General features: G+C 37.0%; 1 protein-coding gene and 1 pseudogene across 1 annotated transcript; one reads left to right on the top strand and one right to left on the bottom strand.

Moving 5' to 3' along the window:
* The first annotated feature begins 742 nt into the window (after positions 1–742).
* On the top strand, positions 743–4,068 carry LOC115511230 (annotated as a pseudogene).
* Positions 4,069–19,213: 15,145 nt separating this feature from the next.
* Positions 19,214–85,467, bottom strand: FOXN2 (forkhead box N2). The gene is given in 11 exon segments (XM_030310563.1): positions 19,214–23,227; positions 23,230–23,328; positions 23,331–23,393; positions 23,396–23,528; positions 23,530–23,693; positions 26,451–26,519; positions 34,508–34,572; positions 37,000–37,047; positions 37,049–37,116; positions 48,464–49,020; positions 85,324–85,467. Coding segments are annotated over 10 exon segments (1,428 nt in total). The 5' UTR covers positions 49,007–49,020; positions 85,324–85,467; the 3' UTR covers positions 19,214–23,051.
* Between the last annotated feature and the right edge of the window lie 36,429 nt (positions 85,468–121,896).

The raw sequence follows: 121,896 nt of genomic DNA, 5'->3' as shown, positions 1-121,896 counted from the left end.
TTAAAAAAAAAAAAAAAAAACAAAAAGAATGAAATCTTGCCATTTGCAACTACGTGGATGGAACTAGAGGGTATTAGGCTAAGTGAAATTAGTCGGAGAAAGACAAATATCATATGACTTCACTCGTGAGGAATTTAAGATACAAAACAGATGAACACAAGGGAAGGGAAGCAAAAATAATATAAAAACAGGGAGGGGGACAAAGCATAAAAGACTTTTTAATATAGAGAACAAACAAAGGGTTGCTGGAGGTGTTGTTGGGGGGGGATGGGCTAAATGGGTAAGGGGAATTAAGGAATCTACTCCTGAAATCATTGTTGCACCATATGCCAACTAACTTGGATGTAAATTAAACAATAAATAAATTAAAAATAAATAAATAAATAAAAATAAAAATATGTCAATAGTAGGCCAATAGATATTATCTCATATTGTCTTAAACAGGTGGATAAAATATTAACTTTTAATCAAAATATAAATAATGTGCAAAAAAATACAGAGAAAACTCTTAAAATTTAGTAAGAATGCAAACAACCTATTAAAAAAATGGGCCAAAGACCTTAACAGCCACCTCCTCCAAGAAGATTGCAAATAAGTATATGAAAAGAGGCTCAACATCATGTGACATCAGGAAATGCAAATTAAAACAGTGAGATACTGGCAGCCCTGAGCTGATTCCAGTGTGGCACTAGGGTGCTGCCCTCCGTGCCCAGTGGAGGTGGTTGTGGTGGTGGCCATGGCCATGTGGTGGCTGCTGGCTTGTGCCCGGGCGCCATTCATGTGAGCACCACTGTCAGATTCTTGAGCAGCTCCGCCTGCCTGTGCTGGCCTAAAGACCCTGCTCCTGGTGCCAACTTTTAAGGATGTTTCCATTCCTGAAAAGCTCATGCTTAGATTTGTTGAAAGGGCACCCCTGTGCCAAAAATGAGAAGAGAACCCAAATACTCGAGTGACATATGGGGACCTTCTATTGAAGCTACTGAATTCACAGAAGGTATTTTTGCAATCTTGGCACTGGGTGGTGGTTACCTCCACTGGGGGCATTTTGAAATGATGCACCTGACAATCAACCACTCTCTGGACCCCAAGAACACAGTTTGCCTTATAGAGAGTACCAGCCCCTTTCAAGCCCACCCACCACAAGGGTATGGGACAACGCATGGGGGGATCACTGCATGACTCTGTGAAGGCTGGCCGTCTCACAGTAGAAATGGGTGGGTGTTGTGGATTCAAAGAGGTACAAGCTTTCCTCAACCAGGTTGGCCACAAGCTGCCCTTCCCAGCACAGGCCATGAGCCATGAGACTCTAGAGAGGATCCAAAAAGATCAAGAGGAACCAGAACAGAACAACTAAAATCCCGGGACCTTTGAGCACATAGCCACTGCCAGCATGCAGGGGAGACAGAAAGGCCTGAGCCCAGATGACTTGATCCAGAAGAGGCAGTACTGGGGCAAGGCTTATAGGCCTGAATGTGTAGGAAGAATGGGAGAAATAAATGTAAAAAGGCTACTGAGAGAGAAAGAAACTACCTTTTTTCCCCTTCAGTCTACCCTTAAAGTTTTTGGGTAGTTCTGAAATCTAACCGAGGAGCAGCATATGAGTAAATGATTTCTGAAAAATTGTACAGTATCTTGATTTTTTAAAGTACATTATATTTACATTAAAGTTTGAGTATTACCTGTAAAATAAAACAAAACAAAACCAAAAACAATGAGATACCACTACCCCCCTATTAGAATGACCAAATCTGGAACACTGACAACAGCAAATGCTGGTGAGGATGTGGAACAACAGAAACTCTCATACATTGCTGGTGGGAATACAAAATGGGACAGCAACTTCAGAAGACAGGGGGTTTCTTACCAAACTAAACATACTTGCCCCATATGATCTTACACTTGAGCTCCTTGGTATTTACCCACAGAAGATAGAAACTTATATCCACACAAAAAACCTGCATATGAATGTTAATAGTAGCTTTACTTATGATTGCCAAAACTTGGAAGCAACCAAGATGTCCTTCAGCAGGTGAATGGGTGAGTAAACAATGGAATATTATTCAGCACCAAAAAGAATGATCTGTCAACCCTTGAAAAGACATGGAAGAAGCTTAAATGTGTATTAGCAGGGAAAGGAGCACAGAAAAAGCTACATACTGTATGATTCCAACAACAGTACATTCTGGAAAAGGCAAAACTATGGACACAGTAAAAAGATCAAAGGTTTCCAGGGATTAGGTGGGAGAGAGGGATTAATAAGCAGGGCACAGAGGATTTGGGGAGGCAGTGAAGATACTCTGCATGATACTATAATGATGGCAACATGTCGTCATGAACTTATCCAAACCTATAGAAGGTAACCAAGAGGGAGCCCTAATGTAAACTATGGACTTTGGGTGTTTTTGACGTATTAATGTAGGTCAACAGTTGTCACAAATGTCTGCTGCTGGGGGTTTGGTGATAATGGGGGAGGCTGTGCATGTGTGGGGGCGGAGAGCATATGGGAAATCTCTGGCACTTCCTCTCAATTCTGCTGTGAACCTAAAACTGCTCTAACAAAATACTCTTCCAGAAAAAATGTTTATGTACACACACATATTTTCTATTTTCTACTTGAGTCAGTTTCAGTAATTTTTGTCTTTCTAGGGAAGTTTCCATGTCATCTAAGTTACCTAATTTATTGGCATACATTGTTCAAATATTTCCTTATAATTCTTTTAATTGCTGTGAGGTTGGTAGCGATGTTCCTATTTCATTCCTGATTTCAGTCATTTCTGTCTTCTCTCTTTTTTTTCTTGGTCAAGGTAAAAGTTTGTCTATTTTCTTGATGTTTTCATAGAAACAATTTTTCACTTTGTTACATTTTTCTATTGGTTTTCTATATTATTTTCACTCTTATCTTTATTATTCATTCTCCCACTTCCTTTGGGTTTAGTTCACTTTTCCTTTTCTAGTTTCTTAAGGTGGAAGTTAAGTAATTGATTTGATCTTTCTTCTTTCCTAATATAGGCATTTAGCTAGTCCTACCCTGCTCACCTTGGCAGTCCTACCCTGCTGTGATATTTTGACTGTCCAGGCTCCCCTTGGGATTGGTTTAAACACTGGGTGCGGTTTGACACCACACAAATTAGACAATTGGTCAGTTACTTTCCATATAATATCCAAGGGTGAAAAGTTTCATTTAGACATTTTCAGAAGTAATCTCAACATTACACAGCTATACAAAGGATATCACATTCAGACTCATTGGTACACTAATTTACAATAGTTAAATGCAAACAATGGGGCCTATGCAGCAGAAAACAGGCCACTATGTCACAGTGTGATAGTGCCATGTCAGGGTGTTAAGGGAGCACACAAGAGGGACACCTAGTAGAGTTCTGGGGTCAGAGAGGAAATGACATCTATTAAGATCTGAATGTTGCTTACAAGTCAGCTCCTGGAAGAGGCCACGGGTATGCAGAATCCTCCCACATACCACAAGAAGTGTCACCCAGAGACAGAGCTCAGTTCAGCAACTAGACTTATCTAGGAAATACAGATGCTATTTGAGAAGCTCACACAATTGAACACATTTAAGACCCTGACCTTACAGTACTGCTACCCTTACCTCATAATCTCTGGAACTCCTGCCTACAGGTTCATCTGCACTATGTACTCTGGAGCCACCATCCAAGGCCAAGACAAGGTGAGCAGGAGCCCTGGGTCTGACTGATTCAATGTGAAGTAGGCCTGGAAGGTTTCTTTTCTTTAATTCTGTACTCCATGTTTCCTTGTGACCTAGTTCTTGTCTGATAAATGCTGTATCGTACAGCTCTTCAGCCCCAGCTCTGCAATAATCCCTTGTACAATCCAGTTCCTGATTCATGCTAGCAGGTTCTTCCAGATGTTTTTAGCACTCAGATCTTGGCTAATTGCTTGCCTATTGATCGTCTAACAACCACTGATCCTGATTCTGCTACGGCAGACTGTCAGTCCTTATCTGGACCTGCACCTTTTTGTGGAGATGAGCACAGGAAGAGCCATGGCCTTCAACAAAAGATAGTCCTTAGAGGACAGTTTGGATGATTCCTGTATCTTGTTAATCCTATCTGTAAGTCAACTGATTACTAATTTCATTTGGGTGAATTGACAGACACATTGCTACATGTCTGTCCATGTCTCAACTAACTATCCCTGCATGTCTGTCTAGATTCTCAGTCTTCACCTTCCCCATTCTGACCCACCCTCCCAACCCTCTACCCTGGTTCTGACAGGTCCTGAATCATCTAACAGGAGCCAGTTTTACCACAGGATCCCAAGAGCCCGCTTGGGATTCTCTCTCCCTCTCTCTCTCTCTCTCTCTACCACTCCTCCACTTGCACACTCTCTCTCCCTTTCTCAAAATAAAATAAATAAATATTTAAAAAATGAAAGAAAGAGAGGCACCTGGATAGCTCAGTAGGGTAAGTGTCCATCTTTGGCTCAGGTCATGATCTCACAGTGCATACGTTCGAGCTCCACATCAGACTCTGTGCTGACAGCTCAGAGCCTGAAGCCTGCTTCGGATTCTGTGTCCCTCTCTCTCTGCCCTCCCCTGCCCACGCTCTGTCTCTCTCTCTGAAAAACAAATCAATGTTAAAAATTTTTTTTAAAAAAAGAAAGAAAGAAAGAAAGAAAGAAACCAGTGTTTCTGAAGTTTCCATTTGTGTACATCTGGATGCAAAGGAAAGTGAAAGTACTCATGTCCCAGGAGAATTTGGGGGACATAGTGTGAAGTAGTCCCCATACAATAATGATCTTTGAGTTTCTTATTTTATTTCGAAAATGGAGACAGATCTTATATTCTGCTAAATTGACATTTATTTTAAATGCAAAAAGTTTTGAATTACTTGGGCAGAGGCAGAAAACAATTCTTTTGCCTTCATATTATTTTGTTGTTCTTTCTACCTTCTTTATTTCAACATTTCGTGTTTATTAATAAAAACATTTAATTTTATGAATTTCCTGTGAATACATCTTTTACTGTGTATTTTCATGTATTAATGTCTAAATTATAATATCAGTTTTGATTTCCTCTTTCATTTAAATTTGAGGGGCGCCTGGGTGGCGCAGTCGGTTAAGCGGCCGACTTCAGCCAGGTCATGATCTCGCGGTCCGTGAGTTCGAGCCCCGCGTCAGGCTCTGGGCGGATGGCTCGGAGCCTGGAGCCTGTTTCCGATTCTGTGTCTCCCTCTCTCTCTGCCCCTCCCCCGTTCATGCTCTGTCTCTCTCTGTCCCAAAAATAAATAAAAACGTTGAAAAAAAAATTAAAAAAAAAAAAATTTGCATGAATATTTTGGGGCACCTGGGTGGCTCAGTCGACTGAGCGTCCGACTTTGACTCAGGTCATGATCTCGCAGTCCATGAGTTCAAGCCCAGTGTTGGGCTCTGTGCTGACAGCTCCAAGCCTGGAGCCTGCTTCAGATTTTGTGTCTCCCTCGCTCTCAGCCCCTCCCCCACTCTCACTCTGTCTCTTTCTCTCTCTTTTTGTCTCAAAAATAAACATTAAAAAAATTTAATTTGTATGAATATTTGTAAGTAATTTAATTTGATGGGAGGAAAGTTTTTTCTTCTTAATTTCTTGTTTATTTCACTGTGGTCAGAAACTGACAGTGTAATTTTTACCTTTCAAATCTCTACTTGACAAGAATAGAGGTTTTTGTTGCATACAAAGTCCTACGTATATCTATTAATTCAAGCTTTCTAACTATATGTAATCCAAACTTCATCTCATTTTGTTCTTTGTATTGTATAAATACAGAAGAATATTAAAATGTCCATTATAAGTGCAGTTTGTCAAATTCTTTATGTATTTCTAACAATTTTTGCTTTATATATTTTGTCCACAAATATTTATAACCTATTATAACATCTTGGTGGACTATACATTTGTAAAAATAAAATATCCCTCTTTATCCTACCTTTTTGCCTCAAATTCTGTCTTCTCTGATACTGATCTTATCACCTTACTTTTTTGTTTTTGTTTTTTTGTTTTTTTGTTTTTTGTTTGTTTGTTTGTTTGATATGTTTGCCCAGCTCTTTATTTTTAGTGTTTTTATTTTTATTTAAGGATGTCTTGTTAGGGTGTCTGGCTGGCTCAGTCCGTAGAGCATATGATTCTCAATTTTAGGGCCATGAGTTCAAGCCCCACATTAGGCATGAAACCTACTTAATAAATAAATAAATAAATAAATAAATAAATAAATAAATAACGGATGTCTTGTTAACAACCTATGTAAAAAAAAAAACTATCAATGTAATTTTGCTCTTTTCAAAAAATCATTTGAAAGTCTTCAATAAGGAATTGAATATGTTCACAGTTACTGTGGTCATTGTTTATACTACATTATAGGGATCTCCCTGCACACAGGGGTCTTCTAACTGAAGAGATGAATAAATAATGCAGATGATTTTAGCTCATAGAATGTTCACCTTCAGAATTTATCTAATCCAATGTGCTCTAGGACAGGTGAGGAAACACAGCCGGGCAAGTTACACTGTTTAGTAACAAAGATCAGATCAGTAGCTAAATTTGAACACAAGACTGTAATATCTAATATAATTCATGGGGGGGGGTGGTTATTAGAATCAGATGAACTCAGCTGCAGTCAGCAGTGACTTTTCTCCTTTGGACAATCCATAGCATTGTTTAGAGCTTTCCTATATTTAATATCTTTGCCCGTCTAAAACATGTAATGTTAAAAAAAAAAACATGTAATATTTTCCAAAGAGTGGTACAACTATCACTGAAGTCTTGATATAATTTAGGTGGCACACAGATAAATATTTTTTCTATTTAAATAGTTACATATTTATTTTAATGTAAATTAGGAAAAATACATATCTAATATACCCTTTAATCTCATGGATATATTAGAATAATACTAAGATTAAAAAGTGGAGTCAGGCACTGGGCTGGCTCAGTTGGAAGAGTATGCAGATCCAGACCTCGGGGCATGAGTTCAAGCCCCACATTGGGTGTAGAGATTACTAAAAAATATAAATAAATGAACTTAAAAAAAAAAACCCTGAGGACAATTTGAAGAAAAATGTCAAAGAAATCGTAGTACAGGTGACACCCAGATATGAAAAATATGAATGACTAATGTTCAGGAAATAATGATTTTAGGATAAGAAAAGTTTTGATAGTCAGATAACAGTGGGTTCATATCCTGGATCTGCCTCTTGTGAAGATTAAACAAGATAAGATTTATAAGACACTTGGCTTAGTAAATCTTTGGCTGTGTTATTTCTCTAATTTATCATGTTTTAGGCCTGTCTCCTTAATTAGATTGTAAAAGCCTTCAGTGACAAAAAACAAACAAACAAACAAACAAACAAACCCAAACACTTGGCAAAGTGAAAAAGCTGATACTAGATAAAGCATATAGTAAGGTCAGTGAAAATGATATTTTTTCTCTACATATTATAATCTAAATTAGTCTCCAGTGAACCATATGAGACTCTTAAATATACAGAACAACTGAGGGTTGACAGAGGGGAGGTGGGTGGGGGGATGAGCTAAATGGATGATGGGCATTAAGGAGGGCACTTGTTAGGATGAGCACTGGGTGTTATATGCAAGTGATGAATAACTAAATTCTACTCCTGAAATCATTACTATTAGTAATATATGTTAATTCGTCTTCACATGACCTAATTATAGAGAAACCTGGCTATGCTTTTAGCTAGATATGTTAATTGATTAGTTATTGGATATCAATTTCCTCAACTGCAAATACGTGTTGTACTAGATAATGTGTAAGGTGTCTGACACCTTAATTTTAACATATATAACTCTCCTGTTGGATTTCCCCCAAGTGAATATCATTAATAATTAATCAATTAAACATTCATTCATTCATGCAAAGGTATATGTGCATTTACTATGTGCCAGACCCTGTTAGAGAAACATGGTACCTGCTGTCCTCTAGAAGCTCGCTTAAAAAGTGTCTGCTGTACCTTTTGTTCCTGTGACTTCCCCATTCCATAATGGGACGCCTGTGTATCCCAGTCCCTTCACCCATCTGGGCCATGTCCCCACCACCTCCCCTCTGGCACAGGAATAAAAGGCACAGCATAGGGATATAGTGAATGGTATCATAATAGCCTTGTATGGTGACAGATGGTAGCTACACTTGTGGTGAGTATAGCATAGTGTATAGAATTGTTGAATTACTATGTTGTATACCTGAAACAGATGTAACATTGTGTGTCAACTATACGAAAAAAAAAAAAACCCTCAAAAAAAACACAACTATACTCAAAAACAAAACACAAAAGGTGCAATAATAAACTATAGCCAAAAACCAACCAAACAAACAAACCAAACACTTTCTAATTGATTTATTATCTGGCTAAAAGAAAAAGAAAAAAAAAAAGGATCTCTCTTCTCGAGGAAATCATTATACTACATAACTGTTGGGGTACAGAAAATATATGAAACTATTAGATCTTTCAAATCAATACAAAATTATCTTTATGATAAAAATTAAAATTTTTCTCAAACAAACCAAAACAATCATCTGAGGGAGATGATAATGGAAATCCAGTTTGGAAACAATACCACCAGGCTACACGTGGTCTGTCCAGCCCTGTGCTAAATTGTCTAACAGGGGTCAAGTGAAAGAGGGACAATCCTACAGAACTTTCTGACTGGTTGGAACAATACTATGGTACTTGTAGGCAACCCTCAAGAGCTCATACCAGCAACTTGGTGCAATTTGGCAAAAAGCAACCCATCTAGGACAGACAAATTACAACACGGTGCCCCAATCAAGGCAACAAATCTGGAAAAAAAAAAAAAAAAAAACACCTTTCTGGATCCGGCCTGAAGAAGAGTGCATCTTGGCGAATGGAGCACAGGCTGATTTGAGCTCCACTCCGCGCTCCCCCTGTCCCTCTCACCCCAACCTCCCCCGTAGTATGACTGTGCAGGGCACAGACTACACATGTGTGACAGCCCAGCTTATGGGGAGCAATCCAATAACAGGTCTAAACACACTGAGGAGACCATCATGTGGCTTCAACTGTAACCATTGTGAAAAAGATTAAAAATTTCTAAGTTTAGCAGTCTTTCAAACTGAATAATGTCCATAGTCTAAACAGGAAGTGTCCCTGCATTGCCTCTAGAAACACAGCTTTAGAAAAAAAAAAAGCTGTATTATTCATATTAGGCCTTTTGTCCAGAGATTACTGCCACATCAGCAACAAAAAGCCCTGACAGCGTGAGGGTTAAATGTTTTAAAATTCTCTTCCACTGAAGACTGGATCTTGTTGCCTAGTGACTGCTGCGTTGCTCGCTGCTGTCACTCACCTTGTCTCCAGAGAGTTATCCCCCACTCTCATAAGGAAGGTTATGATTGGACAAAGGTGACATCATAACACATAGAGGAACGGCATCTCTTTGTCAAGACAGCACCAATAAGATGACTCAAGAGTTGGTAGCAAAGTGTTGTGGTTCCTTTGTTTTGTTTCTTTAATACAGAGCTAACGCATTTGATGAAACATCATCTTCATTCTTCATTTCTTGCAGAGCCAATTTTGCAAGGGTTAGTAGGGGATTTTTGCCCATAAAAATATTCCTTGATAATATGAATTAACTGCAAGTCCATTTAATCAACGCCAGCCCAGCCAAAGCCTTTTCCCTCCTAGCACTTGGTCAGCACTTGAGAAGCTGAATGGATTACAGGCAGAAAATGACTATCCTGCAGCTCATTCTCACACCATTGGGTGCAGAGTGGAATTTCACACAAGGCAGATTCTTGGTGTTTATCTGAGAAGTACCTAAAGGGGTTCCAAAGCACCAGTTTCCAGGAAGGTCCTATAATAAGACTTTGGGACACATACATAAGGTGTCAAAAGAGTTAAAAAAGATTGATTGAAGTTGAAAGTATATCTACTTCTAAAATCAAGCAGTTGGAGAAATCTCACACTTTGTACGTAACGCACGAACATGAGTTCTTTGATTACTTTTCAAATTCACATCACACGTTTGCCGTGTTGAAAATCAAGCCTGATAGTCTTTATTTTTCACACTGACTTGAGCTACTTGTGTACACTCTTGACTATTTCAGCCACGGAAGACATTAGCTATGTGATTGAAGTGTCAGTTGCAGATTCATTATGCCAGGCTGCTATATTAAATCATCTGTTAAATGCGTTCTTTTCTTGGTAAATATTCAGTATACAGCATAGTCACAGCTGGTATAATTGGATAGTTGCTTTCAGTTAATGCTCTATTTTGAAAGCTACAACTCTTATAAAGCTTATAGTGGAGTTGTAACAAAGGCAATCCCCATTGGGAAACAGGAGAGAGCAAATTCCTTCCTGCAATTCTACTGGAAAGCAATTAGAGAGAGAGAGTACTCATAAATTATATATGGCCCTGCTTTTTACCTCCACTGACAAAGAACCTGTAGTATGTCAGCTGAAATGTGTAAGTACACACTGCTTCTTCTAAGAGCTGGCTGTATTTATTTGCATATTGTAATTTCTCATTTGAATAATCAATATTGTTCTTAAAGTGAACTAAAGTGACCATACATTTCCTGGGGAAAATTCATCTCAAAGAAGGGAAAGATAGTGTTTACACAGAATTAAGTTACAAGGAAACACTTATTCTCATAATAATCATCAAACGCATTCAGGAAATACCAATTTCATAAATAATTTCCTTTACGAACTGCGATTGGTGTGCAAGTGAAAGCAGACAGTGGGTGTGAGTTCCTTTAAATGAAATCTTGATACACGGGAGGGGAAGGTTCTGTTGCTGACGTGGTTCTTGTTCATTTGACAAGAAAATACCAAACATGTGGGTTCTTAAAGGCTTTGCTTGCTAGCAGTAAATTATGGTGAGGTACAATTGATAGTACTATAATCTGATCAAGATTCAGTTTTATATTTTCTTTTACTCTATCTATTAAGAGATTTAATGCTATAAACAAGATCTTAAGGGAATGCTCCAATTACTTAATGAAACCTGTTAGCGGTTAATTATAAAATTATTCTTGTCTATTCCCTTCATGCCCTAAAAAACTTGGATGACTTGGGTCCAATTACATGTAAAAGTAATAAATATGTATTTTAATAGACTTTTCAATAATGCAGGCTGACCTTTACACTTAAGAAGAAAAGGTAAGATTTTTACCCTATGAAACAAGTTGTACCAGTTTAGAGAAACAACCCCTCCTTTCCTAACTTCCTGGATTATTACATTTCTTGGGTTTGGAGGATTTGGAATTGGCCACAGTGTGCAGGATGTAGTATTTTGTGAGAAGGTATTTGATTATGAACGCGTATTTAGGATTTGCATGAACAATCCCCAAGTGTCAAGGTGGAATGGTGATCGTTTGAAAATGTACATTTGATTCCATTACCCCCCAGTCTTACTCAGTTCTTACCATGGCACTCACAGAGCCTGCCTGACATGGGCCCTGGCATCTTGACACTTCTCAGATTATCTCCTCCAGCCCTCCCTTTGCACACGATGTTACAGGCATAGTAGTGATTCCTCTTGCTGAGGCTGTAAAAACATCGCAGGGTTACAGCGTCTACCTTCTCTGCAGCCTTCCCTGTTCCCTGCCTGGAAGGCCCTTCCTCTGGGTATTTGTAGGTCTCACTCCTGCAGTCAGTCTAATCCCTGCTCAAGGCCACCTGGATGAATGTTCCTCCCCTCCTTCCACCCTTTCTAAAGTAGTGACTGTCACCCCTCTCCTTTCCCTTCCTCACTTTAGTTTTCTTCATAGCACTTACACTTCTGAAATTTAATTTCAAATTTTATTTTGTTAGCCTTCTCCCACGAGAATGTAAGGTCCTCAAGGGCAGAGATTTTGTCTGTTTCGTCCACTGCCAAACCACCAGGGCCTAGCCCAGTGATGGGCCTTTCACAGGTGCTCAGTGAAGATTTGTGGAATAAATGAATAAAAGGTTAAACTTTCTTCTTGTGCCTGCATATTCCTGTAACCTAAAGGTACTAGAGCCTGGGAATGCAGGCACACATTTAGGACTCAGACTTGTTTTTGACCATTTACTAGCTCATGTAAATGCAGGCAATCTAAGCTCATCTAGTGTGGATTTCTTCATCTATAAATGTAACATTTACCTCATTAACCTCAAAGAGTTGATGTGAAGATTAAGTAAGATAACAACATCTAAATGCTTGGCTTAGTGCTCACCATGCTGTCAGGTAGAAAATCATCAATAAGTAGTAGGTCGAATATTCCAGATGAGACCCATCACAGATTACTAAATCAGCATCAGGTTGTTCGTCATGTAATTTTTAAAGAAGCCATTGAACTTCTAGTAACTGGTCCCTCACACCACCCAACCCTCCCCAGAAACTGTTTTAATATTTCTTTCTCCCCCATCCATCTCAGAGTCTACGTGGGAGCCATCTGTCTGACTTCAAGGTTTTTCATTCAACTCTCACAAGCTGTTGAATGTATTTCAACTTCTCATCTGTTGCTTACTAACACATTTTTATTATCTCCCTCTTTCTGCAGTTCAAACATGACAAATTATTTTTGTTATGAAAAAAAGAAATTAGAATACCAAGGAGCTTTTCTCTCCTCTGTATTTGTATGGTTCTTAGCCCTCACCCACCTCCACACACACACACACACACACACACACACACACCTCCCACACCTGGGCAGTCAACTGATCTGCCTTCTGTTCCTATAGATTTGGTCGGTATGTCTTTTCCAAAATTTCATATAAGTGGAATCACATGGTGTGTATTCTTTAAAGACTGGTTTCATTTCAGGGCTCCTGGGTGGCTCAGTCAGCTAAGCGTCCGACTTCTGCTCAGGTCATGATCTTGTGGTTTGTGAGTTTGAACGCCCCATCGGGCTCTGTGCTGGCAGCTCAGAGCCTGGAGCCTGCTTTCAGATTCTGTGTCTCCCTCTCTCTCTGCCCCTCCCATACTCTCTCCTGTTCTCTCCCTCAAAAATAAATAAACATTAAAAACATTTTTTTAGAGACTGGTTTCTTATACGTTGTTACTAGTATCAGCAGTATGTTTCATTTTATTTCCTGAGTAGTGCTCAATTCTATGAATTTACCGCAATGCATTTATTCACCTGTTGATAGGCATTTAAATTGTTTCAATTTTGGAGCCATCTTGAATATTGCTGCTATGAACATTCGGAAACAAATCTTTCATTTCTCCTGGTAAATACCTAAGAGGGAAATTGCTGGGTGTTATGGGCTGATCTGTAAACCCCCTCTCCCAAATTTGTATCTTGAAGGCATAAGCCCCACTATCTCAGAATGTGACTGTATTTGGAGATAGGAGCTTTTAAGAGGAAATTAAGTTAAATGAGGCCATTTGGAGTGGGTCCTAATCCAATGTGACCTGTGTCCTTGTTAGAAGCACAAACTTGGACAAAAAAGAGGCACAAAGAGATGTCAGGGATGCACATACACAAAGGAAGGCCACGTGAGGGCACAGCAAGACAGCCTTCTGCAAGCCAAAGAGAGAAGTCTCAGGAGAAACCGAAACCTGCCAACACCTTGATCTTGAGCTTCTAGCCTCCAGAACTGTGAGAAAAGTCACTATGTGTAGCCTCCACTTAGGACAAGGAAAGTCAAGCTCCCCCTCCTTTAGGGTGGAGTATCTGAACAATTTATTTGCAATTCTTCTGTATGGGACATGGTCTCTTCTCCCTCATTTATTTATTTATTCAATCATTAGGTATAGCAATGTGTACTCGTGGCGATTTATTTTATACTTTGGGTTGTAAGCCAATACTATTTTATTTTGTTGCTTACATTGTTCCAGCTTTGGCCACCAGGAGTTCTGGCAGTTGGCAGTTTTCTTGTTTTGTTTTTTGTTTTGCTTTGTTTTTAATTAATAGACTTTACTTTTTAGAGCAGTTTTAGGTTAGAGAGAAGTTAAGCAGAAAGTATAGAGAGTCCTGATACACTTGCTTTCAGCCCTATTTTCCCCTACACCAAGTTTCTTCTATTACGGACATCTTACATTAGGGTGGTACATTTATTACGACAGCCGACATTAATATGTCATTATTAACTAAAATCCATAATTCACATTAAGGGGTCACTCTTTACCTTGTACATTCTGTGGATTTTGGTACATGTGTAATGACATGCATCCACCATTACAGTAACATACAGAGTAGTTTCACTGCCCTAAAAATCCTCTGTGCTCCACCTATTCGTCTCTGCCTCCCTCTGAAACCCTGGCAACCACTGGTCTTATCACTGTCTCCATAATTTTACTTTTTCCAGGAATCACAGTATGTTGCTTTTTCAGATTGGCTTCTTTTTACTTAGCAATATGCATTTATCTTCTTCCATGTCTGTGTGTGGCTTGATAGCTCATTTCTTCTTCTTTTTTGTTTCCAGTTGTAATAAGTATGTTCGCGTTGCTGTGCAACCAATCTCTAGAACTCTTTCATCTCGCAAAACTCAAACTCTATGTTCGTTAAACAACAACTCCCCATTTCCCTCTTCCTACAGCCCCTGGCAACCACCTTTTCACTTTCTATCATTAGATGACTGCAGGTAACTCACTGGAGTGGAATCATATAGTATGTGTTTTCTTATGACTTATTTCACTTAGCATAATATCCTCAAGGTTCGTCTGTGTATTAACATGTGTCAAAACTTCCTTTTTAAGACTGAATAGTATGTCATTGTATGTGTAATGCCACATTTTATTTAGCCATTCATCTGTCAGTGGACACCTGAGTTTTCCCTTTTTTCTATTGTGAATAATGCTGTGATGAAGAACATGGATGTACAAATATTTGAGACCTTGCTTTTAATTCTTTCAAGTATATGCCTGGAAAACAATTGCTGGATCATATGGTAATTATATTTTAATTTCTTTAGGAACTTCCGTATACTTTCCATAGCAGCTGCACCATTTTATTTCTACCAACAGTGTACAAGGGGTCCAATTTTTCCATGGCCTTGTCAACACTTGTTACTTTTTTCTTTTAATTTTTAAGTTTTAATTTTAGAGACAGAATGTGAGGAGAGGGGAAGGGAGAGGGAAAGGGAGAAGGAGAGGAAGAAGGAGGGGGAGAGGAGGAGAGGAGAGGGAAGGGAGAGATTGACAGAGAGAGAATCCTAAGCAGGCCCCACACTCAGCACAGAGCCAGATGCAGGGCTCAACCCCATGACTGTGAGATAATAACCTGAGCCAAATCAAGAGTCAGCCGCTCAACCGACTGAACCTCCCAGGTGCCCATTTTTTTAAAATAGTAACCATCCTAATGATGTGAGGTGGTATCTCATTGTGGTTTTGATTGAATTTACCTAATAATTACTGATGTTTAGCACCTTTTCATGTGCTTGTTGTCCATTTTATATCTTCTTTGGAGAATGTTAATAGCTCATTTCTTTTATGGCTGAATAATATTCCATTGTATGGATATTACTATTGTTTATATAGATATATGGAGATATACTACAGTTTATCCATTCACATATTGAAGGAATTCTAGGTTGCTTCTAACTTTTGATAATTATGATAAGTTTTGCATAAGAATTGCACACAGGTTTTTTGTGTGGACGTGTTTTCAGCTCATTTGGGTAAATACCAAGGAGCATGCTTGCTGGCTCATACATAAGAATATGTTTAGTTTGTAAGAAACCACCAACCTTTCTTCCATAGTGTCACTACTTTGCATTCCCAGCAGCAATGAGTGAGACTTGCTCCACATTCTTGCCAGCATTTGGTGGTGCCAGTGTTTTGGATTTTAGCCATCTTCATAGGTGTGCAGTGGTATCTTAATGTCCTAATTTCCGTTTCCCTAATGACATGATGTTGAGAGTCTTTGCATATGCTTATATGCCATCTGTTTATCTTCTTTGATAAAGTGTCTGGATATTTTGCTCATTTTTAAATTGGTTTTTTCTATTACTGATTTTTAAGAGTTTTTTTTTTTTGTATGTATTTTTGACACCAGTTCTTTATATGTTTTGCAAATATTTTCTCCCAGGCTGTGACTTGTCTTTCCATTCTCCTAACAGTAACCTTCACAGAGCATAAATTTTTAATTTCAGCCAAGTCCGACTTACCAGTTCTTCTCTTTCACAGGTTGTGCTTTTGGAATTGCATCTTGTTGTAAGGCTTTAATTACTAATAGTATTAATTCAATTACAAATAGGCACAAAGTTATTCAGATTTCTTCTTCTTGATTTAAGTTTTTAAATTTCATCTCAATTGGCGAATTTACTGGCATAAAGTTCTTAGATGTTCTTTTGTTTTTGTTTTGTTATTATCTATAGGATCTGTCCTTATGTCTCATTTCATTTCTGATTTTGCTGATTTGGGTCCTCCTTTTTTCCCATTAGTTAATCTGGCTAGAGATGTATCACTCTTACTGGTCTTGTCAAAAAATGTTTCATGTATTTTGTCCAGTTTTCTAGTTGCTTACAGAAGAGCTTCAGTCTGCACCTGTATCTCAATTATGGCTTCAAGTCAAAGTATCAGGGTAATTTCTTAAAGGGTCTACACCCTTAATGACTTCCCGTAGGTCTTTTTTTTTTTTTTTTAATGTTTACTTATTTTTGAGAAAAAGAGAATGAGAGACAGAGAGAGAAAGAGAGTGCGCGCGCATGAGTGGGGCAGGGGTGGAGAGAGGGGCAGAGGATCCAGAGGGCTCTGCGCTGACAGCAGTGAGCTGGATGCTGGACTCAAACTCACGAACCCCCTGAGTTAATGACCTGAGCTGACTGAGCCACCCGGGCACCCCTTCCCTACAATTGTTAAAAGCCCAAATCCTTGACATACATGGCTTTGCAAGACCTGGCACCAACTGTTTTGCTTTGTAGCCACACAAGCCTTTTAGTTCACCCAAAATTTCATGTTTTCTATCACTGGGATTTGTGACTGCTGTTGCCCTTGCCGAGAACAATATGCTATGCTTTCAGTCCCAATACCTGTTTCTTTCAGATCTCAGCTTAAATCACGTTCTTCAGAGTAGCCTCCCCTAAAACACCAAATTAAATATTATGTTTTCATAGCCCCCTAGCCTTTCTTTCATGGCAATTATCTCAATTCACAATTGCATTCACATTTTTGAGAGGGATTATCTATTTTTCTTAGTGCGTATTGTATATCCAACACTTAAAGCTCAGTGCTCAGGATTAATGCACTGATAAATCTAAGTGGAGTTTTTTTTTTTTTTTTTTCAGTTCCTGATATACAAGATTATCATATACATTTAGCTAAACTGCAGAGCAGAGTACTTTATGCTGACTGCAGTCTCTACTTAAGAATTCTCAACCATTAGGCAACAATTTTGCTTTGGGTTCTAACATCTTCCTTAAGTTAATATTCTCTACAATATCTCCTTTCTGTCCAATTCCTAGTTTCCATTTTTTAAAAATTTCTCCACTAGATTGATTTATAAGTATTTACTTGAGCCTAAATCTCAAGGTTGTGGAATATCTATAATGGAAGTAAATCCACTTACACAAACATTTGTGTAAGAACTTTGTTAAGAAGGGATTGTTGTTTATCCATTACATTATGAAGTAAATAAGCCTTCATAACTTGCCTGCAGTTCACTTAAAAACACCTCTACTTTTCCAAGAATATTTGTAAACAAACTTTTGGAATACAAACTATTCTTAAACACAAGTGTTACATTCTCTGTGCAGCACATGGCTATTTTAATTTTCAGGTGACAGCTTCTAAACAGTCGTCTATTTAAAATTTCATGAAGCAGGTACACCTGGGTAGCTCAGTTGGTTAAGCGCCCAACTTTTGATTTTGGCTCAGATCATGATCAATTTGTGAAATCAAGCCTCATGCTGGGCTCTAAGAGGCTGACAGGGAGGAGCCTGCTTGGGATTCGCTCTATCTCTCTCTGTCCTTCCCCCACTCACCTGTGCATACACGTGCACTCTTTCTCAAAAATATACTTTTAAAAAATTCATGAATAACGCTATTACTAAGATTAATAATTATTTTCATTCTTAAAGATTTTCAACAGTTTCACATCTAAGTTTTTGCACAATTTTGCAACCTCTATTTCCAATTAAAAAATTAGTATGTCCCGAAGTTCTTGAGGAAAAGACTAAATGTGTTTAACCCATATTTTAGGAAGTTATTTTTCTAAAATGGTGTGTAAATATTTCTTCCCCCTTCAGAACTACTATGAGCTCAAAGATTAATGCAACAGTGAAAATAAAGGTCTTAGGGAACAAATACTTGGCTCCCAAATGGCTATGCTTTGTAAGTGATTTTGCGTATCAGAGATGCTTTGAAAGGAGAGGGGCTTAGAGATCGTGGTAGTTTAAAATCAATATGGCTGTCTCAACTCATTTTAAATAAAAAACTCTACATAGATAATACCATTTAAATTACTAGCACAGAACTTCAAAGGGAAGCAGGGGTTAGGGGGATTAAAATTAAGATGTTGGTTGTAGATTGCTTCATTTTATAATGGATGCCCAATTTTTAAACACATGACCTTACTGGGTATTGTTGAAGTAACACTACTGTATTATATATTTTTTAATGTTTTATTTAGTTTTGAGAGAGAGAGAGTGGGGAAGTGGCTGAGAGAGGGAGACAGAGCAGACAGCAGAGAGCCTGATGCAGGGCTTGACCTCACGAACTGTGAGATCGTGATCTGAGCCGAAGTTGGATGCTTAACTGAATGAGCCACCCAGGCACTCCATAACACTACTGGATTTAGAAATAATCTTAATAATTTCGCATTCTACTCAATTTTTCCTGTTTTTCAAACTATCTCATACATATGCATATGTACAGGAAAAGAAGTTCAATTTCAGGAAGTGAATAATTTAAGTTTATTTAGTTTTGAGAGAGTATGTGTATGTGCCAGAGTGGGGGAGGGGTAGAGAGAGAATCCAAAGCAGGGTCTGAGCTAAGGGCTCTATCTCACAAACCTTGAGATCACGATCTGAGCTGAAATCAAGTGTCAGGTGCTTAACCTAAACCAACTGAGCCACCAGGCACCCCAGGGAGGGAATAATTTAATTAACACTATTTTAGCTTTCAAAATGCTTAAGATGGCCTGTAAACACTAGGAAAAAAAAAGACTTAAAAATTCTGAATTTGAAATTTTATTTTTCATTTGTATGACCTTCAACTTTATAACACCAAAATGGAAAGGGTGTGTATGCAGAAGTATGACCACTTACAACTACACTACCCACCCCTAAAAAACAGAGAAAGCAAAAATGTTATAAACAAGGTTTATTCTGCAATACTTTATCATAATGAATTGCATCTCTTTGGTAAAAATAAACTTTATAAACATTTTAATAATCAGAGATTAGATACAAAAACTAAACATCTGTTAAGTTGCTTTTAATATGAGCAAAGACTGGCAACTGAGAAGTGGTTCATTTGTGACTGGTCATCTACTGGCAGTTATAACTCAAACTCAGGCAATTTTTATGCTACATTAGAAAGAGGATAAGGAAATCAGTTCAATAACTCAAATTTCTTGAATGAGAAAGCATTCTTATACTTTCATTGAAAAATAAATAAAGTTACACTGAATTGGCAATTACATTTTTATACACTATAGGATGGCAACATAATACTTTAAAATTAAGCACTTAGTTTAATAAGAATGTACAACAATTTTAAAACAAATTTGATAATGGCACTGGCAGTTAAATGCAAAAAAAAAATGTGCTTTAAGAAAAAGATGGCATGTAGAACATTAAAATACTCTAAATTTGTCTTTCAATAAATATTTTGAGTACACCATTACATAGTGAAGTAAACTTTGTTTTAAATCAAAGCTTACACATTTTGAACTAACAACAACAACAAAATAAACTATAAAGTATATGTAAACCAGAAAGCCTCAAAGTTTCTGAATTAAATGCTATAGTCTTCACAAAAGGTTTGTTAACTTACTGTAGTATTTAAGACAAAAGTCTTTACAGCTTTGTGAAGTATTCACATCTGTTGCTTAAATTGCTGGGAAAGGCCTCTGATCTACCAAGACACACACATTCCCTCCTTACACTTCTCTAGCTTTGAATTCGTCCTAACATATATTTAACTGACCGCCTCCTATGAACCCTTTACATAATGCCTCAGAAAGTAGCAGAAGAAAATTTATATTCTAAACCTTATTATATACAAGGGGATCTAAGTTAAGAGAAGTCATGCTGGCTATAGGGAGGAAAGGAAAGGCTCAAAGGTGGAACAAGGAGATGATCCACCAATAATTCTTTCCATGAATACAAGTAATGTTTTCTTTCTCTGAATCTGAAAGGTAATAATAAATATTAATGAATTTAATAATATATTGCACAAATAAATTTCAAAATCTATATTCAAGAAACACTGATTCTATTTGGGATGTGAAGGACGAGATTAATTGTGCTGAGTCAAAACTTTTACTAGAAATCTATTATAAATGGGAATTGGTTGTAACAATTATATCAATATAAGGCAAATTATGTTAGCTTAATTCACAGTCTTAAGGATGCTGGAATATATATAACCTCTCTGAAATTGCCAGATTTTGCTATTACAGTAAAATTTCTTATGAATATATTAGAAATATAATTTCTAGTACATAGGACTGGAAATTACTTTCTTTAATTGGGTGGTGATTAGCCATGTTTTTATCTCAACACATCTGAGGAATGGATATAATACCTATGAAAGTAATAATGGGAGAACCATAATAAACAGGTACTTTCTCTTTAAATAACTGTCTTGGTAAATCAGCAAATGGAGTGATGCAATGAATTCTGTTTAAGAATTAAATGTAAATATTGTGTGACTTCTTCCTATTCACTTGTAGTACAAAGTGTTTATTGTCCTTGCTAGTGAAGTTAAATTTAACTTTTAAATTTGCAGGAAGAGCACATGGAAGAGGGAGAGAAAATCAAGTTTTTAAAGTATTACTGTTATTTATATTAAACCAAAATAATTCTGAAGATCCCTCTTAAAGTAGGGACAACTCAACTCTCCCCCTCCTTAGATCATTTTCCTCTGCTTCGAAGAGTAATTACAAATGGACAGGAACCAGAGAGATTATCTGTGGTACAGAATTTCAGTAGGACACAATAAACTGGAACCAGATCACTGAAACACTGTTACTAAGGTCTATGCAGAACAGTTTCAAGATATTGTTAGAATGATATTGATAATCTGTGTACTATTTATACTGTGTAAAGCATTTTTTGTGTGTTATATTCATTGTCTACAGTAAAAGGTGGTAACTTGAATTAGCCATTTTCTGTAGGTGTGACATATATGAAGAACAAAAACTGCAAATATCTCATCCTGCATACTTGAGGACTATTTTTGTTATCAACAAATTTAAAAATTACTATATTTCAACAGCACCAATTCTATTAATGTGGCTATCCAGGTTCAATTACAATTAACATGGAAACAGGACAGATAATAGTAATGTTGTTATCCCTGGCTTAAAGTTTTGCCAACTGAAAAAGATGTTTTCATTAGGCTTCTCATTTGACAGTTTTGCCCAAATAAAACTTACAAGTCAAAATAAAATATTTGTCTCTTAAAACACACACACACACACACCACACACACACACACACACACACAAAATCCAAGAAAATGCTTTAGTCATAGAAATAGCTGAAAGTAACCATCCCAAATCATGAGCCTATGCATGTACGTATGTATATGTGTGTGTGTGTGTGTGTGTGTGTGTACGTACATGTATATGAAATTATCAGAAAGTGAAAACAAGGTCATTGTTATAAAACAGAATGTATGTATCATGAGATAAATTGAACTTTTGGAAAGTTGCTTCCACCACTGTAAAAAAATATATATAATAAAGTTTAGTTTTATTAGTATCTTGTGTTCTTCTAAATAATATATAAACTATAAAAATGATATGAAAAAAATGTCTTGTAGAAGCAGATTTGATCAAATACTTAAAATGCCTTAGTCAATGCACATTTGGAACAGCAATATAAAATCTTTTAGCATGGAATAAATGGCACATAATATGTATTATACGGTCTCCCCCAAAAGATGTACTGTATAAGATTAATTTTGTATAAATTTTAAAACCCCTGAATGTACACTGTCTCTACAGTTTTGTTAAATCCTTTCAATTCAATTACGAATACATACAATTTAATTCATACAAACCCTGGAGAGAAGTTTTTTCCTAAAGGATCTACTACCTTTATTTATGACGACATATGTAGTAACTATTCAAATGTTTTTATTAGATTTACACTCCATTCCTACTACAAATTCTGAGAATGCACTCCACTTAACAAGCAAATAAAAGCTACTCTTATTGCAAAAAGTGTGTCAAAATGAGTGTTAACTCCATAACACACTTTATGGCTATATCCTCTGATTGGATTGTTTCTACTCAACAAATATAGCTAGTGGCTAAAATTCAAACAATGGTTACAAAGCACTTTGGGAACAAACAAAAGGCCCCAATAAATGTTATGCAATATTTGAGAAGTAAAAAAAATAAATCAAAGATAACACTGTAATAGGAATTGGAGTGTTCTTAGATGAAATTATGCACAAACCTGCCTTTTCTAAATCTCAGAACTCTTTGCTGTACTTTCTGCCTATGTAAACAAAAGGAACTTTCTAGACATCTAGGACCTTTTCCAATTTATACTCAACTTTGTCCATGCTTCAACAAAAAGTAATTAAAACCAACATTAAGACATAAAAAAAACAAAAAATCCAAATCTCATTCTACTGGACTGCATGTGTCCAGAGAGAAGTACATGAGAAAGACACCAGCAAAAATTTTAGCTGGATCAGCAACTACAGTTAATTACAGATGGGAAAAGAAATGAAAAAAAGTCACAGAGTTGCCAATTCTTCCACTTTAACATATTAACAAAATACAAGATTTTTCCTTCAAGTTTTTAAGACAGAGGTTGTGGATTTTCTTATACAAAATTTCCAAATCTTGGAGACATTATCACAAAAATTATGCTTTTAGGATCTTGCATCGTATCTATGATTGGGCATGTTCCTAACAGCAATTATTTAATAGAAATTAAAACAAACATTTTGAAATAAACAATTAGCACCCCTCCCAGCCCTGAAACAAAAGAAGTCCATTATGGCTTTGATATCCCTTATAAAGAATTAAGTAGATGAGTATTGCCACACTTGAAAATAATTTCACACTAATAAGTATTTCTATTTTCCTCCGCTGCTTTTGATTTTGTGTCTTTGCAGTACTTATTAGGGAACCAGACAGGTACGAATTCCAGCAAGGTGGAGCAGAGATCCAGCTGCCTCTTTGAGCTCCTCATCAATTTCTTGACATAACTGTTTACGCATCTTTTTGCCTGGCTGCCTTTATCAGAGGTATCAGCACAAGCCTGTGACGCATAGCCACTGTCTCCAAGAGGATCATCTCATAATCAACATCGTGGTCTTCTTCACTGTGAAATCCTTCACTGCCATCACTTCCCACATGGTTACTCTTTGGGATAAATTCATATGACTCATCCACAGAGGACAGAGAAGACACGCTAGACATGGATGCACAGCGGCTGTGCTGCCATGCTACTTGCACTGTAATTGTGGTCTTCTTTTGGATCAATGCTTGTGGCTAAAGAATGACTCTCTTGCAGTCGCATAGTACTGGGATGACTGATGCATTGCTGTAACTCCTCTTTTTTTGCATTGCTGTTTCTAAGAGGAAGAGGCTTCTCACCTGTTGTAAAGAAAACATCTATTGATATAGGTCAAATGCATTTGAGTTGCAACAACAGGCCATTTAAACTACTGTATCATTCCTGAATAGTAAGTGCTTTTAAGTTAGTAATGTTTTATAGGTTTTTGTTTGCTTGTTTCTTTTTTTATGCAGACCATATCATCCTGTAGGTATTAAGTTGAACATTTATTTTATACAATTTTTTAATATTTATTTTTAAGAGATACAGCGAGAGCAAGAGCATGAGCGGGGTGGGGAGTGCACACACACAGACACAGAGAGAGAGAGAGAGAGAGAGAGAGAGAGAGAGATGCAGATTCAGAAGCAGGCTCCAGGCTCTGAGCTGTCAGCACAGAGCCCAATGCAGGGCTCGAACTCATGAACTGGGAGATCATGACCTGAGACGAAGTCAGATGTTTAACTGACTGAGCCACCCAGGTGCCCCTAATTTGAAACATTTTAAAATCACTTAATGAAATGTCTTGACCTTTCCATCAAAAACATAATTATTTTGAGCTGCTTGTACAGAATGCCTCAATAAGAATGTATCACACTGTTTAGCTAACCATTTCCTTATTGATATTTAGGTTTTCCCAATTTTTCACCACTATGAAGAACTGCAATGAAAATCCTTCTGATGCTTTTTCTTACACGTATGCAATATTTTTCTAGGATACTAAGAAACAGAACTGTTAAGTAAGAGAATACACACATTTCAAGTTATTATTAGTATTTTTTTAATTGAAGTATTATAGTTGACACACAATATTAGTTTTAGGAGTACAACATAGTGATTTGACAATTCTATACATTCCGTAATGCTCACTGTAAGTGTAGTCACCTATAGAAAGTTAATACATTATGACTATATTCTCTATGCTGTACTTTTCACCCCCCTCTTATTTATAACTGGAAATTTGAAACTTCTTAACTCCCTCAATTAATTTCATCCATCCCCCCACCCTCCTTCTCTCTGGCAACCACCAGTTTGTTCTCTGTATTTATAAGTGTGTTTGTTTTTTGTTTGTTCATTTGTTGTTTTTTAGATTCCACATATAAGTGAAATCATATGGAATCTTTCTGTCTGGCTTATTTCACTTAACATAAAGCCCTCTAGGTTCCTTTAGGTTGTCAAGAATGGCAAGATTTCATTCTTTTTTACAGGTGGATAACATTTCATTGTATATATCTATCACATCTTTATCCATTCTTATATCGATGGACACAAGTTGCTTCCTTATTTTGGCTATGAAAATAATGCTACAATAAACACAGGGATGCATGTATCTTTTAGAATTAGCATTTTTGTTTTCTTTGGGTAAATACCCAGAAGTGGAATTACTGGATAGTATGGTTTTAGTTTTTTGGCTTTTTTTAGTGTTTATTTATTTATTTTGAGAGACCAAGAGAGACCAGGGAAGGGACAGAGAGAGAGAATCCAAGGCAGGCTCTACACAGTCAGCACAGAGTCCGACGCAGGGCTCAATCTCAGGAACTGCATGATCATGACCTTAGCTGAAATCAAGAGTGGAACGCTCAGCCAACTGGGCCACCTAAGCACCCCTATTTTTAGGTCTTTGAGGAACCTCCATACCGTTTTCCATAGTGGCTGTACCAATTTGCATTCTCACCAACAGTAGGTTCCCTTTTCTCTACATTCTCATCAATACTTGTTAGTTTTATCTTTTTGGTACTAGACATTCTGGTATGAGATCTCACTGTGGTTTTGATTGGCATTTGTGATTGGTATTTTCAAACTGTCCTCTAAAATGGTTTTACGAATTTACATCCTACAGTGTGTGACAATATTCAGTTCCTACAATTAACACCTGATATTATCATGGACAAGAAAGTAGTATACCAATATTGTTGCATTTTGCATTTCCCTGACTTTTAGACAAGTTGCTTATCTTTTCAAATGTGTATGTCCACTTTATTTCCTTCTTTGAGACTTACCTAATTCATATTATTTTCTTGGCTTTTCTGTTGGGCTTTTTACTTCTTACTTGTAGAATCCTTTTATATACATATACTCAATATTAACCCTTTGTTATATCATAGTAAAAAAAAATGTCCTCTCAGTGTTTTGCTTGGGTGACTTTCTTACAGCTATCCTTTTGTTGTCAGAACTTCAATTTTTTTTTTAATTTTTTTTTTAACATTTATTCATTTTTGAAAGACAGAGAGAGACAGAGCGCAAACAGGGGAGGGCTAGAAAGGGAGTCACAGAATGCAAAGCAGGCTCCAGGCTCCGAGCTGTCAGCACAGAGCCTGACGCGGGGATCGAACTCATGGACCGCGAGATCATGACCTGAGCCAAAGTTGGCTGCTTAACCGACTGAGCCACCCAGGAGCCCCATTCAAAATTTGACATTTAGTTAAATTTACTCACATTTTCTTTTATGGATTTTGCACTTGTATCTCAAGGGTTTTCTTATTTCTAGGTTATAAACATACCTTCCTATTTTCTTATCTATGGCTTTCATTTTTACTTTTAAATCCTCAAGTTTAATTTTTATACATGCTGTTAATTTCTTCATTTCTTGGTCCATGTAAAAAAGATCTATCACAATATTAAACTCAATCTCATAATTTGCTCACATAAATTAATTAAAATATGAATAGACAGAAAGTAATCAGATGAAAACTATTTAGTGGAAAACAATTTTGCCCTATACATTTAAATACTTTGCATTCTAAATACATTTGAAAAAGCACTCACAAAATGTATTTTAAGAAGAAAAACAGGATTGCTACATTCTAAAATTCCTTGTTCTATAGAAGTATTTAAAAGCATCATTGCAGTGGCAGCATCAATATCAGATTCTGAAAAAGGAAACCAGTAACAATATTAATGTTCTTTATAAAAGAGAAGCTATTTTAAGTATTTGCAAAGGTAACCAAATTCAGATGTGGTGCATATTCTTTTGCTTAATACACACACACATACACTACACATTAAACAAAATGAGACACATTATTCTGCAATTTGTTTTTGTTCACTTAAAATTACGAACAGTTTTATGAACAGTATTGAATGAAGGAAAACTGCAAGGTACTAGAGATCATAAAATTCTTTATGATTTTAATAACTTTTTCTTTCCTCTAGCTTACTTTACTATAAGACAGTAATAACTCATAACACACAAAATACGTGTTCATCGACTGTTTATGTTATCAGTAAGGCTTCCAGTCAACAGTAGACTATAGTAGTTACATTTTAGGCAATCAAGTTATACATGGAATTTTCAACTGATAGAGGAAGGAGGCAGGGGTCAGCACCCCTAATCTACACATTTTCAAAGGCCAACTGTAATTAACTAAAAATGTACACAAAGACATTACTTTTTAGCATTTAAAAAATATCCTTACCTGTGCATATGTGCAGTTATGAAGTAATGCGTTAATTGCATGCTAGTTACAGGAGTTAAAAGTATATGTACTTGGTCAGTCTAGATCCTGTGAATCTACAAATGCTAAATGAATAATTATTGCTGGCACAAAAGTATTAAGTAATGTTTTTAATCATTATATATGAGCCTACAAGTACTATAGATTTGTATAATACATATGAGGGCAAAAATAATTATAGATATTCCATAAGAAAAATAGGCTTTAAAAGGTTGAGAAAATCAGCAGATCTACTCCAGATAAAGTCATTATGCTCTCATATCTACTTTTCTATTGAAAGTTCCTCTCCATCTTGGTGATCTATTATTCTGAATAACTATAATTAAATAAAAGTGAAATGATACAATCTAAACGTGAAGAAAAAGTTAGAAAATATTTAGAAATTTTAAATTATAAAGGATGTTTAAAATAAGATTTGGATTTGAAACTTCCCATTTCTACCTCAAAGTCGGAAAACTGTTAACCCAAAGTTTTCCATTTTATTTGTAATATCTAATTATAGAGTTATTCTAGATAATAAGGTCATAAAGGTATTGACTTGTCTTCTCCCCAACCTGACTATAAACTTAGTGAAGGCAGAAAAGGTTATTGTTATGGACTTTACCAAACAGACTTAGGTAAATCAGAAGATGGTTGTTACAAGGGAACACACAATACTGTAGTTCTTTCCCCTTGAATAAACTGTGACTTTGTGAAACACAAGTCTCTATATGAACGCCTCCCCAGTTAGACTGCCAGCTTAAGGTAGGAACCCATCTTACCCTTTATGTTCCACAATGCCTGTAACAATAGTAGGTCCTTGATAAATGTGTAAATAATAAAGTATAAGACCTCTTTATCCTCCTTTCTTTAGATTAAGCTACTACTACCACCAAATTACTAACTAACGTTATCAATGGGCTTAGCATGCTCTAGGCATTAGTAACTCATCTAATTCTCACAACTTTATAATGTGGGCACTATTAGTATATTTCCATCTTAAAAATGAAAAAAAAAAAAAAGAAAAAGACACAGAGGGGTTCTAGGAATGATAGAGATGGGACTTGAACCTCAATAGTCTATTTCTAGAATCCAGGCCTTCAATCTGTACTCTATCATTAATCCTTAATACTTACTAAGTATCCATGACTAGAGTAGGATCTGGCAGAAATTTACAGAAGATACTGGAAATTCTCTATTCTGTTACTCACTCAATAAGTTGAGTGCCCTGTATGAGCCAGGACCTCATTCAGGTGTGGGAACACAGCAAAAAAACAAAACAGGAAAATCCCTAACCTCTCAGAGCACAAAGGAATAATTAAAACACAGTATGTCACAAGGTGATAAACACTAGGGAGAAAATTAAGAGGAAAGGAGATAGAGAGTGTGAGAAAGGTAGTTGCAATTTTTAAAACAGAGGTTAGAGAAGGTCTCAACAAGAGGCAACAGTTGAGCAAAGATCTCTGGGAGGATGAGAAAAAGAAAGCCATTTAGATATCTGAGGGAAAAGTATTTCAGACAGAAAAACACTAAGTAAAAAAAATTTTAATCAGTAATTCCCTATCATAGCCAAAAGGATAGCAAAACGAAGCTCTCTCAATTCTCGTCTTTTAAAATGAGACCTGACTACAATTTGATAGAGCTCAGTATTCTAACATGTCCCTGAAGAAAAAAAAGTGCAGACTCTAGCCCATATTGTATCTCTGTGTGAACTGGAAAAAAGCAACTCTGCCTCCAGGTGAATGCTTCCCTGTATGAAGGCACACAGCTTGAAGACTGGAGTGTGGGTTGAATTTCAGACCCCACTTACTGTCTCAGCCAGATGTCCTTGGGCAGGGCACATCTTAAATGGCACTATGCAAAAGCCCTACAGAGAGATTCCTGCTACATGAAATAATTTTTTCTTTTAATAAAAAAAAGGTCTATCTCATTTCTAATTTTATTTAAAAAGAGGCGGGGAAGGGGGAGGTGGTGGTGAGGGAGAATCTAGCACTGAAATACATTATGATGAGGAAACAATTTAGGACATTTATTAATCTTATAAATGAAGTACCTGTAAAATCTTATCAAAACAAATTAGTGTATCTCTAGCTTAACCTCCCATAGTAAACTTCCATTAGAATTCAAAGGAGTCATATTTCTGAAATATAATACCTAAAATAAAGAAAATTGATGAGGCTTATCCTGACAACATAAGAAAATTGCTATGAACACCCACATTTCTTTTCTCAGTTTCCAAATATTTAAAAATGATAACAAAACTAGGTATTATTTCTGTACAGTAGGACAGGAAATGTGTTCCCTTAAATACATTTATTTCTTGTATAAATTACAGCCAAATTAATTTGAACTCTCCCACATGAAATTAACTTTATGAAACCAAAACTTCTTTGCAAAAGGATTTTATCTGTATCTGGTTTGGTTTAGAACATTTGTAAGTGTGCTTACCATAATGCCTTGCCAATAATTCTGGAAAAAAAAGTCTAACTGCAAGAGAAATGACCCAAAACACTCAGTAAACAAGAATACCTGATTATCAATGATTTGTCCAAGGTACATTCTTGGAACAAAAACAACAAAAACACTTTACAAATTTTACAAAAACTTACAATTTTAATTTGGAGTACCCAATCTGTTTTGCTATTAACATTAAACTGAAGACTTTACTTATTGTCACAATTAAAACACTTCACAATGTTACTTTTTCACTGACAATACTTCACACCATTTAAAAGGTAGCTGTGTTTTTAAAAAACATTCTATTAGCTAGGTTATCTAACATGTCCAGTTCATAAAGAATAAAAATCTGGTGCTCCTATAAGGTCTTTTGTTTATATTTTCTGGCACTATTTAGATTAAACAAATAATTAACTTCTATTTGAAAGTCATTTGTCATTAGTCATGAGAGCTATCAAACAGTGATTAAAAAAAAAAAAAAAAAACTTAGTTCAAAGTCTTATTATTTCTTTTTTCCTTCATAGTTCTGACTGGAGTTCAAAACCTGCTACTGATTTAACAACTGGTTCAAATAAATTTCCATCATAAGTGTTAATTTGTATGTCCTGGCTTATATTTCATTAGGTTTGATGCTGGGAAATTATGAATGATCATTCAGAAAAAATTAAAAGACACTAGGTTCAGCTATGTGAAAGTGAGGGTTTTTGAGAGAGAGGGAGAGAGAGAATCCCAAGCAGACTCCATACCGCGAGTGCAGAGCCCAACGTGGCGCTCAAACTCATGAACCAGGAGATCATGACCTGAGCTGAAACAAGAGTCGGACGCTTAACCGACCTGAGCAACCCAACATGCCCCGAAGTGAGGTTTATAACATATTTCTGTTTCTAACAGACTAACACATTTCTGTTATCTGATTCTCAATTCATTTGCTTAAGGAATGCTATGAGAACAAAACAGGCAGAATTTAAATATTTACAAGCTCAGTAATAACTATAAGGACTTATTGCCTCTATCAAAACTAATATACACATTTAAGAGCATCCAGAGAAGTTGTCTCTTGTGATTCTTTAATAGAAGAGAGCAATTTTGATAAATTGCTGATACTTTAAGCTGCTTGGGCCCACTGGTTTACTTTCATTTCTATTAAGATACAAATTATGTGAATTTGCGACCTTAAATTTGCCCTTAGATTTGCACTTAGCCCGTAATATCATCATTAACTGCCTAAAGTTTGTATTTTCTTGTAGTATACTAGTGCTTAAGTAGAAATACTAAAACTTACTAACTAGAATGTGAGTTCCATTTTTGTCGTCTTTGTTCACTAATGTCTCCTTGGTACCTAGTACATAAGTGTGCTCAATATTTAAGTGGATGAATTTATTCCAAACCCACACCAAACCAAAATACTGAGAAAACAGGTTTTGAGATCTCAGTATGAGATTCTTATGTCTCCTGCCGCGTTATACAATCCTGTAAACATAATATTGGCACATAAATTAGTCATTGAAGGTGAGCAAGAGATACTTTAAACAAACTGCTGCACCTACTCTGGATGACAGTGACTGTTTCTCAAATTCCTATGCCTAAATAAGTTTTCTGTTGCTCTTACATATTTTAAGGTTAGCTATATATAATTATTAGTACAGTTGATTCTATGAAGTGATAGATGAATATAATATTGGATTCTAATACTGGAACTCAATGACACCAAAGTGATCTTTACAAAACACAATACTGACAATGTTGCCTCATTCTTTAAGCCCTTCAGCAGCAACTCAGGCACCTCATACATGGTAGGAGTGCAGGTTCTGAAATCAGAGTTTCTGAGTTCTTTGTATGCCATTTACTAGTCGTGTGGCCTTGAGAAAGTTACTTACTCTCTTCAAACTTCAATCTCTGTATTTGTAAAAGGAAAGTAACAAACCTCAAAGAGTTGGAAGGATTAAATGAGATGACACATTCAAAGCATCATAGTAAGAAACTCAGTGCTAACTAGAGTTATAATTATAGGAAGGAGTTCCAACTCCTTACTCTAAGTAAGTTCTCCTTGATTTGGCTAATGCTTGCTTAAACTTCTTCATTTGCCTTGCCCATGCTAAGTGATCACATCTACAGCTACTGGACCAAGGCTATCCAATCCTCTTTTATACTCCTAGGCTTCAGCCAAATCATCAGCCTGTGGTTTCCCAGCAGATACCCTCCAACAAGGTCATAGTATTCCCCCAACTTTTCAGGTCTGGCTCAAGCACCAACACTTTGTTTTCTAAGAGGCCTTTCCTAACCTACCTCTAAGCTTAATTTGCCACTCACTCCCTTTTTGTCCCAGTGTACTCTGCATAATTCTTATCAACCTTCTTCAATTAAACTGTCTGGTTTTTCAGAGCAGGGCATGGGTCTCTTTCAACTCTGCATATCTCAAAGCACCCATACATTGCTTGGCACATGTGGGAATTCCACAATTACTTATAGAATAAACAGTTGAATGTTTAGTCCCTTTACCACTGTGTTTTTTCAAACTTTTCCCTAAAAATGATATCAAGATAGAAAAAAAATGCAAATTTCCTCACAGTCTATCAAACTACCCTAAAGCAACCTGATTTATATATGAATTTTCTCACGTTTTTGTTTGGTCTTATGTTTTCCTCTTAAAATCATACGAACTGTACCTTCTATTCCAGGACAGACCTGCATTTGTTTCAACCTAGAACACCAAGCACCCTTACCACCAAGTCTATTATTACCAGGCCTAAGACTCACCAGTATAGAAATGGAGGAAGTAAGCTGTTAGCAGCACTGAAGAGATGATGAACCATATGTATAAGTCGTTAGATGAAGGAGAAGTGCCTATGCTCCAGTTATGAAAAACTGGCCTAAAACTAGCAAGAGAAAATTGTGGAAGTGTCTGCTCCCCAAAGGAAGAAGCAGAGTTAGGATGGGATGGCATAAGAAGCAAGAAGAGATGTCTAAATAAACCCAGAATTCACAAAGAAAATGTTCTCAAAATTTGCATATGAACTGAGCTTGAAGGACTAAAGGTCAGAACTTATTGAGATAATAAAAAGATGCAGTTTTAGCAATGCCTACATGTAAAGAGGAAAGCACATTTGTCCATGCAGGGAATGAGAAAACAGATACTTGCCTTATGTTAAGTCAGAACATTATCTGAAGCAAACATGTAACTTCCTTGCAGAGTTCTCTTGAGCCTTTTTCATACTCTTTCCCTTCCTTATTTTTACAGACCATCTTCACACTGCTTCCTAGGCTTGGTTTAGTGTAGTTCCAAAGAGCCAAAATGTGTCTGATACACAGAAGGGCTTTTGGTCTGAGGATTTCTGTTTTTGAATGTCATAGAAATGTCTCTAGGCCCCAAAGCAACAATGTTAGAAAACCTTATGTTAATACATCACTAATTTATAATATTAACTATGAGTAGAGGAAAAAACTACTACCTCAGAATTTTGATATACTTCTAAAAAGTCATCTACAAAATTCTGAAAGTTAACTTGTTACCTTCTTAAAGTTCTTTCCATTTAACCTATAAATGAAAAATTTTGAACTATATTCTAATCCAGGGGTTGGCAAACTTTTTCTGTTAAGGGTAATCAAATAAATAATTTAGGTTTTGCCAGCAAAGAGGAAAAACCAAAGGATACAATACAGAGATCTCTTGTGGCAACTATTTAACTCTGCTCGTGACAAATTTTCATATGCCTTGAAATATTATTTTTATTATTTTTCAATTATTTACAATATAAACTCAGAGGTTATACCTAAATAGGTGGGTGGGCCAGATAGGGCGCAAAGGCCAAGGGCCCAAAGGCCAAAGGCCACCTCTTTTGAAGTCTAAGGACAGACCTGAAAATACTGATAGTATGACTAAGAAACATTTTCCTTTTTTTTTTTTTTAATGCTTATTTTTTGAGAGAGAGAGAGAGAGAGAGAGAGAAAGGGAGGAGGGGAGAGGCAGAGAGAGAGGGAGACACAGGATCTGAAACAGGCTCTAGGCTCTGAGCTGTCAGCACAGAGCCCAACAGGGGATTCAAACCCACGGACCTTGAGATCATGACCTGATCCAAAGTCAGACACTTGATTGATGGAGGACACTCAGGCACCCGGCAAAGGAGGAGCGGAGGAATGCAGGACGAAGGAAGGAAGGAAGGAAGGAAGGAAGAAAGAAGAAAGAAAGAAAGAAAGAGGAGTATCCTTCCTTCATCCTCCTCCCTCTTCTTCCTTCCCTTCTTCCTCCTCCTTCTTTTCTTTCTTTCTTTCTTTCTTTCTTTCTTCTTTCTTTCTTTCTTTCTTTTTCTTCCTTCCTTTCTTTAATATGAAATTTATTGGCATATTGGTTTCCATACAACATCCAGTGCTTATCCTATCTTCCTATTTTCAAGAAAAAATATACATAAAAGGAAATGAAAAAAAGAGATATACAACAGTATACACAGTATGAGCCTAGCATTTGGAGAAAAAGTATGTGTGTATGTGTGTGCATGCATACATACATATCTACTCATACATAAGGGCAAACAAAGAACCAAAGTAATTAAAACAAAATGTTGACTATAGAATAAAGAGTAAGTTTTAGTTTCTTTTTTTTTTTTTTTTTTTTTTTTTTTTAATTTTTTTTCAACGTTTTTTATTTATTTTTGGGACAGAGAGAGACAGAGCATGAACGGGGGAGGGGCAGAGAGAGAGGGAGACACAGAATCGGAAACAGGCTCCAGGCTCCGAGCCATCAGCCCAGAGCCCGACGCGGGGCTCGAACCCACAGACCGCGAGATCGTGACCTGGCTGAAGTCGGACGCTTAACCGACTGCGCCACCCAGGCGCCCCTAGTTTCTTTTTATAAGTGTTTTTATTTTCCAAATCTTCTACAACAAGCATATAATATACTTTTATGGTTAGAAAAAAAAATCCTTATTTTTGACCTGAGTTTTTCGGATTTAAAATAATGTTCTTTCACATACCTTTGAGGGTTCGCACCTGGTTCTGCTTGAGTACAGAGCTTAAGAAGTGAGGTGATAAAGAGCCACTGAAAAATAGAGATAAGACAAATATGCTTATAAAAATCTTTATTTCACTTTTTATAGAACTTCGTCACAAATACAACTAATTTATACAATAAAAAACACAAACTATTTTTACCTTGTTTTCTTTGCTAATACTATTCAGTTTAGGAAGAATCTGCCAAAGCAGAAAGAGCATTAGATCCAAGATTAAATCACAACTATTTGGATGTTCTTAGGCAAAATAATTAATTTCTTAGTTTCTTCATCTGTAAAATAGGAATAATTAAACCTCCCACACAGGGTTGCTGTGATGATTAAATAATAATAATGCATTTAAAATGCCTGTAACAATAGATAATACATAATAGTTACTATTTGGTTTTGTATTGGATGCTTAAGTTTGATGATATTAATATAGGTGTTACCACAGAAATGAAAGCATTTATCAAACAAATGTGTAAATAGAACTGTATGGTTCCTGATTTTATTAATAAATATCAATATCAAACTAATCTTGCTATATTCATAAAAACACCAGCACTTTGGGCTTTTTTAATTCCAAAAATTAAAGCATTTTGGGGACACACTATCCCTGTTCTTTGGAATTTGTGATAGCATAAAAAAATCTGTTTTGCTGGGGTGCCTGGGTGGCTCACTTGGTTAAGTGTCCAACTCCTGATTTTGGCTCAGGTCAAGATCTCACTGTTATGAGTTTGAGCCCTACATTAGACTCTGTATGTAGCCTGCTTCTCTCTCTCCTCTTCTCTCTCCCTCCCTCCCTCTCTCAAAAAATTATCTGTTTTGCTAAGTAAATTATAAGTCTTTTCTACTCACAGTTTCACATACACTTTATTTCATTGTCTTCCTCAACTCACCAATTATGACATGAAAGGGCTACACAAAGGCGTATCAGATGGAACCATCATTTTGCCAACAATGAAAAAGAAAATGTTTCTAAAAATATTAAGATAATGTTTTAAAGTAAAAAATTAGAATCTTTATGGTGTCATTTATGTATTGTTTTTAAACCACAAATCATTTTTATTTAACATCTAAACATATGATAAAGCTAAAAAGTACAAACATGAAAATGCAACATATCAAAGGCACAGTAAAGTGCATATTTGATGGTAGAGTGTCAATTCTCTCATTTAATCTTTAATTAAAAAAAAAAGCAGAGCTAAATAACACACACAAATGACCAAAAGCAGAACTTACCATTAGTTTCCAAATTAATTTTTTTAACTAGTATACCTCATAAGCACCAACATTAACTAATAAAGATACTAAGTCCCAAATAAGCACCAACATTAACTAATAAAGAAGATACCAAGTTCCAAACAAGGCTATAAACTCTGATGACTTCTTTTCTAGGTTTCATTTCATACAAACTACTCAATAATTCTTGTGACAATAATCCTTCTAATCTACTAGTATAGTAAATAAACTTAAAATCTCAGTGAGTATATAAATATATTACTGATTGCAACTTTAGCCTTACTAATTTTTTACTGTATTTTGGGTACAAGGTCTCTAAGTTAATTAATAATAGTTCAGGAAATTAAACATTGCATTAAATACTGATTAATTGTAGCTTTCTCCCTCCTTTTGTGTATGTTTGAAATTTTCCATTTAGTCTTTTATTTAAAAAGCCTCTAAAATTTTCCAAAAAAGAACACACTTAACCATTGTTAGGCTACCCCTCAAAAGTAACTCAACGAAGTCTGGCATTTTTCAATTCAAATGAATGTAATAATAGAATTAAAAAAAACAGATTCTTAGGAAAAGAGAACAAAAACAGATTTGAGGTACCATTTTCAGCTTGACTTAAATGGGAAAGCATAAGATCAATAGGAGTCACTGAGTTTGAAAACAAACCCAAGGAATAACATTACAATTATATTCACCAGCAAAAACGAAATGAATAAAAAAACTCAAAGCCATTATTCGGCTTGTCAGACATTTTAAATTTGAGACTCTAAACATAATTTTCAAAATAGTAAATGTGGTGTGAAAGAAAACCAAACTTAAAATAGAAAAAGAAATATAAATATACATATAAAACTGTTACAGTGACAAACCATTAATCAGCTTACTTTAGGAAGTTTATAGATACTTTTAATTTGTCTGGTCTTTAGTATGCATTTGTATTGCAGACAATTAAAATAATTTAAACCTTTTGTACCTAGAATCATATTATAACTTTCTTTACATACCCAGCAGGGTGGTATTTTCCAGAATTTCTGTTCTTACCTATCAAATATCCTATTTCCTAATAACAAAAAAGTTAGACATAAGTGAAAATGCCTTAGGCTAATGTCTTACCCCATATATTGGTCTCCATACAATAAAAAAACCACACAGAAAACCTTACAACTTGTTAAGTTTTTGTATCTCACACAATGAAATCTTATAAATCACCACTGACACTTTTATGGAAGATCCTGTACCTTTGTGGAGATGCAGGAGGGGTGTAGAATGTAATGCTGAGGAAAAAGGTTGCTCTTCAGTGCTTGCATAAGGTTGGGTTTATATCTGGATCAACCACACCATAAGGAACCTTTCCCCTTAACCTAAAATAAATACACAAGAATATTTACCTGGAATCTTTAAGAGCTACACAATCAGTGCCTGGATGTTTTTACTAAATGTGTGGGGGCAAAAAACCCTACAGTACCTTTTGAGTAGAATGTAAAGGTTGAAATAAGATTGCTATAAATGCATTGTGTGATTAAAAGCCCTAGAGGCAGATCTCCAGCTCTGCCATTTACCTGCTACGTGACCTTAGGAAAGTTAACCAACTCCTATCTCTCCAAGACACCTCCATTCCTTCATTTGGAAGGTAGGGATGATAACACAACCTACTTTATAGGACTGTTATAGATTAAATTATGCATAAGGGGCAGTACACAGTGCCTGGCACAGAGAGCCACAGGACACGCCAATCACTTCATTGTCTGTGAGAATGGTACAACCCCAAGAAGTACAGTGAAGAGCATGAAGGACTATACAATGTGGTCCTCCACATGCTAAGTTGTAACAAATGGAAGCCATTATAGGAAAAACAGAAAGAAAAGGAAAAATTAAGCTTTCTATGCAGCATCATTTCCCCAAAAGTAATAAGCAGTATATCAAATGATACATCAAAAATAATTCTCATTTTTAATGGTATTAACAGTAATATTTAAGTTAGCATTTAAAGTAAAATTTAAGGGTGCCTGGGTGGCTCAGTCGGTTAAGCATCTGACTTCAGCTCAGGTCATGAGCTCATGAGTTTGAGTTTGAGCCCCATGTCAGGCTCTGTGCTGGCAGCTCAGAGCCTGGAGCCTGGATTCTGTGTCTCCCTCCCTCTCTCTGCCCCTCCCTTGCTCGCACTCTGTCTTTTTCTCTTTCTCAAAAATAAACATAAAAAAATAAAGTAAAATTTAAATTTAAAATGCAAATGATTTAATGAAAAGCACAGTAGAAGCCTCAGGGTGGCAAATCAACAACTGAGTATGGAAAAGACTCCTATAAAAGATAATGAAGAGGAAGGAAGCATTATTAGCCCTTAGAGGATTTAAGTTACAACATTTGAGGGACTTTTAGATAATATGGCAATGAACATATGAACCCAGATGCCACTGAAATAATCAACAGAATCTAAAAATTATGTAATTTGTATGATTACTAGAAACTGAAGAAACCATAAACAAAAGTGCCTGCTAAATTTCAAATGGGAGCTGCCTGAAGGAAGGGCTTGAGTGATCAACAGTTGGCCCCATGTGAAGGACCAGCTTAGAGGAAGGTAGGTGGACCTGATACCTGAAAAACCTCACTAATATTATCTAACATACAGAGAAAAGGCTAGGCTATGGGATAATTCCTTCAAATAGGTTTGAAAAATACTACACATTTTATTTCTCTCCTTCTTAGAAGGTCACACTACATATGACCTTCATATAACCTTAGCAGGTTAAGGGATCTAAATTTCTGTCATTAAGCCAGTTTTATATGGTTTCCTAAAATTATCCAACACAGAACTTCCTTCTCTCAGGTAATATTTGAGGAAGCTTGTGTTCTGTGGAACACCTATGAGAAAAATTGATGTAATTAGTGAATTTTTATAGACTACACTTTCAAAATATTAATGGAAAAAAACTATATAAACATTGATTAGGCCATTAAGAATAATAAATTTCCTTTTAAAGATCACAATTTTAGGAGCACCTGGGTGGCTAAGTGAGTTAAGTGTCTGATTCTTGATTTGGGCTCAGGTTATGATCTCATGTTTTGTGAGATGGAGCCCTGCATTGGGCTCTGTGCTGGTGGCATGGAGCCTGCTTGGGATTCTTTCTCCCTCTCTCTGTCCCTCCCCTGCCCATGTGCACTCTTTGTCTCAAAATAAATTGAAATATCTGAAACCAGCTTTTATCATATCTGGGGGGGGGTATTATTATAATGTTATAATATAAATAATGAAAATAAAATTGATAAATTGATAACTAAAAATTAGGAAAATAAGGGAACTGACAAATCAACAGAGTATTCTAAAAAACCATCAAAATATTATACATCCTAGTTGAGGTAGTCAAAGGAAATAAATGAAGGACTTTAGGAGCTGTGAGATCACCTGCTAACTCTTCCTTCAGGATAAATCTTTACTACTTCCTTTTTTTTTTTTTAATTTTTTCTTTTCTTTTTTTTTTTTTTGAGAGAGAGAGAGAGAGAGAGAGAGACAAAGCACAAGCGGAAGAGGGGCAGGAAGAGAGGGAGACACAATAAGAAGCAGGCTCTGTGCTATCAGCAGAGAGCCCGACACAGGGCTCAAACCCACAAACTGTTGAGATCATGACCTGAGCCAAAGTTGGACACCCAACCAACTGAGCCATCGGCGCCCCTATCCTTTCCTATTTCCTTAGCTGAACATCCCTAACTGCACATCCTGAACAGTAGCTAGATGATAAATATATCCATACACATGTCCCGCATCCACACATAGCCTTTACACAAAACTCCACAGCCATGCAAGAAGAAGATCCAAATTCAATCTCATCCCACTTCCCCAGAGCTAAACACTACTTGTACAGTGGTTAAGAGTGTAAGCCTTGGAACCATTTTGCCTCCTTTGGAATCCTGGTTTTGTCACTTAAGAGCTGTGTAATCTTCAGAAAAATGTCTATGTTCAAAATATAACTATATAAAACATAGTACCTATTTCAAGAATTACTGTATTGTAAGAGTTAATTCACATAAAGTGCTTACAACACTGTCAGACAATAAGTACTCATTAAACATTGGCTACTGCTAGTGATATATGTTCATTTTCTTTGTAGTGTTTTAAATTTTTTTTTTAATGTTTATTATTTTTGAGAGAGAGACAGAGCGTGAGTAGGGGAGGGGCAGAGAGAGAGCACAGAATCCAAAGCAGACTCCAGGCTCTGAGCTGTCAGCACAGAGCGCAGCGCAGGGCTTGAACTCACGGACTGCGAGATCATGACCAGAGTGGTGGCTGGATGCTTAACCAACAGAGCCCAGACACCACTCTCTTTGTAGTTTTAAAAACTGTTCCTGTTTCCTCTAGTCTAATAGCATGCAAGTTTGTTTTTCTGTTTCTATTCTACTAGATATTGGCATTAAATTTTAACAAATATTTTTGAAGATTTTTTCTCTACAAGTGTTGAAAATCAACCATAAGGTATATAATCTTCTCTTCTCCCACCATGTGACGTTCAAAACTTCCTTAGAACTCATAAGATTAGTGAGTTTCAAACTGTTAATTTTTTTTTCATTATACCTTTCTATTTCAAAAGCCCTTTGTTAAAATTTGAATTACACTTCATAATTAAATTAACAATTACTTGGACAACAATAAAATTTATGCGTGTTCTAGCCCCCGTCTCCTTTTTGTTTATACAAATCCTATATGATAGAAGCTGTTATGATTGCTGAAGATTTTACATGATGAATTCCAGAGTGTTTCCATGTCCCAAATTCTTTGTCAAGATAATATTCTATTACTGAGGCTCTTTTATCTTCTGAACATCATGTCATAATTATTAGAGTAGAATGGCATAATATAAGAACACTGTTCCACGGGTATAAATAGTAAGGTCTTAATCATTGCTTATTGATTGGCAATGTGATATTGGACAAAACATTTAATCTCTAAGAGTCAGTCGTCTTACTCATATTTTATTCATAAAATAAAAAACCAGGCCACTTTACTGAGTTGTGAGGAGATTCGAATAAGGTAATTTATATGTGACACAGAGCTGGAAAATAAGTGAATACTTATTTCTAGGGGTTATTCTGAAATTGGCATAAAGTAAGAGTTTATATGGTTTAGTAAAGTATATTCCTCTAAGAGGGAGTTAAAAAAATCAACAATAAGAACAAAAATCAATTAGTTCTGAGTAAGACAGTAAAGGTAGTAAAGAACAAGGAATAAACTAAATTTAGAAGGGAAAATAGCTCTTGTCTTAGAAAAACTATGAGTGTTAGGCAGTTTTTAACATCCTAGCAACCCAGATGTATAGGAAAAGAAAAACCATGGGTGTCATACCATACTGTAATACAGAAAGAAACATACCATACTATTAGATGAAACTTTTCCTGGTCGTCAGCAGCAAAATACCACATGGACTATATATTAAGTATTTGAAATCTTGATTTGTTTTTCAAAGGAAGTCAAATTTTATATATGTATTTTTGGATTAAGTGACGAAATTTCTTAAATTAAATATATTTTCAGTCACTTGGCCCAAATTATAAATATGTTTCAATGATAGGGAAATAAAACTTTAAAACATTAGCACCCACAACATCCTTTGCCCCAACCCACTTCAGTTTCATATAGAAAAGATATGTCTGGATTATTTTTCATATATTGACTAAGACAATTATGTTAAGAATGTTAGTCATGTTCTATCTTGGTATTCCTGAGATTACACTCTTAGAAACTGTTTTGTTCAATAATCTACTTTTCAAATTCAATCGTGAGAATTACAAATTGTTTTGAACATAGCAGAATTGCTATTTCCTTGAAATAGTAAATTGGAAGAACTGGTACTGAAAACCTGCAGTTCAGGGCAGTTAAGTATCTTGAGTAAGGTCTCCAAATAACAGTCTGGTTTATGTTACCATGGCAGCATTTCCTTTCACTGGGTCTGTTCACAAACTATCAGTAACAAGAGATAAAACTATGTATTTGCTAACATTATGTTTTAAGATCTTCAGGAAAGAAAAATTTATTTTAAACTCTTACTTAAAAACCTTGCCCTTTTATTACTGTGCTTAGAAGACAGAACACAAATAATAAAGAGTTTCAGATGTTAAGTATTATTTTAAACTAAATTTGCCTATAACAAAATAAATCTTCTGTGCAATGGAAACAGGAAATGTGCATTCTCTCATTTACTATTTTGCATTGTGGAACTCTAAGGCGTCTGGACTTACTTGTTAAAGAACCACTGAAGGTGCTGAATACATAAGGAAAATACTAAGAAATGAACTTCAAAAAGATCTAAATGTTAGTTGTAATGAAGAGTTTGGGAGAAAAGGCAATGTTCACTATTTCTGAAATGTTTTTATGTACTTGCCCTGTGCATTTTAATAGACTCCCCTCAACTACCTTTTCTGTGGTAAAAAAAAAAAAAAAAAAAGAATTAAAAGAATTAACTAATTAAAAAGGGCATTCATAACTCTTGTTTATAGCTTCTAGTATGAACTTTTATAGTGGTTGGCATGACTTCTTTCCTGGAATTCAGCTATTGAAGGGAGTCATCACTATGCAAATCTACAGACTAAAATTGTACTAAACCAGGCAAAATTTCTAACTTCATGTTTCCCAGCTAAAATTCCAGTTACAGTATTTTAGTTTGGCTTTATAAAAATTTAGGAAAGTAGATATAAGACCTAGATATTTAATATTTAAAACATGAAACCTAAACCCAAGCAAAAAAAAAATGTATCACGTTTAACTTTTATAAATACTGAGGCAGATAAATACCAAGCCAAGATTTTTAGACCTCTCTATTGAGAGCAGTAACTATGGTATGGATGACAGTGAAGGAAAGCTAATCAGCAGCTATCCAGCTGGTTGAGTATCATTTCCACTTTGTAGTTTGACCCAGACCTTGCCATCTTGCCTTTTTTCTGAGATTATCATCTATAGATAAGAGATATTCATCAGAAAAGTGCTGTCAAGGTCGCCAAATTCAATTCCAACATTTACTGGAAGTAAGTATAATTTACTTGCCTCTGCATATTACAAGAGAAACAGTCATTTTGAAACACTAATTCAAGAAGTATTTCATACATTAAAAAAAAAAAAATCCACAAGCATTCCCAATCCTACTTGAATGTATCACACTTTCTGTCCAAATTTCAGACATTTAAGCAGGCTACTGATTTTTGAGAAGACCATCACCTGCCTTTCTCTCCTCTCACCCTGACCTCAGTTGTGACAGCTTGCTAATTTTTGTCCCAATATATTACAATTTCTCTATTTATCCTCATATTCTTTATTATCATAAGATGATTTATTTCTCTTTGTCACACTCTCCTTGTACTCTGTAATACTCTTCCTTCTTTCTTTCTCTGAGAACTCAAAAATGTTCAGGTTAATTATGTAAATAACACACACATTTACAAATTATGGTCAAGAACAAGTCCCTTTTGATCACTACCACAAATCAAACCACACTGGACATATTTTGCAACTTTTATTACAAACAATACCATAGTGAATATCATATACATCTCCTTGCATGCAAGTATGAATGTTACTCTAGGGAAGAAATCAGAATCTAATCCACTACATCAAATATATGCACATTTCTAATTTTAATAATTGTAGTCAACTTGCCCACAAAAATGGCCATACTCATTTATACTCATCAGTAGTGTGAAAATATTATTGTTTCCCCTATCCTTATCTAATTTGATATTACCAAACGTTTAAAATTTTTGCATTCTAATGGGTAAATTACTTTTGGGGTTATTTTAGTTTGTATGTCCCTGACAACTTGTGAGGATGAATATCTTTGCCTGCTTATTGACCATTTATATTTCCTCCTCTGTTAATTGCCTGTTCATATTCTTGTCCATTTTTCTATTAGTTTCTTTTTCTTATTGAATTAGATGAGTTCGTTACACACAGTGGTGTGCTGCTCACTGTAAACATCTCCCATCAACATCACATTTAATGACATAATACTGGTAGCTTGAAACTGGCCATGATGGAAATATTTATACCATGAAAATTTAGAGAACCTACATCCCCACCTACTCAATCCTTCAACATTTACCAGCACGCCAATTTTGAATCCTAATCTGTTGGCTGCTACTTGTCTCAATCACATCTTAGCAATCATTTTCAAGTTTTTGCAACATTTGATATTGTTGCTCATTCACACTTAAACTTACCCTCTTTAGATTCCATTACAACACACTTTTCCTAGATTTTTCTACTGAAAATCATTGCTGCTGATGACTTCAAAATTTAAAGCTTCAATCCCACATTACCACTATTCCTGTACCATACTTCTAAGTACCTAGTAGACATTTCCCCTCTTATGTCCCACCATAAGTGTAAACACAATAGTCTAAAACTAGTAAATAATTAAGTGATACAATTCAAAATAAAATCTAACAATGCACGTTGGAACGAACATATCCAACATTTCTAAAACTTTTAGTCATCTGAAAGGAAAGTTTGACTGAGAACTGGAGGAATTTGCCTCCAAGATGGCTCACTCACATGGCTGTTGGCAAGAGGCTGCTTAAATGTTCTTATGATATGGCAGCTGGGTTCCCCCACAGCTTGTTATCTAAGAGCGCAAGATGGAAGCCATAGTGGCATTTATGACCTAGCCTCAAAAGGCATGCTCCAGCATTTCCACAATATCCTCTTAGTTACACAACTCAGCCCTATTCATTATTGGCAGGAACTCTACCAGGGCATGAATACTGGAAGGTAGGGCTCATTTGGGGTTCTCTATGACAGAGATTGATCCTTTGAAATTACTGAAGCTTTTTCAATGGCCTAACACATAGTTGGTCTTCATAAATATTCCATATGTAGATGTGTTAGATAGCAACATGTTACAAAAGATAACTAATACAACCTCCTTTAAGTTAGCTGTAAGATGATGATGTGTCCTGATGTCTTGCTACTCACGGACTAATGGCACCAGGATCAACGGGGAACTAAGGGTACAAGACAAGTGAAAGAACTGAACTCTAAAGTATGACAAAGTCCTATGAGGAGAGATTGAACATATGCAATGTTTTATCTTTGGGAGAGCACAAATAAAGTGGTGGTCATAAAATAAGGTTAAAAAATAAAACTACTCAAATTTTAACAAATTCTTTTTTTTAAAAAAATTTTATTTTGAGAAAGAGAGAAAGAGACAGTGTGAGAGAGCAGGGGAGGGGGGAAGAGAGAGAGAGAGACAGACAGACAGACAGACAGATACCCAAGCAGGTTCTGTATGTACAGCATGGAGCCTGATGCAGGGCTTGATCTAATGAACTGTGATATCATGACCCGAGATGGATGCTTAATCAACTGAGCCATTCAGGCACCCCGATTTTAACAAATTCTTTTTGAGAAGAGTTGGACGCTTAACCAACTGAGCCATTCAGGCACCCTGATTTTAACAAATTCTTAAAAGCCAAGAATGAGCTAGCAAGATAACTGAGCATCCTGGGATATCTACTCGCCAGAATTTTTCTATGAGTCTCCATCCAGTGCTCCAGAGGAAGACTGGAGGCAGTGAGAAAAACCCTTGGAGATGATGATGGGATGTGCAGAACATACTAAGGTTTAAGCCTGGAGCAAGAATATCAGGCAAAGCTCATCCATGTTCCACGCCCTAAATGAGCACAAGATGAGATGAGGTGTCACTGTGGGACAGGCACAAAAACTGGACAAAACTCCACTATGAAGCCACAGCTGCCTGCCACTAAGAGAGAGGCAAAACACCCTTTTCATCCCAGTCCCAGACAAAGGATGACTGCTGCTGGGAGAGAAATACAAAACTCAGCTATCTTCACACTTTACTGACACTAGGCAATGGCCATGTGTCATTAGGTAATGGGCAGGAAATCTGCTCATGCCCAGATGATACAAAGCAGAGATATACTTCCACTGAGAAAGGAAATGGTCACTCACTTATACCCAGGACCGTCCACTGATAGTAGGCAGAGTTTATTTACCATGATAGGAATGAGCAGGAAATTGGCCTGAGCTCTGAACAGTGCTATCCAATAGGACTTTCTACAGTGACAGAAATATCATATATCTGTACTGTCCAATATGCCAACCACTAGCCACATGTAGATAACTGGCTACTGATAAGTGCGGCCCTAGACTCTTCTCTGAGTAGATGGGAGAGACTGTCTGCTCCCAGGGGAGGCAAGCAAGGTTCTACTTTTGAGACAGGCATAAGAGCCTGCTTAATACTAAAACTAGAACAGAAGAATCAAGAAACTCATGTTCCCACCCCAAGAGCCTCATACCAAGTAACAAGCAATTGTTATGGGAGGGAAAAGAGCACAGACAGAAATAACTAACTCTCCTCCTGCCCCCAAACGTATCACAAGCTGAAAGATGAAGGTAGAGCAAAAATGCTAAGGAACATCATCTAACACTCCAGGACTTTCACTAAGCACAAAGTATTAGCAGTCCATTTCTACATGAATTTGAAGCCTGTGGTATTCTGAAGGTAATTACGACAACCACAAAACCCAAACCCAGCCCAATTATTTACAAAGATTGACCAACACCTGTTTCACACTAACAGACAAAAGTAGAGGCATGTCTATTTCTGAATAGAAATATTATTTGCCTCAGTCTCTACCATTCTTTTATAAATAATGTTTGACATTTAATCCAAAATTAGGAAACACACACAGAAACAGGAGATAAAACACTCAACAAAACCAAACACAGAGATGGATGAGATAATGAAATTATCAGACAGACACCATATCTATAATTAATATGTTTATGGATCTAGTGGGAAATTTTAGCAGAAAGATGGGAGACTAATTTTATTGTTATTTTTAAAATGCTTATTTATTTTTCAGATAGCACAAGCAGCATAGGGGCAGAGACAGAGAGAGAGAGAGAGAGAGAGAGAGAGAGAGAATCCCAAGCAGGCTCCATAGTATCAGTGCACAGTCCAACACAGAGTTCGAACTCATAAACTTTGAGATCACGACCTGAGCTAAAATCAAGTTGGCTGCTTAACTGACTGAGCCACTGAGTCTCCAAGATGGAGACTACTTTTAAAAAGGCAAATAGAAGGGGGCACCTGGGTGGCTCAGTCAGTTGGGCATCGGACTTTGGTTCAGGTCATGATCTCACAGTTCATGAGTTCAAGCCCCGCATTGGGCTCTGTGCCAACTGCTCAGAGCCTGGAGACTGCTTCGGATTCTGCGTCTCCCTTCCTCTCCACCCCTCCCCCACTCATGCTGTCTCTTCCTCTCTCTGAAAAAAAAAAAATTAAAAAAATTAAAAATAAAAAAATAATAAGGCAAATAGAAATGCTAGAAATGAAAAATATGCACAAGTCCTTTATCAGGCTTATCGACAGAATGAACACAACAGAGGGAAGACAGAATCTACAGAAAGATAAAAATTATCCAAACTGAAACAAAGAGAGAAAAGAGTAGGAACTGGGGCAAAGTAACCAAGAGGTAAGAAAGAGCAAATGGTCTAATATATTTTTACTTGGAAGCCCAGAAGTGGGAAGTGAGCCACAAGAAATATTTAGATATAATGAACAAAACTTTCATAAATTTAATAAATGACAGATCTGATAATGACAATATCCAATAACAAATCACAGATCCAAGAACCTTTGAAAAACCAAAGGCAGGATACAAAAAAAAACAAACAAAACAAAAACCACACCTAGGTGCATCATAGTCAAACAGTGATATAAAGAAAAAAGTCCTTGTGGGAGGGGAGATGGACTAAATGGGTAAGGGGTATTAAGGAATTTACTACTGAAATCATTGTTGCACCATGTGCTAACTAACTTGGATGTAAATTATAAAAAAAAAAAAAGAAAAGAACTATTACAAAGGAACAAAGAATGGCAGCAGACTTCCCATCAGAAACTATATAAGCCAGAAGATAGGAGAGTAACATCTTTAGAGTACTTAAAGAAAACAAAAAACAAACACACCTGTTAACCTAGAATACCCATCTTCCACAAAAAGATTTTTATAAATTCAATGCTATAAGAAATGTTAAATAAACTTCTCCAGGAAAAAAGAACTAATCCAGATAAGCATCAGGATTGGTCAACTTCTCTGTGAAAGGCCAGATATTAAGTGGTATAATGGTAATATGATTTGAAGGTCGACTGTGATAAATTAAAGACACATACTGATAAGTGTGTAACAACCACCCCTAAAAAAAGATAGCTGATAAGCCAATAGTAGAGATAAAACTGAATCATAAAAAAAATACTCAATCCTTAAAAAAAACAGGAAAAATGGGGGGAAAGAACAGAGCAAATAGAAAACAAACAGCATGATCATAGATTTAAATCCAACCATATCAACTACATTAATGTAAATAGTCTACATTCCAATTATAAGGCAGAGACTGCCGTATTGAATAAATTAAGAGTAATATACTGATACAGTTGACAGGAACAGTATAGAAACTAAGAATAGAAAATTAGAATATTAGAAAACTGATTTATGTACCTATAGTAGACTGAAATTCTGTTAGATTTATATAAATATTTAAGAAATTTAAAAACATCTCAAATGAAAGCAAATGAATATAATTAAGCTCAAACTTAAGTAATCATGAGTTGACTATTTTTTGCCTTCCTTTAATTTCCCCATATTTTAAGGTCTCTATGTTAATTTTCCCCCACCTGCCCAAATATAGCAATGTTCATAAACACTGACCTTGCCATGGCTTCTTTCCACTTTCTGAAAACATTTATTCAGGGACAGATTATGTCGAACAGAATTCTTCCAGCCTGTTGGTGCAGTGGCAAAATATGGGAAGCGGTCCAAAATCCAGCTATAAATTTCTTTGACAGGCAAACATTTATTTGGAGAGTGTTCAATAGCCATGTAAATGAGAAGACTAAAGGAATATGGGGGCTTTGAAGTTGCTGATTTTTTTTCTGGGTTCGGATAGCAAGATGGTCCTAAGGATGGCACATCATCTCCCTCTATGTCATACAATGGACTAACAATTGGAAGACCCTCACTTCCGAAGCTGAAGTTTGTTAGAAGATTAGTACTTTCATGAAGCCAGTTCAAGTTTGTGAGTTCATCATCTGCTGACTCACTGTCCACTAGAGTGGCCTTAGGCCTGGCAGCATCAACAGCTTCAGGCAAGCTTCCCATTTTGTAAATCTGGCTTAATCCTGCAACCTTTTCAGCTCCTGGAGTTTCAGCTCTCTTTTCTGGAGTCATTCCAATTACTGGACCCATTTACTCTTACAGTTCTGCAATAAAGGAAACAATTGTCAATCAATATAATACTTAAGATTTTAAGCTCATGGAAAAAGAAAATACATATTTAAATATCACCAAAATCAGAAATTTTTCAATCAATTATACCACATAATATTTAAGCACAATATTTGTGTAACAAAGACATTAAGGTTACAATACAAGGAACAGAGCTTATTTCATGGTATTAGAAATGACTGTAAATAAAATATAGTATTAAAACACCATATGTATGAGTGACATTAAGAAAATTAAATAATTGTGAATACTTACTAAAGTGCCTAGCCCACAGTTATAGCCTAATGGTAATGCTTATTATTAAAAATGAGCAGACTTTCTTTGAATTGTAAGACTTTATAATCTATGCATTTTAAGGATCTATGACCTATTGTAATAGTCATACATATGGCTCGATACAGAAAATAACCAAATTTAAAACATTGCTTAAATAATAATTCCAAATAAACCCTTTCCTCAAATATGAAATAATTATAAAGAGATAAACAGTTTCTAATATTTTTATAGTATATCATACTAAAAAGATAACATTTCTTATTCACTAAATTCATTATCACCAAAATTAAATTTACTATAAATTTATTATTTCTTCTGTACATTCTAACATTTTTAATTGAATTCTGTATCATCTCATCAAGTACTGACACCGAAAGGCTGACATTCTTGAAGTAAAATTTGAATTGTAACTATTTTCAAGGAGAAGAAAGAAAGATATTTCTAAACTACCCTTTTTTATTTCTATTTTCTCAAATGTCTTTTGTTTTGCTTTTGGAACATACTTCAATACAAAAAACTTATGATGGGAGAATAACTGACCAAAGAGAAAAGTAATAGACCTAAGGTGCTATTTAATTCATTTTCAATGGTTCATAAAAGTACCCTACTTACGAATTCAGTGAAAAACCTTCCATGTCTTCCTATTCTATCTACTTATGCTTATATAACTGAAATAAGAGAAGTATCTCCAGAGTTTTACTTTACTTAGAACAAAGCTGGCAGGTTACGCTAAGAATTATGAAAAAGATTTTATATGTATAACACTCCTATCTGGATTCTGGTAGCTACTAATAGATGTAGTCTCAAAGCACTTAATTATCAACAGCATCAGCTAATATTTTGGGGGCCAGATGTTGTGCTAAACACCACAAACTATATCTCAATTAACCATCAATTAAACTCTCTATATAAAGTAGGCACAATTATTAACCCAATTTTATAAATGAGGAAAATGACTCAGAGGTTAAGCATCCTGTTTTAGCTTACCTGATCAGTAAATGGAAACAACAGAATTTAAACCCAGAAAGACTGAGTTCTGAACCAAAATTAACTACTACATTATCCTGGTATCAATGCATACACATCACCTGTGAATACCAATGACTCAATCCTATCCATCTTAAATCTCATTATTGTTCTCTCCATATCAAGTTCCTATCTTTCTTACTTACACCTGTATCTATAACTTGACATATTAAGACACTTTAAAACAAAAAGATCAAACTGTAACAAATATGGTTTCTATTTCAATCAATTATGCAAACCACACATTCATAAACATACACACATCTGTGCATACATGCACACACTATATTTCAGATGACATTCTGTCCAATGTAGCTGACCAAATTATTCACTTTACCACCTAAGTCTCTCTACCCATAGAGAATTCCAAAAATGTGAATAAGAATTCAATGGCTGAAGAATGTCTTGCTTCCTTAAACAAACAAAAAAACTCTCAGCGCTCAACGTTCAAAGAAAAGAATGACTAATTTCCAATGTTCTAACTTTTACCTCTCACCTATATCTCCATTTATTTTCATTTACATATAGAAATCAGAGAGTAGCACATACCAGTAGCTAACATTTACTGAGATTTTACTATACTACAGATACTATGCTATGGACTTTATAATCTCTACTTACTCTGCATGGCTATTCAGTTCTGTGTATGGCCCTTTCAGCCATGAATTCTGTAATATGTAATTTTTTTACTTTTGTATTCCTAATGAATCTTAACAAAATGTTCAGCATGAATAGGCATTCAAATTATAATTATTTCAAACTGAAATGAACATATAGTCAACATATATGTTTATTCTGTATTTGCCTTTAAGAATTATTTTATTTTAGGAAAAACAAATATTGTTAAAATGTTAATACTACCCAAAGCAATCTACTTATTCAATGCAATACATATCAAAATAACACCAGCATTCTTCACAGAATGAACAAACAATCCTAAAATTTGTATGGAACCAGAAAAGACCCTGAATAGCCAAAGCAATCTTGAAAAAGAAAACCAAACCAGGAGGCATCACAATCCCGGACTTCAAGCTGTATTACAAAGCTGTAATCATCCAGACAGTATGGTACTGACACAAAAACAGATATTCAGATCAACAGAACAGAATAGAGAACCCAGAAATGGACCCACAAACGTATGGCCAACTAATCTTTGACAAAGCACGAAAGAACATCCAATGGAATAAAGACAGTCTCTTCGGCAAGTGGTGCTGGGAAAACCGGACAGCAACATGCAGAAAAATGAACCTGGACCACTCTCTTACACCATACACAAAAATAAACTCAAAATGGATGAAAGACCTAAACATAAGACAGGAAGCCATCAAAATCCTCGAGGAGAAAGCAGGAAAAAACCTCTTTGACCTCAACCACAGCAACTTCTTACTCAACATGTCTCCAGAGGCAAGGGAAACAAAAGCAAAAATTAACTATTGGGACCTCATCAAAATAAAAAACTTCTGCACAGCGAAGGAAACAATCAGAAAAACTAAAAGGCAATCGACAGAATGGGAGAAGATATTTGCAAATGACATATCAGATATAGGGTTAATATCCAAAATCTATAAAGAACTTATCAAACTCAACACCCAAAAAGCAAATAATCCAGTGAAGAAATGGGCAAAAGACATGAATAGACACTTCTCCAAAGAAGACATCCAGATGGCCAACCGACACATGAAAATATGCCCAACATCACTCACCATCAGGGAAATACAAATCAAAACCACAATGAGCTACCACCTCACACCTGTCAGAATGGCTAACATTAACAACTCAGGCAACAACAGATGTTGGCGAGGATGCGGAGAAAGAGGACCCCTTTTGCACTGCTGGTGGGAATGCAAACTGGTGCAGCCACTCTGGAAAACAGTATGGAGGTTCCTCAAAAAATTAAAAATAGAACTACCCTATGACTCAGCAATTGCACTACTGGGTATTTATCCAAGGGATACAGGTATGCTGTTTCGAAGGGACACATGCACCCCAGTGTTTATAGAAGCACTATCGACAATAGCCAAAGTATGGAAAGAGCCCAAATGTCCATCAATAGATGCATGGGTAAAGAAGATGTGGCATATATATATACAATGGAGTATTACTCGGCAATCAAAAAGAATGAAATCTTACCATTTGCAACTACATGGATGGAACTAGAGGGTACTATGCTAAGTGAAATTAGTCAGAGAAAGACAAATATCATATGACTTCACTCATATGAGGACTTTAAGAGACAAAACAGATGAACAAAAGGGAAGGGAAGCAAAAATAACATAAAAATAGGGAGGGGGACAAAATATAAGAGACTCTTAAATATGGAGAACAAACAAAGGGTTACTGGAGGGGTTGTGGGAGAGGGGATGGGCTAAATGGGTAAGGGGCATTAAGGAATCTACTCCTGAGATCATTGTTGCACTATATGATAATTAACTGAATGTAAATTTTAAAAATAAATTAAATTTAAAAAAAAGTTATTTATTTTACAGGTGCCTGGGTGGCTCAGTTGGTTAAGCAAAAGATTTCAGCTCAGGTTATGATCTCACAGTTCGTGGGTTCTAGCCCCACATCAGGCTCTGTGCTCACAGCTCGGAGACTGGAGCCTGCTTCAGATTCTGTGTCTCCCTCTCTCTCTGTCCCTCCCCCGCTCACACTCTGTCTCTCAAAAATAAATGAATGTTAAAAAATTTTAAGAATTATTTTATTTTAGAAGAAATCCTTAATGCTAGAAAACATCGTAACTAGTAACAATCATAAAACTGAAATTCACTGTTACTATTAAGGAAAACATCGTAACTAGTAACAATCATAAAACTGAAATTCACTGTTACTATTAAGGAAATGGGAGTGAGGTAAGCCATTTGCCTAAGGTTCTAAAACTAGTAAACAGTAAAGCCAAAATCATAAACTGGGCTAAGTTCAATATTCAAGTTTTTTGTCTAGTAGAGTACACTCAATCTCTTAAGGAACTTACATTTTTAGCAGTACTACTTAAAACAAATACTGTTGACAGAATAAGATATATATTCCCCTCTGAAACTAATTCAAATGTTTGCAAATATATGTTATTCCTCTGAATTACAAGTTTAGAATAAAGTCTCATTACTTTAAGATGTAAAGCAATATTATGACAGCATATATGCCAAAGATTACACAAACTGTACAGCCAAGCAAAGTTAAAAAATCAAGTACTGACTGAAAGGTTGACATTCTCTTCATAACGTTTCAACGGTGACTGTATTTTCAAGGAGGGAAAAAGAGCTGTTTCTGAACTATCCTTTTAGAATACTTCAGGACATCATCCATTTAGAATACTAAGTCCTGGGGCGCCTGGGTGGCTCAGTCGGTTAAGCATCTGACTTCGGCTCAGGTCATGATCTTGAAAGTTCATGAGTTTGAGCCCCGCATCGGGCTCTGTGCTGACAGCTCGGAGCCTGGAGCCTGCTTCAGATTCTGTGTCTCCCTCTCTCGGCCCCTTCCCCGCTCATACTCTGTCTCTCTCTGTCTCTCAAAAATGAATAAAATCGTTAAAAAAAAATAAAAAAAAACAAAGAATACTAAGTCCACCACAAAAACAGACAAAGGATCTTTTCCCACAAGTCAAATAAAGATATAACTATATAGCAAACATATTAGAAAATACCAAACTTTGCCAATAAAGAAACACAAAGCAATTGATAACACATATGGTATGATAACGTATTTAGCACAATGGTTGGTATACAGTAAGCACAAATATTAGACATAAAAATATCAACTTTTGCCCAAATTGGCAATGGTTTAAAAAAATATTTAATACATGATTTTGGGCAAGGACCTAGTGCATTTTAGAATGCTAAATGGTAGTGTGTACCAAGAATCATTTAAAATGTCATACTCTTTGACCCAATAATTCATAGATTAATGAAACAGAATTGAGAACCCAGCAATAAACCCACAAGTATATGGTCAATTAATCTAAGATAAAGGAGACAAGAACAACGAGGAAAAGACAGCCTCTTCGACAAATGGTGCTGGGAAAACTGGACAGCTACAAGCAAAAGAATGAAACTGGACCACTTTCTTAAAGCATTCACAAAAATAAACTCAAAATGGATTAAAAACGTCAATGTTAAGACCTGAAACCAGAAAACTAAAAGAAAAAGTCAGCAATCTCTTGGACAGCAACTACAGCAATATTTTTCTAGATCTGTCTCCTCAGGCAAGGGAAACAGAAGCAAAAATAAACAACTGGTACTGTACCAACCTAAAAAGCTTTTGCACACAAAGGAAACCATAAACAAGATGAAAAGGCAATCCACTGAAAGGAAGAAAATATTTGCAAATGATATATACATTAAGGGGTTAAATATCCAAAATCTATAAAGAACTCTTACAACTCAACACCAAAAAACCCCTAAATAATCCAATTAAAAATGGGCAGATGACCTGAACATTTTTCCAAAGACATACAGATGGACAACAGACACATGAAAAAATGCCCAACATCACTAACCACAAGGAAAATGCAAATCAGAACCAGAATGAGAGGGGCACCTGGTGGCTCAGTCAGTTAAGCATCAGACTTCAGCTCAGGTCATGATCTCACAGTTTGTGAGTTCAAGCCCCACATCAGGCTCTCTGCTGTCAGGGCAGAGCCTGCTTTGGGTCCTCTGTCTCCCTCTCTGTCTGCCCCTCCCCGGCTCTCTCAGAAATAAATAAACATTAAAAAAAGAGAGAGAGAGAAAGAGAGAGAGAGAGAGAGAGAGAGAACCAGAATGAGGTATCACCTTATACCACCCAGAATGGCTAGTATCAGAAAGATAAGAAATAACAAGTATTGGTGAGGACACGGAGAAAAGGGAATAGGGAACTCTCATGAACTACTGATGAAATATAAATCAGTACAGCCACAGTGGAAAATAGTACGGAGATTTCTCAAAAAATTAAAAATAGAAGTATCATACAATGGATAAATAAATAAATAAATAAATAAATAAATAAATAAGATATGGTATATATATGCAATATTGCTCAGCCATAAAAAGGAATGAAATCTTGCCATTCGTGACAACATGAATGGACCTAGAGGATATTACGCTAAGTGAAACAAGCCAGACAGAGAAAGACAAATACCATATGATTTTACTTACATGTGGAATCTAAAAAACAAAACAAACAACATCAATAAAGAGAGAAGCAGACTCACAAATATGAAGAATTGGTAGTATTAAAGGGAAGAGTATGGGAGGGATGGGTAAAATGTGTAAAAGGGATGAAGAAATACAAACTTCCAATTGTAAATAAATAAGTCACAGAGATGAAAAGTACAGCACAGGGAATATAGTCAATAATATTGAAATCTACTTATTGTGATGAGCATTTTATAATGTATCACTTGAATCACTGTGTTGTATACCTGAAACTAGCTTAATATTATATGTCAACTATACTTCAATGAAAAAGTCATACTTTGACCCAATAATTCCACTTATGAGTCATTTCAGTGAAATAATCCCACATAGGAAAAAAAGATTCTCTCCCTCTCCTCCTCCTCTTACACACACACACACACACACACACACACACACACACACACGTATACACGTTCACTGAAGAACTATTAAAGACAATAGAAAAGTATAAACAACTTACACATTTTATTATAAAGAAATAGCTACACTGAAATACATCTACTCAATCTAATATTTCGTCATTAAAAACGATTTTCTTGAAGGCTATGAAGGTAAACAAAAAACTATTTAAAACATGAAAAAGTAAAAATACATAAAAAGCTAACAGTGTTTGTAGTAGTAACTCGGTAATTGTTTGCTTTTTTCCAGTTTTTTTTAATGTGTTTATTACTTTATATTAAAAATTAAAATACACTCAAAGGGGAAAAGGTGTGCTAGAGTATTTTTAGTTATAGTATTTCTACTTCACAAGAATCAAATCACAAAAAGGTCCGGACATATCAAAGGCTTCAAGTCAAAAACAGAAGTTACCTCTTAAATTCAGTACAGCCTATTCTATTGCCAAGCTTTTCTGTAAAACAAATTAGCTCACTGGTAAATAGGGGAAAGATTTTAGTACAATGTGAAATCACACTGGTTTATAAGTGATCTTTTATAGCCTATGATTTTTGCAGTACTGAGAAATAACAGCTGAACCCAAAATAGGCTAACATAGTAGAACGCTTGCAAACTGCTGAGAATGCAGTATTGTACACAATTCTCATTCAACCCATGTTTTTCCTCCCAGCACAGTTTGGCCACATGCATTTTCTTGGAAGTGTTAACGACCTCCTCTCTCCAAATTTTTATGCATTTTACCCTGGCCTCCATAACCCTGTAGCTTCCACCCTTCCCTTGCATGCCTTTCCATCAGGCTATTTTCATCTTTTTTTTTTTTTTTTTAATCCTATTTTGTAGTGTTTATTTGTAAGTAAGTTTAATATATCTTTAAAAATATCTAACATACTTATTAAGATTTATTTTGTTAGTGTTCTGATTATAAAACTTCACACTTTTAGGTGAATTGGCACAATATTTAGTGTTTTCACAAATTCATAGTATATAATATTACAACAGAAAGACCTATGTATTTCACACCCAAAATTTTTTTTAAAGCTTTTAGTTTTGTTTGGGATAATTCTAGTTTTATGAGAAAGTGCCTTCCTTAAAATGAACTGAAACCATTCAGTAACAGGTCATTAATACGAGCATGGCAGTTTGCTTTTTAAAGCAGAACAAGTAAAGAAATACAAGGAAATCTGGGCTAGTGATGTAACGTTTCCTTTTATTAATAAAAATAATACCTCAACAAACCACACATAACTGTTACACATACATGTCACTCAAAAAAGCATTTAGGGGGGCGTCTTGGGTGGCTCAGTCGGTTAAGTGTCTGACTTCAGCTCAGGTCATGATCCCATGGATCATGGGTTTGAGCCCCACATCAGGCTCTGTGCTGACAGCTCAGAGCCTGCAGCCTGCTTCAGATTTTCTGTCTCCCTCTCTCTCTGCCCCTCCCCTGCTTGTGCGCTCTCTCTCTCTTCTCTCTCTCTCAAAAATAAATAAACATTAAAAAAGCAATTTAGGGCCAGAGACCAAGATGTGGGTTTTTGAAAAATGTACTCTACTTTTCTCAGGTACGGTAACTAGCATAACCCAAGTAATAAATACATCCACTAACAAAACCAATTCCTAAAAGACACTGCTACAACAAAAGTAGGTAAATGTACAAGACAATTTTGCAAATTACACATTTGTATTAAGACTCCAAATCTTCTACGTTTCAGGAAAAAATTGCGTATCTTTAGCAAAGAATTTAAAAGTGGAGTTCAAACAAGCCCATTACAATCAACTCTGCAACCTCTGCCTAAAGGTTCACTGTATAAGGCCCATGGCAGGATCTCAAGAAGAGGGCTCAGGATTAAAAGGTATATTTTTCACATTGTACAGTTCATTCTTTCTCAAAGATAACTAATAGATATCTGTATGTTTCCATGTTATGTTCAATATTACAGTGATATTCTACTCTGGAACAAGAAAAATAAAACTCCATATTGGAATTCTTGGATCATTTCCCAAAAGGTTAGAGGAGAGCACTTTTTTTAGGTCAGTATTAACAATGGTCTGAGAGAAAAGGCTTGACAGAGCCTAGAGAAGCGAAATCAAGGTACAGAATTTGAGTATTACCCTGGTATTAGGGGTGCTATACTGATAGCTCTTTTGCCCAAAATAACTAAGAAACATCCTAAATACAAAATGTTAGTTATTATCATACAGCTTTTTGACATTTGTCATGTTTTTAATGACTGTATCACAGACTAGGCAAACAAAAACATTTTTTTTTTCATAGTTTTACCATGTTAGGATCCCTAAATATTATTTAGCCCTCTATTGTTCTTAAACATCATGTAAAACTTAATTGTACTGAAACTTGTTCTCCCCCCCCACCACCAAATTCATTAAGCTTATAGCAGCAGTAATTCATTTTTACAGATGACTGGTATTCTACTTTTATGACTATACCAAATTATTATCCTCTTGAGGACAATTATTTATGTTTGGGCTATTACAAGTAGCATTGCTATGGATATCCTTGTTCACATCTCCTGGAATACAACTGCCAAGAACTTTTCTGGGGTACACAACTAAAAGCGAATATATTGAGTAGAATTGTTGGGTTACAGAATATTCTTCTCTTCAACTTTCACTGGTCACGACAAATTGCTACCAGCAAGATAGGTGTACTCTGCTCCATACACCCATTAAAAATTTTTTTGCCACCTGATGACTATGAAATTTCATCTCCTTGTGTTTAATTGCATTCCCAGATTAATAATGGAAGCTGAGTATCAGGTATTCCTCACTTTTCAAAATTCTATTTCACCACTTTGATTCTACAAAAGACCTACATTAGTACCGGTCAAAGAGGACTTCGCTTTTAGGAAAAGGCAAAAAGTGAAAACAGCATTCAGTGTTTGTTTTGAAGTGTGCATTAGAGAGATGGCCCACACCTCCAGCATGGAGAGTGTTACTGGCAAGCTGCTTACCTAGGGAAGGAACTATACTTAGCACCTCAGCATCAAGCTGCCATAGCTTTGAAATGTACCTGTGGGCTTCTGTGCTTTCTCTGGATTTATTTTGTGCATCCTTGGCAATATGTGTCCTAAGGCATCAAAAAGCCTACGAGAGGTTATTTTTGGGGTTTAGGAATGTTCAAAATTTTTCCATATAAATTAATGGTAATTGCTTCTTCACTTTACACCATTTGGCTTCCTTTCTTATAACTGTTGTACTTGGTAGCAAGAGAAAACCTGTATGTAAGAAACTTCTAATTGTCTAACTCATTTATACTGTTTGTGCACTAATCCTTATGTGTGATGCAAATATCTTCCTTAGTAGATGGTTTGTCTTTTAGTCTATTTATTAGTTGTCTATAAACGAAAAAGTTCTTACTTTAATATGGTAGAATTATTAACCCTTTCCTTTATGGTTACAGTTCTCATTTAAGAACTCCTTCCTACCTTAATTCATGTAAGTTTTATCCATATTGTCTTCTAAAAGTTTTATAGTTTTGCCTTTCACATTTAAGTCGTCAATTCACCCAAAATGTATCTCTGTATTTTTATTCAACTTTTACATATGATACACAATTGTTCCAAGTATAATTTATTAAAAAAATTTTATCCTTCCTGTTGGGGGAAACATCTGCATTGGCATCCCTGAAACATTTTTACTGGATATGTGGAGAATGAAAGGTCTTAAGTGGGTCCATTCTCAGGGTTTGTGTTTGCTACAAGCACACTGAGGATGACCTAACATCTCCCAAAGAGCAGTTCAAATTCTACTAACAGTTCTTCTTTCATTCATGAGTATTTAGAAGATTGTTTCTTAATTGCCATATGATTTTTTCTCTTACTGATTTCTAACTTAAATGGACTTTAGGATACTAATCCTTTGAAATTTGTTGAAACTCGTTTGGCCCAGTATGTGGTTGATTTTTATAATGATTTGGCTGATGTTTCCAGTGATTAGATGAAAGAGATGTCCACTGGATTAAGCTTGTTAATTACTTGTTAAAATTTTCTATATTTGTACCAACTGGGGTGGTGGGGGGCTGCTTTATCAAATACGAAGGAAGATATATTACAATATCCCATTATGCTGGTGAAATTACTCCATTTTTCCTGGTAGTTGTTAATTTAGCTTTTTTTGTGGTTACAGTTATTAATTAGTTGCATACAAATTTAAAGCTATTATTCTTGCAAAAATGAAACATTTTCCATTTCACATCAATTCTTTTCCTTTAGTAATTCTACTAGTTTTAACATCTATTTCAAATGATATGCCAGCTTTCTTTCCACTCGTATTTACCTGGTATATCTTTTTCCATCATTTTACTTCCAACATTTTTTTCCTTTTGTTTCCTTGTAGTGTTTTAAACCCCACAGAGCTGAACATTTTAAATATAAGGTGTAGATATACTTGTATTTACTTCTAACACCTTATTTAGTGTTCTCTAGGTTTCTCTCTCTTTTTTTTTTTTTTTTTTTTTTTTTGCTTTATTTTTTTCCCTGGTTCTACTTTTTACCATCTATTAGTTTGGAAGTTATATATTTATTTCTATTACTAATTGTTACCTTAAAATTTTTACCATGAACACTTACCAAAATCCAAAGTCACCTTAATTTTCTTCTGAGTAATAAAAAGATCTTTGAATACTAGCTTTAATCACCTCCTCCTGGTTTATAAATAACTGGTATTAGTAAGTAACTAAAATAACTGATACTTTAGTTCTAGTTTTTATTATTTATAGTCAATAATACTGATAAATTATATTACTTATAATTTTTATTAATTTACCCATATACTTACACTCTCTTTGATTATTCCTTCCTGAATCTCATACTTGCTATGACCATTTTCCTTTTATGTAAAAAGTGGTCTGCTTTTGAACTTTCATATTTTATTTATCTGAGCATGTCTTTATTTTGTCCTTGTTTAAGAATTCTAGGTCATAGTGTTAGATTTATTTAAACTGAGTATATCATTTCATGGCCTTCTGCTTCCATTATTATTATTGAAACCTGATATTCCTTTAAAGGTGTTCTGTTTTCTCTTAAAAATTTGCCCTTTATTAACCTCTTCTATATTTTCCATTTTCTTATCTCTCTGTTGCATCCTGGATTTCTTCAGATGTATATCTTTCATTGTATCAATTTTTCTTCAATGGGATCTCCTTACTCTAATCTATCTTTTGAATTTTAATTTCAATTACTACATATTTTTATTTCTAGAGCCAGTGATTCTTTACAAGATGTTTGCTCTTTTCCTCATTTAACCTGTCATTGAACACATTAAATGCACTAATTTTATATTTTACATCCAATAATTCCAAGCTGTGAGCTACTAACAAGTCTGATTCTGCCTATTTTATATTACACTTTGTTCCTTAGATGGTTGTAAATTTTTATTAAAAGCCACTCATTTTCATTAGAACTTCATCAAAAGCAACTCTTTGATGATGATGACTTGTGTTGCTTCTGTCCGACTCCTGGGAATAGTAACAATACAGTATCATTTAAAATTCTTAGCTTAAGATTAGTGTGCATTCAGGCTGCAAACCCGTGTGATAGCTAGTTTGTGGTTACCAAATTTTCAGTAGAGATATTATTTTCCCGTTAGCATCAACACTCTAGAAAATAATTATCTTTGTCGTCTCTAACGACACGAAGGGAAAGATCCCTAGACCACTTTTGCATTTGGAGGTATAGCCCTTTGGGGGCTCCACCGTAATGGAGAACACTGTTTCCTCCTAGGTGTTTTAACTTGGCTGGATCTGGCTTTGCTTCCACAAGGGTAAGAAAACATAAAGTCACTTGATTTGGTAAATACCCTCAAGGCAATAGCCAACTTCAGCACTCAGCTTACCTCACTAGGTTTCCAATTAGTGCTCAGTCTAAAAATTCTTTACTTTTGTGCCAGAGCACCGATGCATTTTAGCCAGCATTTTAAGTTGTCAGCAGAAAGGCTGGTCCCCTGGACTTACTTTGCCCCCAACCTTATTTTGCCATGCCAAGGTCCCCAACCTTACTTTGCCATGCTGTTGGAAACAGAGGTTTATATTAGTTCCTGATGGCAATATCACTAAACTACATTATCCTGTATCTTAGAGCACTGTTTTAAATTCCTTCTGCCTCAACACACTTGAAGAATCTGACTCACTCTTCTATCAATAAGAATTGCTCACTGTGACAGTGATTCCCTTCTAGAAGTAAGTAGAAGACATTTCCCAGGAGGTGGAAGGTAGTTATCAAAAATTGTGCACGTTTTTTTTTTTTTTTTTTTTTTTGGAGGGTGGTTCTTCTCATCCCTTTTAAAAATCATATTCTTTAAAGACAGGATGGAGTGCCTAGGTAGCTCAGTTGGGTGATCATCTGACTCTTGATTCTGGCTCAGGTCATGATCACATGGCTGTGGGATTGAGCTCCATGTTGGCCTCTGTGCTGAGTGTGGAGCCTACTTGGGATTCTTTCTCTCTCCCTCTGCCCCTCTCCCCTAGTCACACACACTCTCTCTCTAAAAATAAAATAAGTAAAAAATAAAATAAAAATAAATATAGGAAAGATATCTTAACCCTTTAACTATGATTCAGGTTCATCATTATAAACAGACTTGGTAAAGAATATTTATAGGGCTGTTCAAGTACATAGGACTATTTGCCACTTTATCAGTGTTTCTCAAATCAAGGTGTCCGATGGATATATTCCAGGGGCCCAAAGTTTTGCAAATTTTCATTCTGTGCTTTTATTTCAGAGTATAAAAATGTATTTTAACCATTTTCAAAGGGAAAAATGAAAGACTTATTTAAAAAAACTACTTCAGGAAATGATGTCAGTGATTCTTAAAATAGGATCTATAATTTTTTCTTTAAGGGATCCACATATTAGTCAATTTGAGAAACACTGCTCCACGCTAAAAGGCTTCACCTTGCTATGCTTGAGTTACTAGATTAATCTTCTTAGTTCTATATCCTCATTCTCATTTGTACTACACACACTGTACCTCATTGACCTCTTATCTAAAATCCTTGAGGGCAGATATATTTGAGAATTCAGAATATTTTGGAGTTTAGAAAGGAACTACAATGCAAATATGATATGTTGTATGATGTGTCAGTGAGGTCTGAGGCAGTACCCCATAACAAACATGTGGATATTTCTGTAGCAAAATGTAGATTCACATTGAGAGTAAATAAAGACTATCAGTAGTCTTACATCAGTTCACATCATGTTTTGCTACCAAATGGGCCAAGAGAAAACTTTGGTTTTCAAAGCATTTTGGATTTCCTAAATCATTAATATGGAATTATAGTACCATTGTCAACTATAGACTAGAAAGCCAAAATATTCTTTTTAATTTAATTTTTTTTTAACATTTATTCATTTTTGAGAGACAGAGAGAATAAAACATGAGCAGGGGAGGGGCAAAGAGAGGGAGACAGAATCCAAAGCAGGTTCCAGGCTCTGAGCTGTCAGCACAGAACCCAACGTGGGGCTCGAACTCATTGACTGCGAGATCATGACCTGAGCCAAAGTCAGACACTCAACTGACTGAGCCACCCAGGCGCCCCCAAAATATTTTTATTACAATTTCATATAAGATCACAGTAAGATCAATAAGTGTAAAGAGTTCACCATAAAGTGCATGAATTTAATGCATAAACTTTGTAATTTTCCCCCCCAACTATTTAAGAATCACTTTTTGTCTATTTGTGGTTTAATAGTTGAGGATACAAAATAAGTAACTTCCTGTTAACAGGAAATACATATATTACGAATTGTAAAATGTCAGAAGTACCTAATCATATATAGGAATTTAAATACATTCCAAAGCTAATGTATTAGCTATACTGGATTATAATTACTAGATCTCTACATCTAGCAATGTGGATAAAAGGAAGAGAAAGAGAACTGTAAGATACACGGTATTCAGAATAACCTCTCCTGGTCCTTTTTAAAGAAGTTTTAAAAAGGAAAACAAAACAAAACAAAACAAAACAAAACCCTTTTACTCCTACTATATTCACAGCTCTGTTGCCATAGTTGTTCACTATTTTACCGTAGAATCTAACAACCATGGCACAAGTGTAAAATGAAAGACTTCTTCCTTGAGAAAGGAATTAATACATGTAATACTAGGAGATATTTAACCAAAACTTGAGGTGGCAGCATATCTGAAGTTAAAATTGTGAAGGATAAGCAATTTCATATTCTAAAAAAATAGTAAAATCTAAATCACTATATTATTCTTGATATTACAATCACATCTGGCAGTAAAGCAGAGTTAAGAGCATAAGCTGTGAAGAGATACTGTCTTAGTTCAAATCCCAGCTCTGTCACTCCATAGGATACAAATCACATGAAAATATAAAAAGAATATAAAAGAGAATATATTTATATATAAAATATAAAAATATAAACATACAAACATATAAGTACACAATGAATACTAGCTACAGAGATGGTAAGCATTGTTACTGTTGTTAATTTTTTAAATTATTATTAGTTTTCTTTCTAGGGTAGATTTATAAATGGTACTCTTTCAAATACAAAAAAATAGGGTACAAAATCAGTAACAATACTTTATGTTTTGAAATTTGGAAATAAAAAAAAACATGCTAATATTACAGAGGGATCTCCTACCACTCACCGGACTTCTCAGAAGAGTGCTGCAATAAGTTTCATCATGTTCTTTTGCGACTTTCACTTCCTTATTCTATTTGTATCCTTGCACTTCATATGTTATATCAGTATTTTACCAACTGTGCTACATGACAAAACTCTTCTTCAAATCTTTCTAGTTTAAATAATCTAAAAGATCCTAAACTATGTAAACTTTTAGAACACTTTAGTATTTTGTTATTAATGGCCTCCAAAAACTCTTAAGTTCCTTTAGTAACAGCTCTGCCTGATGCTAACATTTTCGCACACCAAAAAAAGAATTAAAAAATAATAACTACACTACCTCTGAAGTAAAAAAAAAAAAAAAAAAAAGTTGAGTTTTCACTAGTAATGATGTTCTCAAAACAAAATGAAAAAATAGTAGTGGCAAATATGCTATAATCAAAGCAAAACAGAAATATAAATATCTACATATATAGTACATTCATTTGTATCCAACTACTTCAGAATCTACTATCCTGTTACAGAATTCTTAACAAGTTAAAATATTCAAAATAATCTCTTCTTTGAAGATTATTACTTACAGAATTATGATTTTAGCATATTTATAATCCTTTAAAAATATGGGTTCATAAAAAGTGGGTTCATGAATATATTTACTCAAAACCCCCCAAATCAATCTCGCAGTCCAGCAATTCTCATGAATATGAAAGTTTTTTTAGTGTATACTTTAGTAATACAGATCTACAACAAATAAGGAATAATTGCAGTTAACTCAGTTCTATTAATGATGTGCTTAATACTTCTAAAAAAGTGCTTTTCTTTTTTTTTTTTAAGTTTTATTTATTTATTTTGGGGGATAGGGTGGGGAAAGACAGACAGGCAGAGGGAGAGAATCCCAAACAGGCTCCATGCTGTGAGCACGGAGCCAGATGCAGGGTTCCATTTCACTAACTGTGAGATCATGACCTGAGCCAAAATCAAGAGTCAGAAGCTTAATCTGCCACCCAGACAGCCCAAAAGTGCTTTTCAATTATATTATTGAATCTCCTCATGTTACATTTTTTGATTTTAATTTTTTATTTTATATATACTATAGTTCTTCAAGCCCTAAATCTAAGATACTATTTGCAAAATAATTTATTAATTATTAAGATTTATTTTTAATCCATTATATTACCTAGGAATTCTCATTAGGAAATAAAGAAAAGCACCAAAATATACTCAGATCAAAATAAAATATGATAGTCAATTCTTGATATCCCAAAGCAAATGTATTCTGATTTTTTTCCTTGCACCCCCCCCCCCCAGCTGATCATTGAATATTTCTTTTCCTAGCATATTTCCTAGATTTATTCAACAGCATAGTAAGATTATAACAAGATCAACATAAAATATTTTAGCAGTTTACAAACACTAATTACTTTCTAAATCTCAAGAGTTTCTCATTTTAAAAAAAGGAAAACCCAAAAAGGGTAATGAGGAAAATCAATTTTGCTATTAAAAGCTTTTACTCTACTAGAGTGAGAAGGGGAACCATGCCATCTGTTAACTGGGAAGAAGATGAAACCAACACTTGAGCAATTGTACAGAGAAACCCTGATGAAGACTTTCAGTCAGTCCTATGCTTAAAACAAGCGTCTGGCCTACAGATAAAGTTGTTTCTCACCATTTTCACTCTTCTAGTCTAGCTTCCTACTTAAAATCAGTCTCATTATAAACACTTTAAACATGTGAATTCATAAGGCATGTGGCAAATGAATATCATTTTTAAGTTATATTTAATTAAATGCATAATTTCTAATTCTCTTTTTACATGGCCTTAAATACATTTGGAAAGTTTATTATTATTGACTTGCCTTCTTTCTTCCAACCAGTAACTTAATGTCATCAGTAAATCTAACACTCTTGCAAATGTCAAAAGAGCAATCAAAGAGTAGGCCCCATCTTTCTCATCCAATCACTTTAAAGTAACAATATAAAAAAATATTTGATTTGAGCTAAGACAACAACCCTAGCAAAGGGAAATGAAAACAAATCTACCACAGAGATATGCCATAGCATAGAATACAAAATGTTTGTGATTTTATTAGCATGTCCTGGCAATGACCTCAATTTTTCACTGTAACTTAAACTTTGTCTCTGATGAAGATAAATACATAAAAAAAGGTTTGATTCCATTTCCTTTTCCTTTCCTCACCTCCAATGTCCTTGGGAGTAAACTACTGCCATTAATTAATTGTAATAAAATAACTTTTCTCAATGTTGTAAGTCATACCATTATATTTCCTGGATTTATTCAACAGTATAATAAGACTATAATAAGCTCAATATAAACTATTTTAGCGGCTTACAGATACTAATTATTTCCTAAATCCTAAGAGTTCTTCATTTTTAAAAAAGGAAAACAAGTTTATTCCTGTTCATTTATCACATTGGGAGCAAAAATTAAGTGTAACATTTATTGAGCACATACTATTTGAGCACATGTAACAAATAACAAACACTAGAATTTTAACGACATTCCATTAACTCAAAATACCTGATAACATTGGTAACCCTCAGGTAAGAAAAAAATTAGACATATAAAAGGAAGGAATTCACAATCCTTCCTATTAAATAATAAAACCTTCATTTTGAATAAGATTCTCTATTATAAATACTGTCCATCCCATAAAATCCAATACTGAGATTAAAAGGTAGATTAAAATACCAAATGTACTGCAAAAAAGATGTGTGTTTGATTATAATGCTACATGATGTCATGTATCCAGGACAACTGAAGCATTATGGTCTCTCAGGGATAAAACTGCCTCTTGGTCATAGATTTAGGTGACACAGCATGTGATCCATTGTCTCTACACAAAAAATGTGTGCAGCTGCATTTTCCAGTCAAGAAAGAGCAGGAAGGGGGGGGGGGGTTGGATACAGAATACAAAAGGGTCAAAGATTTGTCTCATAGGGAAACTGTTTTTCAAATAGGGGTAAAAAAATAAAATTGAGTGGAGGAAAAGACCTTCCTCCAACTCATGCAGAAAGGAGAAAACACTAAAATCTGGGGGAACAAATTCTGTTGTAACCTTCCACTGAATCCACTCTTCTTCCCTAACTTGCCCAGGTACACAGTGTAACCCATGGTTTAAATACAATTTCTATCTAAATAATTTTATGCTATTTGTACTCAGTATATAAAATTGTCCTACACATTGTTGCAGTACTTGTCTCTTAAAGTGTCTGTTGTTCATCAGTTTCTTGGGGAAGTTAAAATGAAGCAATTGCTTTATAAGAAAAAAAAAAAAAAACACACACAACACATTTGCTTCTAACCAATAAACAAACCTGGTATTTTCCATATAAAGAACAAACATTTTTCTTTAAAAAATGAATGCTAGTACCTAACCCTACCTTTCACACACAGAAATGCTGATCCAAAAAGCAGTACCACAAAAGATCTAAATTCAGTGAAAATTGTTTTCTCTGATAAGGAAAATGGCTGGTTCTCGTAAACATTTTTTTAAAAAGTTGATAACGTGGGGCGCCTGGGTGGCTCAGTCGGTTGAGCATCCCGCTTTGGCTCAGGTCATGATTTCACAGGTTCCTAGGTTTGAGCCCCGTGTTGGGCTCTGTGCTGACAGCTCAGAGCCTGGAGCCGGCTTTGGATTCTGTGTCTCCCTCTCTCTCTGCCCCTCCCTCACTCACACTATCCCTCTCAAAAATAAATAAAATGTAAAAAAAAAAGTTGATAACAAAATGACATGAAAAACTTCTATTACTATCTAAAACATACCACTAATTTAATTTACATGTTACTGAATATGATAGGGAAATTTAAAAATGCAGTACTAGCTCTTAGAATAAATCTAGCTTAAAAAACCCATCTTTTCTCAACCTTTGGTACTACAATCAATGTGGTGTCCAAGGAAAACATGTTAAAGGCTGGAAAACACTAACAACACATAAATAAAAAAATAAAAGTAATCACTAAAGGAGGGAAATATCCTTGCCATATAGAATTAGAAGTAATATCACCTATGTTACAAACTATATAGTGACCAGTTAGCCAAACAGCACTTTGGTTCTTTGACAGTCCTGTACTGACAGCACTGAAAAAGTAACGTTGACAGGAACAAAGTTACAGAAACCTGAAAGTCAACAGATTTAATGTCCTAAAGGACCAGGGTAAATTTGGTTGGCATTTGAATACAAACAGCAAATATACTGTCATCGAAATTTACTTATGTAGAAATGATTTTCAATGCCTCAGTCATGCAATAAATCTACTACAGCCAATTAAATGGTTCCACTGAAAATAAGCATTTTTTTAAAAGTACATCCATGATCAGAAATACATTTAATACAGGCAGAAAATATCTTATCTTACTAATAGCCCCTTACGTCAAATTTGGAAAGCAAAACTTAGGACTCTATACCTAATAAATTTAATATACTGATTTGAAAAAATTTTTTAATGTTTTATTTTTGAGAGAGAAAGAAAGCGAGGGAGGGGCTGAGAGAGAGAGAGAGGGAGGCACAGAATCCAAAGCAGGCTCCAGGCTCTGAGTTGCCAGCACAGAGCCTGACGCGGGGCTTGAACCCACAAACGTGATATCATGACCTGAGCTGAAGTTGGACGCTCAACTGACTGAGCCACCCAGGCGCCCCTAATATACTGATTTGATAGGTCATTCTAAAAACAACACAAAAGTATGATTAATTAAAAGTAAGTACAGTTTTTTTTTTTTAATGTTTATTTATTTTTGAGAGAGAGAGAGAGAGAAAGAGCATGAGCAGGGGAGGGGCAGAGAGAGAGGGAGACACAGAATCTGAAGCAGGCTCCAGCGCTGCAAGTGCTGATGCTCAGAGCCTGACTCGGGGCTCGAACTGTGAGATCATGACCTGAGCTGAAGTCTGACTCAATCAACTGAGCCACTCAGGGGCCCCTAGAGGTAAGTACATTTTAAGTAAGACTCAACTAACCCTCTGGGGCACCTGGATGGCACCTGGGCTCACTGCTGTCAGTGCAGAGCCTGCTTGGGATCCTTTGTCCCTCCTCTCTACCCCTCCCCTGTGCTTGTACTCTCTCAAAAATAAATTTAAAAAAGGTTAACAAAAGACTCAACTAACCCTCTATGTGTAATTACTGAAATAAAATATATTTATGCTAAAAATTATTAAAGATATCTTGGGCCACCTGGGTGGCTCAGTCATTAAGCGTCCGACTTCGGCTCAGGTCATGACCTCGCGGTCTGTGAGTTTGAGCCCCGCGTCGGGCTCTGTGCTGACAGCTCAGAGCCTGAAGCCTGCTTCAGATTCTGTGTCTCCCTCTCTCTCTGACCTTCCCCTGTTCATGCTCTGTCTCTCCCTGTCTCAAAAATAAATAAAACGTCAAAAAAAAATTAAAAAAAAAAAAAGATATCTATGTTATTAAATAGACTATCTCCAGGACATTTTAGAAAGTAACACTTAACCTAATAAACATTCAAGTTCCTAAATAAGCTTACATGGAATATAACCTAAATTCTTAATAGCCAAATCAACTGTAGCTATACATAGCTAAGAAGTCCAGATGTCACTACTAGTAGATAGGATCAGCCACTGAATGGATGTTAGTTCCATTTGATAATACAGAGAATATTGACAGCAAAGTGGCTGCTTTTCTTCTTGGAGGCAGATCAGTGTTTGTGGTGGTGGTGGTGTGTGTGTGTGTGTTTGTTTTGACCTGTTGCATTTGGCTTGTGAGATATTCAAATAGAATGGTCATTTGGGATATATGTGATCTGAAGTTCAGAAGAGAGATCTGGTCTGGGGATAGATTTTGAGGAAATAGTTAAATCTGAAATCTGCCCATCTTTCTCCACCTTCATAGTCACGACAGTAGTGCGGAGCAATATTTCATTTCTCATCTAGGTTACTATAACAGTAATCTATATGAATGGTACCCCTCATAACTGTGTTCTGCACAAACATATGCAGTGGCTCTGACAATATGTTTTTATTTTATTTTTGTTTTATTTTAGAAAGAGAGAGCTCGAGTGAGGGAGAGGGGCAAAGGGAGAGAGAGAATCTCCAGCAGGTTCCATGCCCAATGCAGAGCCCTACACGGGTGGGGCTCAATCCCACAATCATGACTTGAGTCAAAATCAAGAGTCAGACACTCAATCGATTGAGCCACCCAGGCATCCAGACAATATCCTTATAATTAGTCTCCCTGCATCTATGCCTGATCCTCTCTCAATCTGCTCTCTACAATACAGAGTAATCTAATAAAATGCAAATCTGACAAGGTCTCTTTCTTGCTTTATCCATCAATGGGGCTCTTAAATCCAAATGCAAAGTCCTTTACATGGTATATAAGATCTGGCATGACAGCCCCTATCTAACTTCTTTGACCACATCTTTAGCCACTCTCTCCCTGGTTCTCCCCACTTTAGATGTCTAAATAGGCCATGCTTTCTCCTCCCTCAGGACCTTTACAAACGTTACTTCCTTTGCCTGATATACTCTTCATTTCACCTAGCCCTGGCTGCTATTTATCATTCACAGTTCAGCTTTAAAATCTTAAGGGAGGGGCGCCTGGGTGGTTCAGGCAATTTGAGCATTCTAGCCTCAGACTCTTGATTTTGGCTCAGGTCATGATCTCACAGTTGGGAGATGGAGTTCCATGTTGGGCTCCGTGCTGGGCATGGAGCATGCTTGGGATTCTCTTCCCCTCCCAGCCCCCCCACCCCCACTGCATACATGCTCTCATCAAATAAAATAAAATGAAATAAAATAAAATAAAATAAAATAAAATAAAATAAAATAAAATCATAAGGGAAACCTTCTCCACATCCCAAACTAGAGGGGGCCTTAAGTTCTGTCTTTCCATAATATCCTATACTTTTTGATAACATTTATCTTGAGATGGCTTAATACATATCTTTCCTAACTGACTGAAAGCTGCATAATGGCAGAGCTGGTTGTCTGGTTTGTTTAATGCTCAAATATTTGTTGTCTGTCAGATCTGGGTTCTAGCTCTGCAACCACTTAACTTGGATATCTATAAAATGAGACGGTTGGATTTTTGTTCTATACTAATCTAAATGTTATTAAAAATGGAAATTCAAGTATTAATAGCTTTCCTGTAGATACATACATGGTAAGACCTATATATATATATATCCTATATATATATATATATATATCCTATATATATATATATATATCCTACCCATATGTATACTTCCTATGTGTGTTTGTATAAATCACGTACACATGATTTATGTAAATGAGAGCTAATACTTTCTTATATGAAAACATTTACTGAATGTTTATGATACCAGGAATTGTTTTAAACTTCACAACAACTCTACCAGGCAGATTAGTGTCCATTTTATATAATACGGAAACATATAAAGAGAGATAAAAGGTATGTCCATAATCACAAACTCTGAAGGGAGTATAGCTCCAGAGCTCATACTCTTCACTACTTCACTAGCTGCCACCCTGCCCAGACTGCTCCATTAACTACAAAAGATTTTTAAAAAAGTACATACTGTCATCAATATATCTGACTCAATATCTGTACCCTCAAGCTTATTCTTCTCTCCTGGAAGTTAGTCCAAACTAGACTATTCCTGCCCAAATACTTTCTGTGCATTTCTCTATTTAGATTATTGCTTCAGCTATTCTAACACCTGGATTGTCTAGCTTCCCTAACACCATTCAGCCAAAACCGTAATGACAATTCCTCCATGTAATTACCACCTGAACTACTTTTAAAGATGTTTATCTCTCCTATGTTCCAACTGCATTTATTCCTCCTTTTTTTACTATGGTTATTTCTGTCAGTAGCTCAAAGCAAACAACAGAAATGAAACCACTTTATAAACACTAAAGTTCTATACCTTATAAAGGACTTAAGGCTAAAACAAACAAACAAGCCCAAAAAGAATAGAAAACAATGGGCACAACAACCCTAAGTAATTTAAGCAAGTATAACCTGGCTGTCACTTGCTGCCAACCACATTAGACATGCAAAGCCCAAATTATACCATATTATTCATTTTTTTCAACTAAACAAAAGAGATATTTTTATCAAGCTATATGGAACAAAAATTTGAAAGGTGAAATATGATATTCATTAAAAAATATTTACTGAGCAATCGACATTCAAGCACAGAAAACAATGCGAGATAACATGTTTTCCATTCTGCTTGGCCAGCCTTTCACTTAAATTTTAGTTCTCCACTTAGGAAGTATTTGCAAAACAGTATCAGAAAACTTTTTAAGCATTAATTATTTTAATTCCATCTGAACAACATGCTATTTTGAGGTAGTAAATGAAGGAAGTCTATAGTAAAACTATTTATATGAAGCACTGCTAACAGAAAAGTTTACAAAAACAAATAGAGATAATGAGTTTATTAACAGTAATGATACACCATTAGTAAACTTCCATTGTAACTAAAAAATTCACCTCACCTAATCCCACTCCTTGGGGAAAGTTGATTCCTAATCTCTGTGTTTCCACAGTACTCTTGAATCTATGTCTAGAAGGGTATGTCTCACACTGTAATTATTTACTTACACACATCTGATTCCTAATGTACATTAAGCATTTGCTAATTATTAAATGAGTATCTTCAGCTTGCACAAATTATTTAAATCTTTTTGTTCTTCTAAACATCAAGGAATATCCCATTAAGCTTTCTGATTATTTCATATTTCTGAATTAATCTTTATATAAAGGAACATCAACAAGTAAGTTCTCAAAACTAACCATTTTTTTCTCCATAACGTAAGAACGCCCTAGGTACAAATAATGTAGGTTAGCTTTTAAATATTGGAAAGAGCTAAAGCATTAAGTGTCAAAGCACTAACACTTGTGTATTTGCAACAGAAAGATAGTCTCATGACCCTTTCACAATTTCCCAAAGGATCTTTAAGAGACTTTTAAATGCTCTCTCAACTAAGAAGAAATAATCAGGGCAAAACAACAGGTTCATTATGGAAAATGGCAGCTGTGGTGGCAGCAAATTTTTAAGTCCTTCTGAATCTTTACATAAAACACAGAGCAACTAGAGAGCAAACCCAAAAACCATGGGTAATTTTTAGAAGAAAACTATTTGATAGTCTCACCACAAACCCTATAATACAAAAGACTGAAACAAACCACCAACAGCCCCAACCTTCTTTCCCCCCACTCTGCTCCCAATCTGTTTTCTACTGGTGTCTAAGTGAAAGAAAGCAGAGGGAAGCAATGAAGTGTCTGAGGAACTTGAGAACAGAAGCACAAAATAGCCAAAAGGTATTCAGTGGCAAGCACTGAGAGACAATTTGTGAGAAGCTAAAATTACTCTAGCATTGAGTAGGTGCAAGTGGTTCACAGTAAGGCCTATAGGCCTACAGCAGTCTAGTCCCCTTAGGTTATTTGAAACTGACACTTGGGGCTGTCTTCCAAGACAGACCTTACCCTTAAGAGAAAGTCCTGGGAATGAAAACAAAATTGAGCAGGTTAAGGACAAACAAGATAAAGAAAAGAGAAGGTCCAAATAGAAGTGTCAGAGCAGAACAGAGCCAGGAAATCTCAGAAAGCCGTCTACCATTCTTTTTAACGATGCACAAAAACAATAAAAGAGAACTCTGAAGTTAGAAGAACTAAGCCTCCTCCTAAAACTTCAAGAAAACTATTTTCATATAAAGAAACAAGTCAAAGTATTGAGGTTGAATATCATACAAAGTTACAATAAGAAAAAAGAAACAGGAAAATAGTTAAACTCAGAAGCAAGGGAGAGGGGGGAAATGGGAGTTGTTCAATGGATATAAAGTTTCCATTATGCAAGATGAGTAAGTCCTAGAGGTCTGTTGTACAACATAGTGCCTCCAGTTAACAATATTGTATTGTACACTTAAAAATTTTTTAACAGGGCAGATCTCATGTTAAGTGTACTTACCATACCACACACAAAAAGTAATAAATAAAAGAAAAAAGGGAATAAAATAACATCCTACAGACAATGAAAGCATGCCAGAGATGCTCACAGAAGAGATAAAAATGAGCTTCTATTTCAAAATGAACTTAAAAAATTATGTAAGACAGGAAAGAAAAAATATATATCAAAATTTAAAAAGCTCAGGAAAAAATGACAAAATTCAGGAAAGAATCTGAAATAAAAGGGAAAAATCATTTCAGGAATGAAGACTTAAGTTCAAGAAATATAAGAAAAAATAAACATAAAAGATAAAGTCTTAAGAAAAACAGAAGGTGAAAAGAAAACAAAAAAAATCAAAAAGAAGGAAGGGTGCATGCAAGCTTAAGTATAGTGTCTAGGGAAACATAGTAATAAAACAAAAAAGAAATTCAATTAAGCAGTTTCCAAAAAAATCAGGTTATTAGTTATTTTTTGAAGGAAAGGAGTTATGTTTGGGAAAAGGCATACATGGAAGGGCTTCTAAGGTAGCTGGCAAAATTCTCTCCCTTTACCTGGAAGATGGTTACATGGGTGTCGGTCTCATAATTCACTAAATTACACATTTGTTTTCTCTTCTACATTTTATTTTACAGTAAAAAAGGATAAAAAAAGGAATTTAGGAAAATCAAAAACCACAGATACTAATTTAAAACTACTTCTACATATCAATGGAAAACAGTAACAAAAAGCTTTTGAAATAATCTTCAAACCAACGTAATAGAATTATGCAGCAAACCGAGAGACCAATTTTCCCACAATATTTCGCCCTTATATTTGGCAAACAGGATGATGAATTAAAAGTCTACTATCTTAAGGGCACCTGGGTGGCCCAATCCATTAAGCATCCGACTCTTGATTTCAGCTGAGGTGATGATCTCATGATTTGTGCAATAGAACCTTGTCTCTGGCTCTGCACTGACAGCACCAGAGCCTGTTTAAGGTTCTTTATCTCCCTCACTCTCTGCCCCTCCCCCTGCTCCTGCCTTCTCTCTGTCTCCCTCTCTCTCAAAACAAATAAACGTTAGAAAAATATAAAACTCTATCTTATTATAAAGTACCTACCTGTTGTTTCTCGCATACTTTAAAACGTATTTGACACTTACTGATTCTTAGAATAAACTGCAATATTTAAAATGCATAAAAGATTTTTTTCAGTAGAGATACTCTAAAACTGCCAAGAAAATTCATCTTTGTGACAAATATGGTAGTCTTCAAAATAAATATAATTAAATTCAACAAGCACTTATCCAGCACATATTTTCTATGAGGTATTTACACTTTAGACTGAAGAGATAATTAACAACTATAATAGAAAGCTATATATAGTAAATGCTTTGAGAAAGGTACAAGGTACTGCAGGTTCGGAAGAAAAAAAGGGCATTTCACCTGCCCTATTGCATTAAAATTCTAACCACACCCTTCTCATATTCCTTCAATCTGTATTCTCCAGTATGGCAGAATGATCTTTCAAACACCAAAATCCCCCTTTAAAAACTCTTTACAAAGTACAGTACAGTACATAGGCAATTTAAATGCCTTACAAGGACAAGGTAGACAACAAGTGGGTGAAGCTGGTTTGATGTAAGACAACAAAGAATGATGGAAACTACCAGCAAGAAGGAAGCTACTCACAAGCTTTAGGCAATTACCACCATGTAGGAACATGAAACCAATGTTGCTATAATGTTCAATTTTTTCAAGAGATGACAGAACTCTAGTCATTTCATGTGAAATGTACCAATATTTAAATGTTGGCAAATAATTCAAAATGTAAAAAAACCAAACCAAACCAAAAAAAAACCCACAAGCCAAACAAAAAAACAGCTGTAGGTAAAGTTTGCCAACTCTGCCTTCAGAAATGTGCCTGATATTAATATTCCAGTAGCTGGCTCCTGAGTGTCCTCAGAACTGAAAAAAGACTGTCTTCCTAATTCAAAGCAAAGGGAACAACTTTCTCTCTTATAACGTTTTTCTCTTAAAATTTTCGGACCTGCTACCATTAGTACGCCAGCAAAAGCCAGCAGTTGACAAAACACAAGAAAAAATAGAAAAGTAACATTTATTTGATAGTCACTTCAAAGTTGCTTAACCAATTTTTGGTTGTTATTGTTTTTATGAACAGTTATGTTCATGGTCACCATTTTACACTACATACACGTTATATGGTCAAATTTTCTATTGCTAAAACTGTTTCTAGATTATATGATACAATCAAATGTATCCATGTACTTTTTGTTCTTTAACAAAAGAACACCATGAGACTCCAGAAAACCATTGGCCTAGTAAGCTCCCTGAACAGTCTGGCTCCTGTGTGCCACTGCTTCACACCACTTCAAGTTTCCTGAATATACTATGCTCTTTCACTCCTTTCGGTTTTTAGATGTATTTAAGGCTCTCTACCCCATTTGTCAGAACTGCTCAGAGTCAGCAAAGCCTTAGTAGTAGTAGTCAGAAGAGACTTCCTTGAATTACTTTTTTTCCCATCCTGCTTGCTTAGCATCCTATATAGAACCTTATTATAGAACTTACTTGCTATTTACGACATTTTTGTAGAGATCCATGATATACATATATAACTGAAACAAAGTGAAATCATACTTTTACACTTAACCACACATAACACACTGAAATTTTCTATTCAATTTTTTATTTAAAAAAATATTTTTAATGTTTATTTATTTTTGAGAGAAAGACAGACAGAGCGTGAGTGGGGGAGGAGCAGAGAGAGAGAGAGAAATCCAAAGCAGGCTCCAGGCTCTGAGCTGTCAGCTCAGAGCCCGTTGTGGGGCTTGAACCCACAAGCTGTAAGATCATGACCTGAGCAGAAGTCGGATGCTCAACTTACCGAGCCACCCAGGTACCTCTTCTATTCAATCTTTTAAAAGAAATGCTGATTACAATTTACCACATAGGTTCTATCATCCACTTAAAAAATACTGCACTAGAATATAAATCCTTGTAAGCAGCACTCAATATATTCATTTTCATGCTGTAGTACAGACCGCTTAGTAAGCAAATATTTAAATAAAAGAATAAATATAGCAGTACCCTGTACTAGAAAAGTCAAAGAGCAAGGCAGACCCATCAGCCAACAAACTTCTATATATACAACCTCTGACAAATGACTTAACCTCCTTGAATCCCAAGGAGTTAACACCATTTACTTAACTCATTACAACAATAAAGTAGTAGCACTGCTGCCACAGATTAGGCATTCTATAAATGAGGCATCAAATGAGGGAAGATGGTCTGGAAATATCAGTTTCTTCTCCCTACCATGTATTTTTCCCTACTCCTTCCAGGAGACAAATCAAGATTCAAGTGTCTCATCCTGGCAAATACCCATTTCTTAAAGACTTTAGGTCACAGTACAAAGAGTATGCATTTTGAAAATTTTAACGACTTGGTTTCAAATACCCAGCACTGCATTTACATAACTTCTCATTATCTTTCTCTATCAATAAGAATAAAATACTTCCTGTAGGGTTAAGAGGAATTAATATATACTATATTATACTCTATATATCATATAACTACATGTCCAGTATAATACCATGCCAGAATATAGTAGGTGATCAATAAAAGATAGTGATTATTGCTAGGACTACTACTGAATGTTGTTCAACCAGCATACAACAGGTAGCATTTAAACTGAACTTTTAAGGATGGAGGAGCTGGACAAAGGCGTGGGACAAACAACAGGAACAGCAAAATCTTAACTTACAAGAAATCTCTTCTTTTTCTATTATTTCCTCTTTTAAGATAAAGAAACCATCAGGATGTAAGTTTATCAATTTCCTCAATTCTCTAAGGTTATGAATAAAACTCAAAAGTACTATGTTAACTCTCTCAAAATTCTAACTTAAGGGGCGCCTGGGTGGCTCAATTGGTTAAGCCTCTGACTTCAGCTCAGGTCATGATCTCGTGGTTCGTAAGTTCAAGCCCCACATCGGGCTCTCTGCTCTCAGCACAGAGCCTGCTTCAAATCCTGTCTCCCTCTTTCTCTGCTCCTCTCCCATTCTCTCTCTAAAAAACAGAAATAGGGCGCCTGGGTGGCGCAGTCGGTTAAGCGTCTGACTTCAGCCAGGTCACGATCTCGCGGTCCGTGAGTTCGAGCCCCGCGTCAGGCTCTGGGCTGATGGCTCAGAGCCTGGAGCCTGTTTCCGATTCTGTGTCTCCCTCTCTCTCTGCCCCTCCCCCGTTCATGCGCTGTCTCTCTCTGTCCCAAAAATAAATAAACGTTAAAAAAAAAAACAAAAAAAAACAAAACAGAAATAAACATGAAAAAAATTCTAACTTAAATATTAAATTATGCTCAGTGGGCTGTAAAATATAGTGTGAAAGGTATAAATGTATTAAATACATTTTAGAAAAAATTTCAGTTAAGGGTTCAAAGTAAGAGCACTTTGTAGTTAACCTAGTTAACTAGAAAAAATTAACTGAAATGTTCATTCAAGAAGACTTTAAACAAAAATTGTATTGTCCAATAAAATTGACACTGTTTTATTAATAATATTCTCAGTAACATTCCCAATGTTACAATGGCATCACTCTTCTACTAAGTATACAGTGTCTTCCCTCCAACAAAGTTCATCATCACTTTCAAAACTTTAATGTTTATTTTCTTCAACTGCATTTTCTTTTCCATAAATAAATAATTATAGCCTCTCACAAAGAGGAAAGCACAGGGTCTGTTCTTTTCCCAGTATGTTTTCCCCAATATATCTTTTAGACCACTTCTAAGTGGCAAAAGCACCAAATAACTATTAAAGTACAATCAAGAAGCCAAGAATTTTCTGGGGCGCCTGGGTGGCTCAGTGGGTTAAGCACCCAACTGTTGATTTCAGCTCAGGCCATGATCTTTCAGTTTGTGAGTTCCAGCCTTGTCTTCAGCTCTGCTCAGACAGTGCAGAGCCTGCTTGGGATTCTCTCTCTCTGCCCCTCCCCCCGTGTATGCTTCAAATCAATATTTAATTGATTTCTTTAAATAAATATTTAAAGAAAAAAAAAAGCCAAGAATTTTCTTATACAACCTGTAGACTTCATAGGATCTGAGGATAATTAATGGTAATTAAACTATCCTGGTAATTTAACAGGAATACATCTATTTGGGGAGAATCAAAGTAACTTTTTGTTACCTGTGTTGGTACAAAAGGCAGTTAACCTTTATGATAATAAGCATATCTTCTACATGACTACTTAAGTAAAGAGATTTATTTAGCCTTTTAGGCCATAGTAATATTATGTTTATAACCTTCAGTGAAACCAAGATCTATGTGAGGGGATAAATTCCATTTTACATTTATAACAGGCAGATTCTAGGAAAGTAGAATTCTCTTGCTCACCACTATATTCTTAGCACATAAATACAGTAGATGTTCAATAAATATCTATCCAACTTTAAATATTTATAGAAAAGCAAATTAGGTTGAGGGAAATAAAAAAATATATGAATCAAAATTAGGTTAAGGCTTTGAGCATGGGATATGCTTTGCAACTTGCTTTCAAAGAGTAGAGTATGGAAGGAAAGGGGGTGGAAACCTGGCAAACAAAGCCCTCAAAGAGTGATCAAGATTATCATCAATTTTATCATATTGTTATTATGTGCCCTTAGAGTAATGTGATGAGAATGGCACTTCACCTCTGTTGTCTTCCTCCCTAAAACCTATATGACTCCAGTCTAATCATTAAGAATCATTTATCCCCTCACATATTAGGCAAATCTCAACCGAGGGACATTCTCTAATATCTCTGACTAGTACTCCCGAAAACTGTCACAGTCATCAAAAACAAGAAAAGTTTGAGAATTTGCAATTCTGGAATAGAAAAAGAACACTAGGGAAAAACTAGTGAAATCTGAAGAAAGTGCATAGTTATTAGAAATGTAGCAATTTCGTTTCCTTAGTTATATAAGCAGTTCACAATAATGAAAACTGAGTGAGGTATACTCTGTGTACTACCTTGCAACTTTTCTGTAAATGTAAAACTATTCTAAAATAAAAAGGTTACTTAAATGAAAACAGAATAAGGAAAATAAGGAATACAAGAATCAAAATCCCTTGGAAACAAATCATGATAAACCTTCTTTTCGTCCCTCTATGTTTGGTAGTAAGACAAAGATAGTATTCTCCTACAGTGGAAATAAAGTTATTAATAAACAATACTGTAGGCATTGTACAAGTCTATAGTATTAATTATGAAGTTACATATGATCAAAGCAAATCCCTTTGAATTTTAGTTTCCCAAAGTATCATTCTTCATCCTCAACATTTCATTAACTCTGTGACAAAAATTCATAACATTTGCTGTCACTTCTGTATTGAAGTGATTATCCCACATCTTTAATCTTTAGTCACTAAAGGTCATATTCCCCTTGCTTTCTCCCACGCATCTTACACTCAACTAAACTCACCATCTTCTTGATGATGCTTCCCTTCCAAACTTCCCTCTCAAAGTTATTAATTTTTTTTCAGTAGATCTCTCTCCTTCCCATGCCTCCCATTCCCGCAGTTAATAATTACTATTAACACTGCTGTCAAATGAACCTTCCTCAAATAAGGATTTTATTATATTCCTAGGTTCAAATGTCATCTCTTTTTTTTGTACTAAACCATATTTAAATTCAGAAGTGATACCTTTTAGGCCATCCATAATTGGTTATGTTTTTGTACCCTTCACTTGTAAAGATCTTTCCGTCCATCTTTCTACCTCATTCCATAAGTCTTGCCTTTCCTTTATTCAGAAAATAATTCAATCCTCACAAAGCATATCACATATACACAGGAAAATAAGACTCTTCTGGGTGGTCAAAGACTTTATAATTTTCTTAGGGTGATAAAACCTAAAAAGATGAGGGGTGCCTGGGTGGCTCAGTCAGTTAAGTGACTGACTTCGGCTCAGGTCATGATCTCATGGTCTGTGAGTTCGAGCTCCGCGTCAGGCTATGTGCTGACAGCTCAGAGCCTGGAGCCTGCTTCAGATTTTGTGCCCCCGCTCTCTCTCTGCCCCTCTCCGGCTCATGCTCTGCCTTGTTCTGTCTCTCAAAAATAAATAAATGTGAAAAAAAATTAAAAAAAAAACACTTAAAAAAATGACTAAAAAAGAACATTGGAGGGACACCTGGGTGGCTCAGCTCAGGATCTCACAATCTCACATTTTGTAAAATCAAGCCCTGCATCACACTCTGCGCACACAGTGGAGAGCCTACCTGGGATTCTCTCTCTTTTCCTCTCTCTCTCTCTCAAAATAAATAAATAAACATTAAAAAAAAAAAGAACATAGGAATCTTATTCAAAGCTGCATCCTTAGTTCCTATAACATGAAAAGGGCTCAAAAAGTGTTTTTTTAAATTTTTTCTTAATGTTTATTTATTTTTGAGACAGAGAGAGACAGAGCATGAATGGGGGAGGGTCAGAGAGAGAGGGAGACACAGCATCTGAAACAGGACCAGGCTCTGAGCTGTCAGCACAGTGCCCGGCACAGGGCTTGAACTCAGGGACTGCGAGATCATGACCTGAGTCGAAGTCAGACGCTTAACTGACTGAGCCACCCAGGCGCCCCCCTAAAAAGTATTTATTAAGTGAAAACAAGGCAGCATAGAATGCTACAGCCAAAAGAATTACATGCTATTCAAAAAGGTAAAGAATTTTCAGTTGGGGAGGTGAAGGCAGGTCTAAAATTCTATGATTCTAAGGCTCTCAAGGCAGTCGAGACTCAAGCCTGAGTATTTCTTCAGCAGTTAAGAAGATGTGTGCAGGTATATTTCCAACAGAAAAATGCTACACCAGCAAAGATACGTAAAATTGTTATACCACATTGAAGTAGTGAATAAAGAACAGTTCCTGAAGGTTAGTGGAAGATAAGATGGGATTAAACAAGGACCAAAGTTTGAAAAGTCCTGAGAAGAAATTTGGTATTCATACTTGACCTAAGGGTAATACAATTCATGCTTGACATGAGAGTGATACAATTTTCAGAAAGATTAACCCAATGGGAGTAACATGTTAAACTTTAGAAATCAAGAGCCTTATTTCTTGAAGAAGCCTCCCCTAATTACTTAAACCCTCTAGGTTCCTTCTCCTTTTAAGCCTTATACCACTTGCCTGCAGTATACAATTTAACTCCTAATTACACCTTCTCACACAGTAAATTCTTAAATTTTCACTGGTGTTAATCTAGTCTCTTCAATCAAAGAATAAGGATCAAATCAAAGATCTCCATTTCTTCCTAAGAAATCAGCAAAGCATTAGGCCCTTAAAACTTTATTTTTGGAGGACTTTTTGCATTTATGTAAAACCTACTTACTAAAAAGACAACAATCTAAAAGCGACACACACACACACACACACACACACACACACACACACACACACAGTGATAGCTAAGCAATAAGCTACCACAAGAACAAGTCCTGTTTGGATGGCACTTCTTAAAGTTTCATTCGATAGATCCCATAACTAATAATGTCGTTATCTTACAGCATATGTTTTCAGTACTTCCTGTTTTATATAGGCATTTCATCACCACATTTACTTTTCTTTCTCAACTAAGCATTGCTCTCAGTGGTCAGCACATAATAGTCATTTCTCAATCTCATTATCTTTTTGGCACTGAAGCCTTTCCAATCTTTTTATCTATTAACTTCATTGATTGAGAACCACTGTTATGGCATAATTAAATTCTAATAAATAGTGCTGCTATAACTTCTCTACATAATTCTTTTACACATTTTAAATGCTTCCTGTGGTTTAGCAATATTCAAGTAAAACTGATTCAAATAAAAACATATGTTACAGGAATAATTCAAATCCACCAAAGCATTCACAAAATGATGTTAGTATCCATGGATTACACTTAAATTCTAAAATTTTCCAAATTCTACAAAAATTTGGATTTTTAAATGTTCAACCTTTTGACCCTTTACTTTCATATAGTCTCAAAATTAAATTTCACTCCTTAAACTAAAATCTGTTCATGTTAACATTCACATTAAGCGTTCATACTTTTCCAAAAAGAGCTTAAGAAAGTACACATACGAGTACTTATTTCATCCCTAAACAAGTATTTTCACTCATAATTTATCTATATCCTTTCAGGTCACATTTTCATATAAAAAGAAAAAAATAAGACTTTCTAAAACTCAAAAAGAAATACTCCAGAATGTGATTATTTCTGATTGCTTTAGAACCTCTCACTAATGGTTCTTAAATACAAACGATGTTTTTCCAGAGTTGGGAAACTCCATAATGTACTATTCTATTCCCCACCACTCCTTCACTGGTACCTAACACTGCTGAGATTTTACAGATGAATCATCAAACAGCAGAGGAAGGCAAAAACGTCAATATATACCCTACAAGGAAACAGAGATAAGTCTTACAATTCGGATGGAAGAGATAGACGAGATAGACGTGAACAGTTCAGCTTTTTCCACTTCCTCATCTCAGAAAACACAAAAACAAATGTGGATGCAAGGCTACAGCACGATTACAAAGCCCCTGCCTACCAGTGAAGCCACAGACCTAGTGGCGCTAGGGCACTCTATTACAGTCAGCCGGCCACGTGGCTGTCACAATCAGAAGGAAGACAGGAGAAACAGCACAAACTAACCTGGAAATAAATAACCGCCCTCCGCCTCGGAGTTGGGGTAGAAGAAAGACCGTGCCGTTTTTTTGCACGCTAAGACTTTTTTCCTGTAAGGTGAAAACGGAGTACAGGGGCTGCTTTTAAGGAGACTTTAAAAGCAGAAATCAGGTCCAAGAAGACCCCGAGAGTGGTACCCCATTGAATTCGCTACTCTCACTCCCGCGAGCTAAGGTGGAAACAGGCATTCTGCAAAGGGGTAAAAGGGGCGGAGTTGAGTAAGAGTGGAGGATGAAGGACTACTCAGAGGGGCCTCCTTCCCCTGACTGCCCCCGTCCTCCGGGGTTTTCAGACTCGCCGCTGCTTTGGTGGGGCGAACCGAGAAGGCTGAAGAGCCTCGCACAGGCCCTCAGTACCTCTCACCCACCCCACCCCCCTCCCCGACAAAAGATACAAGGACAGAGATAACCACGGGCCCGAGAGAAGCAGCCAAAAGGAAGTGTCCATGTTGCAGCGCTGAAAACCCTAGAACTCCCACCCTACCAAGACAGCCTCCTCGAGAGGCCCCCAGGGCGCCCGCTGGAGGAGGGGCCAGAGAGTGCCGGGGTCGGCCACCCCTACATCCGGGACCCGCCCCTGTCCCCCGAACGCCCGGCAATCCTGGGGCTTGAAGTTCACTCCAGGCAGCGTCAGGCGCCTCCCTGGGCACTACTTGGCTGGGCCCAGCCAGTCCGTCTGGGGCCGGACCAGGACTCCACGCCCGGCACGTCTCGTTCCACTTCGAGGCGGGGGAGGGGGCGCCGCACACACTCCCGAGGGGCTTGGGGCACTTCCTCTAACAGCAGATGCGCCCTGAGTTGAGCCCTAAGCGTGCCCGGGGCCACCTCCGAACCTGCCCGGAGAGCCGGCACCCCTCGCAGCGGTTTCCACCAGACGACACCCGTTCCCAGGCGGTCATTACCTCTCACGAAAAACTCCTAACTCGACCCTCCTAACACGACCCTCATGGAGCCGCGCTCCCCTCAGTTCGACACCCCCCGGGAACCCACACAGGACTCAAGCCGCGCGCAGGGGAGAACCCCGTGCCGGCGCCAATTCCTCACAGGACAAAAATGTCCGGGCGCGTCACGGGACAGCCGCCTCCGCGCCCCACGCCGGGAGCCGGCCGCACGCGCTGCCTCCGCGCCCGGGAGCTGTGCCGCGGGCCGGGGCGGGGAGCGCGGACGCCCGGCAGCGCCCGCCCAGGAGGGCGCTACTCCGCGGGAACTCACCGTCTGCTCTGCAGCCGCAGCGGGGAGGCAAGGAACGGGCAGGGGAAGACACAATATGGCAGAGCACCACAGCTGCTCCCGGCGGCTTCCAGCAGCCGCCTCCGGGAAGACGCGGCAAAGAGCAGGCAGCGGCAGCTGCGGTGGCGGCCGCGGCAGCACCACATCCCCCTCCCGTTCGCTTCCTCCCCCTCCCTGCACCCTCCCCCGCTGCCATGGCAACGCGGCGCCAAGGAGATTAGCCCCGCCCTTCCCTCCGGTCCCCGCCTCTTGCGGCCACCTCCGGAGGGGGCTCGGCCCGCCTCCCGGTATCTCCTCCCACCTCCTACCTAAGGGCGGGCCCCGGACCTCGCAGGCCGTGCTGAACTGCGGGTGGGAAGGAAGGGAGATGCAGTGTCCGGAAGGGCGGGGTTCGCACGGAAGGCAGGGCGGAGACGTGGTGGGCCAGTGCCGGTTTCGGGCTGAGGAGGGGCTGGGAAGGCGGGAAAAATGGAAAGGCCTCGCCTGTCCCGGCAGGACCTATAGGAGTGTGGCGGAGCGCGGCGCGGCCGCTGAGTGGCCAAGAAGGCGCGGGGGCGGGGCCAGGGTGGCCTTCCCGGCTGGTCGGCTGGAGAAGCCTGTGCTGGGACTGCAGCGACGACCCCCAACAGCCCGAGCTTCTGTGGGTTTCCCCAAGAGCTTTCCGCCATGGGTCGGGCTTTGAAAGCGCTGTAGGAAGCGGTAAAGCATTGATATGAACTTAAAGTGATATCACACTCGCTTCACTGAAATTTTAAGTGGAAACTGAGCTCAGCGTGTTTGTGGTGAAAAAAAGGACTTTGGAATCAGATCCTAAATTTAATAAGCATCGCATTTCCTGAGCCCTCATTAAGTGCTAGGGACTGAGGTAAGTTCTTTACATGCATTGTCATAACCATAATGCTAAGATACTGTTGCCAAATAAAATATACCGGAGTGCCCAAAGTCAGAATTTCAGGTAAATGTAGAATAATTTTTTTTTTTCAACGTTTGTTTATTTTTGGGACAGAGAGAGACAGAGCATGAACGGGGGAGGGGCAGAGAGAGAGGGAGACACAGAATCGGAAGCAGGCTCCAGGCTCTGAGCCGTCAGCCCAGAGCCCGACGCGGGGCTCGAACCCACGGACCGCGAGATCGTGACCTGGCTGAAGCCGGACGCTTAACCGACTGCGCCACCCAGGCGCCCCTGTAGAATAATTTTTTAATAAAAGAATGTTCCATTTGGGAACTTCCTGATTTTTGTTTTGTTTTTTGCTAAATTTACAAACCCTGTCCTAACTCTTAGAAATTCCCACTTTACAGAGAAGGAAGCCAAGGCTTAGAAAAATAATCTGACAGAAATAAGAGGCAGAACTAAGGCTCCATTTTACTAAAATTATGATCCTGATCACTAAATTTCTAAATATCTTTATCCACATCTTTAAAAAGTAGAGTAGTGATACCTATATCACAAATGTGCTGAACAGATTAAAAGTAAACGTGTGTGAAAGAGACCTGCGCAGGGACTGATGCATACAAGGTTCATTTTTTTTTCCCGAACAATGAATGTTAACTGGATATTCACTGTGTGCGGGCTGTGAGTCAAGTGAGCTGAGCATGAAACAAGCTGCCTACTGACAATAAAGCAAGTCAAGCTCTGGGGATGACAGAGACACAGAATTAATTATAGGCATCATTCCGCAGATGAAAATACTGTGTCTATATGATTTGTCCAAAATCCTCTGCTAGTTCCATTTGTTTCTCATTACACTGTCTGAAAGGCCTCATAACTGCACTTAGATTAAGTGGCCACAAGCCAAATGTACTATATGCTTTATAGAAGCAAGAGTTGCTTCATTTTCTCCCTTCAGAGCGATCACTGTTGCCCCCTCATGTGGACAAATTGAAGGAAGTTCCTGGAGGAAGAATGCAGTAGAACGGGAACAAAGAAGGAAGGGAAGATTAAGAGGAGGTGGCTTCTGGAAAGCCATAGTCTCCTCATACCTTTGTCTTGTTTTATATCTGCTGACCATGGTGATCACTAATATAATATGGGTCTTCATCTCCCTACAGATTATTGTAATAGTATCTTATTTGATATATTGAACTTTAGTTTCTAGTTTTCCTTCTCATCTATTTTAAACTCAGGTGACCAAACAGTCCTCCTCAACTCTAGAAGAATCACAGAATTTGAGAGTTGGCATTAATACATACTTTCAAGACATGTCATCTAGGAGCCCAGTTTATCATAGATACAAAAGCAAATCCAGAACAGCTATGTAACTTGTATAAGGTCAAATAATGAAAATACTGCATTGGCATCCACTAACATCTCTCTACTGGTCCTGTCTATGACTGATTCAGTAGACAGGCTGGGCACATTTAAGTAATCTCTGCAGGTAAGGCTCAGGTCTCTTAGGAAGTCTATCACACTTAGTTCAGAGTCCAGGGATACTTGCATACTTAAAGGCTATTTTAGAGGACTTTGAACACCTCTCAAGAAAAAGCTGTGATTAAAACTAATGATGATTCAGAGTGAGTAGCTTTACCCAGGAGTTTACAAGAGTAAAAAGGCTGTGAAACCAGAGCTTAACTCTTTAGGAAAAAGAGGATCCTGGCATTTAAGATCTCCTGTGAAGTTTGTATTGTTCATTCTCCAAAATACTTAAAAAAAATTTTTTTTTTAGTTTGTTTATTTTGAGAGAGAGAAAGAGAGAACCAGTGGGGGAGGGGCAAAGAGAGAAGGGGACAGAAGATCAAAAGAGAGCTCTGTGCAGACAGCAGAGAGCCCAATGCAGGGCTCAAACTCACAGACCATGAGATCATGACCTAAGCCGAAGTCAGACAGTCAACCAACTGGGCCACCCAGGCACCCCTCTCCAAAATACTTTTGTACTTTAAACTTTACTGGAAGACAAATACATTAGAAAACATATTGTTTGAAATGCCCTCATATTTAGACAGAAAAGTGATAGGAACTCAAATATACACATTTACATTTTAAATGTATTTATTATTGTATTACATATATTTAACAAAGACTCTTTGATCATGACTTGATGATTCTAAAAATAACCAGTTTGCCAATAAAGAATGTAGACTTCAAGACCCTTGAAGTCAGTGCCCATATCTTTTTCATTCTTATAGTCTAATTGCTTAGGACAGTTTTGGGACCGAGGTGATGGCCAATAATATTTGTTAATGGGGCACCCAGGTGGCTCAGTCAGTTGAGTGCTTGACTCTTGATCTTGGCTCAGGTCATGTGAGATCAAGTTTGTGAGATCAAGCCCTACATCGGGCTTTGTGCTGACAGCATGGAACCTGCTTGGGATTCTGTCTCTCCCTCTCTCTCTGCCCCTCCCCTGCTTGCTTACTCTCATTCTCTTCCTCTCCAAGTAAATAAATATTTAAAAAATAATAATAATGTAGGGGCCCCTGGGTGGTCAGTTGGTTGGGTGTCCAACTTCAGCTCAGGTCATGATCTCATAGCCCATGAGTTGGAGCCCCACATTGGCCTTTGTCTGACAGCTCAGAGCCTGGAGCCTGCTTTGGATTCTTGTGTCTCCTTCTCTCTCTGCCCCTCCCCCACTCATGCTCTGTCTCTGTCTCTCTCTCTCTCTCTCTCTCTCTCTCTCCCTCTCTCTCTCCCCCCTTCAAAAATAAATAAATATTAAAAAAGTTAAAAAAAAATAATGTTTGTTGATAAAAGAAGTAACTTTTCTCAAATCACAAGATACCGGGACTAAGATACAACAGCCCTATAAGTACTGGTCTGTTACTTGGGGCTAAAAAGATGGAACTGCAGATGACAGTCTAGTTTTGTTTTGTTTTTTCCTTTGAGGATCTTTTTCAACGTACCTCTAAGAACAACTAGATATATTTAATAGTACCTACATTTCTGTAAGTCCTGGTATTGGCAATAATTTGGACCAATCCTTCTACTAACAACACTGGAAGAACTTAACAAAATATTAAAATTATCAGCTCAAAGGTATTAGAGAGCTAACAAGATAGAAATTACCAACCCAAGATCTGAGGGTTGCTGAGAGTATGAATAGGAATGAGGGATAGTGATTAGAGTTCAGAATGTTCAAAGGGGGAAGGAGGATGACTTGGTTGAACTTGCTTTAGACAGGGAATCCAAATGGCTACATCCTAGATGTAAAGGGTCATCATCTCCATTTCAAATCATCTCAACCCTAAGATTGGATTAGGGTAGTTCCTTTAAGTCAATGCCCCCAAAACCCTTGGCAGAAGCAAACTGAAATTTTCTTTGGAGTAAAGTAATATTATTCTATGCCTCAAATCATTTGTATAATTTTGCAAAAACTATGTCTAGTACACAATCAAAAATAATCAGTCACACAAAGAAATAAGAAAAACAACAGAAACAACAAATAACAAAAAATGGAACTAAAGGGGTTCAGAGAGTGAAATTATCAGACACAGATTTAAAAATAACAATGCTTTCAGGGAGCCTAGGTGGCTCAGTCAGTTAAGCATCCGACTTCGGCTCAGGTCATGATCTCGCCGTGGGTTCGAGCCCCGCATCCTACTCTGTGCTGACAGCTCACAGCCTGGAGCCTGCTTTAGATTCTGTGTCTCCCTCTCTGCCCCTCCTCTGCTTGAGCTCTGTCTCTCTGTCTCTCAAAAATAAAATAAAAATAAAATAAAATAAAGTAAAATAAATAAAAATAACAATGATTTCTATGTATAAGTAAATAGAACAAGATTAAAATTTAGACAGATAACTAGAAACTTGAAAATAAGGATCAGATGAAAATTTTAGAACCAAAAAATTCACTAACTGAAAATAAGGACTATTGGCTATAACAGCCATAACTGAAAATAAGGACTGATGGCTATAACAGCATATTAGACACAGATAAAGATAGAATTTGTGAACTAGATGATAAGTGAGAAGAAATTATGCAAAATGAGTCAGAAGAAAAAGGGTGGAAAATATAGAACACAGGGAAGGCACATAGAAGATACAATGATAAAGTTTAATATGCACATAGATGGAATTTCAGAATGAAAGGAAAGACAGTATTGGGCAGAAATAATATGTGAATTAATGAACCCCTGGAGGATTCATGTATATATACATATATATATTTCTAATCCATACAGTTGACACATCAATATGTCATGAAAAAATTGCTAAAACCCAAAGACAAAGAGAAAAATATTAAGAATAACTAGAGAAAACAAGAGTTGATCTTTAAAGAAACAATAATCAGACTTACAACTGACTTTATAAAGAATAGTTTGAAGCCAAAAAATGATGGCTCAATAACTTAAAAAATTTTTTTTTGTTAACGTTTATTTATATTGAAAAACAGAGAGAGACGGAGCATGAGCATGGGAGGGGCAGAGAGGAGGGGAGACATAGAATCCCAAGCAGGCTCCAGGCTCTGAGCTGTTAGCACAGAGCCCGATGCCAGACTTGAACTCAGAAACCACGAGATCAATACCTGAGCCGAAGTCAGATGCTTAACTGACTGAGCCACCCAGGCGCCCCATGGCTCAATAACTTTAAAAGATTAAAAGCAAATATTTTAAGAATGAAGGTGAAATTAATACGTTTTTAGTCGCTGGGGCACCTGGGTGGCTCAGTTGGTTAAGTGTCTGACTTCGGCTCAGGTCATGATCTAGCGGTTTGTGAGTTTGAGCCCCGCATTGGGCTCTGTGCTGACAGCTCAGAGCCTGGAGCCTGCTTAGGATTCTGTGTCACTCCATCTCTCGGCCCCTCCCCTGCTCACGCTCTGTGTCTCTCAATAATAAATAAATGTTAAAAAAATTTTTTTTAAAAAAAGAAATTTTCAAACAAACAAAATAGAGTATTTGTCACCAGCAGATTCACACTGGCATTCTTTGAGCAGAAGGAAAATGATCCCAGTTGTAATAAGGTTAGAGATACATGAGGAAATTAAGATCAATTAAAATGACAAATTTGTGGGTAATGAGGTGCCTGGGTGGCTCAGTTGGTTAGGTGTCTCAGTTGGTTAGGTGGTTAGGTGTCTTAATCTCAGCTGAGGTCTTGAACTCAGGGTCATGAGTTCAAGCCCCATGTTGGGCTGCACTGAGTGTGAAGCATACTTAAGAAAAAAAGATAAATAATGTGGGTAAATCTAAATGAATATTGACATTGATTATATAGTCCAATAATAGTAATGTCTTTTGTATTTAAAAATGCATGATAGGGGCGCCTGGGTGGCGCAGTCGGTTTAGCGTCCGACTTCAGCCAGGTGACTATCTCGCGGTCCTGAGTTCGAGCTCCGCGTCAGGCTCTGGGCTGATGGCTCGGAGCCTGGAGCCTGTTTCCGATTCTGTGTCTCCCTCTCTCTCTGCCCCTCCCCCGTTCATGCTCTGTCTCTCTCTGTCCCAAAAATAAATAAACGTTAAAAATGTATGATAATGGTGTATATGTTAGGAGAAGGTAAATGGAATCACGTATTCTAAAATCTGTTCATCATCTACGAGGATGGAAAAAAGTTACAATTAATAGTAGACTCTGATAAGTCAAGAATGTATCTTGTGATCTCTAGAATAATCACTAAGAGAATAGTATGACTATGGTTATTGGTCAAGTTTCTCCAGAGGAACAGCATGAACAGGATGTATACACACACACACACACACAAAGAAAGACACTTTTTTAAGAAATTAGCTCAGGTGATTGTGGAGGCTTGATAAATCCAAAATCTGCAGGATAGACTTGCAGGTTGACCTAGGGTAGAGTTCCAGTTCAAGATCAAAGGCAGTCTGCTGGTAGAATTCTTTCTTGCTCAGGGAAGGTCAATCTTTGTTCTCCTAAGGCCTTCAACTGATTGAATGAGCCCACTCACATTATGGAGTGGCTTACACAAACTGCTTTACACAGAGTTCACCAGTTAAATTGTAGATTTCATCCAAAAGCACCTTCACAGAAACATCTAGAATAATGTTTGAACAAATATCCGGACACTGTGGTTTAGCCAAATTGACACATAAAATTAACCATCACCCTATGCAGTTTCCAATCTAAAAGGAAGAAGGGAATGGAGAATCAAAAGTAATTATCCTAAATGCAAGATAGGAAAAATAAAAGGGCATACAATAGATAAGACAAAAATAGAAAGTACTTAATAAGATGATAGACTTAAACCCAAATATATCACTGATTACATTAAGTAAAAAAAATCCTAATTTAATGAAAAAATTTGTTTTAGTTGCCTATTGCTATTTAACAATCTACCCCTAATTTAGTAACTTTAAACTATGACCATTTTATTATATATCATGATTCCGTGGGTCAGGAATTTGGGTAGGATCCAAAGGGAATGGCTCATCTCATCTCTGGGTGATGTCTGCTGGGGCTGAAACATCCCAGATAGCTGCTTCACTCTCGTGGCTGGCACCTCAGCTAGGATGGCTCCAATAGCTGGAGATTAGCTGGACCAGCTTTACTGAGCTCATACGTATGGGGCCTTGGTTCTCACTGTTAATTGAATTCTTTGGTTTTTGTGTAAGTAGTTCCATGACTTCTTCCTCTCCACATAGTCTCTCCAGGGGAATAGGCAAACTTCTTATGCACAAGCTTGAGTCTTCCAGAAGGATTAGACTTGGAACTAGCATATTGTCACTTCTGCCACATTCTTTTGAATAAAGCAAATTATAAGCCAATCCCAGAGTCAAGGGGAGGGAACTACAGAAGAATGTAAGTATTATTAGCTGTTGATAAATCTGGGGTCACCAGTTGATGTAACGAGCTAGCATAGATTGTCATACTGGACAAAAAAATCAAAAACTACATGCTGTTTACAAAGGATATATCTAGAATATAAAAATGCAGAAAGGTTGAAAGAAAAGGGATAGAAACAAACTAAACCATACAATACTTGAAAGAAAACTTGAATAGCTATATTAATATCAGATTAAGTAGACTATAACACAAAAAACAATAATAGAGGTAAAGGGAGACTTCATAATGATAATGATTTAATTTGCCAGGAAGATTTTTAAAAATCTAAGTTATATTCCCCTAATAACATGTCATAGCACACACAGCAATAAGTACAGAACTATAAGGAAGAATAAAAAGGTCAACAATTTTAGTGGGAGATGTTAACATATTCAGCTGCTGATAAAATAGACAAAAAATTCAGTGAGAACATATGTTTGAACAATACTATTAGCAAAGTTGAGTAGAAAAGCATATTGAGTATATTTCTATAGTCTTTTACATCTTAATAAATTTATCAGTTTATATTATTTCTCTTTTGGCTCATGAAGCTGCAAGGGGTATCTGAGGATCCTGAGCCTTCAGGGTGTTTAGAACCTATCCCTGTGTTAGAGATATATTTACCATCGTGTACCTTTACATCTGTATTAAGTTCTTGCTATGTACCAGGCCCTGTACCTAGCATAGAGATGAAAGCTATAGTTATAACTATAGACAAGCAAATCAGAAAATGTGGCATTAAAAGTACAGTGATAGAGTTTTACATAAGGAGCAATGGGAACCAAGTCCTAATTCAGCCACAGGCGATAATGCCTGAGCAAAATGTGCAGAAAGAAAAATACATGGAGAAGTGGCAGTGTTGGGGTGGGGAGTAGAAACACCTCGCAAACCCTCAGTTGTGTGAGAGCATGACTGTTCATGTCAGAGAACTATCTGTCATTTGGAATGTCTGGAGTATAAAAGGTTGCTCGACTTAGGGGTTATCTGGTTGCAAGAAACAGAAACTCATACCAGCTGGCTAAAGTAAAGGAGGAACAAATATAAAAATAGGCAGGGATTATATGAGACAAAACTGTGGGAAGCACAGCCAACATTACAAGAACTTTCCTTCACCCTTTCTCATCTTCTGGTCTCTAGTCTGAGCTTTTCTTTGTATGTCTGCTTCATTTCCCCTGCAAACTGGCTTCTCTGCTTACTTGTCTGCCGGCACGTTATGATGGCTGCCCCAAATAGTGGCCCCAGTTCTTCATCTCTGGGCTCCACCATGTTTGCCCAACTTTCCTGCTTAGCAACTCATAGTTATTACTTAACTCAGTTTCCCAGTCCCAATTCCAAATTCCCAGGAGCTGTAATCTGACTGGCTCAGTTTCAACTTGCATGTAGATCATGGGTCAGCAAACTTGTGGCCTTGGAGGTGGGGGAGGGGGTGGGTGGCAAATCTGGCCTGCCTTCCACTTTTGTAAATAAAGTTTTAACAGAACACAGCCACACACATTCATTTACATATTGTCTTTGGCTGCTTTGACATTACAGGGAAGAGTTGAGTAGTTGCAACAGAGAACCTATGGACCACAGAGCTGAAAATATTTACTATCTAGACCTTTAAGAGAAAGATTGCTGACCCCTGCGTTGGATAGTTGGATGTGGAGACATAGGGCTATGTAGAGGCTTAGGGAAAGACAGCTCTGGTAATCGAAGCTCTTCCCCCTCTGCAGAAAAAGGATAATGTGGGGAAAAGCCAGCTGAGGAAGTATTTTGAGAAAGGAAATGTTTGAAGTCTCTAACACAGGAAAGAAAATAATCAGTCTCAAGTATGTACTAAATTTTTCACACAAAGGGTGGAAGAGTGCAAGACAGTTACTCCTTAATCTGGAGAAGTTCATTAAGATGCTAAATTTAGAAGAGAATGTCACCATAACTACCTTTAAATAACTCACTTGTGGCAAATTTCCCAGACCATCCATAGTTAGCTCTTGCTGAGATGAACTGGCTGAGGCACAATGTTCACTGTATGTAGAAAGATATTTAAATTTGTGTCCAAAAAGTTAAATATTTACCTTTCAAAAGAGAGAGAGAAGAGAAGCACTGAGAGAATGAGACAGATATTTAGAAAGACAAAGTCAGGCAGACTAAAACTTGGGGAGTAGGAGAAGATGAAATCTAGAATTTACCATTTTGGTAAACTTAAGATCATACTGAGGAAAATAAGCAAGGAGTCTTTTTGGTTGAGTAGAGTTTTTAAAGCTCTAGAGATCATTTTTGTCCTTGCTATATTCAGGCCCAGCATACTGGCAGCATTGGCATCACCAGGAGTTAGAAATGCAGAATCCCTGGCCCTACCCCAGACTCACTGAATAAGAATCTGCATTTTTTTTATGTTTATTTTTATTTTTTAGAGAGAGAGAGAGTGGGTGTGTGTATGTGAGAGAGAGAGAGAGAGCAGGGGAGGGACAGAGAGAGGGGGAGACAGAATCTGAAGCAGGCTTCAGGCTCTGAGCTGTCAGCCCAGAGCTCACCGCGGGGCTGGAACTTACAAACCACGAGATCATGACCTGAGCCGAAGTTAGAGGCTTGACTGACTGAACCACCCAGGCACCCCAGACTCTGCATTTTTAAAGATCCCAAAGTGGTTCATATGCACATTAAAGTATAAGAAACAATTAGAATGGCAGTTTCAGACAACTCAAAGTAGAACTGTGGGGTTTTGTTTTATTTGAATGAAATCTTAACATGGAACCCAACTCTATAAAATAGACCAGAGTGAACCTATTCTGGTTGAAAATGGGCTGATGGGGACTCAGTGAGTCTCAGTGAGTGAGTGAGTGACTCACTGAGTGAGTCTCAGTGGCTCAGTTGGTTAAGCATCTGCCTCTTGATATTGACTCACGATCTCGTCGTGAGTTCAAGCCCTGCATCAGGCTCTGTGCTGACAGCTTAGAGCTGGAGCCTGCTTGAGATTCTCTCTCCCTCTCTCTCTGCCCTTACCCCACTCGCACTCTCTCTCAAAATAAATAAATAAACTTAAAAAAGAAAAAAGAAAAGAAAATGGGCTGATGCTGATAAACAGAGAAGTACTGGAAAAGCCCAGGCATTTTCATCCAGCGTTCCTCTGGGAACACAGTTTGAAAACCACTGATCTAGTGGAAGGAGCAGAAGTACTATCAGAACCTTTAGGGCCAGGCTCTGCCAAACTTCCAGGCTCTCTTTAACTTCTACCTCATTGAGAACTTCTACAATGAATCCCTGATAGTGATAGGATATGTCTTGCCTTGAGAGAGTTGAAATTTTTAAAGACCTGGAAATCCTCAGTCTAGATCCCTTACCTCAAAGATGGGGAAACTAAGGCTTAGAATGTGACCAATGAAACTCAGTTAAAACATAGGTATATTGAAAACTATACTGATCACTAACAAAAGAGGCTGCTATAGATTGTTATATCCCCCTTAATGCCCAGTATGGTGATATTAGGATGTGGGACTTTGGGATATGATTAGGTTGTGATAGTGAAGCCCAATGGAATAGGATTAGTGCCTTTACAAAAGAGAGGCCACCAGACTTCCTTACCCCTTCCATCATGGGAAGTTACAGTGAGAAGATGGGTGACTACGAACCAGGAATTGGGTTCTCACAAGACACCAAATGGTGGAACTTCCCAGCCTCTACAATCGTGAGAAATAGGTATTTGTTATTTACAAGCCACGTAGCCTTTGGTATTTTGTTACAACAGCCCGAATAGACTAAGATAGAGGAAACCCTAAAGCTTTAATAATTCTTAGGGACAAAATAGTGCTGCAATTCCATACCCCTTCTCTGGTCCCTCCCTACATAACAGTCAAGTAGACAGTTTGTACAGTTTTTAAAAGCTCTAGTCTAGACTTGGGTTAGAATCCTGGCTCTGCTACTAACTGGCCCAGGCAAAATATTTCAACATTTTCTTAACCTCTCCATGTCTAAAATGAAAAAAGTAATTCCAGCCTCAGAGGGGTGCTGCGAGGCCAATGTATGTGAAACAATTCAGTGCATGGCCTGGTGAATAAGTGCTCAGTAAATGCTAGCTGCTGTTAATGTTATTTTTTAAATGAACAACATCTAAAAAGTCAACCTACTTCAATTTTTGAAATTGCCCAAAAGGATTGCACAAGAGAAGCTAGAGAAGCCTGTTTCCTTCTCCACTGCTAAAAGAATAAAACAAATGATAATCTGTAGCAATAGGCCATTTAGCAAATAGAGTTTATTCAAAATTAAACACTACAGTTGTGAAATAAGGTAAATGTTTAGGGAAGGCAGTATTAAGGAGATTCCAAATTATTTTATAGCAAATACAAATTTTTGTTCTACAGTAGTATTGCATTTAGAGTCAGGCATTTTTAGTAACTATGGTCAATTGCTTCACTCTGTCTTTTTGATTGTGCAAGCCCCAAACCTTGGAGTCACCTTTGGCTCCCTTTGTTCCTACCTTTAAAATATGGCTAGGAGTGCCTGGGTGGCTCAGTCGATTAAGTGTGTGACTCGTGATCCCGGCTTAGGTTACGATCTCATGGGGTTCGTGAGTTTGAGCCCCACAGTGGGTTCTGAGCTGACAGCATGGAGCCTGCTTGGAATTCTCTGTCTCCTTCTCTCTCTGCCCCTCCCCTGCTCATGCTTGGTCTCTCTCTCTCTCTCTTTCAAAAATACATAAACATTAGAAAAAAAAATATGGGGGCGCCTGGGTGGCTCAGTTGAATGTCCAACTTCGGCTCAGGTTATGATCTCACAGTTGGTGATTTCGAGCCCCGCATTGGGCCCTTTGCTGACAGCTCGGAGTCTGGAGCCTGCTTCGGATTCTGTGTCTCCTTCTTTCTCTGCCCCTCCCCAGCTGGCATTCTCTCTCTGTCTCTCTCTCAAAAAGAAATAAACGTTAAAAAATACAAATTAAAAAAAATTAAAAAATAAAAAATATGTCTAGAATCTGACTCCTTCTCCCCACATCTACTGCCACCACCCTGCTCAAAGCCAGGGTCCTGTCTCTCACCTAAATGACTTTAATACTTCCTAATTCCCTGCTTCTCCTCCTTCCCCCAGGCAGTATTTCCTTACCACAGCAGCCGGGATTGATCTTAAAATCTGTCGGTTCATGTTACTCCTCATCTCAAAACTCTTGAATGGCTTCCCCATTTCACTCAAAGCAACACCAAAGTCCTTATAATAACCCACAGCATTTTATAAGATCTAACCCCACCACCACCATCACTGGCCTCCTTGCTCTTTCTTAACAGTGCCAGGCACACCCAGCCCTGTGACCTTTGCTTTCTGCCTGGAATGTTCGTCCAGATATCTGCTTAGCTAACTCTCTCACTTCCTTTAAGTCTATGCTTAAATTTTACTTTCACAATGAGGCTTGCCTTGACCTCCTTATTTAATACTGCAAATTACCCCCAATCATGTCCCAAGAATCCTAATCCCCTTTCCCTATTGTATTTTATCTTTCCCATAGCAATCATTGCCTTTTAACACACTAGGTAGCTTATTTATTATGTTTTGGTTAAATCTGTCCCCCTGACCAGAATGTAAACTTCACAGGAATAGCAGTCTTTTGTTCTCTGCTGTGTGCTAAGCATCTAGAACACTGCCTGGCATATATCTCAAAAGATATTTGTCAATTGATTAGTTTTGTGGTTGCTAGTTGTATGTGTGTTTGTTACACACTATTATTTGGACAAAGATTAAACAAATTCACAGTAATTTAACAAAGCCAATGATTACATGAGTTGGGGGTTTTCCATTTTCTTTGTACTTCTCTTTGCTTCAATTTCTTCTTTGTGCTATGCTAAAACCCCCAAATGTCCTAAATACAACTCTACTTTAAGCTAATGTGTACATTTCCTCAGCTAAGAGTCAATGCTGCCCATGTTGCCATTTCCCATCCCCTGCTAGTCCTCAGCCATACCCAATCTGTTCACAGAGCACAACTTTTATGTCTAACTAGCCATTATTTTTAGGACTGCCTGGTCTTACAAACTGGCTAAGAGACACTCCTCAGGTTGTAGTTCAGGTTGGGACTAATGCAGTAAAGGGAAGAATAGTACTGATGCACAGAAGATTTGGGAGTTGGCTTCTCTATGGAAAATGATGAATCTTTGTTACTCCTCCCACCATGGAACAAGAAAAAGAAGACAAATTAGAGGAGGGCATTAATAAAGTTGTGTGCTATTCACTGTGGTTTATAAAATCTTCCCTTGGCTCCTTTACAAAATCTTCTGTAGAATCTACATTGCCTATAAATATTTGATGGGTAGATTTTCTTTTGAAGGGATTGGAATATGTTCAGATTTTTTCTTCAAGGTTGACACGGGGCAACATTTTAGGTGTGGAGATGACAGTCTTCAGGGGTTGCCTATCTGCCATGGGTTAGGGTGATGAGCCATGCAAAGGGAGGTTGACTTCCTGCCCCTGACCAGGGCACAGCCCATAGGTCCTGCCGCTAGCGAGAGGTGACCCTGGAAGCTGGTGGATGGTGAGTGTACACAGTCATGGAATGGGGCCCTGAGGTGCCTGTGAGCAGCTGCCCTCACCCTGAAAATATCCCTGTGCAAGGGATTTAAGTAGCAAATTAAACACACCAAGAAGAGTTGAGAGAAGAAAGACAACGGTTTTATATTTTAGTATCTTTTTAGCATTGCCCTGCATTGGCACTTTTTCTGCTTTTTGAACAAGGCACCATATTTTCATTTTTCACTGGACCCTGCAAATAATGTGGTCGGTCCTGTCTGTAGGCGTTTTACTTCTTTTTTCCAAGTAACAGACTATAACATCTGAGTGGTGATGTGTCTTCCATTAGTGAAAATAAGCCAATTTTTACAACACATAGTATTATTAATCTTCAGTTACCTTTGATGGGTTTAGCAAAGGGGAAGCAATTTTTTCCTATGCCCATAAGAATCACTCTATCATTGGGGCGCCTGGGTGGCGCAGTCGGTTAAGCGTCCGACTTCAGCCAGGTCACGATCTCACGGTCCGTGAGTTCGAGCCCCGCGTCAGGCTCTGGGCTGATGGCTCAGAGCCTGGAGCCTGTTTCCGATTCTGTGTCTCCCTCTCTCTCTGCCCCTCCCCCGTTCATGCTCTGTCTCTCTCTGTCCCAAAAATAAATAAAAAACGTTGAAAAAAAAATTTAAAAATAAAAAAAAGAATCACTCTATCATTAAATTCACTTTATAATATGATTTAAAATGAATAAGCAGGGAAGAAAATTTAGTACTTGTCAGTAAAATTCGATTTTAAATTGCAGTAATTTCTTTTCTGGATGTTCTTGATATCCAGCAATCATGATATAAAATGTTGCTTATGTATAGATATTATATTACATAGGATAATTTATTTTCAGTTCAGAGCCAGTCAAGTCGACTAAGAATAAAATAAGCATTAAAAATAATTGAAACTTTGAAATATGCATTTCTTACTCATGATTGCTATCTCTTCTCATATTAGGGAAGTGGTATTGCTTGGTAGAAAGAACTCAGAATTCTGAATTAGAAGAAGAAAATGGGCAAGTTATTTAATTTTTCTAGCTCCCAATTTTATCTTTATTAAAGAAAGACCTTCAACTAACTAGAAAATTTCTCAGTTTTCTTCCAAGCCTGGAGTTTAATGGTATTTGAATCATGCTTTAAACACATACACACATATTCTCTGTATTCTTCCTAATGAATACTACTACTATTAAAGCATCTTTAATAACTATGAGTCTTGGAACATGTTTGCACGAAAGGAATAGAAACCTACTGAATTACTCAAGTAAAAATTATTTTTCCCTTTTGAGAAATTGTGTCTTATAGAACAAGAATGTATAAAATACACATATATCAATATGAAAAAATAACTATAAAGTAACCATCAGCCAGTCTAAGAAATAGAATATTTCCATACCTTAGAAGACCTTTGTTTTCCCCTCTCTGCAAACATCTCCCTCACTCCACTTTAGAGGTAACTGTCATACCGCTTTTTTGGAAATAATCATTTTTTTGTTATTCTTTATAGATTTTTCCATCTATATGGTTATCATTAAGAATGTTATTTTTAAGAAGTTGCATTATAGGAGCACATGGGTGGCTCATTGGAGTAAGCTTCTGACTCTAGGTTTTGGCTCAGGTCAACAAGATCTCACTGGTTTGTGGGATCAAGCACTGCCTCAGGCTCTGTGCTGAAAGCGCAGAGCCTGCTTGGAATTCGCTCTCTTCCTCTCTGTCTGCCTCTCCCCAATTTGTGCTCTCTCTCTCCCTCTCTCTTTCAAGATAAATAAATAAACATTTTAAAAAATCATTTAGGGGTGCCTGGGTGGCTCAGCCGGCTAAGCATCAGACTTCTGCTCAGGTCATGATTTCACAGCTGGTACGTTCAAGCCCTGCATCAGGCTCTCTGCTGTCAGCACTAAGCCCACTTCGGTTCCTGTCTCCCTCTCTTTGTCTGCCCCTCCCCAGCTTGTGCTTTCTCTCTCTATCTCAAAAATAAGTAAAAATAAAAATTTTTAAAAATCATGTCAAAGGAGTTGCATTATAAAAATACTTTCGTAGTCCACAAAGGAACAGAGAACAACTAAGCCACAAGAAAGAGAGGAATCAATACATTTCAGGACTCTCAGTATCAAGATTTTAGAGATCTTCACTCTAGTGCTCTACCATTAATGTGCCTCAGCCACCAAAGTATTGAGATAGGAAACCTAATTGGTTGAAATGGCTTGTTTCTCCTTGGTCAGATGTCTACCTTTGATCCAATCAGCTGTGGCTGGGAAGAATGCAAATGTGATAGAAATAGGACAGGCAGAAGTACCCAGGATTTGTTGAAAGGTTATGCCTCGTTCAGGTAATAGCTAGATACAATGTATAATTCAGCTAGTGATGGTACCACTTTGAACAAGTCTGAACTACCATTGGATATATTTTCTCATAAGCAAATACTGCATTTCATATTCTTTTGAAAAATATCTTCAGATCTTAACAAGAAAAAAATGACAACTTTAATTCAGTTAATCTGACAAATGAATTTTTCCTGTTATTTACTTCAGCATCTGTGTTACCATTTGATGGAGAAGTGTATTGAACATCACTCATTGCTGCTCTGCATTGGGCTTCTGCTCCAGCCACGCCCATATCATACTTTCCCAAACCAATTAAGAAAATCAAGTGCCACATGTTCATTAACAAATGTGATAGAATGAATGCATTCTTTTTATATTTACCACATTATTTAAAACATAAATTGTGTGTCAGAGATGCAGATCGTTGATTTCATCCATCCTCCCCTCTAAAACATTCTGACTTGTCTCCATCATAACAGAGCCTTTCTGGCCTATGTGTACTATGTGACTTCACCCCTGTCCCAGACTCAGGCAAGGAAGCTATGGGTAGATACTTGGCTGGCCCAAAAGAATGTACCCCATTGCACAGATAGATCAATAAAAATTTCCTTTTTGGGGTGCCTGGGTGGCTCAATTGGTTGAGTCCGACTTCATTCAGCTCAGGTCATGATCTCAACAGTCTGTGGGTTTGAACCCTGTGTTGAGCTTTGTGCTGAGCCTGGAGTTGCTTTTATTCTGTGTGTGTGTGTGTGTGTGTGTGTGTGTGTGTGTCTCCTGCCCCTCCCCCACTCATGCTCTGTCTGTCTGTCTCTCTCTTTCTCTCAAAAATAAATGAACATTAAAAAAATTTTTTTTTAATTTCCTTCTTGAACATTTGAAAGAGGAGATAGAAACCTAGGGAATGGGCAGCTACCTCACTTTCATAGGGGAACTGAAGAAAGTGACTGCCCTGTTCTCACCCTTGCCTCCTTCTTGAATTCTGTGAGGTTATTAATTTTTATAGCATAGATCAAGAGTATAATAAACATGTGAACTAATGTGAGTAGGTTACTTGAAATAAAACTTGCTCTAAAGCAAATATAAAAAAATTTAAATACCATTAATTATTTTTTTCCTTTTTTTTGTCCTTTCTTTAAAAAAAACTAAGTTATTTCCTAAAACTTAGTGGTTCCCAAACTTGAGCACACATCAGAACCAGCGGGAGGCTTGTAAAGTGCCCACTACCGGGTCCCACCCTAGGCTTTCTCATTCGATATGTCTGGGATGGAACTGGGACATTATATTTCACGTTTCTAACAAACTCCCTGGTGATGTTGATCTTTCTGGTCCAAGGATCACTCCTTGTGAAACAATGCCCTAGAAATAATGATCTAAAATGACCCTATCTAACATGACTTTTTTTAAAACCTCAAATTAAGATTCTTCAGAAGAGTACAGTGTTTAAGAGTTCATGCCCTGGTTGCAGCCAGATAACCTAGATGCAGATCCTAGCTCAGCCACTTACAGAGTGGGTGAGCTTGGGCAAGATACTTAACATTTCTGTGCCTTTTCATCTGTTGAGTAGAGAATGTAATAAATAATACCAACAAGCAGCCTAGTGCTATATAATTCCAGGCATTCATATAAACTACAACATGAATGGCATCTTCTACAATTGTGCAAAGGGACCACCCTGTTATGAGTACCTACCTTAGGGAGTTGTGACAGTTAAGATCATTGTAAAGATTAAATACAGTGTAATGCATATGAAGGGTTTAGAATAGTGCCTGGCACATGGTAAGGGCTTATTAGATGCTATTAGAAATCGGTCCATATCTTAGCTATGCAAAGAAAATCCTGAAAACATAGTCATGGTGACTATATTATTAGTTAAGAATTAAAGGAATACAGGTACCACTTTGCAGGTATAGTAGATTAAAAATGTTTTTTTTTTTTCTAAGAGATATATGCTTTAGAGAATAGGGAAGTAGAAAAAGAGAATATGAGCTTAATTCTCCCAGGGCACAGAACTACCCTTTACCCCATACACGTATCTAGTATAAAATTAAGCAGATGATCACTGTTGTCCCCAAGTTGTTTTTTTATTTTTATTATTTTAATTTTTCTTAAATATTTATTTATTTATTTTGAGAGAGAGAGAGAGAGAGATTGAGTGTGAGCAGGAGAGGACCAGAGGGAGAGAGACAGAGAGAGAGACAGAGAGAGACAGAGAGACAGAGAGAGAGAGAGAGAGAGAGAGAGAGAGAGAGAGAGAGATTCCCAAGCAGGATCCACGCTGTCAGTGCAGAGCCCAAGGCATGGCTCAGTCCCATGAACTGTGAGATTGTGACCTGAGCTGAAATCAAGAGTTGAACACTTAACCAAATGAGTTGAACACTTAACAAACTGAGCCACCCAGGAGCTCCCCCCAACCCAAGTTATTTTTTAATATCCTGAAATATGAATACTCTGGCTATCAAAAAGTAGTTAGTGCTCTGTATATTTTGAAACCTAATGATTTTTTAATGATTTTCTCCAACATACTGTGTCCTGATTTAAAATATTACTGCAGGGCATAGGTGGTAGATTGTACAATTCTATTTGACAAGGTAAGAAAGTGCTTTAAGTAGGGAAACTATAAGAATAGTACAAGCCAAGTGAAGTTGGTGCTGTAAGAAAAGTCTTTGAGACATGTATATGAATGTTCATTAGCAATATTATTCATATGAGCCCAAACCCAGAAACAATCCAAATGTCCATCAACTAGTAAATGAATAAACAAAATGTGATATGTTATCTATTGCTATGTCCATATCACCCCAAAATGCAGTGGTTAAAAACAACAAATGTTTATTTTCTCACTGTTCCTGTGGGTCAGCAATCTGGACCTTTATTAGTTGGGTAACTCTAGTTTAGTCCCTCCAAGATTACAGCCAAGGTCTGCTGGGCTGCAGCCTCATTTGAAGTCAGACTGCAAGGAGGAGGTATCTGCCTCCATGCTTCCCCATGTTTCTCAGGTTCTCATTAGTTTTGGCCAGAAACATCAGTTCTTTGCCGTATGGATCTTTCCGTAGGGCTGCTTACAACACTGTAGCTTAGAGCAAGGGATTCAAGAGAGAGAGAATAAGAGCCCCCAAGAGGGAAGCTATAGTCTTTTTATAACTTCATCTCAGGAATGACATCCCACCACATTCAGTTCATTAGTAGCAAGTCAATAGGTCCAGCCTGCTGTCAATGGGAAGGAACCACACAAGGGCATGAATGCCAGAAGGTAGGGATTGTTGAAGGCCATCTTAGAAGCTGCCCACTAATGTGGTATATCCATACAACAGTACTATTCAACAATAAAGTAGGAACAAACTACCAAGATATGCTATAAATGGATAAACCTGAAAATCATCAGACTCAGTCAAAGAAGTCAGACGTAAAAGACCAGATACAGTACTGTATAATTCTATTACTTGACATTCTGAAAAGGCAAAACTATTGAGACAGAAAGCAAATAAGTTGTTACCCAGGGCTGGGGGTTTGAGTGGGGAAAGCAGAATTTTGCAGGGATGATGGGCATGTTCTAAAACTGGATTGTAGTGATAGATGCACAACTCTATATATTTACCAGATATCATTAAATTGTATACTTACAAAAAAGATGGCATGGAATACAAAACAGCTGGCCTGTACTTTTCAAAAACTGTCAATATCAGGAATCATGAAAGGCAGAGGAATTATGTCAGATTAAAAGAAATGAAAAAGGCATGACACCAACTGCAGTGCATGATTCTGAATTGAATCCTGAAGGGTGGGAGGGTAGGGCATGGTAGGATGTCATAAGGATATTATTGAGAAATTGGAGAAATTACATAGGGATTGTAGATTAGATAATAGTATCAATGTTAAATTTTCCACATAATTGCCCTGTGGATATGTTGGAGATTGCCCTTGTTCTTAATAAATACATGCTCTTTAGTGGTAAAGTCACATGTTTTCTGCAGCTACCTCTGAGTTAAGGAAAAAAAAAATTATATGTGTATAAAGAATGCAGAGGAGTGATAGAGTAAATGTAGTTAATTGTTAACAATTGGTGAATCAATCTTGGAGAATAGCAACTCAAGTTTAAAATTATTTCAGGGGCGCCTGGGTGGCGCAGTCGGTTAAGCGTCCGACTTCAGCCAGGTCACGATCTCGCGGTCCGTGAGTTCGAGCCCCGCGTCGGGCTCTGGGCTGATGGCTCAGAGCCTGGAGCCTGTTTCCGATTCTGTGTCTCCCTCTCTCTCTGCCCCTCCCCCGTTCATGCTCTGTCTCTCTCTGTCCCAAAAATAAATAAAAAATGTTGAAAAAAAAAATTTAAAATTATTTCAAAATTTAAAAAGTTTAAAAAAAAATAAAAGAAATCTTTGAATTCTCTCTCTTAGCTTCCAGCTAAGATCCAACACGGCTATCATTCATCACATAGAAAAACCAACTACAGATAAAAGGAAACAAATAATTTTTGACCTACTACTTGTCAGGTACTGTTTTTGTTTTAACTAATTCTTGTAACACCCTTAGAGTGCTGGCTGTTGACTTTATCTGCCCATTTCAATCACTTAGGGAGTTTTTAAAAAGTCCCTATCCCCTTGTAACAACCACACAGATAAATTTAGAAGGTCTGGGAGTGGGACTCAGTCATCAGCGTTACTAAAGTTTTCCAGGTAATTCCACTGTGCAGCCAAGTTGGGATCACTGCCTTGGACCTAAAGCTTTATTATCTCCTTTTTCCATTGTCAAAGTTGAGGCCCAGGGAGATTTGGTAACTTACCCATGGCTACATAGCTTGTGGAAGTGTCAGAGGGTGGAGCTGGACATGAGCACACAGATGTGGGATGTGTCGGAGTATCTATGTGACCCCATTTTCAGTCTCTCTCCACCACACTTCCTGGCCTTTTAGGGTCTTCCCTTGCTTTCTCCAGCCTGCCATGCAGGCAAGGAGATGATCTGGATGCTGGAAAATATAATCCAACTTGCTTTGGATTTTTAAGGAACTTATAAAATGAACATGAACATTTAAAAGATAATGAATATCTGTAGAAAAACTCTATAAAAGCACAAAGCTATTTTGTGACAAGGTGAAATCAGGCGATGGGTGTAGGTTCAATCCAGAAAGTCTTCTTTGATACATGGTCAAGAAAGAGAACTGACCTCTCTAAACATTCTTTCTCATGAAAATGTTATCTCCTTTCAACTTTTTTTTTCTTGAAACCCCCAAACCCCATTATTTCCTTTCAATTTTTTTTCTTGACTATAAAAAAGGCTTCTCCTTAAATTTCCTTCAACTAGACAAAACAGACCTAATTTTTAAAAATTGTAAAATAAGGAATTTTGCAAAGACTTCGTTCCAAATCTAGAATAATTAAATATGTTTCCCTGAAGCCATCATTCCCATTAACTTACAAATCATTAGGAAGAATTATGTCTCATTTTAGTTTAGTCCTCTCTATTAATTTTTCATACTGCTGAACAGATAACGTTCATGTTATAAACCTTAATTGTTGCTGCTCCTAGGTTTCCCAAACATTTAGAAATAAGCCTTTTCAAGTGCGGTTTAAGCTGAAGAAGGGGAAATTTGACCCACAGTTTATCACTTAGCTCATTAGCATACTAATATGACTAAAATTTGCATTTGACTAGGGGGTTGTTCTTTCACCCCTGTAATCTTGTTGGCAGAATATCACAGTTTTGGATCTATTTTTAAGACAAATTGTATGTCTACACTGGGGAAATAAGGTGGTGTTAATACAAGAAGCTTGGAAGTGAATTAATTGCTTTGAAACAATCCCTTGTTGGTTTAGCCCCTTAGGTGGTGTTATTTGCACAGCTCTCGCAAATGCTAATGATCAATTCACTTTGGAATTTAAACAAAATCAACCCTAAGACATTTCTCACGCCTCCTAATGAATGATTCCTTTTTTCTTAGTCTCAGGTTACCTGGGTCCTGTGGTGATCTAGAATTGCTCCACTTTGATAAGTAAAAGTATGGCTGAGGCTTTCTAATAGTTTTTTTCAAATTAACTAGTTCAGAACGACCCAGGTCTTTTCTAGCCTCCTGTGCAAAACTTTTACCTTGATGTGGATACCCATGGGAAGGAAATTAATGTGGGACTGTATTGATGGCAGTCTTACTGGTAATTGAGATTTTTATTATTAAAAAATGTAATTCAATATTTTAAGTAATAACATGTTTTTCTGAAGTAACTGAAAATATTTAAGAAGGCCTATAGTAAAAAGCACACTCACTGTATAGAGAGGCAGGATATTTCTGATACAATAACACCATTGTTTTCTGTATGTACTATAGACTGAATGTTTGTGTTCTCCCAAAATTCATAGGCTGAAACCTAATCCCCACTGTGATGGTATTTTGGAGATGGGGCCTTTGGGAGGGGATTTAGGTCATAAGGGCTCATGGGATTAATGACATAAAAGAAACCCCAGAGGACTGCCTTTCCCTTTCTGCCAAGTGAGGACACAGTGAGAAAACAACCAATCTATGAACCACGAAGTAACTCCTTACCAAACACCGAATTTGCTGGTGCCTTGATCTAGGAATTCCCAGCCTCCAAAACTGTGCAAAATAAATTTCTGTTGTTTAAGCTACCCAGTCTATGGTGTTCTATTATAGCAGCCCAACTGGACTAAGAATGCATACCAGGATAAGGATATATAGATATATGGATATATAGGTATATAAATATGTAATATAGCATATTAAAATATACATTTTACTGGACAATTATTTAATTAGAATAAGTAATTTAATGACAGTAAATAATTGGCCAAGAGAAACATTTGTTTCTTTTTATGGCACATCAAATACTAAGTCCCTCAGCCCAGCTGGTAAGATTGTCCTGGTTAGATGGAAGAGTGTCCTTTTCAGTGCACCTACTATATACCTTGTCAACAGGTTTGCATCAGATTGTTCTGTTGTGGGACAAAGTGCCTAGTAAACTCCCTTACAATGGAGAAGGGACTTACAATACCTATCATTTAGGAGTCCAAAATAATTAATTGGTAGCAGTAGAATTTCTGGAATGCTGACAAAAGGAGAGGTGATTTTGGTGGGCTGTGAGAACTTACTAAGAAGAAGAATGTAAGAGAAAAGTGAGAGCACGTGTGAGGGAGTTCCTCCAGGTTGTGTACAGAGGAATGAAATTATTGGGGCAACAGGTGGGTGGATCTGCATCTTAACTGGATTATTACCAAAGTGAGGGAGGATAGCTATTCCTAGAAAGTCACTCCAGGAACGTGACCTGACCTCTCCATGGGAGGGAAAGGAAAGTGCCTTCTCTCTATCAACAGCACACCAACATCATTAAGAATCCATTATGAATGTGGCACTGGATTCTGGAGGATGGCAATAAATCCTCAGGGTGGTTCTTGTTTTCAGCAGTTTGTGTAATATTTTATTTTTTAAACTGTGTAATGGGCACATAGATGCTTATTTTGTCAATCTCTAATATTTTGTATGCCCATAATATTTCAATTTAAAAACATTAGAAGAGGTAAAAAGAAAGCTGAAAAGATGCACGGTGAAATGCTTAATAGTATTTATTGGGAATATGGATAAAAATTTATTCTTTATATTCTTCTCCATTTTCCAAAATAAATATAGTATTTTTATTCAAAATTATATAAATAAAAAAAATTTTTAAACTACATTACAAAGACATTATATAACATTATTATATTATGTTATATTGCAAGGGCCTAGAATAGTAATTGACATATATTAAAATCTCAATAAATATTTACTGAATGAATGGATGGATGGATGAATGAATAAATGAGACCTTAGGAATACAAACCAGCAGGGAGGAAAATAAAGCTAGGATTGGTACAGGCAGGCCAGTGCCTGGGGCAGATAATTCAATATGGTACAATATCCAGTGGCCATATTCCTGTTTCTAAGGAGAAGAACAACTCAGGTATAATCTGATTCATTTTGGCAGGTGGGATTGGGCAGAGGCAGAAATGTTAACCTGATCACTATTCTCCACCCTCAGCTAACTATTCTCTTCCTTCTCTTTCCTGCCTACCTGTGTTGCTAAGATTCCATCATTCCTAGCACCTAAGCTTGCCCATCACCATCTGTAAGATAAGCAGAAATGTCTATATATATAACTTGGGTTGTGTCTTGACATAGAATAGATAAAAGCTAGTTATATGCACCAGTATTGTCTTACTTAGTTTAGGCTGCCATAACAAATACCATAGACCAGATGGCTTGTAAACAAAAGATCTGTATTTCTCACAGTTCTGGAGGCTGGAATTCTAAGATTAGAGTTTCAGCATGGTTGGGTTCTGGTGAGAGCCCACTTCTGGGTTGCAGATTGCTGACTTTTCATTGTGTCCTCACATGGCAAAAAGAGGGTGAAAGATCTCTCTCGAGTCCCTTTTAGAGGGGCACTAATCCCATTCATAAGGGTCTACCCTTATGACCTAATTATCTCCCAAGGGCCCCACCTCCTAAACACTAGGGGTTAAGATTTCAACATAGAAATTTGGGGTGGAGGGGGCAAAAATATTCGGTTCATAATAAGTATCAACCCCTAAAAATACCATCTCAAACATTTCAGAAAGCTAGGGCTGAGACTCTATAGACCAATTACCATAGTTTCAGTAATACATTCACTTGCTTTATAGGAGTCCATATTTGTATTTATGCCAAATTTCTTATACACCCAAGCAGAATTATATACCATTTGGTAAGATTCTGCTTATTAAACTGACTAACAAGGTAATTACTTGGGCCTAGGCGATTTGAAGAAGATACAACAAGAATTTGCACAGAAAATAGCAGTAATCTTCTAAATACAGCCAAGTCAATTGTATCTGTTGTGCACTAACAGAAAGACTCCTGGGTTTTAGTAGATAGCCCACTATGTAATCATCCTGGCTGAATAGCCTCAGATACTTTGTTTTGAAGGGAGTGCAGAAATCCTGCAGGTTTAATTGCCAATAAATCAGCATGACCTCCACTCCCTGGCAGTCCTTTTTTACAATGATCTTTTCAACCAGAAAATGAAGAGATGGATTTTACAGTGTGTGCGTACTGCCTAGGGTGAGATAACAGAATTACACTTGCCGTTTTCTCCATTACAGTCCATGCTAGATAATGAAGGACTCTATTAATGACATGTTCTGTTTGCTTTTAGGTTATTTTCGTCTTGTATTATAGTTATTTCTTTTTGTTACTATGGAGAGCTGTCTCTCTTTTTTTTTTTTTTTTTAAATCATTTGTTAATTCAGTATTTTATCATCACCAGAGATTTTGTTCCCTAGTTAATTCACAAGAATTTGCATTAAAATATTCTGGCTCACTCAACAGGCTATTCACAAACTGATTGAATTGGATGTTACTCTTAGCTGATTTTCAGATTTGTCTTAAAAAGTAGCTATTTTAAATTAATATTTCCTTCATGACTATAACTAATACAGAAATCTTAACACTCATCAATACCCAGATGTAATATCAACCTGCTGCTTGTACTTTTGAACTGTTTGTTTGTTCAAGTTTATTTTAATTTGAATGAACAATATTTTGTGGTATACATTTATATACTTAGATTTTATTGTATGAACACTATAAGAAAACATCAAAATTTAAAACTACTGAACAATAAGTTCCACTTCCTACTAAATTGTGGAGTGCCACTGCTATGTGTTCTGAATTTTGAGTGATGCTTTTCTCGTCTGAAAATAGGGAACTGGACCAGATGACTTCTTGAAGCTCTGTCTAGCTCTAAGATCTCTGATGCAACCTGCCTGGTCAGGAGGGCACCTTCTTCTTCTTTTTTTTAATTTTTTTTAATGTTTATTCATTTTTGAGAGAGAGAGAGAGCGTGCATGAGCGGGGGAGAGCAGAGAGAGAGATAGGGAAAGACAGGATCTGAAGCAGGCTCCAGGCTCTGAGCTGTCAGCACGAGCCTGACACGGGACTCGAACCCACAAACCATGAGATCATGACCTGAGCTGAAGTTGGAAGCTTAACCTACCAAGCCACCCAGTCGCCTCCAGGAGGCCACCTTTTTGTGGGCTGTGTGCTGGACAATACTATCATGCTTTAAATATACATTTAAAAGGTGTTTTAGGATTGAGAAGATTCTGGGATGTTGGCAGCAGTGACCTAGTTTTTTAATCTCTTCAAATCTCTACATAACATAGAGCCACTAGATAGCAAGACCAAAAACATTTACAATAAAATTAGGTGACAGAGTATCCCTAGAAAAACCAAAATACAAGCAAATGAAAACAAGCCACCAAAACCGACAAGTCCTGCCATTTGTGTGGTAGAATGGAGAGGAAAGCAACAGGGTCTCTAATGAACCTGAGAACAGAGCAGAGAAAAATAACCAACAAATATCTACTGGAAAGTGAAAAGACTGATTTGAGAAAAGCAGCTGAAATTGGGAGGTAGTTCCCTTACTCCAATGGCAGATGAATGCAAGAGGTCTCCAATAATGATGGAAGGGACTAGAACATTTTGGTGTCTCTGAACTCATGCAGATGGCCAGCCAGGGCTCTCTTCCAGAATAGAGCCTGACCCGGATTCCTGAGAGTAGACTCAAAATTGATCAGGATAAAGACAATAAAACAAAGGAAAGATAAGAGCCATAGCCAGGAAATCTCAGAAATCTCAGAATTAACTCTAAAGAGTTAATTTTTTAAACACTTTATGGAAATAAAAGAGGGAGCTCTATAAAGTTAGCCAAGCTACCCTGAACCATACGACCTTCCGAAGATTCAGAAAAACTCTTTTCACATAAAAGTGGGCAATATATCAGTTACTATATGAAAAAAATAGTGAATAAGGAGCACAATGACATCACTTCAGACAGTGAAAGCACATCAGAAACATGTGTCCACGGAATACATCAAGTCTATAACCTTTAATTTCAAAATAATCTGGAAGATATTAAGAAAACTAATCTGAAAGATATCAAGACATGAAAAGAAAAACCATAAATCAGATTTTATCGTAAACTCAGAAATGACATGATAGAACTCAAGAGACTAACAATAAAAGAAAAATCGTTTCAGAAATGAAGTCTTTGGGGCGCCTGGGTGGCTTAGTCACTTAAGTGTCTGACTCAGGTCATGATCTCACAGTTTGTGGGTTTGAACCCCACATCAGGCTCTGTGTTGATAGCTTGGATCCTGGAGTCTGCTTCGGTTTCTGTGTCTCCCTCTCTCTCTGCCCCTCTCCTGCTAGCGTTCTCTGTCTCTCAAAAATAAATAAATTAAAAAAAAAAAAGAAATGAAGTCTTAACTGAAAAGAACACAAGAGGACATACAAATAATATATATATATATATATATATATATATATATTTTTTTTTTTTTTTTTTTTAATAAGATCTATACCCAATGGGGCTTGAACTCATGATGATGATGAGTCAAGATCCCAAGTGCTCTACTGACTGAACCAGCCAGGCACCTCTACAAATAATATCTTAGGCAAAAGTTGAAAAGAATAAGAATTTTAAAAATGAAAAATAAGTTAACAAAGATAGAAACAATTCAAGAGAAAGTGACAAATTAAAGGCAAAGAAGCTCCAACATATAGATAATAAGAAGTCCTCAAAAAAAAAAAATCAAAGTCAGGGAACAAAACAAATACTAAAAAAAAACATTAATTCAAGAAAACTTTCCTGAAACAAAAAGAAAAAATAATGTAAATTACATATGGCAAGAGTACACCATGTATCTGAGACTATTCACCCAAAACACCAAAATCAAGACATAATTTAGTAAAATTATTGGACTTTAAAGAAAAAGGGAGATTACTATATTACTATATATAACCATTATATAACTATATATAACTATTACATAGTTATATTATCATCAGTCTTGTCAACACTTTAATGCCAGACATAAATGGAGTAATATATTTAGGCACTCAAAGACATCAAATGTGAACAAGGATATATTTAGCAATGGGGCACCTGGATGGCTCTGTCGGTTCACCATCTAACTTGGGTTCAGGTCATGATCTCATGGTTTGTCAAGCCCCATGTTGGGCTCTGTGCTGACAGCTCAGAGCCTGGAGCCTGCTTTGGATTCTGTGTCTCCCTCTCTCTATGCCCCTCCCCACGAGCACTCTCTCTCTCTCTAATAAAGATTAAAACTGACCATAAGGTATAAAAAGCACAAACAAATGTTTTTCAGCATGCAAGAACTGAGGGAATATTGCTCTCATTTTTCTCTCTGAGGAGTCTGTCTGCTAGAGATCAGGCTTTAGATAAGCAAGAAGACTAGTGAGACATTGATATTAGTTCTGCTCATGAGCATTAAACATATAATTATGTGTAGGATGAAGACTAAAAAAGGTTAAAACGAGAGTATGGTATGTAATGGTTCTCTGACAATGTAGATACAGTATAAGTATTAAAACTGAAAGAAAAAAAACTGAGAGGAGAATGGGAGAGGAATATGTGAAAAAAGTCTGTCTGTCCTCAGTAATTGCATGTGTATTTTTCTGAGCCTGTGATGTGTATAACACAGGATAAAGTAAATGGCAATTCTGGGATATTCAAATTGTGTATTACCCTCTCCCCTTGAGAACCAGGATTTTCCAGTGTGGAAAACTAAATACAGAAGGGATTAAATAAAAAACCTATAGTCCAATTTGACTTGGAAATGTCAATGTTAACTCAGAGGTTTATGTTTAAAATGTATGTTTCTCTGTATCTGTGTGTTGTTTAACATAACAATAACAAGGTTTTTACAAGGAGGTTTTCTATTTTAATTTTCATATCTCTTGTTCACTGAAGAGGCCTAGAAACAATGACCAGTCCTGTAGCCATGAGCAGCCTTAGCAGTCAGATTGTGGTCTTGAAATACCATGATGCCATTTCTCCCTGAAAGAAATCTGAGCTTCTTGGGGAAATGGGTGATTGGTTTTCTAGGGCTTCTGTAACAAAGTACCACAAACTGGGTAGCTTAAGCAACAGAAATTTATTGCCTCACAGTTCTGCAGGCTAGAAATCAAAATTAAAGTATTGGCAGGGTTGGCTCCTTCTAAGGGTCATGAGGGAAGGCTCTGTTCCAGGCCTCTCTTCTTAGCTTGTAGATGACCATCTTTTCCTTAAGTTTCTTCACAATGTCTTCTTTCTATACGTATCTTTGTATTCCCTTTTCTTTATGAGGATATCAGTTTTATTGGATTAAGGACCACTCTAATGACCTCGATTTAACTTAATTACCCCTGTAAAGATGCTTTCTCCAAATAAGGTCACATTCAGAGATACTGGGGAGCTAGGACTTCACCATATACATTTTGAGGATATAATTCAACCATAACTGGTAGTAAATATAAAAAATGAACTTTAAACACCTTGTTATATAAATAATGAGGAAGTTTATTAAGATTTACCAGGATCATGTCCAAAGGCCCAGAAGCCAACCTAAAGAGGCTCCCACTGGCCAAAGAAAAGGTAGGAAAATTATAACTTGAGCTTCAAAGCTGTTTATATATATACACACACACACATATATATACATATATATGTATATATATAATTTATGTAATTTATATATAATTATACATATCATATATCATTACTATTTACATATAATTTATATATTTATATATAATTGTGCATATTAAAGATTATGAATATGTTATATATTAATTTATAGATATAAAAATTTGTTTCCTTTAGAGGATGCTAGGGAACTAATTCCTTATCTTGAGGACTGCTGATGTAAAAGAATCAACTATTTATTTTACTTTTCCTATATGAACACTGCCATTGTGTTACTAAATAGTAAACAAGAGTAAACATCTTTTTACAAAAGTATTCCAGCTAATAATTGAAAAAAAAATGATAGAAAATGATAGCACCATTTTTCAACCCTTAGCAAATTAATGGTTATGGGCACGAAGCATCAACAATCTGCTGGCACCACAAAAAAGGGGACAACTCAACATGTGCCTCCAGTGAAAGAAGACCATCACCCTCCATGTCTTGGTCTTTTCAGGCTGCTGTAACAAAATGTCACAGACTGGGTGACCTAAAACAGCAGAAATTTATTTCTCATAGCTGTGGAGTCTAGAAGTCTGAGATCAGTATGCCAGCATAGTTGGGTGAGGGCCCTTTTCTGGGTCACAGATTTATTGTTGTATCTTCACATGGTGGAAAAGTCTAGGGAGTTTTATGGGATCTCTTTTATAAAAGCATTGATTCCATTCATGAGGGCATCTCTCTCATGACCTAATAATCTCCCACAGGCCCCACCTATTAATACCATCACCTTTGGGGGTTAGAATTTCAAAATATAAATTTAGAAGGGACACAGACATTCAGACCATAGCACCTAGTCTTCCCAAAGGGACCAAACATGAACTTGATCATGCCTCTGGTCCAGCTTCCAATGCAGGAAATAAAGAGGACAGAGAAGCTTGTTGAACTTCACTATGCATGCACAGTCAACAATATTTAGAGTGTAGGAGAGTATATGGGTTGGGTGGTCTGGATTCCTCAACAGATAGTTTGTGAAGAAAAGCATTGGAGGAGGAACTTCTACATTAAGAGACTTAACAGAAAAAGGTTTCTTTTTTTTAAAATATAATTTATTGTCAAATTGACTTACATAACACATCCAGTGCTCATCCCAACAAGTGCTCTCCTCAATGCCTATTACCCACTTTCCCCTCTCCCCCACCGCCCATCAACCCTCAGTGTGTTCTCTGTATTTAAGACTCTTTTATGGTTTGCCTCCTTCCCTCTTTGTTTGTAACTATTTTTTTTTCACCTTCCCTTCCCCCATGGTCTTCTGTTAACTTTCTCAAGATCCACATATCAGTGAAAACATATGATATCTGTCTTTCTCTGACTGACTTATTGCACTCAGCATAACACCTTCCAGTTCCATCCATGTTGCTGCAAATGGCATGATTTGATTCTTTCTCATTGCTAGTATTCCATTGTATATATAAACCACATCTTCTTTGTCCATTCATCAGTTGATAGACATTTAGGCTCTTTCCATAATTTGGCTATTGTCGAAAGTGCTGCTATAAACATTGGGGTACATGTGCCCCTATGCATCAGCACTCCTGTATCCCTTGGGTAAATTCCTAGCAGTGCTATTGCTGGGTCATAGGGTAGTACTATTTTTAATTTTTTGAGGAACCTCCACACTGTTTTCCAGAGCAGCTGCACTAGCTTGCATTCCCACCAACAGTGTAAGAGGGTTCTCATTTCTCCACATCCTTGCCAGCATCTATAGTTTCCTGATTTGCTGATTTTAGCCAGTCTGACCAGTGTGAGGTGGTATCTCAGTGTGGCTTTGATTTGTATTTCCCTGATGATGAGTGATGTTGAGCATTGTTTCATGTGTCTGTTGGCCATCTGGATGTCTTCTTTGGAGAAGTGTCTATTCATGTTTTCTGCCCATTTCTTCACTGGATTATTTGCTTTTCGGGTGTGGAGTTTGGTGAGTTCTTTATAGATTTTGGATACTAGCCCTTTATCCAATATGTTATTTGCAAATACCTTTTCCCATTCCGTTGGTTGCCTTTTAGTGTCATTGTTTCCTTTGCAGTGCAGAAACTTTTTATCTTGATAAGGTCCCAATAGTTCATTTTTGCTTAGATGTGTCGAATAAGAAATTGCTGTGGCTGAGGTCAAAGAGGTTGTTTCCTGCTTTCTTCTCAAGATTTTGATGGTTTCCTGTTTCACATTTAGGTCTTTCATCCATTTTGAGTTTATTTTTATGTATGGTGTAAGAAAGTGGTCTAGTTTCATTCTTCTACATGTTGCTGTCCAGTTCTCCCAGCACCATTTGCTAAAGAGACTGTCTTTATTCCATTGAATACTCTTTCCTGCTTTGTCAAAGATTAGTTGGCCATACATTTGTGATTCCAGTTCTGGGTTCTCTATTCTATTCCATTGGTCTATGTGTCTGTTTTTGTGACAATACCATACTGTCTTGATTATTACAGCTTTGTAGTAGAGGCTAAAGTTCGGGATTATGATGCCTCCCACTTTGGTTTTCTTCTTCAGTATTACTTTGACTATTCAGGGTCTTTTGTGGTTCCATACAAATTTTAGGATTGTTTGTTCTAGCTTTGAGAAGAATGCTGGTGCAATTTTGATTGAGTAGATTGACATTTGGGTAGTATTGACATTTTAACAATGTGTATTCTTCCAATCCATGAACATGGAATGTTTTTCCATTTCTTTATGTCTTCTTCAGTTTCCTTCATAAGCTTTCTATAGTTTTCAGCATACAGATCTTTTACATCTTTGGTTAGGTGTATTCCTAGGTATTTTATAGTTCTTAGTGCAATTATAAGTGGGATCAGTTTCTTTATTTCTCTTTCTGTTGCTTCAAAAAGAAAAAGGTTTCTTAAGAGACAACACTAAACAGTAGTCTAGGGTTACACATTCGGATGTCTTATTACACTTGGCTAAGGCAAACATAAAGCAAGGATTGCTTTAGTACTCTGAATAGTGCTGGGGTGCCTCGGTGGCTCAGTCAGTTAAGCATTCCACTCTTGATTATGGCTCAGGTCATGATCTTACAGTTCATGGGTTTGAGCCCCTCATCAGGATCCCCGCTGTGCAGAACTGCTTAAGATTCTCTCTCTCTCTCTCTCTCTCTCTCTCTCTGCCCCTCCCCTGCTCACTCTCTCTCTCAAAATAAAATAAAATATAAAATACTCCAAATAGTGGTTACTTTTGTCGAGTTAGGAGGTTATTGTTGGAATGGGTATACGGAGGGCCTCCTGGGTAGGGTGGGGGGCTGGCAGAGTTCTAGTTCCTGGCCTGGATAATGGTTATAAAAGTGTCTGCCTTAATGACTCATTAAGCTATATGTTTGTGTTGTATGTTTTTTTGTACCTTTTCTGTTTTTCAGTAAAAACACTTATTTTCTTTTTATTTTTGTTTTGTTTGTTTTGTTTTAAGTGCTATGCAAAAACAAAAAGTTTTAGAAGAAACCCATGCTGTATGCTGCTTTCATTCCAGGACACTTGTCGGTGTCTTCCAAAAGTGCTACTGTGACCCCATTTCCCATTAAATTCAGTGAAGCCTGTTCTTTGGATAATAGGCAAATTCATTTCTGTCTACAACCTGACTTAAGGACAGGATAGGAAGAAAGCAAGTGAGATACCAGCAAAGTAGAAAAAAATGTTTTGCCATCCAAGCATATTCCTGCAGAAAAAATAATATTAAGTAAAGCTGGGAAATCATAGGTATAGCTATGGCAGCATGAATATAGTAGTATCATAAAACCTCTCTGAGAAGCCACAGAAGCCCTCACTGTCCAGATTTCCAGCTACACTTCATTCAGATTAGACAAAGTGGCTTTTATCCATTTGATCCATTGATATTTTTTTAAGCTACTTTTTTAAATTTTTTTTTTCAACGTTTATTTGTTTTTGGGACAGCGAGAGACAGAGCATGAACGGGGGAGGGGCAGAGAGAGAGGGAGACACAGAATCGGAAACAGGCTCCAGGCTCTGAGCCATCAGCCCAGAGCCCGACGCGGGGCTCGAACTCACGGACCGCGAGATCGTGACCTGGCTGAAGTCGGACGCTTAACCGACTGCGCCACCCAGGCGCCCCTAAGCTACTTTTTTAAAAGCTACCTGGAGATTAGTCTGCCACCCAAATCAATCTTTAAGTTATCAGCCAGATCTCTCTGAAAGTTAGCTTTCCTGAAGTATTCATTAAAGCGAAGAACTGGAGTCCACTGTCTGAACAATAACACATTCCCTGCAATGAGTGAAGAGAGGGCCATGGGATGTGTATCAGACAATCTGCAAGTATTTATTGAGCACAGATATTTCTATATAGTCTTAATTTCAAATATGGGGTTTGAGCCCTAAATATAGGGTCACCATACCTACTTTATAAAATCATTCTTTCTCTTTTTCCACTCTTAATGAAAACAGTGCTGCACTTATGGGTAGATCTGACAGATGGATTTAACTTATTATTTTTTTTTTTAATGTTTGTTTTTGAGAGAGAGAGAGACAGAGCACGAATGGGGGAGGGGCAGAGAGAGGGAGACAGAATCCAAGGCAGGCTCCAGGCTCTGAGCTGTCAGCACAGAGCCCAACATGAGGCTCGAACTCACAAACCAAACCATGAGATCATGACCTGAGCTGAAGTCAGATGCTTAATGGACTGATCCACCCAGGTGCCCCTGGATTTAACTTATTCTTAAGTTTTTAACTTATTGGAACCAGCCCAGGAGGTTTGGAAGATATGCCCAGAACCCCTAAGGAGCCACTTGGAGGAGGGGGTTAGCAAGTAGTCAGTTATTTAAATCCTGGCAAGTATTTAAGGCCCAGCTCAGCATCATATCTCTGTTCTCCAAGCCCCTTGAAAACTTTATAGATTGAACCACATAGCCTAGCTTTTACTAAATTGCCACTATTATCTAGTGTTCTCCAACTACATTATGATTATTAACTTTGTGTCCTTATCTGGTTACAAAGCATGCTGAAGGCAGCAATTGTGTCCTAGACTTTTCTTGCATTCTCCGCTGCATATAGAAAACACTCGGTACTTACTGATCTCATTGATCTATCTTTTAATCTGTCCATTTATTCAATCAACGGTATTTACTGTCGACGAACTACATGCTGGGGTTATAGCTACGAGCAAGTTGTGCTCTTGTGTTACTTCCATTTTAATAGTTGGAATATGGGGAAAACCCCAGGATACATCTTTTCCCCCAAAACTATAGACTCTAAAATGACTAACTTTCCCACAGGCGCTAGGCCACCCTTTGTCCAAAAAGATTTCCCAGCCCATTCTGCTTAGTAACAGGCAAATTAAAAGAAAAGAAAAAACAAAACAGGTTCAGCAGGTATGAATTCTTTTTGATTGCTGGCCCCTTCCATGAGGTGCGTTCTTCAAAAAGTCAAGTAGAACCTTTCAAAATCCTGGAATAGGAGGGGATTTGCATAGTTTCCCTTTGACTCCTGTACTTCTCCCCATTGCTCTCCCTCAGACATATACTATTGTGTGTGTGTGTAGATGCACATATGTGTGTATATGTGTACAGAAATGTGTCTGTGTGTATATGTGTGTGTACATGTGTGTGTATATATAATGTTTGTCTTCTTCATAGTGTTTTTAGGGAGATTTTTATTTTTAAATCAGTAGTCACCCTCGTGTCCTTTCCCCTCTAGAGAGATTTCTCAAAGACAGGGTGGTGCCAAAGCTGTAAACCTCTACCTTTGTGACTCTCTTTTTGATGTTGGAGCTCTCTCACCACCTGCTCTTTTTGTCTAAGCAATTCCCAAGCTTCTACAAGCCTGGGAATTTGGCTCCTTCTTAACTATTGTTATTTATTTCATTAATAGTGTCAAAGTGGCAAATCTTAGAGTGCCGTGACATTGATTCTCAAAGTAAGTGTTTTCTTGATTTTATTTGTTTTGACAAAATAATCTTTGACAGACAGGAAAACTAAATACATTTGACCCAGACAAACTGCCCCAGATTTATAATATATATAGTATAAAAATGATAAAACTCTGCTCTTAAAAAAATCATAGTGCAAATTGATGCAACGCTGAAGATAAAATTAAAAGTCAATTAGGGGCACCTGGCTGGCTCAGTCGGTGGAGCATGTGACTCTTGATCTCGGGGTTGTGGGTTCGAGCTACACATTGGGTGTAGAGATTACCTAAAAATAGAATCTTTAAAAAAATCAACTAATTGATAGATATATAGCTATGGTACCTTCTGAATGAGGAAAAAAGTGAAAAAGTCACAGGGTCTGCTCTCAATAGACATAAAATTACCGTTGCATCCCAGTGCTGCTACCAGGCCAACATATAGTAAGCACAGTAATACTTGTTGAATGAATGAATTAAATTAAATTTTATCCACCACTCCCAGATCCCTAATACCTAAGAGTGGATTATCAATGAAGAAAAGGAAACATGTTATTACTATAAATAATAGGATTATAATAAATCATTGCATCATTTAAAAATAGTGTTGCTATGGTCAAAATTTGGTGCTTTGAGCGAGGGCTT

This window comes from Lynx canadensis, chromosome A3 (genome assembly GCF_007474595.2).
Source record: "Lynx canadensis isolate LIC74 chromosome A3, mLynCan4.pri.v2, whole genome shotgun sequence".
NCBI lineage: Eukaryota > Metazoa > Chordata > Mammalia > Carnivora > Felidae > Lynx > Lynx canadensis.
The sequence above is the reverse complement of the archived record's forward strand: the minus strand, read 5'-3'. Positions and strand labels throughout refer to the sequence as shown.